We start from the raw sequence: 121,896 nt of genomic DNA on the forward strand, positions 1-121,896 counted from the left end.
GTCTCGGCACTTGGCTTTCACTAATGGCTTGTTACTCCTCTAACACTGTCGCTTCAGTGAAGAGTGACAGTGTGATTTGTGTCTCTCCCAGAGACTCCCCTTGCCTTCTTCCCTACCCTGTCTGAAACCTCCTACTTTTTAAAAATAACACCTCTGTATAACAGTGGCAGGACTGGACTCACATGGGTGGTCTCTTATAATGAAGATAGAGTATCTGGGAACAATATTTTAATGTGTTTTTCTTCTAATTGAGTTTTTCCAGCCTTTGGGATAATTATTTCTACCAATTAGCCCAGTGGTATTGTTAGCTGGAAGTAACCAGTCCTTCTTCAGGCTTCTGACAGAGGTTTACAGTATGCACAATGGTGCACAGTCCAGTTTATGAGAAAAAAATTGCCCCTCTGCTCCCAAAAGTATGGGAAACAACTCCATTGTGAGACAAACATTTCCCATGGAAATTGTCCTGAGAAGCTTCAGAAGGGTCCACGTTTCAGATAAAAGCAAGTGGGTGGAGACTGTGAACTACAGCTCAGGAAAGAGGGGGTTATCCCTGAAAGGGGGAGTGGCACAGGAGAGGGGAGGCAGGGGGCAGCTTTGGCCCTTGCACCCTTCAGTGTCCCAAAGGAGATGCTAAACCCACGCTGGGACCAAACCTACCCCCAACAATGGAAGAACAGGACAAGATTTAACTACAGTAAATTAATTAGGAGTGAATTTTAAGCCTTTCTTTAAGAGCTAGACACTTGTTTTTCCTAATAAAAGGGAGCTGAAAGATGATGCAGTCAGCTAAGTGCCAGAACAGTGACCTTGGGCACAAGCCTGGAGTGGCTTTGCTTTACCTCAGCCCTGAGCAGGGCACTTTTCAACAGCCTGCAGAAGGATGCTGTTAATGCTGAGGAGAGGCCTGGCAAGAACTCAGTGCAAAGTCCCTGCAGTAAAAATATATAATTGTCATAAAGGTAAAGGCTAGTGAGGAGTAATGTATTATCTGGTAGAAAATAGGCATAACACTGGATAATTTCAAGCCGTGTCTTAAAATATTTCTTTGGGCTAAATCCAGTTAGTGAAATCAGCAGAATTTTTCAAGTCAAGGATGAATGAGGTCCTTACATTGCCTGAAATGCAAATGACCTGGTGATGATGGACATAAACATGAATTCTTACCTAAACTTAAAAAAAAGTATTCTCCCCAAGTTTTTAAAGAAAGGAGGGGAAGAAATGCTCCTCTGTAAAAATATCTTAGTGGAATTCCCTTCATTAGAAAATGGTCATTCCTGGCAAAGGAAGACATTTATGGAAGCAGAAGAGCATCAGGAGAGATGTCTCCAAATTCAGGATTTTTAAGATAAATCCTTTAAAGACGGCTCATTTTATGAACTCTTAGATGTGTGTTTGTCCCTATCTTCCTCACCTTCCTTCCCTGCCCAGTAAATTTTTCTGGGAGAGTCACTGAACTACTGTTGACAATTTCAGCCCTTTAACAGAGAAACGTAGAATTTATTACTAAGATAAAAGTCCCAAACATCTATTTTGGCATGTGCTTGATATCCTGGTACTAAGTCCTCTACACAACAAATATTTCCATACAGAGACAAGAAGACTGAAACTTCAATGGAGTCACTCACATGATGACCAGAGAGGTGTGGCACAGAGATTTGAACTGATTTCTCTGAGGATTACAGAGCCAATTAATGAGAACGTCAACTCATTCACATCCATTGCCCTTGCCATGCTTCTTTATTTATTAAACATTTTATAATATGTATTAATGGATGTATTTAAGGAGTGTGTCCCTATTTGTCATTGTTTTTCCTTGGAAGTAATGGCACCAGTTTTTCCAAGGGCTGACTCCAAAGAGTAGAAAACAGGTAATCCATTTACCTAGACCATTCCCAGTGCTGTCTGTCTGAGCTGTTTTGCTAAATTTGCAGTCATAGAGACTCTAAAATATCTTTTGTTAATCTTCATTTCATCTGAAAGGTGACAAAATAAGGGTGAGCATCTTAAAAGCAGAACTGGATACAAAGGAGGTTTTCTAACTTGAAAAAATTTGTTTGATCTACCCTTCATATTGTCAGGCACTCTTTACATTTCAGATCAACAGTGTCTAGTGTTTGGGTCCCAGTTTTAACCACCTCAGGCCAGTCTGTGCTGGCTTTTACAAAAGATGAGCAAACTCTATTATAGTTCCAGTTTGGAAAGGGTTCTTCACTGAGATCACATTGTAATAAATTTCCTGGTCTCTGTTCTAGCAGAGTTTTAGTAACCTTAAAAGATGGGGGGGGGTAGGGAGGGAAGAAAAAAATCCCAACTACAAAATCTTTAAAAGAGAAGTCTGTCTCAGATTATAAGAAAGTCCCACTGTGGTTTTCCACAAACTACTACAGAAAGGCTTAAAATAGTCGATTGGGCAGTAGTCAACAGGGACATCCTGGATCAGACCTAATGCACATCCATGCAAGACATTTTTTAACATGTAAGCCAGCATCAGATGTTTCAGAGAAAATTCACGCAGCTGTGGGATAATCTGCCTGCCAAGACAATTTCATCTTAAATCTTTATACTGAAACACTTAAACCCTGAAGAATGAGGTCTGATAATATTTCCAAGCCTCTAGTTTTGTTAGCTTTGGAGTTATAGTTCACTCTGCACTTGCTATCATTATAAAATGTCCAGTTCCTACTTGAACCTTGCTAAATCCTTAGCTTCAAAGAGGCTCAATTCCAACAGCATACCTAGACTTTGTCGGAAAGGTAAGGAGAAAGAAAAAACCTCACAAGTGCCTTAGATATCAGAACCAGCTCCAAGATAATATAATATTGAGGAAGATAAAGAAGAAGTATAACTTCTAAACGTCAGAGAGCAAACATCTGAAACAGCTGAAGAAAAAACCTTCTCTCACTCCAGGTTTAAGATACCTGGCAGAAGAAGAAAATAATTTTGAAGAATACCTGCTTCCCCCATGCAAAACGAAGTTTTCACTGGTAAGTATGCTAATCTAAAGCTGTTTAATACCACTTTTTCAACAGATGTTGGCTACATTTGCAAATAGTGACTCCAGGAAATGGTTGAGGTGGATGCAAAGGTACTTGGAAATACTTTATAAAGCACTGTAGCTTTCCTGCAGGCAGTGGAATTCTGCCAGTTGCACAAGATGAAGATCTGGCCTACTCATTAAAGGTTTCAGATCTTCAAGGAAAGAGGTAGGCATGTGTTTAGAGTTCAGTTCCCTGACCTAAAAACCCAAGGAGGGAGTAGGAGAATGGAGCAGCAATCTGAAAATCCCCTGGATAACTGTAGGTCATAGCTCAGAGAGGCACTGACAATCACACCTGGCTCTTTCAAAGAAGAAATTGCTCATATTTCTAGAAAGTGTACTAGAAAAGGAGTCTTAATTCTGCATGTCTTTTTAGGAGGCAGAGAAGGGCACAGCTAATGAGATATGGGAGCCCTGCTTCTGCTGGAGTTGTGAAATGGGCCCTGAATGTCTGTGTAAAGCAGAAGCTTGTCTAAGGTAGTGAAAATCATGGTGTTAACTAGATTAAAATAGATACAATCATGCATTTCTCATTCTACATAGATATTTCTGGGCAAAACTGCAGAATAACACTACAAGAAATCACCTCAGGTGAGAGCAATGCCCCACCAAGTCCTATCAGTACCTGAGAGATAGGAAACACAACATATGTAGGTCAAGTATTTCTATGATGTACCCCCCAAAAGTGCAGTCATCCAGGGATTTACCAAGCTGGAAGAACATTGTATTTAATAACTGTTCTTGGACTCTTCCTCCTTGAAAATGCCTTTTTGAACTCATTTATAATTTTGGCCTCCACATCATCCCTAGCAACGATTTTCACAATTCCACTGGGTGAAAAATTAGAGCTTTGGTAGAACTTATTTTTAAACCTGATAATTTGACTGGGTGCCCTTGACTTTTTGGGTTGTATTCACCTTCTCCACACTGCTGAGGATTTTGTGTGTCCTCATTGCCTTCAGCCACCTCACTTCCAAGCTGAAAACTCACAGCCTACACATGAAAGTTGTTCCATTCTTCTCTGTCCTTTTTGCTTTTCTTTGTGCCAGTTCTCCTACATCTTTCTGAACATGAGGATGACTAGGATTACACTTCACATCCAAAATAGAAAAGGAACCATTAGTGTGTATTTATTCTCTCTTTTCCCCAGAAAAGTGCATTTTAAAAGAAGAGAATACAAGATTTGCCAAGATCTCTGAAAAGCCTCATTGATTTTATTGTTTCTTCTCACAGTAAACCAGTTTTGCAGAACTATTTCCTTAGATCCTATAGACTTGGCTCTTTTTCCAATAAACTTCAAAGCTAAGTTCTCGCTTACTTTAGCAGACCCTTTGGTTCAGCACTTGAGTTGCATAATTGTTAATCCAAAACATCCTGCCTCAGTGATGCCAAGCACTTTAAAATTAAAATACACTAAAACTTGGAAAGTTATATGATTCACCCCAAAAATAGCCATGCTGCCACTTTCCAGCAGATTCGATTTAGTGTTGCAGTGACTGCTTGGTGTGTTCTGGATAATCCCTTGCTCAGGAGGTGTGAACACTCCCATCTTGGGCTCTGCAGCAGGCACCAGATCCGACTGCAACGCGAGCTCCAGCTCCCAGGAAGCCAGATGTCTGGAGCCATTGCTGGGGCAGAGCTAGCCAGGAAAGTCATTGCACAGAGCCACAGATTTCACAACATTTCTTTACTCACCACAGCTGAAGATCACTTTTACTGATTCAGTTCATTCACAGCCCACCCTGTTTCTCCTTGTGTTGTTTCTTTTCATCTCAGGGTGTGAAGTGTCACACTCTGTGTGTAACCCAGGACCTTGATACCTTGGTACTGATCCACCTGCCCTTCCTCCCTGCCTGCATCCTGCTGGGAGTCATGTGGGTTGTTCTGGGCAAACTAATTTGCTGTTTTAGGAGGCACTGAGGAAGGGCCAGCCTCTCCAGGAGATGTTCTGAAAGTGTGGACACAGCAAGGTCCTTTGCCAAAGACCTTACAGCTGGTGCAGAGTGGTGAAAACTATTCACACAACAAAAGGTTTGAAGTACCAACAGTTTTTTACATGGCAGAAAGGATGGACTACATTTGTCCTGGTTCCTTTTATGTGCCCAGTCCTCTGGTCTATGGGGTGAATCCTGGGAGATACTTAGAAGAACCTCACTATTCAGAATAATAACTAAGAATGAATGACTGGGTCTTTACCACCAGCAGGTAGAGTTGCCATGTCCAACACACTTGGCAAAAGGCAACCTTCAACTCATGCAGGATCAGACCTGTTTAATCCATTAATCTTCACAACATGTTGAAGCAGCTGGGTTTTATCATGCTTATTTTGCGAAGGGAAGAGCTCAGGCAGCAAGTAGGGCAACTCGTCTTTTGCCAGAGAGGTTTTCTCCTTTTGTTCTTCTTTGTGGTGCTAAAGATCCCACCTTTTCTAGAATAAAGGACGTAACTGGAAGTCAGCTGAAAGAAGGGCTGCCTTTGGATCAGTCCAGATTCAGAAAAAGAAGGATTTGAACTACAGGTTGCCCTGGAATGACTCTCCCTGCACTTCTCACATGACAGTATGTTCTCACGCTCACACCCTTGTTTCATGTCTCTCAGGCAGATTCAACTGTCTCCAAATAATTCCTGGATTAAAAATGCAGGCTCATGCTCATCCAGTGCTCAACACCTCCTGTTTCTTCTGCAGGAGGAATGAAGCTCAATAAACTGCATAACCTGCTGAGTTTAATAAGCTGAGTAACAACTCAGCATTACCCAAAAATAGGCCAGGTGTGAAGAGAACCAGAATTCCCTGAAGCTAAACTGTATGTTCATGTGATGGAACACCTTTCTTTATCACATGCAATGCTGCAGGGGCTTTTTTTTTTTTTTTTTTTTTGTAAAGAGAACTTTTATTTTCAAAAAATGATGGATCAAGATGCATAACAGCATTAAACATGGATCATAGTAAGAAGGACCTGGTGGAAGTTTATGGTCACACAATCCATTTAACTCTTCCAAAGCAATAACCCACCACCAGGGCTATAAATGGCTGAGCTGAGTCTGCAGTTTTAAAATGTTATCCAAAATCAATTGCCTCCCCCCCTCATTAGACCATTAGTTGTCAACAATTTTGTTAAAGGATAAGCCAGTGGTTCACATCTGCTTGGGAGCAGATTCAGGCTTGAGCTGTTTCCCTGGCTACTCAAGCTGAATCCACGTCTGTTATCATTAATGTGAATGTGCGTAGGAAAGCAAAAAAACTATGCTGGAAATGAAACCATCTCTCCTCCCACTGCCCTAAGCACATAAATCTTCTAGGTTAATGGTGCCACAGAATAGGTCTGATTGACTGCAGCGGGGGTCAGGGATGCACCAGGAATGCGGGGTCAAGCCCCATGTACCACTGACCTTTCAGAGGAGGTGTGTGTGTCACTGGAGCCCCCCCAGATCTACTGCTCAGCACCCATCCAAAGTCATTAGTATCTATCTGCACACAGTGCTGACGGCCCCTGCAGACCCTCTGCTTTGCTCCGTTGCTATGTGAGCAGCTGTGGGAGGAGCTGGGCTCTTCAGAAGCCCCAGAAGTATGGGAAACTCAGCTGGGGTCAGTGGTCACAGGTCATCAGTCGGGAGATGCCTCCTATCTGAGGTCAGCTCCATCCTTTCTTTCCATGGGACAGAGACACTGCATGCAAGGGGGAAGATGAACCTGTGAAATGTGGCCCAGGATCAGAGGAAGAGAATAGCTGCAGTACACCAACCCTGGGGCAGGAGGTCACTACAAAGTGTGGCTCACACCAGAAACTGCCCGGTGTCCTGGGCATGTCCCTGGTGTGCCAATGTGCTGCCTTGTCTGGGTACAGCTCAGCACTGCACTTGGCAGTGCAGTGGTGATGGGGTATGGTGCTGCAGTGAGGGGGAACACTGCAACAGCCTGATGTCAACCCACTTCACTTTGTTTCTTCCAGTGGGAACACCAGGAGTCAGGATCTTAGCACAGACCACACTTCAAACATTGTAACTAGCAAATGAATACAAACAGCAAGGCTGACAGAATTTGTTTTCTTCTCACACAGTTTTATGCTGTTGACTCTTCATGGCCATCAGTGACATACCTCATGGATCTGCAACAGCAAGTGCAACTACATCAAGCATTTTTTACTCACTCTTTCATCATTTGACAGCACTGCTGCTCCGGACAAGAGGCTACTGATTTGTACTCCTGCAGCTGAGCAAAATGTGGTAGATGACCAGGCTGCTGTTTGCAGAAGCACCAAGAGCCCAGCTATGTGATTCACACAGCAGTGGTACTCCTGGACAGCAAGAAATTAGGCTGAGAACAGAAAGAAAATCTATTTAAAGCTGTTCTCAACTATACTCTCCCTAAATTAGTTTATTTTGGCTCCTGATAGCTTTTCCACTGGTGTCCAAGTAGATGACTCTGGCATTCTGGATTCACCTTATCTATCAAGCTTATCATGAAGGCAGCTAATCCATAAAGAAATTTAGGGAGAGCTGAGTTTGATGACTAGAAGACATTAAATACTTGATGTTGATTTTTACTTGGTTTTTAGCACTATTCTCTACATTTTCAAGACAGGACAAGGTGCCAAAACAGAGGCACCTTACCCAGAGATGGGAAAGCAGGGACCAGCAGACCTCACACAGAGATGGGTAAGTGTGGACCAGATCTCCAGACAGGTTTTTTCCTTGCTCTCACCACCATGTTACACATGTAAAATACAAGTGGGCATAAAACCTTCACATTAACATCATTCAAAGCTCAGTTTTACCCCCACACTGCACTTTCCTCTGGAGCACATCCCATCCTCCTGTGTGCAGTTATTTATATTTCTTTGTGCTGTCCTTTCTGGCAGGCTGTTCTACTTAACACCCCCCCAGCAGAGCATTCCCAGTAGGACCTCTTTGCAGCAACACTGCTTTTAACCTACCATCATAATGACCATAATTTACTACCATTGTGTTTCTACCCCTCCCCCCCCCATGTTAAACATTAACCTTGGGCCCACTATTGACTGCTGAAGGCATCTGCTGCAATCATATGGGAAATACTGGGCATTATTTGGCTCTTCAGGAGATGGAGGCATACAGAGGTCCATGCTGTGTTGTTTAGGGGAAGAGCAGAAAACATCTGTGCATAGCCAGCTCTAAAATTTAAACTGAGCTTTCAGAACTTCTGCTTCCAAAGGTTGGTTCAGTAAAGCACTAAATCTTTTCCACAGAAAGCAAAAAAGTTTCCTTGATGATCAACCTTGTTAGCTTGAAGGACCTATTCTTTCAGAATCCTCACTGTGTGGCAAGAAGAAAGAAAAAATGAGTTCTTGGAAGTGAAAACCCTCCTTCTGTTCAGGTTGGAATAAAGAAAGGGTCACTGCCCCTGAAGACTTGCCTCTCTCTTTTCCTTTTCTTAGACCACATAAATAGAAGAGTAGCACTATAAGCTGAATACATCAGGTTCTGATCATACACAAAAGCTTTTGCAACACATGAAACTCATTTGCTGTCAGGTGCACAAGGTGTCACGTACACACTAATGCTCCACAGGACTGAATGGGCAGATTCTTGTCATTCTGTGGTGTGCATCTCCCATTGCATAATCCCTGAACAACAACACTCTGCCCTTGGAAGGAAAATCTGAGAATGTTTTGAACTTTTTTTTAACCTGCAAGTTGAAGGTTGGTGGTAGGTAGGTACCAATGGAAGAAGTACTAGCAAGTGAGAATCCTGAAAAACATCTCCCTTTCCTTTGTCTTCAAAAGCCTTGACAAACCTCCTTCTCCCTGCTTTTATCTCACCCAAACTTACCAGCAAAATCCCTCCCACCAAGTCATCCATGACTTCCAGCCTTCTTTTACTTTTTCAGTGTTTTGAAGCACCTACAATGCATAAAAGCAAGCTAAATCTAATTTGCTCATCCTCCTCTCCTTCGCTGTACAGCTCACAGGGGGAGACTGGAGGCATCCCATAACAACATCCTTCACGTGAATGCATCCAACACCTTGCATGTGGGAACTCCCTGTTAATTGCACTCAAAGGCATTTAAATATCCCATGGTGTTCCTGTTAGCAAACCCAAACAGTTTATGGTCAGAGGAGACAAAATCTCATTTTTCTCTCATGTAACATGGGATGCAAATTATTCCACTTTTTTGGGGATGGAAAGGGCATTTAATATTATCCAGTTCCAACCTCCCTACCATGGGCAGGAACACCTTTCACTGCAACAGGTTGTTCAAAGCCCTACCCAACCTGGCTCTGAACATCTCCAGGAATGGAGCATTCAAAATGTCTCTGGGCAACCTGTGCCTGGGCCTCACCACACTCACAGTAAAGAATTTCTCCGTAACAGCTAAACTAAATCTGGATCTACCATCTTTCAGTTTAAAGCCTTGTCCTGCCAACGCACACTCTTGTACAATCCTTCTTCAGTTCTCTTGTAGCCCTTTAGGTACTGACGGGCTGCTCAAAGGTCTCTCTGAAACTCCTCTCTTCTCTCTTGTCTCTCCTCTCTCCTCCTCCTCTTCTCAACAAATCCAACTCCTTCAGCCTGTTTTCACTGGAGAGGTGCTACAGCCCTGTGAGCATTCCCATGGCCTCTTCTGGACTCACTTCAGCAGGTCCATGTCCTTCTTATGCTTGGGATCCCAGAGCTGTATCCAGCTCTGCAGTTTGGGTTTGTTCAGAACAGAATCCCCTCCCTCATCTGGTCTCCTTCTTTTTTACCATCTGGTGAACAAATTCAGTTTATTCACAATGTCTCTTGTCTGTTCTTCTTCTCTTCTGTCTCGTGTCTTGCCAGCTTTATATCACTGTGAAGCGTTTGGGGCTTTTTGTTGGAGAAAAGTGAAGCAAAAGGCATTAAATATGTTTGCCTTCTCTAGGTCATCTGTACCACTCCTGTTCCTCATTAGGTAATGGGTTTATGCCTGCTGCTGTCTTTCTCTTACTTTACTGTATTTATAGCACCTTTCTCCATGTATCCTAACACTCCACACTGGTTGTAATTCATTTAGCACGGAAACCTTTGTGCCCTACATTCTTATTTTATTCCTTGATCTCATCCTCAGTAATGTGAGCTCATTCTCCTTTTTAAAATTATTCTTCTGGGACTCTCCTATCCTTATCCTACCCTCTGGCTATCCACAGTAGGTAGAGGTGGATCTTCTACTGTGAGCAACATCGCCTGGCTCAGATGCTTGTTGCCCATGAGGGCAGCTCCTCACCCCTGATCCTGCTGCAAAAACCTTGTCAAGATATGTTCTCTCACTCAAACAGCAAAGTTTTATCCAGCACACAGCACTTAAGTTGTTCCAAATCCTTCCAGCATCCACAGGAAGGGGATGTGCCCCATATAGAGGATGAGGGCAATGATTGTCCCCTTTACTCAGTACTGGTGAGGTCACACCTTGAATCCTGGATTTGGTTTTGAGCCCCTAACAACAAAAAGGTATTGAGGTGCTGGAGTAAGTCCAGAGAAGGGAAATGGAGCTGGGGAATGGTCTGGAGCACGAATATTACAAGAAGAGGCTGAGGGAACTGGAGGTGCTTAGCCTGGAGAAAACGAATCTCAGGAACTTATCACTTCTACACTTACCGCTCCCTACAACTCCCTGAAATGAGGTTGTAGTGAGGTGGGGCTCAGGCTCTTCTCCCACATAACAAGTGACAGGACAGAAGTCCTCAGGTTACACCAGGGGAAGTTTAGATTGAGTATCAGGAAAAATTTCTTCACTGCAAGGGTGGTCAGGCATTGGAATAAGCTGTCTAGAGCAGTGCTGAAATCACCATCCCTGGAAGTGCTCAGATGTGTGTAGGTGTGGCAGCTGGGGACATGGTTTAGTGGTGAGCATGGTGGTGTTGGGTTAACAGCTGGACTTGATGAACTTACGGTCTTTTCCAACCTCAATGTTTCTATGATTCTATATATCAGGGATATGCCAAAGGAGCTCCTCTGTATCCCATGCTGATGATGTGTTGTGACAGCCAAGGATGGGAAATGGTGGGCCTCAATCCCACAGCCCAGCAAAGGACAAGGGAGCATCCAGAGAGAGGTGATCAGGACATTACAGAAAAGTCTCTGCCCCCAGTCAGTGAGGAAAATCCACATTTGCCCTCCAGTTTTCATGTCTGATGGATACTTTAATGTCAGCTAGATAGTTGGTTTTCTTCCACAGCAGAGATGAGCATTTACCTGTGCAGATCCTCTGCAGCAAAGTTTAAAAGATGCAGGTCTGCCTTGCTCCACTCCTCCTCCCCACTCACACAGGAACCAACACTTCCCAAAGCCACCTCTGTAAAGTCTGCAGGCAGTTAACACAACACTGGTAGAAAAGATGCTGTAAAAAATCATGTTTAAAACTTTAAAATAGGTATCTCCTCTGGTAAAATCATCTGACATAGAAATCCCCATAGTACAGAAAACTCCAACAGTACCAGGAGTTGTATGTGTTCAGCCAGTGTGAGCTGCAGAATGGGGATGTTGGAGCAAGAGAGTCTCACCCATATTTGACTTGCTGAAGACATGAGGGGGTTGTAACAGCCTTACCTGTTCTCTCCTCAGCGCTCAGCAGCTCCCATGCTGAAGTCCCTGCAGTGTTGTGTTGTACCCAGCACCAGCTGAAATGCCTTAGGCCCCTTTCATGCAACCTCAGCGGGGGTGGCCCTTGGAAACACTGGTAAGGGAATAATTTTTAAAAATTAAAAAGAAGCAGATAAAGAACTGAAGACAGACCTAGTAAAAGCAGGACACAAAAGAAAGCTGATGGCAGCTGTCTAGGTAGGACACCAAAGACTTTCTTTGTCCCGTTTGGGTTTGGTGATTCTGCTAAGACTTGACTTGGTCTCTTCAGATGTCTTTCCTCTGCAATACAAGGTGTTGAATAATTTGAAAAATGCTTGTGGTTGCATTGATACATGCTGGCATGCATTGATACATGCGTGTACTTAGGGAAGTACCCCAATCCAAGTGCCTCCTCAAAACTTTTCCTCTCTGAGATTGCAAGGACTCAGGACTCAGAAGGAAGGGAAAGCTGTTGTGATTTTTGAAACAGGTTGTTCTATTGCAGAGACAAATAGCTCCAGAAAGCCCTGTGTGTGTCATTAGATTCCACAGTTAATGCAGGGCTGAGAACACTCATGGACCCCTCTTCTAGACTTCCTAGATTCTAAAATATTTTAAATATGAGTTTTTATAACATTCACTTATCACATATATATCTGAGTGCCGTGGTGTGTTGAAGCATCAGTTTTAATATCACAGCACCACTCCCCTGCTGACATGTCCCTAAATGATCTCAAACCTCTCTTTATCCAGAAAAAGTTGGGGTTTTGTGCCTTAATTCCTTAAATTCAGATAAACTCCAAGGAGTTACTCAAAATCAGCCTCGAGCCTGGGGGAAGATCAACAGTGCTGGTTATTTTTCAGCCCAGAGCTGATCCAAGCCCTGATTCCTGCCTATCTCACCCAGTGAGACCTGGGTTGAACCAGCCTGGCCCCACCAGCTACCATATCAGGTTGTGTGAATGCAATCTAAATTCAGCAAGCAGCCCTAATTAATGTTCCTTATGTTTATTTGACTCACCGAAGATATGCATCAACCTGAGTAGCAAATCTCATCGTTGCATAGGAACTACAGGGATCAGTTCCTTTCCAAATGTGTCCTGGATTGAGCCCAAGATATCTAATACTGTGGGGAAAACACATATTGAGTGTCAAATAAAAGCAACAACGACTCTGCAACAAATGGCAACTTCCTCTTGGAAGAGTCAAAGATGGATGTGACTGCTGATGGTTTTAAATGTACTTTCAGATTATTAATAGAGACAATTTAAAATAGTTCCTCTCACTTCAATTCCTGCTTTAACTCATACCCAACTGCTAAACATACTGTTGCTGCTCCTGCTAATTCACTCTCTAAAAAGTCACAGCCATGCATAGGTTTCCTTTCAGTATTTCCAATTTACTCTTTAATGGGAGACAAATGTGTCTTATTTGCTGACTGCTTAATGAGTCTGAAAGAATTTTCAGGCATGCTTATTAGAGCTGCTTGCAAATTGTTTTATTTGCTGAAATCTGTGGCCATAGGACATTCAGTGGCACCTAGATGCTAGACCGGTTGGTGCAACACTAACACGTAAACCAGTATATTATATTAGTAAAAGAAATAGAAATTTTGGTAGGACTGTTCCCATTTACACCTGACAAGAGTCAGAAGCCAACATATTGCACTGACAAGATGTACATGTAAATAATTGTTTTGCTCATGTAGTTGCAGGATAGTAGTTGCTGTCTGGCTTCCTATCGTAGAAATTCACTGAGTAGCTGATCCTGGCAACTTCAGGTCTGTTGAATTTCATGCTCCTGAGTTTTACTATTGATTATTCGGAGGGACTCTTTGTTTTGGTGGCCATGCAAAGGAAATATGCCTCTTTGTGGATTTGTACATGTATTTTGGGATTGGATTTTTTTTAATATTTTTTTCTGAGTGTGACTACTCCCCCAGGAAACATTTCCAAGCGCAGACTTCCCGACATAAATATTTCTATTATCACCTGCCTTTCCACCTGCTCCCAGGCACTGGGTCAGAGGTGGGAAGCATGGATTATGGGCTGGGACAAGGGGAAATGCAGCAGGGAGAGAAGCTGAGTGGGCTAAGCCCAAGGCAAGGGTACTTGGGGCGTGAGAACGGCTGGAGGACTTGAGGGAGGGCAAGGCATGGAGTCCTGGCCAAGGGCGGGGGATTTGTACAAATATAACATTAAAAAAATTAATTTGGGGTAGGATGGAAGCAGGCTTTCATTGGCAACTCTCTCGGTGTCCATGGCTCTTCCTTCACAAAGGAAGGGTGGTTTGTGGGTGCTGGGTTTTGTGCAGGCTGTAGGTCTGTGGCTGCAGACATTGCAAAGCAACAAAGAGCCAGATGCAGCGAGTTTGAGCAGAGTCAGATGGGGTTTGGGGAAATAAAGCACCCCAAAATAGGTGGTCATTGGAATAGAAACAAAAAGAGAAATTGTACATTGACCCTGAATTCATGTGACCAAAAAAAGGAATAAATCCCTCATTTTTCCAGCATGAAAACCTACACAGTTTTTAGAGACTAAAAGGCCTTAGATCTTATTGCTTTGTCTTTCTTACTGCTAGTAGGGCATTCAGGCTTAAGAAAACCATTAAGGATATGCTTTCTCAGGGTATCCAAGGCTTTTTGCTGTTCAGTAATGGGGAAAAAATGAATTAACAGTATTCTGTTGATTTCACAAACTGAGAGAGGGGACTTTGAGGTTTTCCTCTCTTAGAAAAGTTTTACTTTTCTGCTCTCAACTACACCAAAATTACCCACATTTACTGAAGAATAGCCCTGTCAGTGTGTAGCATGTATTTGAAATATAGAGGCATGCCAGATGAAAACCAGCAGTGTGAAATCAGTGCACTAAGAGAAAAAGGCAAGGATCAGATCAGACCCTCTGGGCTGGCTGCTGGCAAGCCTGCAGCATGTGTGTGCTCTCCCCTCTACTCCCAGCGCCCTTGATTTCTCAGGCTGCTTTGAAAGACAAAAAGAAAGTTGGTAATCATACACCGACAGATGGTTCCTTGGTTAGTTACTTTTTATTTAGATTGAAACAACTGCCATTGGTCAGCTTTTTTTTTTTTCCTTGCCTTTTATTTTTTTTATTTTTTAATAGCTACATCACGGTGAACTTTCAACTCCTAATCTATTTCTAAGAAGTACTGTGTGGCAAGCGTCTATTAATAACAAACCTTGGGCTGACTGGAAATTTCCTTTTCTGTATTCATATTCCAGTTTTTGAGATGTTTTCACCAAATTTTGTTTCACTTTTCAATAGCAGAACTATCCAGAAAGTTTTCCAGTGAATGTCATATTAAAGATACTGCTTACATGCCTATAACTAGAACTTAGATATTTCTTTCTTATTCTTGGGCTTGCTTTATTTTAATTATTAATTGATCATGAACAGTTTTGATTGATTATTTGGGGTAAATATGCTTGTATCACCTTCCTAGGCATATAAGAATTAAGCTGTGTCTGTGAGTTGTCCTTTTGAATAGTATTTTAGAGAACTCTATATGCAATTCAAGTTAAGAATGTCCAAAAATAACGTGTCTAGATGAAAGCCTGAAACAAATATTTGGAATGATTGACTTAAATATGAATAGTGGCTGTCTGCAATAAATGGAAAAAACTTATATCACATTCCTGCTCATGCCTAGAGGTTCATTTTCCTTATGGCCCTTTTGGGTTGATGTAGGATTTCACTGCACATTTTAGACCCAAGTGAATAGTGATTTCTCCAAGATTCACTAATTAAAGGAAAATCCTGTTTAAAAAAATCCAAACAACAAGAGATTCAGACTCTTTGGGGACTTTTGTTTCACGTTTCCTACCATCCATCATTACAGGCCTACACCAGAATTTCTGAGTGCAAACAAAGCTGCAGATGAAGTAGTGCCCAAGTTTTCTTTTACAGATATAGGGGAGACTTTCACTGATACATTTTTTTTTCAGCAGCAAAAACTCAGATATCAGAATTACTCATTTTTTCAGATATTAAAATAGGTTGAATAAATAAAAGATTGCTACCTTTATCTTTTAAAAATACATTAAAATCTTTTAGATTTGAAAAACAGAAGGGGACCATCTCTATGCTTAGTTACCATAAAGCACTTGATGCATCTGTGGCTATTCATTTTTTAAGGAATTAATTCTGAAATTTTTCAAGGGGAAAATCTCAGGGAACTCAAATGGTCAATTTAATGTCTGTAATTCTAAAAGAATGAGATGCAAGTCTGAAGGCTGCTCTAAATTATCTTATATTTGGACCTGATCTACCTCAAAACCAGTCCATAGCTGACCATTTTGAGGTCACACAATATTATGCAAGTTCAACTTGGAAATTTTTCCTTTTCACATCAAATTTTTGCCTCAAGGTTTGTTCTTTAACAGGAGAAGTGAAAGGAAGAGTCCCTTTTTTCTCAGGATATACCACACTGCTGGCCTCCTAGACAAAAGCTGCGTACATTGATTTCCCATGAGGAATGGCATGCTGTTAGGAGATGGGATCATTGGCATGAACAGCTCCTTTCCTTGCAAACTGCTGTCTTCTTCATCTCCCTTTGGCAAAAAGCTCTCATTGATAAACCTCAGCAGGCAACTGGGCATTCCCTCTGTTGTTTTATCCTCAGTTCACCTGTCTTGACTTGAGCTGGCCCAAGTGCTGCTGAAAAGCATTGGGATGATGCCATGTTTTTGTATGGATAAAGGAGATGCCATGAGAAGATTCAGTGGGAGGTCCCTTAGACAAAACTCTCCAAAGGCCTGGACCACTATTCCAAGGATTCATCTCCTGCACATCCTCCTTGCAGGAGAGCTCGAGGTAGCCACGGCTGTTGACCTTCTCCAGCTCCTCATGGTGAGAAATGGTCACATCCCCAGCATTTGGCTTCGAGACTCTCCCTGCAGGCACCTCCCTTCCCTGACCCCACAGATCCCCCCGCTGCCCTCCTTCTTCTCCTCTTCTCCTCTTTGGCACTGATCTGAAACCCCCACGGGTCACACAGTGGGCAATGAGATTAAGACTGGGATTTGTAAAGATGAAGCCTTTTTAGAGAGCTTAATAGGCCAGATGCTCAGCTGAGGATCAGGCCATCTGTCCATTCAAGCCCTACCTGTACAGCAGGTTAGTGCTAGGAGAGAGGGTGACAATTTGGGACTACAGCCTCAAAACCCAGGGACACAGAATCTTTCTGACACAAAAAACTTGGGAGAGAAAAGGGCAGATGATGCTCCTGACTGATATAGGCACTAGAAAAAGGGAGATAAGCCCAACTGCATGCATGGCAAAGGACTTCTTTGCTCTTCCAGCAGATATTAAGGAGCCTGAGAGTCAGCAAAACCCGTAATTAGGGTCACTTTAAAATCCTTTGCTCTAACTGAGTAGAGTGAAGTGAGCCCCCCCAGAAATGAGAGTCAGGCCCAGTCTCCAGAGCCAGCTGCTGCTTTAGTGCAGTGATCTGTCTCCACACTCCCTGATAAGCAGTCTATGCCCCGTGACTTATAATAAAAGGGAGCGATGGTCCCTGCACAGACCCAGAGAAGAGGTATTGATTTGCAAATAGTTTAAAAGAATATTCAAGGGTCATGAGCTGACCCTTTTTCAGCTCTGACATTTTATATCAGGGGGGATCCCATTGAGATGGGAATTCATATCCTAGACATTGTTTTGTCCTGTTTCATAAATAAGTTGAATAGCTTAATTGATTGACACCCACTGCACTTTCCCAGCTTCCTCAGGCTCAAAAGTACACTGCTGTTTTCTGCCATAAATAATATGAACTTTCAATCAGCCGCCAGGCACAAAAAGGAACTGAAAATTCTTCCTACAATAGCTGCAATCTGGCATACGAGGCACTGCAGGTCTAAAGGGAGAGTGGTATTTGATGTCACCAGGTATTCATTTTTTTCCTGCGGCACCAATAGCGTTTTCCTACCCAAACGACCTAAATCCTAAAGAAGCACCCAGGGGCCCATGCAAGGAGGAAGACTGGTTTGTCCTGGAGTTTATGTGTGGGCTAAGAACCTGGTTTGCAGTACTGTGAACACAACATGGAACCACGTGCTGGACCTTCAAGCCCAGTCCCTTGGAAATGCTGGTGCAGCATTCCTTCATTTCTCTTAGATTCTGATCCAACTTCATCTCAACCTGAGTGACATTATTCTCCCCCAAGCAACCCATTCGTTCCCAAACCTCACTCCTCTGATTATTACAAATCTTCTCCTAATTTTCAATCCATTCTTGTTTGTGTTTAACTGAGAGCAATCTGCTCTCATGACAAGTTTATTCTTTTACTTAAATATTTCTTTTCCTCCCTGGGTATTTAGTCCCCAGTGCATTTTGTTTTCATTTCTCCTCCTCAGTCTGGGTTGCACTAAGGGAAATGAGCTACACATTTTACATCTCTTATTTTTAATACAATTTAATGGCCTTTTCAGCAATTCTGGTGACTTTTGGAGAGCTTTTGGCTTAGATATAGCCCACATTTTCAAAAACACAGATGCAAAAGAGTGTGAAAGTGTTGAGGACTTCCTTTCGAGGAAGGAAGGTGTGGATGTAAGTGCTTACCTTCACTTGCCCGAGTTGGAAAATGTTAGCTTCTGACCTCCCTGTGCTTTAATTTCCTCATCTGTAAAAGAGAAAGAACAACACAGACCTCAAAGGGGAGTAATTAAGTTTTCCAAAGTGCTCCAAGATCTTCAAATGAAAAGTTCAGTTCTAAATGTGAAGCTCTTTTGTCTGTTGTTCTTTACTTGTTACTTCTTAAGCAGTGCAAACCCTGGAGTGAGGGCACCGAGCCAGACTAAAGCCAAGGCAAGTTTCTCCATTGATTACAGTGGGAACCCCTCATGCAAAAGGTTTCATAAGGGGTGACAGGCATCTGCTGCTAAGACAGAGCAATAAAGACTGGGAGAGAAAGAATACTGACTGAAACCATTGCAAGGCCAAGTGAGATCAGTAGTTTTCCTTTAGAAATAGCACCAAACAGTTAAATTTATTTTTCTTGCTTTGCTTGAACAGAAATTTCTCCAAGGATGATCACCATACACACCCTCATCTGTAATTAATAAATGTTTGGAAGGACACTTTCCCACTCAACATATGAAATTATAGACGACCCCTTAATTCCCCAGACATTTGCAAGCCTTGTCTTGTCAGAATTGAATTTACTATAGCTGATTACCCTGAGAATGCACTGACCTTCTTAGCTCCTGCTGTGGTCTTTATTTTTTCCATGGCAGATAATATGGGGACCAGAAACTGGGGACTTGGTAGTAGGGATTATGTGATAGTAATGAGACAAAGCTTATTGTTGATGTTAACTGTTATTACCACTAAAAAAGTGCACGACTTCAGACAGATGGACTTCACTTTGTTACACCAGGAGGGAGCGAATGCATTTTGACAGTAGCAGCATCTATTTAAAATCTGGACCACATCTGATGCTTCTCTGAAGCAGACCATATCTGATCAATCAGAATTATGGCTCTTCAGTCTCCAGACAAGTTAGAAGAAATTCATTATCTGTTTTGAAGCCTGCTTCTCTTTCATCTATAAAAAAAATGAATTGTCATCAGATCCATTTAGCTACTGAAAGAAAAAAAAAAAAAAAGACAGTAATTAAACTAACTAGCAAGCTCCACATCTGAAGATATGATTAATTCTTTGAAACACAGTGTATGTAGGTACTTGGCTCATGCTAGGCCTCAGTCAACAGCTTCCTAGCTGATGAAATAAATAGCCTAGGACTTATCTCCATTTCTGGTTAATTCATAAACTCTTGGAAATACCCACAGGAATTTCTCCAAACTCTGTCAGAAGTCAGTATTTGTCTTTTAGTAACATTTAGCCCCTGGGCATGGGGCTGGAGAGTTACCACCTCAAGGACAGCAGCATCTCCATGAGGCCTCCTGCTCCTAAGGATGTCAGGACCCCTCTCCTGTCTATCCCCTTCTGGACCTGCAGTTTCAAATGCTGAAAATCGACACTACATGCTGTGAACTTTTCCATGTGTGGTCTGCTGAATCCAAAAAGGTGGTGAGAGCCTGGACTTACAAATAAGCAAAAGCAGCAGGCAAAAGGATCCTGTTCTGGATCGCCTTAATTTCTTCAGTTTTTTATTATTTTCTTCTTCCCTTTGCTGATGAGCACAATCATCACACCAACTAGAACTCAGCCTCTGAAGTTCTTATCACTTCTTCCATTCTTACCTCATTTTAAGAGCACAGTTCAGAAAGAAGCCTTGTGAAAGGAATTGACTTATGTCTCCCTCATTCGCAATTTTTCAAACAAAACTGTTATTAAAAGATGAAGCATTTTATAGGTGTTATAACTAAAGTTAGTGAGAGGGAAGGGAAACACAGGTTTTATGTGCAAAAGTATAACCTTGGAAGAACAACTTAAAATGCTCATCAACGTTTGTGAAATATTTCTCAAAATTCTTTGTCAAACCTCTACTTTTAATTCCTGCTAACAAAACCCAGAGAAATTATCTACTTTTTTGAGTGAGGTGGAGGCAGTGACTGTAACCTTCCAGAGGAGCATCAGGTGTGCAAAAGAGATCAAGGCTGGCATTAATTTCATCTGTAGCAGTGATAGCTCAGGAGCAAATGATTTTGACTGCTTGTTGATCACGTCCAGATGGGTAAAGCACAAAACGAGGTTATAATAGCTGCCTGCCTCAATGTGAACCATCCTCAAAATTAGGTGGGGCAGCTCCAAAGCCATTTATCTACCTTGGGTGCAGGACTGTCATGGGAAAATTGACTCAGGATGATATATATCCAAATCTCCTGCTGGCAGTAGTAACTCCTCTGGAATTTCTACAAATCATGGATGACAATTTTCTAACCAGGAAATAAAAGCTAACAGTAACTAAGGTGGAAATGATTATGTTGAATCCCTGTCTGAGTCAGTTAAAAACACATGGTATTTCAACCCAACCAGGTTCACAAAGCTGAAACAAGCACAAGCCAGTTGTAAGGAAGGACTGAAGACTAAATGTGATACATGTAATTAATAGTTTTAAATTATTTAGCTAGATGTAAAAAGAACCAAATAACAACAAAATCAGACTTAAACTGTAAGGAAGCAAGCATGGTTCCAAAAACCTAGAATAGAAAATATGCAAAATAAGCAACAATAATGGATGCATGTTTAGAAGACATATGTTGTAAACACTGAAAATACATATTGAAGCTATAAAAAAATTAATAAAGCAAAGGGATACAATGAAATATATATAGACAAAAAAAAAAAAAAAGACAGGAAGGAGCAGATGTTTAAGTCCATTGGGACCAAGAGTAGCCCTACTACACTAAAAGCCCAAGAATAGTAGGAGCACCAGGATAGTCAGTAATAATGTAGAAAATCAGAAGTGTTAACAAATGTGTCCCTTCCCTTCCCAGGACTAAACCAGAACATGCTCATATCATAAGGAAAGAATGAATATTTTCTACTCAGGCCATAATTGAAATGGAAGAAAAACAGTCACTACTGAAGTAACTTTTTAATAACTAGATACGTGGCACCAGGACTACTAAAAGTGCAGGTTAGGAAGTTCCTCTGGATGCTGCTTTTAGTAACTCAGGCCCAGGAGAGGTAGAAACATGAGAGAAAGCAAATACTATTGCAATGTTTGGACAGGGTGAAGGAAATGATCAAATAAGTATAAATCTGTCATCCTGGCACTCACTAAGGGCTGCAATAGCAGAAAAATTTACAAGACTTAACTGCTAAAGATTTCAAGGAGGCACTCTAAATATTTTGCAATTTATGGGAAACAGAGCTTCTAATAGCTGCTGTTATGATCACTGCCAAAGACAGATAAGACCTGTTGATTTCACTTGTTCTCATCTCCAGAAAAGATGGGAAATATTCCACCTATTCACCAAGTAAGACGTATCTGGTTTTTAGAAAAATGTGACACAAAATACAGACTTAATTTCTTTAAAAAATATTTCTTATCAATTTTAGTAGGATGAAGGAGGTCCTAATTAGTGCTTGTACAATTTGACCTAATTTTAAATTAAAAATTACCAGCTGTAATCTGTAACCTTTTTATTTAGCTGTGGTGTTGAAGTAACAGTTTTAGTCACTATTTTATTTTAAGAATGGTTTAAGACTTTAAGGCAGTGCAATCCAAAACACCTGTAGACACCCACAGCTGATACAAAGTACTCCTCTCTAGTGTTACATTGGCTTCAGTAATTAAGCTCTGATATAAAGAATTTGTGAAAGAAGTGGAAGAGAAATAGTCAACTCCATCTAATTTCCACCCAAGTCAGAAACAGGCATGAAGCATGGACTCCAAAAATAACTGAAATGCTTCCTCTTTTTTTTTTTCCTTTTTTTTTCCTTTTAAATCTGTCATTTCTTTGCTGAAATAAGGCATATCCATTCCTTGAGGTGAAGAGATAAGTTCCCTTTTTGTCCTGAACTTTCTGAAATGATCCCCACTCCCAGATGGAGCGTGCAACAGCAGGTTACAGAGTTCAGGGAACGACTGTGGCTCGTGCTGCCGATCACTTTGTGCCCTGATTTCTGCATTTCCCAACAGCCCTTTTACCATATGGAGATGAAACTCACTTTCAATCTCTGAGCCATCACACCTGCTTAAAAACTGTGACTTGAGGGGTGGGATTGAGATTCAAGATTAGGAGATGGAAGCACAGCAAAGTGCCCAAATCTTCATTGTGGTCAGTGGAAATGGAATTAACACAGTCTGAGAGCTATTTTCCTGTAGAAGGCATTCACTCTTATCAGCAGGTTAAATTCCACACAAGTCCCTTTAATATCTAATTTTTTCAGAGAAATTAATCCAATGTTTTGCAGCAGGAAACAGAACCCTCTTTTCCAAGGCAATACTTCAATCTATGTTTCTCTCTATTAAGATTTCTCCCTAGGGCCATAGAGAAGGCATTGCTCACTGCTTTAAAAGAAATGTTCTTTTAAAGACCCCATAGTTCCTCAACTTTTATAAATTCCTCTACTTCACAGATCTGTCCTCTCAAATCTTCATGTCTCATGGGTGCAGCTACACCAAGATTTTTGTGAGCACCATTCAAGGATTAGTAAAACCAAAGCTTTGCACTGATGTCATTCTGCTTTTGGCTCTTTTGAGACTTTATTCGTCCAATGTGCCCATTGACTCTCTTGAAGGAAGGAAAAGCCCAGCCTCCTCCCAAATGCTGTGTGTGCCATTCCACATCTAGCTGGGAAATAACAGCATTGGAGCCAGGCTTGCAGAGGTTGCAAATCCCTTGTGCCAAGACTGTCCTCAGACAGACAAAGCACAGCCGGCCCTGTCCTGCAGCAGAGAGCTTGGAAATGACAGCAGTTTTTGCTCAGGTCACCCTGAGCCATAACCTTCTGTGTGAACTCCCCCACTTCCAGGAACAGGGTGGGAGGTGCAGGGCATGAGAACGCCTGGGGGAAGGAGGCACATTTGCACCACATCTCTGATCATCGAGATATGCTGCCAGGAGACTGTTTGTGGGTACTCGGTTATCACATTATGATTTGCAATATTCAAAAATACAGTATAAAAAAAGACCCCAAGCTGAGACAATGCCCTGCAGCACTAACTCTGATGGTAGAAACAGATTTTCCACACCTGCTGACTTCACACCCAAACCCACATCTGTTTAATAAACAGTGGCAGGAATAAAAAAAAAAAATCAGCTCTGGAGTTCCATCAACAGTTAGAGTAAACCTGTTATTATGTCAACAATCAGCTATTTCTCCTTGATGACTGTCACGCACATTCACATGAGAGTGTTTCTGAGTTGTTCTTATTTGGGACAAGGGCATGATACAGGTGTAATTTTAAAAGCATTCAGGTAACGTGACATGGATTGCTTTGAAAGGACTCTTATGGTGGAACTCAGACACAAAGTTATCTTGTTCATACATGTGGTATCAGCACATTTTCATCCCTGATTGAGTTTGAATTTTAAAGTTAATTACATTAAGTTAGACAAGATGAGGAGATTCTGTGCTGGCAGTCTTTTTGCTTTGCAAGCCATGCCAAATGCCAGTGATTAGCACCTTACAATCTCCTGATCTTCATCCCTAACATTTTTCTTCGAAGTCTTGTATTTCAGATTCTTTAGGTGTTCTACAGAGCCCTATCTAATCTTCCCCTTCTAATGTTGTTCCCTCACCTTCCACACATGCCAAGCATTACAATGCTTGTTGACTTACTTAGCAATGCAGCCTTGCAAGACCCTAACACACTTGTCATAACGAGATTTATAATGAAAATACTCAATGGAAGAAAAAAGAAAACACTTTCGCTTTTCTTTCATTTTGCTGAAATACTGCATTTTCATTTGTTTGTGAAAAAAAAATTAAACACAAAATGTTAACAGTTTCTATGGCTCTTACAAGAACAAACGTATTAAAGCAAGGCACAGAGTTGGACCAAGAGTGCAACAAACATTATAGTCCTAATTCCGAAAACCAAGTAAAAATTCAAAACTGTGGCAGGAGCCAAGGTTCCTCCACCTGATTATACCAGATTTCAGTAATCTGAGAACTTTAATGAACCTAGCCCAAACCCTTCAGCTGTTAAATCAGCCTACAGAAGAGAACCCCTTTGCTGGGGTCCCCACTGAAGCACCGTCTGCCATCAGCTGTGGACATGTCCTGCTGGGTCCCATCCCAGCACTTCTCCCCTTTCAAAGCCAGCCAAATCCATTTGTGTCACACACTCTGCCTGCCCAGGACCATCCCCTTTCTGCCCCTGTGCCCATTTGGCAGGGCCCCCAGCCCTTCCTCCAGCCCATGCTCCTGTCACACACACACAGATTGCAGCCTGAGCACCGTTTTGGCACCTCAAAAGCACAACACCTGTTTTGAAGGTTAACAGATAGTGACAAGTATAATCACAGCTTCTGCTGAAGTTTTAGCCTGCCAGACAGCCAATTATGCTATTATTTTCAATAGTTTTTTCTCCCCACAAACATAACCCATCACTTTTGCAAGGCAGTGCCACAGACAGCTGCAACATGCTCTGTTTTGGAAAGGTGGTCACCTTTCCTCAGACTCCTTCCTGATGGCCAGTAGCTCTCATTGACATTACCCTTCATGCCATGGCATTTCTCTGTGATGTTGCTCCTCAAAGGTATGAGGATGCTCCAGCAGCTTTTCCCACCTTATGTCCATCAGGTGAGGTCATGTCTAGAGTTCTCTCCTCACATTTCACCTCTGGGGGCCCTGGGGTCCGTGGCCAAGAGCAGTCACGAGCTGCCCCAGTTGTGGTCGTGCTGTAGGACTGAGATTGGAGCCAGGGTCACTGCCAGGGCAGGAGGGGGAGGCTCAGATATCCTTGTCTAAAGGTTCCCACGACCAGAAAGTTCCTCATAATCTCAGCACAGGGGCTTTCATTTGTCAGTGAGCGTGCTTTGACAGAGGTCTTCTCCCCAGGCAGGCAGCTGGGCTCATCTCTTGTGGAGGGAGGAAGAGAGGGAAAATTGACTTAAACATGGGAGTGTAATAACATCCCCAGCTGCTACAATGCACAGTTTACTGGTGTTCAGTCCTGCAGCCTCAGCGAGGACACAGTTCCTGGCTATTACAATGTGAACAAAAACACAGTCTTAGACCTTTGTATTTTCAGCAGTAGTCTTCCAAAAACTTCAGACCAGAAGCAATTATTCATTTCTCAGTGCACCATTTTGATTTCGTCTTGGCAGAGGAAGGAGAAACCCTTCTCCTTCCTTTCCTGGAAGAAGGTCTAAAGATATGTGCAACACATGCAAGGTCCATCTCTATTGCAAGGCCTGCTGACCTGAGCTGAGCAGCACAGACACAAGTGAGGGATCTTTCTTCAGGGTGCTTAACACACTCTGCAGTTGTATCCCTGGGGTAGAAAACAAGCATTGGGCAGGGTGGAAGTAACCTGGAAGGACAGGGGATAAAAACCAGGTTGTTACTTCACAAAATAGGGTCACACCACTTTTTGAAGAGACCTTTATTTTTCCAATTAAACTGAAAAAAAGTAAGCTTTAAATACTCATTTGAGGGGTCATTAAATCTGTCACCAAAAATTAAAAAAATATAGTAGCATGGAAAACAGCCATGATGAGATGACAGTCTGCAGCACTTCTCTCCAGTGAAATCTGTTCCTTGTTTCCACTGGAGCTGATGTGCTTTCTGTAGGACTACACAAAATAGATAGCCCTGTCTCCAGTCCATGAGTGTGGACAAGAGCCATGTCTAGCAGGTTTGGAAATGGTGACAGGGACAGCACTGGTATTTTCATTGTGGAAAGTTAGAGGCTCAGGATGTAACTAGGAAAAAATTACACTACTGGTGCTATGATGTGCCAGCATAGGAAAACTCAGAGCATTATTTCCTCTGGGGTGGGAAGGATGGACAGGGAATAAGGTTTTTCTCTTTGCTTGTTTCCCTGCTATCTGTAATGCAGATGAGCATGGCATTCTCCTGGTTTTGGGGAAGGTAATGTTTCCCCTATAACTTTCTGGCAAAATACCAGTTTGGGGGAATCCACAATTTCCCTGCAGACAGGAAGCTGTTGTCAGCACAGATTCCAGTGGCCTCCCTTATTTGCTCTGAGTTAAGAAAGTTCACAGACCTGCACAGAGGGGGTAGTCGTGGCGGACCTGGAGTCATCAGATACCAAAATTTTGTGCCAGTGTTTTCTGACCTAAGGTTGCACTGGGGATACTTGGAGGCATTGTATCCCAGAAATCAAACAGAAGGGCTTGGCATGGGAAGTGGAGCTGAGGATATAAAGAGCTGTCAACAACAAGCCCAGATCCCACCTGCCCTATGCAGTGAGAGAGCAAGGAGAGCAGGAAGGTGGGATCAGCTCCTGGGCATTCCAGAGTGGACTCATGGTGCAATTGGCTTCAAGAGATGGGAGATCAGCCTGTCTTACCTGGTGTATCTCCCACCTAGACCACAGGGTGGGAGGGGAGTCATGGAATATACCCAAAATTGCAGATGGTGGTTTTCTGACAGGGAGGTTCACAGCAGTTCATGATCCACCTGCTTCTGGTGTGGGACTTAAACCCTTCCACATGCTAAAATGTTGGCCACTATTGTGGATGCTAAGAAACAGAACAGCTCAGCAAAACAGTCTGCAGGAGGGAAGAGGTTATTTAAAGGGTGTTTGCCCAGGCTCTGCACCAGCAGTGCTGTGTCGGGAGACTGAAAACCCTACTGCGGGGAGCGGTACGATGTGAGGAGTTTAGTGCCAAGTTCTCATCATCCTTTTCCAACCACAACACTGCAGCTAAATTTAAACAAAATCTGTTCCTGTCCGTTCTGCCTGCCGTGCTCTACCCTGTCACACACAAGGCGACCTGAATTTGATACACCCCCCCCAGGCACTTATTCATTTATTTTCAACCTCTTCACCTGGTGACCACCCATCCCTCCAGAACAACCCATGACCTCTGGAGCAGACAGTGGGCCAGGGGCACCCAATCACCACTGCATGGGAAGGGATGGAAAAATGTAATAAATTTGCTGATGAGGTGAAATCAGTCTCCAGAAATTGTTAAGGACCCTCAGGTTGTCCAGTTCTCAGGTAGCTTGGGCAGCCACAGGGTACCTTTTCCACTAAAAGTAAGGCTTACACATAAACCAATGCTGTTCCCAAAGAGAGAATAACTTCACAAACGTTATTTTTTTTTCTGAGAGCAGACCTCCTTGGCAAATCTTTTCCTTTTTTCTGAGAGAAACAGAGGAAATATCTGCTCAGACCTCCTGCATCCTGAGCAGTAGGACAGGTCAGTGAAGAGCAATCAAACAATCCATCAGCTGAGCCTGTGCTATTAAATTCAAACCAGCAATGCCACACGAGTGTTCCCCGTATCATATAATCAAATAAAATCAAAATTTCCATTCCTTTTTTGTCCTGCACGAATGCCACTGGAATGACGTGTAGGATAACACCAGGAAAGTTACTGCTGCAAAGTAAGGGTTAAGTTTGCACTGCATGGGCTGGGGGTTATTACCCATTTAATACATTTCTTCTGTCATGCATCAGAGGCAGAGGTTTTGAGAAAAAAATCTGTTTACATACTGCCTACAACTAACACTGCCAGTTAAAATATTGTGTGGTATATTGTTTTTAGGATACCAGAAAAGCCCAAAACAGGAAGAACACCATTAACAAAAAACATAGGGCATGTCCTCAGCAGAAGGAAGGGACAAAACACACCTATATTCTGCAATAATATCCAAAATTTTCCCGTTTGGCAAAGATAAAATATTATTCTGAACACAGCCCTTTTTAATGAAATCCAAGATTGGTGAGTGGGTAAATGCCAGACCCTTTTATCTTTACTTCAAAACTTTCTGAAAGGAAATAATAATTCACAAAACTTTTCTTACTGGTAAAAAAATATAAGAAAATGAAGGAAGGAAAGAAGTAAAGAAGTAAACAATGAAAGTACTACAAAAAATCCCGGCTACTTATGTTCCTGCCAAAGCAGTTTTTGTAATTACTAACCCAGGAGAAACCTAGGTTATGAGTTGGGTTTCCCAGTGTTTAATTAACTAAAGTCATACAGAATAACATTAAAGAATTTGTTTGTTTTGCCATAGTCAGTTATGACCTGACATGGGACCTATGACCAAACTAGCAGGACTTTCTTGTGTCTGGTCCTGTCGTGCTGGTATTTGGTTTTTATTAAGTAACCCTGCACAGTCTGCACGTGCTCTCCAAACAAAACCAAGGCTGTGAGCATTCAGGGCCACTGAGCACAATCCCTGTGATGTGCCCAACAGCTCCCAAACACACACCTGGTCCAATCCCTTCCCCAAAGGTGACATGAGGACTCATCTGTTTTAGCTGGTTCCATTTAAGAATAAAGAGGATATTTGCTTTTCCATAACTTTCTTTTAGAGTTTACATAGTCTCATAAACAACAATGGTGGACTCTGGGAGGATTTTAAAAAATCTCCTCCTGTTTTGTAAATCAAAAGTGAGACTCTCTGGCATTACACAGGCAAGTGTGCAAAGAATCACTCAGATCGCTGGACTCAACCTCTTCTGTATTTCTGCTTAGCTGAAACTAATGAGCTAAATAATTACTGATTAATGCTGGTTAATGCTGAACCACTCTGTGTCAACCTACAAATGATCTACAGGAGCTACACAAGACACGTGACCAAAGCCTTCACCCCAGAATAATCTGGAAGAAGGCCTGTATTTCTGATTCAATATCTGTTTTTGCCACAGAGGATAAATGATTTCTGCAATACACACTTGAAGACAGCTCTGCTGATCATAACTTGTCAATAGGGTAGCAGGAAGGCAAGGGCATTAGCCTTTCAGTCCCTGTGTATGGAAATGGGGATGGATTTCCGGGGTGCTGCTCAAGCCCAAATACCAGCTCCACACTGCGTTTGGAGCACCAGATAAATAAAGCCACCTACATCACCTATGAATAACCAAAAATGGTGGAGCAACAGACAGCACCTCCTCAGGCCTTCAGGCAAGAGCCATAGCTGAGCTGAGAGCAGTGACTGCTCCCTGGCACACAGCTGAGAGCACTCCCACACCACTGAGTCATTCCCTACCTCCAGGAAAGTGGAATCCATCCCTGGTGACTTCTCAGGACAAGGTGACTCCAGCATGGGAAGTGGCAGAGGGACAGCATCCACTTTCTTGACTCATCTCTGCATAGCAGTGTGGGGGACATCTGCCTTGTTCTGGAGTGGAGCATCTTCCCCAGTCCCCAGCCATGACTCTGCAGTGCCAGGCCTGCCCACAGCCACTCACCACAAGGTGACCTCATATACATTCATTTTAAATATAGAGAGGTGATCCACGCCCCTGCCACTGTGCAGCTCAGTGATGCTTAGCCAGTTAGATTGATCCAAGAGTCCTAAGTGGGATATTGACAACATTTAAGTAGACCATTGACAAAAATAGAAAATCAGAAGGACCTAGCAGCTATTTTGGTCTAGCCTTTGACTGTAAATGGTGTGGCTGATAGCTGAGACTACTGGCTCCATTACAAATAAAAGCCGATCTAGAGTAAACAGATGAACTGACTCAAATAGACCAGCTTCTGTTTTTACATTTTTAAGAGCCTTTTCCTATGAGAAGTACTCTTAAAAAGGTCTGAAATGCCTTATCCCAAGGTCCCTTACAAGTGAAACAATTAACCCCTACTCTCACCAAATACTTTCTCTTTTTCAAGTGCATCCAGTTATTGATGTACACAACCATTTTCATATGATGCCTTTTCATTCAGAACAACAATATCCACACATGAAAATACAGTTCATATCTTCTAGTGCTGTCAGAGAATCTACTTTCCAATTGATAACATTGCTGCACTAAACCATGTTTGGGAATGCAATGTCCAGCCTCTGATCTTTGACTGCTTTAATATTGGCTTCCCACTGTAGCATTTGAGAAATGTTAATGGTCTCTTTTTGTTGAACAGCCAACACCTGTGGGAGGGAGGGAGGTGTTATTATCTCTGTTTTACAGAGGATCGTTGTTAGCAGAAGCAAGCAAAGGTCAAGGTTATCTGCAATGTCTACAGCCCAGCCAGAAATAGTTCTTCTGGGTTCTATGAAGGGTATTAAAAAGGTAACAAAGTTGGTCAAAATATTTATTGGAAACCAAACTTACCCTGCCAGTAGAAGAATGCTTAATCCAGAAAACAAAACAAAACAAAACAAAAACCAACAAACCAAAACTAACCACCAACACAAACCCCAGAGGGTAGAAGCTCAATTAAAGCACTGAAATAGAGAGTATTTTTCCCAGCTGTGAGGATAACCTTACCATGATCTCCCAAAAATGGGGTCCTTTAGTCCTTCATTTAAGAGTTTTAAAATACAAGCTCATTTGGGAACTCTGAGCTTGATACAAAATGATGTTGTGTGGTTGAACCATGGGGGAGGTCAGACTGAAAGAACATTGCAGTCCCTTCCAGCCTGAAAGTCTGTGACAGATCAGTGTCTTTCATATGGATAGTTCTTGCTCCAAGCAGATGCTGAGTTATTGTAGCATTTAAGTGTTTTGCTGCTGGCTCTGAGAGGATTCTGTGCTCCTGCCATGCTGCTTTCCAGCTCTTTATCTTCAGGAGAATGCCCTGCTGGTAAGGACTGACATGAGCTTTGACTTCCAGACACCATGTTATTATAAAAAGTATCGGATCCAGAAATGGACTGACAATCCAAGATAATAGGGTGGCAAAATATCAATTTACAGCCTCTTGGTCAAGACAGGCACATCCCAGAAACACTAACAGAACACATGGACGAGCTGCTTGTTCATATTGCTTCAACATGCCAAGGATTCCCAAGTCTACTTGCCTGGAAAATTTCCAACAGTACCTGCGATGCCAAAACTGTGCTTTAGTAGATAACACCTCCTAATATGTCACCTTGGAATGGTGTGTCTTGTGGAGGAGCCTATTAGAGTTCAGTCTAATTGCAAAATCATGGAATAATTAAGGATGCAAGGCACCCCTACACCAACCCTTGCTTGAAACAGGGTGACCTTCAGAGATGTCTGCTCCACTTTCAAGTATCTTCAAGGATGGAGAATCCCAAAATTGAAACTACTGAAAGAAGAGCCATAAGTGATGGAAACAAACTCTTCCTGCCAGCGGTAGAGGATAGAGCAAGAGGCAGTAATAAAGGGGAGCAGAGGAGGTTCCCAGCTGCAGGTCGGAAGGCTCATACTGGCAGCTTTGGGACCTGGAGATGGGGTATGAACCCTACCCTTGGAGGTTTCCAGACTAGGTGACACAAAAGCTGTGCTGGCCTCACCTCTTATGGCCTGCTTGGAATAGAGGTTGGATTAGAGATCACCAGAGGTCCCTCCCAACCAGCGTGTCTGTGATTCCGTCAATAGATTGTTCAATTGATCAATCAAACAATGGAAGCAAACATAGTTTTTGCAAAGTTGTACCTTAACATTCTATCAGATATTTTGGAAGGATTGCCAGACATGAGGGACAGAGCAGCTGGGTTGATTCACTGCACCTGAGTTGGAAAAACACTGATAAATGGTAAAGTCTCCAAATAATTTACTGTCAAGGACTATCATAAACTCATACCAGATTAAAAACATAGGAAGTTAAAAGAAGAGTAAAGGATGGTATGAATGCACACATACATATACGGGTCCATATTATTGCATATATTTGTACATTCTGACATATGTAACAGAAGAAGAGTTTCTGAGAAGTCCCCCAACATCTTGTAACTTGTGCTGGAATTTCAGGTGTTTAGTGCAAACATAGTCATCTGGAAAGAGAATGAGTGATGGGTGAAATGATGAATGATCAAGTATTAAAAGTTATCCAAGATTTTCTGATCCTAAGCCTGAATGTGAGTAATTGTGGAAAGATGACAATGAGTAGCTAGGCAATGAAGCCACAGTTGAAAGTCAGTATCAATAAACACAGATTAATTCACATGGGAGAAATCATCCTAGCCATACACAGAAAAAGAACTGACATAATTGTGAATAATTGTCTGAAAATTCCAGGCCAGAGGCTTTGAAAAAGAGAGTGATAGGGTTTGTCAGAAGAGGGCAGAGAAGAAAATTAAAAGTCCATTGCACACCCTCAAATTTTGTAGAGGGAAATCCTGATCAGAGACCTGGAGTGGCATTTGTGTGCCAAACGACTGCATGAACTCTGCAGCTTGCAAAAAACTGATGGTGGGGTGTGTCCCCATATGCGGTGATGCCAGAAACTGGCTGCTCCATCTTTAGGTTGACTTTCCCCTGACCCTGGCATAGGTTCTTTGCAAAAAGCATGACTATGAACAATTCATACCTGCACACCCAGATACCACCCATAACATGGGCAGAAGACAGGACAATTAGCAGCCTGACACCACTTAAATATTCCATTATTCATGGCCAAATTTCATATATGTGACCAGAAACCCCCCATTTCAGCCTGCAGAGGGAGAGTGAGAAGGGAAAAAAGCAAGAGACAGACCTCTGACTCACAGGTGCTCAAGTGTGATACGAATAACAGAGAAATGGCTCAACATCAGATGCATCTCTCACACCCACAGGCTCCATGATGGGACTGTAACAACCATGTAGTCTCCAAGCAGCATCAGGAACAGCAGGGATTCCAGTTTAAGGCCACTACTGTTTACTTATAAGTAGTATTGGTGGGTGGAAATTCCTATTTCCAGTTTTGTAAGAGAACTAATTGCTCTAGAAATCTCTGCTCTCTGCAGAAAAATCAGTGTCAGGGACTGTGACTGGTTCAACAGCCTGGAGGACAAAGTCTGGGCACCAAGAACAGTGGACGGGACACTGTATTCCATGGGCCAAATTTCGGCTAGTGCACAAAATTTGACCTACCTGTAGCTGTTCCCAGGTAATGAGTCCAGTGAAAGAAAAGCTGTCTCCTTCTTGGATGAGAATGAACTTTCTCCATCTCTGGCCACATATTGCCATAAGAGGCAGACAACTGAACTGCCAAGTGTTTTCCTAACAGCTGAACAAATTTGTGTCTGATGGACAACCCTTTCTAGAAAGACTTGCATACAAAGTGCTTAAATATACTGGAAGATTTACAACATAGATTATTAAGAGCTAGGATGTCAAAGAGCTCCTACCCATTCTCAAACCCAGTTTTCCAGACACTACATACAGACCTTTGAGCTCTTGGTATGATAACCATCATCCAGATGGATTTGGGCTTCTGCTCCTAGTATAACCAATGTGTATAACCATGGATGCAGCAGTATTTTTGGCAGTAGTATTTTGACTTCTATTTCTTACAGAATGTTGTTTTGCGTCTTAGAGAATGTTGTTACGGAGTCCTGCAAAGCCAAGCAATGCCACTTTTGCGTTTTAGTTGTTCCTGACAGGCTTCAGAAACCAAAACTCAACCCCACAGTTTTGCAAGCAGAGAGTGTGACAGGAAAGCTGGCCGGCACCCAAGTCCATCCTGACAGGGGAAACTGGCTCAGCTGTTTCTGAAAACACCTACTCAGTTCACCCGTGCACCAAGCAGTTTTACAAGTTAGTCATTAACCAGCTCACCCCCACTGAGCCACACAAGTATAACAACCTTGGCTCTCTGCAGCCAAGTGCCTTGCAGATACGTAATGCATCCAAATCCTCACACACTCTTTTGGAGTCTTGGGCAGGAGGAAAAGAAGGGGTCCTGGAAGGAAACTCCCATCATGGTTTCAATGGGAATCCAGCTGACAAAGAGGAGTCAGGAGTTTCTGTGTATGCAGATGAAGTGCTGAAGGTCAGCTGAAGCATTACGGAACCTGAGAATAGCTGCTGGAAGCTGCACTGTGTGAAAATGCTTGCAGGCAGGAGCTTACCTAGGGCATGAGAAAAGAGCTCTTCTTCCACCTGGAAAAGACTCAAAGCCCCATGGTGCTTGGAAGATGTCTCAAACACAGGGGATCAGGGCAGGTACACTCACAGGAAAGAATTGTGGGGATAGAGGGGGGCCAGGTGGAGAGAAATGAGACCTGGTGATTCAGGCATGCAGCAGAGCCCTCACTCCCACTTCTTGTTCACAGCTTAAGGATATACAGCTTAAGTTGTCTATCCTTATCACTATACCATGCCTCCAGTCTCCGGAACAAATTCTGTATCACAGAATTTTCTCATCCATTCATATCTTCAGAGGCCATTTAAATCTGAAAGGGCTGGAATAGATCACACAGAAGAGGACCAGCCTTTTTTGCTCAATTTTGAAGAGATCTGCTTTGAGAGAGCTGCTTCTTGCCATGGCTCTTTGTCCCCTCAGAGCAGGACAAGCTCATTAGCACAGCAGAAGATTTCCTGACCACCTTTGGGTACTCTGGGAAACTGCAATGAAAGGTTGGTGAGAACATTTCATAAACAGAAGGCTTCCCTCCTCTTCACATCAGCAGCACTAAGGAAGGAAACAAAACAAAAAGTGACGATGGGCTGAGATAATGCCCTGCACCCTTGTACCCCAAAACCCCATTGCAGACAGTGGCTCTAGGGGTACTGATTGTCTGTCCTCTTCTGTGTCATTGCAGCCAGGGTGTGAGCTGGCAGGTGGCCTGCCACAGAATCACAGGATTGCAGAATCACAGGATCACAGAATCCCCCAGTTGGAAGAGACCTCCAAGATCATTGAGTCCAACCCGTGCCCTAACAGCTCAACTAGACCATGGCACTGAGTGCCACATCCAGTCTTTTTTTAAACACATCCAGGGATGGTGACTCCACCATCTCCCCAGGCAGACCATTCCAGTACTTTTCTGTACTCTTTTCACTCTTTCTGTAAAAAACTTTTTTTCTAATATCCAACCTATATTTCCCTTGGTGCAGCATAAAAGTGTGTCCTCTTGTTCTGTCAGTTGTTTCCTGGAGAAATAAACCAACTAGTCCCTAGCTGGAAATGGGGTCCAGCCACAGCCATGCAGTGATCTGAGCCCCTCAAGTCTCCCTGCTCACCCCAGGCCTCGCTGGGCCCTGCCACGCTCCGAAGGAAGGAGTTCCACTTCCATCTGGCAGCTCTCGGAGCAACAAATCAAGAGATACCTTGCTAGTTTTAAGACAAAAGGGGAGGGGAAGAACAAAAGGCCAGAGCAAGACCTCCCTGTGGGTATTTCCTGTTTATTGGGAAGTTTGCTGAGGGCTATAGATGAGCCTCCAGTGCAACCTCTGCTCCAGAGAGCCTCAAGCACTCGGGAGAAGGAAATCACTCCAAACTTGGCAGCACAAGGCCCATCCAGCAAAGCTGGAGTGTCCTGCCAGTCTCTGGGGAGCAGAAAGCCAAATGCCTCAGAGGAGGCTTTCAGGGCACAGCTTTTTGTCACAGGCCTCCAAGCAAAGGCAAACACCCACTGAAACTGTGGCTCTTTTTTAAAAGGATGCAGGCAAGCCCTGTGTCCAGCAGAGTCATGGCTGTCAAGGAGCCAACAGCACATCTAGAAGTGAGGCCCTTCTGCCATGGGATCACACAGGGCTCCTCATGAAATTGACTCAAAGGGAAAGAAGATCTCACCCGTTGAGGCTGCTGAGTTTGCTTGCCATGCTCATCTGTGAACAATTTTAGTCTACAAACCTCAGACATGCGGCCAAATAGCTACGGAAAGACATTGCCCTGTCCAGACTGCGTTGGCAAGGAGGCAGCATTTGCTGTGGCACTTGCAGAGCCCTTGCTCCTGCAGTAATGCTTGGAGGGCTCTGGTTTGAGATGCTCTTTTTTTAAATAGGAACCAAGTTTTGCCAACACTTTTCCCTTAAAACAGGCAAACGAGGTTGTGAGGCCTAGCTTACGAGCACAAGTGCAGATCCTACAAAGCTAAGAGAATCAGAGGAGATCCTGCAGAGCATGAGTGCTGTGTGCTCAAAGTATCCTGCAAAGGCAGGAGCTCATCCTTGCTGTTCTCACTGGTACACAGAGATGCCTCTCAAAATGGGACAGAGCTACAGTTGTGCTGCATGAAAGATGTCCTTTCTCTAATCAGCTTTTCAGGCTGACTAATTCCTCCTTTAATTGAACCCCTTCCCCAGTCCTGGGCATTCAGGGGCTGTTGCCTTGCAGGGCTCTTCCCTCCCACAGTCTCTCCAATCCCTCTCTGGATGGAGGAGCAGCCTCCAGAGCAGCTGTGAGCTGGGGACCCCACGGACAGCAAGTCTCCCCTGGCACAGCCCAGCCCATGCCACCCAAACCCAGGGAGGTGACAGCCACAGCAGGGCAGCTGTTCCCCAAGGCAAACCCCAGAAGTGTCCCCCTGAGGGCAGGTCAGTGCCAAGGGACACTCTTGAACTGGGGTGATCGTCCCACATGGGCAGTGGCCTCCACGCCTGCCAATGTGCTACAGGTGGCCACAGCAACTGCAAGCTGTCTTGAAACTGGAGCCTTTACAACTAGTTAAATAACAGATATGGTCCATTAGTTTGGCAGGCCGACAAGCCCCCGTGCCAAAAAGCCCATCTCTACTCAAAAGGGACACTGTTAACAGTAACTCAAGAGGATGCAACAGAAGAAAATAAACAACAGTTGAGGCAGTTGGTGTAATTGGCCAGCAGACGAAAATAAATTTATGCCAGCTTGTGAATACAGCTGCTGAGCATGATTCAGTGAGTAAATCGTGTGGCACAGAGCACAGGGCAGGCAGGAATAAAATTAAGTAAGAGACAAAAGCCAGGCTGCCTCTTGGAGAGTATCACCCCTTCAACCACCCAGCTTTTCCCATTTCTGCCCACTTCACTCTTATGTGTCCCCTCATATTATTAATGCATGGGTTTCCCAGCCAGCCATAATGTTTTTTTCAGAAGGGACATATGCTTGAACCACTGCTAAAACAAATACCCGAACCCCACAAAATCCAAGCAGAATTTTTAAAAAAGAAAATGTTCAGTAGAAAATCCCAACCATTTCAAGTGCTCTTTGAACACCATACATGAATAACAAAGAGTGAGCCTGCCATTTATTCCTTTGCGGATCACTTTTAAGATCAGCTTTTGTTCTGTGCTTTTTAGAGCAGCTCAAGTCCAATGAACAAAAATTCCATTCCCAGGAGCACACAAGAAAGAACTGGGAGCCCTGGGCTGCACATTTCACCTTTACTTTTTCATTCTATACTATAAATGTTCGGCATGGTCTTAACAAACTGAGCCAGCATCTTCCTTTATGCAGTGGGGCTAATAGCTTGGAAGCTGGAATTCTGCAAGCAGGAGAGGAGGGTAGAGGCTGTAGATGATGTGAATCACCCAGGAAAAAACACACCTCAGCCAGAGTGAATGGGACTCTACCAAACATTAACACAACTTACACTTTGCAGATATTGCTTCCTGATTTTACAGACAGCAAAGAGCTCCCATTTTCTCATCTTGGCCTGGATACACAGAAGGCATTTTAAGACACCTGTTTATCTCCTGGTTTAGCTGCAAACCACTTGCTCTTATCAGCTCTCTCTGTGAAACACCAGCCTGCATATTTTTGGTTTTTTTTGCAGAGAGGCTCCATTTCTTGCTGGCAAAAAGATGGCATCACAGGCAGCAGAACCCCAAGGCTCATGCTGTCTTCCACCTTCAAAGGGACGTCCTAGCTTGTTGCCAGTTCAAGCCCATCCTTTGTAGAGCGCTGGGGGTTCTCCTTCCTACAGAAACAAGCTCCTAGCAAGAGTTTTCTTTCTTGCCCTTTTCCTCAAACTGATGGCTGCTTGTTTCCCCCTGGGTTATTCACTCTATCTTTTTTCAAAGCAGTCAACCAAATCACAGTACAAAGCAATGAGGTCGCTATAAACTCCACAGAAGATGTTATCACTGCTATCCTATGATTCCCTCAGTCTTTGCTTTGACTGCCTTGTTTTCCTGAGCCATATGGGAGGATAGTACCTCCCAGCAAAATATAGACGTGAGAAGTCTCAAGGGCTCTGCCTCAGATAACAAAGATACCAGCATTTCCTTGACAATTATAACTCTAAGAAATGGAATTTTTTCTCTTTTCAGTTATAGAAGAAATATTTGGGCCAGATTTTCCGTGTATTTCAAATCCCAGATAGGCACAGCAAATAAACGGCCTGGATTTTTCCCTAGATCCGAGAGGCTCTTTGAAAAACCAGGTCATGAAAGTGAGAGCGGGAGCTGCTGAAGGCAGAGACCTTCTACCAAACCTTGCCCTAAACAGCTTCCTGTGCCAACAGTCACTTCACTTTTCAGCCTCCCATGGAGCTTGGGCAAAATAATGTCAGACTGGGAGCACCAGACAGCAGTAGGAAGTAGGGACCACTGAAGTTAATGTTGCTAGGTAGAGGTGACACATTTAAGCAGATATATTTTCATGCTCTGATAGGATGAAACCAAGGCCTGGAAGACCCACAGCAGGTGTCTAGGCTGGATTTGTATGGCCAGTACAAAAACCATTTCCTTCTTTGAATATGACAAACACATCTGTAGGGTGGCCACAGAGTCCCCAGGCACAAGGCATTGTAGGGTGAGGTTAACTAATTAACAATGGACTGTGTTTCGTGCACGTTTGAAACCACAATGTTCCTTCGGAAAAGCTATTGGTGGGCACGTGTGGTTGTGCAGACACGTGAAGGCACTGGCTGCTGCTGCTCGGGAGGAGGTTCTAAAGCCTGTCTTTGTCCCTGCAAAGTCACTTATCCAAAGTCTTCCAACTGCCTTGCAGATATTGATTGTCGACTCGTGTGGTGGGGATGCAGGTAAATATCAACTGCCCTGTTTTACAGACAGGCTGACCGTTGCATAATCTCAGCTGATGTCATTCAGAAACTAAAACCAAAAGGTCATTTTCTGTTTTAAGGACTATAACCCTTTCCCTGCATTGTGCAATATTTCTTCATGTTATATAACTACTTTTTTCCTGGTATTTTACATGTGCGTCTATCCTAAATTCTCCTGCCTTCCATGATTGTCTGCTCTGCAACCACAGATAAGTATCCTGCTTATTTATCGGGGATATCCCTTATCTGCAGGCTTTCATCGCATGCTGGAGTCCCCAGCAGCTCCCAGCCCCATAGAGCAGCACCAAGCCCCATGTGCAGGTACTCAGGGATGAATGTTTGGACCCAAACCTTGAGCAAATATCACTGAGGCAGCCTGTGAACCAGATGCTCGTATATCTAATGACTGTCTAGACGCATCTGGAAATCTGAAATCCTGCATCAAGCCTGGGTGGGAGGGACATCTGCCCAAGTAACAACTGGCAAATTTTAGCTCTCTGGAGGCTAATTTCCAGGTTTTGGTGCAAGAATTCCCCCTTTATTTGGAGAAATGCCAGTGTGATCAGAGGATTTTCAGCTCCCCAGACCTCCTTAGGGTGGTGGGTGTGTTAAACCACACCTCATAAAGGGAAAAATTGTGATCTCAGGACAGACAGCTATTGCACAGTGACACAACCATAGGGATGCATGTCTCAGTTGCGGGGCAATTACAATTACTAATTGTATTAGTGGGACCTTCTCCTGCTGCTTCATTATTAAAGTGTGCAATGACAGCCAGCTTCAGAATAACCTTGTTTGCAGCAGGTACAGCTCCAGATTTCATATCTCTGAGTTCATCTTTTGTTTGCTTTTCTCTTGTTGGCCAAACTTCTGGTAGAGCTCTGCTCAGGGTGACAGCACCAAGTTACAAAAGCTGGGTAGATAAGGAGCAGGAAATGAGTTTCTCTAATGGACACAAAATTCAGCATCCAGATATCAAGGTCAAGCAGAAAATGAGAATTTTTCCCCTTTTTTTTAATAGATTGAAACAAGAGTGATATTCTTGTCACAACTGCAATGTAGCTGGTGACAAGAGACATGAGAGGCTGGGCTTGACTCTCTAGTGTCCCATGGAGAATGTCCACAAGTAAAAAACTACCATAGAGAAGACTGTGACAAAATATGCAGCCCAGGAGGATCACCATGGGAGCAGCAAGAAGACTGATTTCCAAAAGAAAGCAATGGTCTGACATAGCTCACCCATCCACCTCTTTCTTTTCTTGTTCCCCTTGGACATGGGACAAGCAGGCCTCACACTTCTTCTGCTCCCACACTGCACAAGGTGTTATCCTTTAAAATAACTAGGCAAGACACCATGCAGCCTTTCCATCTTCTCAGCGTTCATTGTGGAAATTCCGTTTTCATCCCACCATAGCAGCAGATCATGCATTTGGACCCATAGCTACCAATCTAATAGCTATGGTGGTGGTTGAGGCTAAACCATCATCTTCTGGGCAAGTTAACTTCAGCTTTAAACTGATTCCTCCCCTGTAAGGACAACAGGACGTTTCTGTTCCTGGTGACAACGACCTAGAAATGACCACAGTTCAGCACAAGTTAGAAAGGTGAAGAGTTGATACCACTTAGGAAAGGAGCCCTCCCTGCCTGGAAGCAGTTAAAGTTATACAACACCTTCTAGTTCTTTCCAAAGGACTGTTTTACTCTTAGACAGGCCCTTAAACTTTTTTCTTTTTCCTTTATGCTGCACAGAAGGGAAAACACTAGCCTTGCTGACTGAAAACTGTATTTCAAGAAGTAAAAGCTGGCAGTACTGAGAAAAAACATAAGCTTGAGAAGGAACTCTGCTCCAGTGAGAACCCTGTTGGGAGATAAGTTTTTCTTTTAGTGATGAATCACCATAATAATCCATCTGTAACACTAGATGCGTCTGCCTGTACTACAGCAAAGGGCCATCTGCCCATCTGCATATATGTTCAAAATGCTGCTGGGACAACCACGATGGTCTCTTAATGAAAGGCACTTGGCAATTAGTACTTCAGTGAAATCGTGCCTGGGTGGCTCTGAACCCTCATTTGTCCTTCCCACTCCAATGCAACAAGTGTCTGTAACTTTTTCTCTTTGTTTTTATTCCAGCAATTTCTCTTTAAAGCCGGGTGGGGAGGGGTGGACACGTTCTGATGCCTGCAACAGCAGGAGCCGAGGCAAGATGTAATCAACATATGTCCTGTGTGAGCTGCACGGCCGCGAATTAGCGGGACAAACCTCTCCTCGTTTCCAAAATACCCACCTGCTCAGGGGCCAGGCTTCAGCAAAGCCATCCACTACGTGGCTCCATCTGTCTGACAAACAGGCTGCACATGTACTGAAAGCTGAATCATTTTGCCTCTATTTACTTCATTTCTTTTCCCCCCTCTCTCCCCCAGTCTTCTAATTGGGGCTGGTTTGAAAGGTGCAGACACCCACAAAAACAATGCAGCACAATGAGGCCACGGCTGACGTTCGTTAAACTGCTCCAACTGAAATCTGCTGAGGCTGAGTGGGCAGAAAGGAGACAGACCTTGTCAGCCTCCACTCAGAGCGGGAAAATTTAAAAAAAAAAGAAAAAAAGAAAACACAGGCTACAAAACGGCACAGAAAATCCATTAGAGAAGCCTTTGTGTTACAGTTAGAGGAAGTAGCCGCAACCAGGATACCAAGGGTGCTGTAGTTCAGGTGCTAGGAAAACCAGGGGAGAGAAAACATCAGATGTTAAAAAGTCCTGAGGACCAGCTCTTCAGCACAACTCAGCAAAGGGGAACACAGGGGACACCAAAGCACCCTTTAGTCCACCCCCAGCTCCCCTGCAGGCTCTGTCAGCAGTTCTAAGATATAGCCCCAATAATTAGATCAAGCACAGTCCCCAGAGCATACAAGAAAAAATATTGAAAATTGTGTGCATTGGCATTGCAGTGTCTAAGCAGGGGCAGCCACGAAAGCACAGCCTCTTGGAGGAGGTCCTCCCTTGGTGTCCACAGCCAAGAATCATCCTGACAGTCCTGTGATCAGTAAAATAAGCGTATTTTTACCCCTGCTGCAAAAAAACAAATGATGGCCAGGAGGCTGAATTGCTCCCAGTCTGGAAAGCATAGACTGCTGCCTGGAGCTTCTAGGAAATAATGCGGTCATGAATTTCCTTCATCTAATCACTTAACCTCATTAGGGAAATGACAGATTTCTCCACTAATCAAACCTTCCATTTCACTTACAAAGGAGAGACTAAAAAAGGGAACTAATTGTGATTCTGAAAGACATTTTATTAAAAACTTCCAACAATCTATCAGACAGTAAAGACATTATTTTCCCAGTAAAATAATTTTCCCAGGACCATCTTCATAGTAATCTGTTGGTTTCAAATGGACTACTCACAAAGTGCGTTAAAATCAGACTGCAAAAGCTATTTGCAAGGATTATCATTGGTAGAAGCACCAACTTTCTGTTGAAAGTATGAGAGATGGAGAATGAGTCAGGTTCCAAACAGGGTTCTGGCAAGTCAAAGAGGGTGTTTCTGGGGAAAGCACCTACTCTTTACAGATGATGGTGAGATTTTTCTTCATTCTTTGCCACCACCTCATTGGGTTTCTCCCTAGCATGGCATAACAAGGATCTGAAAGTTGCATCGTGTTAATATTTAGGACAGGAAGACTGTGGGAGAACAAGGTTCACTACACATCTGAAAGTGTTGATACACACAGCCAATATTGCTGCCAAGTCCAGTAAATTTCTCTGTGGGTTGCAGTGCTCAAAGCTGGCTCAATGTCTTTAGAGGTGGAACTCTTCCACTCTTTCTATGACTTGCTCTTTTCCTTTGGCTTTCAAAGCCCATATACTGACCTGCTTATGCAAGACAACCTTCTTTCTCCACAGACATCTCACCATGATGATCAGCTTTGCTCCAGCCCCCCATGAGCCCCTACTGCCTGTCTGTCCCTCCTGATTCCCCCTCTCCAAGCAATGCAATTTATCATTCAAGAGCCCAACAATTCACATGCCGAACTTCAGTTCAAAGTTTGCAGGAGTGGATTTCAACACCTGAAACGGTGCTTGGCCTTCAGCCAGATGAATTTCCAATCCTCTTTTTCCAGCCTTTTTCCCAACTCTGCCCAAAAGGAGGGTGCTGAATTCCCTGCATCCATGTGCCTGGTGTCCTGGCTGCACTGCAGGCAGAGCATCCCTGCTCTTGTCATCCACTGAACCGTGATGGGGGTTTTGATGTCAGTGTGGACACATGGACACAATTCTACAGGACCGTGTGCTGTGCAACCACTCATGTGCAATGACAAAGGGAGAGGTGCTGGTGCAACTCATCCACTCACAGTGGGCAGCTCTGGAGAGATTTTGTTTCATGGCTTCATTGAGGAGAGCTCCCAGGCTCTGATGTGTGTTTGCCAAGGGATGAGAAACAATGACTGACAGGGAACCACAAGATAGGGAGGAGGAAAGTGGCCAGTCCTTTGTAAAAGGTCTGTGAGGCATCCCAACCCTGTTTCTGCCCAGCCCAAGGCCTCCCGTTCCTGTCCCAGTGATGCTGCAGGCTGCCAGACCACAGCTCCTCACCATGGACACCACGGAGCCAGGACAGTCATGCAGGCTGATGTCCTGTCCCATCCAGCCCTGTGCCTGGGCTGCCCCACTCCCGGCCCTTGCTCCCCAACATTGATCTCCAAGCCTGAGACCCCATCCCAGGGGGATGCAGCTGCCCCCATGCTGGAGCCCCATATCCCCTGGGAGCTGAGCTCAGCTGGCACGACCCACTCAGCTGTCTCCCAAACCTGGAGCTTTCCACTTCGCTGCAGAACAATTCTGACACCAGGATAAGGAGCAGAGGTGGGCACACCATGCCAGGAAGCCCAGCACATGGACAGAGGGATTGAAACAGGGGTAACAACACGGGATGAGACAACTCGCTGTGGCAGAACCCGGATGCTTGCTGAAACATCACAATTTCCCATACCCCCGTGCCTAGTTTCAGACAGAACTTCTCTCACTGCATGGAAGAGATGAGGGTGGGAGGGAGGAGCAGGGCACAGGCAGGGAAGTCACCCAGCCAGAGAACCTTGGGAATCCGGCATTCCTCCCCTGAGCAACCCGAGTTTTGGGGCATGCCATGGACCGAAGGTAAACTCTCAGCAGGCAAAAGGCAAAGCTCATCCCAAAGCACCACGGGCACACACAACAGGAGCAGGCTCATGATACAAAGCCCAGCTTCCAGCCTCAGCCGTGGTCCAGCTGCCTTCCTGTGTCCCCCTCAATTTGCATAACTATCCACGGGAGGAGCGGGGCAGCCCCGCAGTCGAACAGCTGGCCATTGGAAAAATGGATTATATCACCCTTTTGTCCCCATGTCTGGCTCGCTCCGTTTGCATATTCAAGCTTTTTCCCCCACCCGGGCATCTCCAGTGCTGGGAACTTGAGGTGCTCCCGAGTCAGCCCCTCACCAGCAATTCAGTTTGTTCGGGTATACAAATATCCCGGTGAGGAAATGGAAACGGATCCACTGGGACAGAGGGAAGTTGGGAGCATGGAAATGACGTTGGATGTTGCCATTTTCAAATGGATTTAGGAGCAGGTGTCGCTCTCAATACTGGAATCTGAAAGCTCAGCATTCACAAATTAGAAAAAAAAAATATACATTTTAAAGTTGTTCTTTCCCTGTCAGAGAGTCGCTGCTACCATTCTGAACAGCTCTTGCAGTGCACAATATTTGTGTCTTCAGGAGCTCAAGGTCTAAACAACTTTGTGTATGCACAAACAAGATGAACAGTCCCAGTGCTTTCCTGGCTAAATTCACATACTTTTCCTCAAGGGCAATAGTTTTTGGAAACTTCTCTTGGCAAGAACTCAAAGAGATTGGTGCCTAAAGACTGTCCCAGCCATTCCCCCTAGTCCTGAGTAAGGCTGACTTAAAGAAATTCCTTCTTTTAGAATGAATATTTCACACCAAAAAAAATGCTGGGTAGAGCAACTTGCATTTGCTACAGTTCAAACATTGTACCACAACCCTTTTGGTTTAAATTATGATTGCCTATATTGGACTTTTTTCCCCTATTCAAAATTTGCTTTCTTTTGAATTCTCTGTGTTTTCCCTCTTTGTTTCTGTCACCATTTTCTCATCTGCCTAGACAATATAATGACATTTGAAAGCAGAACATCCACATCAGACAGGCAAATCAGACACACTCACCCGCCCTAAGTGATGGAGAGGAGCTCCCAGATCAACAACATTTTTATAACAAGATCCTGGTTTTAGTTTCCAATTACTTAAAGGTGTTCAGGCTGAAATTCTTCCATGACAGGTATTTGCTTTGGATTAATTCCTTCCATTTGTTGAAAAAAAGCTAATCTGGTTCAACAGCAGAACCAGAACAAACCACCAACCATCTAGGTAAGAAGCTTGAGCATCTAAAGCGACTCGCGTTCCTATGATCATCACAACACTCATGTCACAGCATGAGTGATTCCTAGAAAGTTTCATCCAATTTTCACCTTTCCTTTAAGGTGGAGAAACACAGCACTTTGTAAACTCTTACTTGGGATTGGAAATTTCAGCATCTCAGCTCTCTAAACATTTTGCATGGAGCTGTCCCAGCTCCCTCTCACTGCCCAGGTAGCCCACACGCCACTCAAATCCACCCAACAAACCAGCTCTGGACATAATTTTCCAAACTGAGAGAGGATCTGAGCAATACAGAGGATAGAACAGAATGATGGGGATGGGAAGGAATTAGGGATGCTTATGAGTCAGAGGGGAAAACCAGAACTAGATCATCTTGTAATGGCCAGATTAAATTCCAGAACAAATCCTATGCTCCCAAGGCATGGACATAGCTTTCTTGGCAAGTAAAAAGCTATGAAGACATCTGCAAAACATGTATCTTATTTCCTCTCTGGTGGATCCATTCTATCAGACAATAAATGCAGTAGTCTCAGGCTGTATGCTTGCATAGAAACTGACTTTGATGTGTGCCACACAGAATGATACAGAGTCATTTGGGTTGGAAAAAACCTCCAAGATCGTTGAGTCCAACCTTCTGACCAACCACCACTTTGTCAACTGGACCACAGCCTTGACTTCCACATTCAACCATTTCTTGGACACCTCCAGGGACAGTGACTCCACCACCTCCCTGGGCAGTCTGTTCCAAGGCTTAACAACTCATTTTATGAAGAAATTTTTCCTTATGTCCAAACTGAACCTCCCCTGGAGCAGCTGGAGGCTCTGTCCTCTCATCCTCTCACTGGTTGCCTGGGAGAAGAGGGTGGTCCCCACCTGGCTCTGACCTCCTCACAGGGTGTTGTAGAGTGACAAGGTCTCTCTTCAGCCTCTTTCTTTCCAGGTTTTTTCTCTCCAGCTCCCTCAGCTGCTCCTCAAGGGACTTACAAATGTATGGTGACCGAATTTAGACAAACTTCCTATCTTGTTTCAGTGGAGGATTTATATCACATATGTTTTCAAAACTGTGCTAGAGGTAGATGAACATTGAAAAGTCCCTCAGAATTAGCAAACAGAAAAGTCAAGGCTGCCTACAGACTCACAGTTTGCTCTCATGCACCTTTCTGCTTTATGCAAGATTGACCATTCATGTAACAACATGCTCCATTTTCCATGGGAACAGATCTCAGTGCATGGAAAGAGCTTTGGGAGAACAAAGAGGAATCATGCAGCAAAATCACAAACAAGGACTACAGCACTGACCTTTCCCTTGCTGTCACCACCTCATCATGAGCTCTGACACTTCCAGAAACCTGTTGAGCGTCCCAAACTCTCACCTGACACAAGGCAGCTGTGAGATGAAGCAAGGAGGAGGGAATAAATAAATAAATAAATAAATAAATAAATAAATAAATAAATAAATAAATGGAGCTGGGACAGCTGAACATGAACATCATTCCAGCCCATACCTGAGTGCTCTGGGAGTACATCCTCACTCCACACTGCTGCAGGGAAGAGTTCAGCCAAGTCTGTTTGGGAAAGTGGGACACAAGCTTTGAGTATTCTACAGAATATCCCTCACTCCCAATTCACATCACCGCTTACATCACACAAGCTTCCCTGAATGAGAAGACCACAGCTCTTCATCCAAACTGAGGCATCATGAAACATTTAATCTTATGGTTTGGGTTTTACAGGGTTTAAGAAATGAAATGCCGCTCTAAGGAAGTTTTAAACTTGTTTCTATGGAGCTCATGCCGTACTTCCCTGGCTCAAAGCACTCACAGCGGAGATCTCAAAGGCATTTTACAACAGCAAAAATCTGTAAAAGCAGTACTGCTGATGGGTCCAAGAAGCTGCAGATAGTGAAAGCAGCCTCATTTCTCCCAGTAAATACCCAGCAGTTCAGCATGCCAGTGACTGCTGTGATGACCAGATGGTGGTGGGAGCAGTAAGTTGGATGACGTTAACTACACACAAACTGCAAAACAACTGATGTCCAAACCCACTTTGAAAACACACCAGAATGGGCTGCTCAGCATATGGCAGCAACACTCCACTGAAACTGCATTTGGGGTCCTTTAAACAACTAACAAGCTCCACCAAGGGGTCCAAGGACATGCAGCTACAGCAAGCAGGGCCCCAGAACCCAACTATTTGATGGTCGTCTCTTTATAAGGGTGATGAAAAGGTGCAGGGATGTGGTGGAAGTGTCAGCCTGCAGCTCCTGGACCAGGTCCAGGTAAGGTAAACATGTATAACACATGCACAGCTGTGTCACTTCTTTCAATGACAAGACCTTGAAAGAAACATCCCAGGTGATCTGCTGAGCAGCACTGGATGATTCCCAATGAAAGGATGAGCCCTGCTGTGACAGCCCACTGCTCAAGCACACAGATCTAGACTCGGGTACTTTTAAAAACAAACAGTGTGTCATTTGCAAAATAAATACAGTGAACAGATTGAGAAAAATTATTCTGGCATCTGCCGACCTCCACTGAGGGTTTTTCAATAAACCTGTGGGTATTCAGAGGAACTGCAGAGGACATCTTTATGCCAACAGGTAAGCAGCAACTTCACCTGTGATTTGAAAGCATAAGTAAATTCACTAGGCACCACCCCTCAGAATGGGCCTGCATACACAAAAATACATATTTATGTTTTTCTGAGAGATGATTTAGCCCAACATTACACCATAGACATACACATACACCTATATCCTAACAATGTCAGCTCAGAGCAGGATCCACAGATCCCAGCTGAACCATTGCATGGGATCTCCTTCCTTTCTGCTCCAGAATGCTCTCCTTGCCACCTTATTTTCAGCTTCTCTTCCTCCAGCAGTTATTTACCTTGGAACAACAAGGCTTGCTTGGAGATGCAAGCTGTACAGATCCAGAGGAAAAGGACTGTGGAAAGTCAGCCAGCCATGTCCCCTGCCCCAAAGCAAACTGTAACACAGCTATTGCTGCTGACAGATGCTTGCTCTTAACAGGTCTCCATTTGTGGAACTGCTACTACTGGCTCCCCACACATCTGTTCAGTGACTCCATACCATACCCTTTTTTTTTTTTTTCATTTGGCCTTAGAAGAAACTACCACTCATCCTAGCAACAATTTTAAGCTCCATCAACCATATAGTTTCAAGCTCAGTCTTTCCACTGCATCCTCACAAGTGCCTTTTCCCACATATTCAAGGTATCAGTCACACCACTCTCCACTGCACTTTCCTGCCCTATGTGCAGTGTCTCAAGTTGCACCTCTAAAGTACAGGATTATCTTGAATCTCACCAAATGCACTGTCATTTGTGAACCCTAGCCTGAAGCTTTTCTACAACCAGCAGGACCAGCTTTATCTGAAACAGTGCTTACAAGCTGTCACAACTCTGAATTTGTGTAGTTGTTTTACCCTACCTAAATTTAGTGCCTTGCTAAAAAGGATCTTGTCTTTCCTCACCATCTCCTCCCTGCTACAACCATTTCTACAAGTTGCCAAGATTATTTTGAATTCTAATGCTATCTAATCTTTCACATCTGTCCAGTTTCCTGTTGACTGTAGATTTAACGTGCATACTACTTTGTTATCCAGGTTGCAATAAAAATGAAAGATAAGTGACCTAGAGCAACTCCTTCAGCCCCACGCAACACGGCCTTCCGTTCTGACACAGGGTGCAAGATGGAAGGAAACCACTCCCAGAGCAGAGCTGCTCACAGCCCACTCAGCTGCTTCCAAGCACAATTCAGTCTCTGAAACCACACTTTCCCTTCTTGCAAACCATCTTCGGTTTGCCCAACAGCCACACAACCATCCTATTAGCAAGTGCAAAGGTGCCATGTTCATCATCTGTGATGAACATCTGCCATCATTTCGTTTTAGAGTGTTCAGATCTCATGGGGCGGATGCAAAGTCCAAGCGTGCCCCATCTGAAGAAAATTTCAACCAACAATTCCTTTTGCTGTTGGTTCTCATGGGGAATTACACACTGGAATCTGCAGACAAAGTGCACATATTCCTTCCAGCAGATTTCTTCATTCACCAGTGTCACTGCACAGCTGTTCAACTGCTTATTTTCCTGTCACTGACTAACACGAGCCTAAACTAGATAATTACTACTTCCTACCGTCATAAAATTCATTCCTCTGTATCCAAACCCACTCCTTGCTGTTTGTTTCCATGAAAGGGCTATTTAGAGTTTTAGCAGCTGGCTTAGCAGGAGGCTGAGTCCTGTGTTACCATGAACAAATGTATCTGTAACTTCCCTTGGGAAACCCTTCTACTCTAAGGATCAGGGTAGGAATGTGGCTTTGTGTTGACTGAAAACAGCACACCTACAAAAGCAATTCATCACCACCACAGGCAGGCTGTATTTCAAAGCTATAATATTATCTGGTTGTCTACCCTTGCCTTTGCTTTATCACCATCTTATTGATAGCTTCAGTTCTTGTTATTTTTTCATTGACAGTGCACATTCTAACCTCCTTCTATCTGTGTCCTCTGAGGCATTTTCTTCTTTTGCCTCTTCCAGAATCTTGTCTTCCTTTGGGGAAGAAGAGCTAAATGGATTGCCACATTAGCTTTCCCATTCTGTGCCATTACACTTTTAACTAGTGCTTTCAAATAGGTAAAATAGCTTTTAAGTGATCCCAGTTATACCATTGGCCTTTGCTACAATGCAGCATTAAAGCTGATTCACTTTTACTTACCTCTACTGCTCAATTAAGAATACAGAGAGAGGAAAAGCAATTCTGCAGCCAAGCAGCTGCAGTCCAGGAGTGAGTTGGGTTGTTCCATCACCACACTGCAGCACTTTTCCAGTCACCCGTGAGAGGAACTGGCTGTACACCTCACTCACTATTTCTGGAGGAAGCACCAACAATAGTGATCCTTCATCACACAGAATTATTCCAAATGGCGGCATGTGCCAGCACCTGCCTGCTCTGTGCTGCCCCACAGCAAGCATCTGAAGGGTGAGACATTCCCAAAAGGAGCTTCTGAAGGAACTCAAGTCTTGCTCCAACAGCAACTCTTTTATTTACTGATCTAGGAAAAGAAGAATGATTTTCATCTGCAATGAGCAGCTTCACTGCTCCCACACAACATACAGCAACACAACAAGAACCTGTCAAGTCTCTGCAGTATCCTTGAACCTTACTTCACACACATGCCAGTATCCATAGCACAGATCATTGCCACTTGCACTGGGAGCTGTAAAATTAAGAAAAAAGTTTAGAGCTTCTTACTGAATACCCTTTTAAAATTTTCTTGAATTTCTGAGTTATGTACACTTGTTCAGTAATTAAGAGCCAATCCCTTTATGATCAAAGGCTGACCCTAACCCCATGGCTGGATCCTCTATCACACCTTGCCACAGCCTTTAGCACATCCCTCAAGATACTCAAGGTATTTTTTTTTTTTTTTAATTTTAATCATATTGCATTAGCTGACTGGTTGCTGTATTTTGGTTTAATGGCACAAGTCCCAGTAGGAGTTAGCCCATTTAAGCCCATTAACATGACAGACTCAAATGCCATTACTTAAGTTTCCTTTTCCTATCCCATTTAACACCATTTGGAGATCAATGTCCTCCTTGTTGAGGAAGTTCCTTACTGTAGCTGAACTAAAAGAAGTAAGTATGTGTTGCAATAGTCTGAAATGAGTGCAGTATGACATTTGATGTTATTCCAGTGAATGTAATCATTGAGACACTTCTGGGATCCAGCATGAGTTATTCAACAGCTCTCCAGACAAGCCTGATATCACTTTTCTTTCAGATGGCCAGAAATCTGCCTTTCCTCTCCACCAAATTCCACGCCTAAGTACCGCATTACAGAATCTACCACATTTTTCATGAGTAAAATCCATGAACAGACACAAGTGCAAAGCAAAATGTAATTTTATTTCATTCAAGGACTATTTTCCTTCTAGTATTGCTGAAGGGATCACCTCCTGGGGAATTGATCATTACAAAGTCCCTGTCTAAAAGTTCAAGTGCTCTTGTTGTACATTCTTTTGAAACACAGAAAACATAATGACCAAGTAGGTGGGCAGCTACTTGCAGTTTTAGCCCACCTAAATTAGCATTGCTTCAGGCTAGAAAACAATTCAAGTAGTAAAATAATGAAAAATGTTAACCTTTAAGGTCACTACCATATTTTGATCAAAAAGTCCTGAATGTATGAAAAGAACATTTGTACATGTTATGAAGTTGTTTTTTTAACCAGACACTGTCAAAGATGGCAGTTAAGTATTTTGGACCAGTTGTCAAACAGATATTTACGAGTTCTATCTGAAGGTTTATTACCAATTTCATTATGCAATTCACTTTTCACATTAAGCTTTTAACAAAAGCAACATAGACCCGCACCAGAATCACTGTAGACAGATTTAGTTTTATAGAATGCCCTTCTGAAAATTCGTTTCAAAATAGAGATGCTTTTTCTCCAGAACTGTAAAAGCCATAAAAATGCAAAATATTTGTTAGGAAATTTTTAATCAAAATTATTCCTTAATGTTCAAAATAACATTTAACCTCCTACTTGTTGTTGTTGTTGTCATCCACGTATTGACCAATAAACTAAACAGGTAACAATGGTTCACGTTTTTCCCCCACCTGAAATATTTCTTCTAACACAGGCCCAAAGATAGGCAATACAGAGATTCAGGGACATGGATTATGCATGGTAAAGGTAATCCTCTATCACTTTAATTTAGAACAATTCTGATTCTAGCACACAACTTGGAGTCTCAGTTGTTTTCAATCTGCTCTAGGTCCAAGTCCCCACAGTCTAGAGGGAAGATTCCTTCTTCAGTGCTCTCACAATCACTCGTGTCCTCGTCGCTTTCACACACTGCATCTGCTTTCTTATAATCCCTTGTTTTGAAGCTATGTTGGCATGACCCATGGTGCCTCCCTTCATCCAGCTGCTCTTTCATCGGGCTGGAGCCAGGGGTGATGATGTTCATAAGATCATTTGAGTCACATGGGGATGACACAATTGTCTTCATTTGTGTGTCATCATCATCATCTTCATAATCAAGTGAGCAAAGACTCTTGGAATTTTTTAAAGTCTGCAATAAAAAAAAAGAAAAAAGAGAAACCATGACTATATTAACCATGACTGGACAGGAGGAACAGAATAAATTCTTGAAATTCTTGAATGGTTTGAATGTATGTACTCAAGAGTGCCACGTGTTTAAAGTAATCCTGAAAATGAGAGGCATGAAGAAAGAGGAAGAATGGTATTTACTTACTACACAGTCAGGCTTTGCACGGCTATTTGCCTAGATACCCATTTGTGAGAAAAACAGTCCCCTTTTTTATGCAGGAAGATCCAAAAACCTATCCTTGGTCAACTACATGAGGAGAGACACCCACCCAGTTTGCTGTATTGGGTTTCTGGCAAATCCAGAGCAGAGCATTTGGTGACACCAGCATTTAGGTCAGACAGCTGCACTGCAGCCTGGTCAACAATTAATTCGCCCTGCAGACAATGAGCCCTAAGGCATCACCTCACTGAGGCTGCCAGGACAACTGGCACATTTGGGTAATCTCAAAACAGAAGAAACCCAAGCCTCTACTGGGAGCATCCTGCTCCAGAGTTAACTTAGCTTGTCTTTCAACTGGGTACTGTCTGAACAAGAGCTCAGGAGTAACTCTGCTTAAATTCAAAGGATATTAAAACTAGAGGGGCACTAATCTTTATCTGTACAACGGCAAAAGAAAAACACTCAGTAAATGGGCTACCTCTGTACCAGAGATAAAGGGAAAATGCCTTAGCTCCTCATGAAGCTGTAAGGGATCTTTGGCTAGAATCCAGAAAGCATTTAAGAAGAAACAAATACACAGAGAGCAGAACTTAAATTTTAACAAGTCAGAAACTTCCATATTGTGCCTCATGCAAGCACTCAGTGAGAAGAAGGTGAAATAGCCAGGGCTCCTCTGAGAGGTGATGCAAAACAGAATAGTGTGCCACTCATTTTCAGTCTCTCACTGGTTAAGTGACTCCAGTCTCACACACAGCAATCACTGGATTACAAGGAGATCCACAGGGAACAAGACCAACTTTCACACCCATTTTGAGCTTCCTCCCCCAGTTTGTCATTTCTTAAGTATTTCATATTTACTTGAAATGAGAACATTGCAACATTCCTAGTATGCTATATTCCAGATGCTCTTCCAGAGAATAGTGCAAGGGTTCCTTCTTCATCAATGTACATCAGCACCCACACAAGGTGGCTTACCAGCATCTTAGGGTATTTTTTAAACAAAACTTCACAAATTCAGAAGTAGTTTGAATTAGCCTTGTCTGTATACAGCTGGTTAAAAGAGGAAAGCTCACTAGGGGGATGGGATTAGCCTCATCACTTAGGTTGATGTTGCATATAGAACACCTTGCAGACAACCCCACTACCTTGCTGCAAGGTCATTGGACACACCCACATCAAATCTCCAGGGAAAGGTCACTGGAGGGAAAGCTCAGGTAAAGACAAAGAGCAGAGCACTCAAGGTTTGGAGCTCAGGCAGTCAGAGGGTGATCAGCAGCACTGGGATGGGATAATGGCCCCATCACTGGTACCCCTCCATAGGGAAGGCACTGCAGCAGCATCCCCTGAGCCTGCACCACATTTAACACACCAATGCAACACTTCTCTACTGACCAGGTGTGCTTTGCTCTTCCCCTGCTCAAACAGCTTTCAGACACACATTAGATGATTAGTTAACAAGTCATACATTTCTGGCCAGAAAGATCGATAAGGGATAACCTAGTTTGTTTGAACAGACAAACAAGACCTCATCTAGGAGCTGATTTATGTAATTCCAAGGCCTCCATCCAAAGATGAGCTCTCAGAAAAAAAAAAAAATACTGCTGGTCATAGTTCTGCCAGGAGGAGTTTGAAGTCTTTGTTAGCTGCGGTTGAAGTCCAAATCCAGTTTTGCATGTGACTAAAACACCAAGATAAATAAACTTGCATGATCAAAAATACCTCTATTTTCAAATTTCACTCCCCTGTGAAAACAGCTTTGGTACAATATACATTCCTGCTTTCAAAATGCTTCCGTATAGCTCACTTACAGTTTATTCAAGAAGAAACATCCGAGTTTCTTTCTTTGACTAACAGGTACAAACTTCTCTCATATTTACTTAAAAGCAAACTGGTAGGTTTTTAAAGTAAAAAAACTTGAAAGTATATTTTAATACTATCTCATTGCTTTGAAAAACACAAGAAGATGTGTTCTATCTCCATATAGGGGATAATACTTTCAGTTCTTTAAACCTATAGTAGGTACTGAGAGGGAAAGGAACCAAATAAAGAGAAGCTTTGAAAGTTCTGCTTTTAATGTTTTAGAAAGGAATTCCTGAGTCCCCCTTCAAAATATCTTTTATTCAATTTACTGCTAGAAATTAATCCAACCACACAGCTGTCTTTCTAGAAGGTTTGTGTACATAAATGGAAAATTGCCTGTTAGCTGTGCTGTGCTGAAACCACTTGAATGGGAACCTTTAGCCGGTTTCAACATAACAGCAAGTGCATTCAACTGGTTCTTTGTTCACCCACTTGTCACAACCTCACCCAACTAAAAATAGGTGGATTTATTATCTCGTAGCACAATCCAGTCCCTTTCACAAAGCAAAAGGTAGAAATTGCAATGCATTCAGGCCCTCTGAACTGCAGCTTTCCATGTTACACTGGTACAGTACCACACCTTTCAAGAACAATTGTGCTCAGTGGGGAGCCTGGGAGTACTTGCTCAATGGTCCTCATTTTATACAGGATGCTGGACTAGCAAGACAAAAGAGTCCACAGTTGGCAATGGATAGAACTCAATCAGCTAGAAGTATTCTTTTGTGCGATGGAAAAAAAGGAAAAAAAAAAAGAACCTCAGAGTTTTAAAAGAAGCGAAGCGATAAAATGTCTGAATATTAAGAAAAAAACCCCAACTTTGTACTAAAAACAATGGCGGGGAAGGAAATAAAAGAAATCTCTCTAGATCCTTGCCACACAAAGCAAACAAGAAAGGCCCAGGGCAGCTTGAAAGGAAGCTAATGTCTGTACTCTTTATTAAACCTTCAGCTCAGAAATCTGTAATACATCACTTTCCAAATATAAGAAGCAATAAGGTTGTTTTTGTTTTACTAACAGAACTAGAGCGTTTGCTACAGTAGTCAAGGGAAAAAATAAGACATTTATGTGCATGAAAACCTAGTGGATAATGGGAACAACAGTTCTCATGCTTCTCCCCCAAGCCCTCATCATCCTCCAAGTCCACCCCTTGGCTTTGAGTGGGGCTGAAGATCCAGCTGCTCTGGAGAGGTGCAGCTGCAGCAGCTGGCACACACTGAGGAGCAGAGGAAGCCTGAAACTACCACGAGCCCTCAGCCCACCCTATTGCATTCTCAGCACCAGTTATCACCACGAGATGGGCTGCTCCCTGAAGTCATAGGCTTAGGAAAAGAAGAAATTAATCAGACTAATCAGACTGGTTATTTGGCTTGCTTCCTGCCCCATCCTGAGACTTTAGCTTATGATGGCACAAGAGATGCTGCTTAAAGACTGGCACAGTAGATTTCTTGACTGTTAAGGTCTCTCTACCAGTAAGATGAAATACATGGATGGTGCAGTGATCCTCATGATGAGAAGATTGTTGAATTTCCTGGAGTATCAGCATCTAATCCAAGAGCAAAATACTGAAGCAGCAGAACCCAAGCATGGAGCAACATGTGGCTTTTTTGTCCCTTCCCTGTATCTAGACAGCTGATGGAGATGGGGCAAGTTAGATGGGCTGCACTTCTCCCTTAGAGCTTCATGGGTCCTTACTTCACTTCCTCCAATTATGTTTCCTGTCGATTAGTAAGACTGGCTCAAAAAACGCCTTTACTGATGGTAGCTCACAGTTAAACTTCAGATCAGAAGCACCACAAACAGCACAATGCATTTGTGTTTCACACATCAACCTATCCCCAAAGAAATCATAGCTGAATCTCAGCAATGACAAAACCCAACCATGGTACACATTTGTTATTTGAAGAGACTAAGGGGAAGGCTTAAGGAAAGACTTCATAAGAACTGGCACAAAACCTCAAAACAAAAGGTGTTGAGGAGCTCTTAATCACACGGGGAACAAACCTTTGCCTGGCTGACACCACATCCAACCACACACAGATGTGAAGGGTGTCCCTCCCTGCAAACTCAATTTTCACTCCATGCACCTAATTACTTACAGTAATACCTTCACCTGTGACAATTCAAGTTGGAGATGTGCAGCGTCTACTATAAACTATTAGAAATGTCTGGTTGTATAAATTTAAAAAATAGCCCACCACAGTCCTAATATCTGCATCTTCTACTATGCATGAAGTGAAAACTAGTAAGAAAAAAATTCTGTGTTTATGTAACCAACTATTAATCTTTCTGTAGATTAAAATCTCTTGACACTTGACTCTGACTTTTCTGTCTTGAATTGCACTGAGCACTTTGTGAACACTCCAGTGTTGGCAGATAACTTTTGCTTTCAAGAAACTTGCAGCTGAGTAGAAATGCTGCTTCACTGGTACAAAGTGGGGCTGACAAGAGGAAAACAATATAGTATTCTCCACGATGTTATGTGCTTGAAGCTTGCTAACACACTAGAAGTTAAAACCCAAAGTTAAGTGGGAAAGAATCTCTCCCTGTTCAAACAAGAAAAAAGGTGTAGAAATACATCAGATTTTATAATTCAACTGTCTAGGAAAAATATTCCAGATCCAAAATCACTGAAGATTTAAGTTATGCATTTGAAGTAAATCAAAAGAGAAGGAATGATTTTTCTTGCTTGAGGTTAAAAAAGTCATAAACAAGAACATTTTTGTGTATGTATTATGTGGAAACCATCAAATCCCAAGAAAATTCCTGACACCTTCATGGGCAGAATCAAATCTCTGTTCAAATTGATTTGGGAACCAAAGATGCTGTTCTCTTTTTTTAGGTCTGCACTTATCCCTCGTTTTCCTGGAATTTTAACATGTAATTTTATATATTAAAAAAGCAATGTTTGTATCATCATCTATAGCTAGTAATCAGAAAAGAACTTGAATACTGGATATGAATGAGAAAGTACAAACAGCCTCTAACATTCTGCCACATAATTAGACACTATAATAGAACTATAATAACCATTCCTCCCAGCAGATAAATTATTACTGCTGCAATTCTTGTAGTCAACTAAGACAAAACTCTGTTTGCAATGCCAAAGACCTAGTTAAAAATCAATATAAGGTGACAGCAATACACAGCAGTATGGCTAGGAATTGAAATTACAATTGTTCAGTGCTTTTTCTTTGCTGTATCTTCAAAGATGATGTCAATTTTTTAGATGTAGGTGCCCAGGAAGGGAGGGAAATTGCCATCAACTCATTTCACATCAGATGCTAAACAGCATCATGATGTAACAGACTTTCATCTCCCACTAGCCAGACTGTTCTAGATTTAAGTGTGCAGTGTTCTGGGGTAGCCTACCATGAAAGTTGATCTATTTATTGGCCTAGATATTGTGCTTATATTCTAAATTGTGCCACGGTATCCTTGTAAGTTTTGTTTATAAGCTGCAAGAACCTGTGATTTAATTTGGCTACTTAGTGCTATTAGTTGAAAAAAATAATGACTGCAAGAAATATTTAGGCAAAATGCTGAATTTATCTAATTATGCTCAGATATGCCAGAATATGAGGCTGCTCATTGTGTGAAGTAACAGAGAAACCACTGGAACAGTTAAAGTCTCCCAGTGAAAGTAATAAAATGCACAAAGACTGGGGGGACAGGAGGGGAAATCAGGGTGCAGTTCCCTGACTGAACATCACTGAACCTACACAGGGTCCTCAGCATTGGTGAGAGGATTTCAGAACTCAAGCACTGCAGCCTTCAGAGATGTAAAGCAGCCCATTGACCTAGCTAGGAAACTTGTAGGACCCAATTAACATCACAGCTATCACACCACATCCAAACAGCCAAGTTGGAGGCAAGGCAGATCCCAAATACATCAGGGATTAAAAATGCCAATACCCAAATACCTACTCCCCCTAGCCCCAAACTCAGACTTAAAAATCATCCATCATGGGCACTGCACATAAAACAGTAAATTGCACACTCAAACTAAATAACCTGTCAAACAAAGCATCTTTTCATTTCAGTGGTTTGCAAATATGATCTGAACTACTGAGAGCATCCCCAGCCCCTCTCAGAACTATCAGCTCACCCCTCTCATGGTTACAGAGTACATGTACTCAGTGAAGCTCCAACACTAAGTCACATAAACTAAGGAATTTAAGCAGATTGAAGAAAGGTTTGTCAGCCTAAAATTGTTTAAACTGAATTTTAGCAGCTAAACCACTACTGTCATTTTGTAGTTATTCCTCTAACAATTACATTTTGGTCTGATGGGGCCATTTAGTGCAGGAAACTCAGTGCTGGGGTTTAGCAGCTTCTCTACAGGTAAGTACCATTCATCTCAGGGGTTAACTTTTGTTTGCTTTTAAAGACAAATTGAAAGCTAAGCAAGTTAATGCAGTACTTAATGCAATACAGTCAAGAATACGATTCAACACTAGTACTAACACGGAGAGGGTGAACATACATAGCAATTTTCCCCTTTATAAAGCCCAGATCAACAATAAACCACATTTTTAAAAGTTTATAGAGTATGGAATTTTAATCAAGATGTTAGCTTCTTAGATTTTCTAATTCAGTGGATTTGTGAACTGTAACCTTTTACCTTCCCTCTCTAAGTATAAATCATGCAAGCTTTTATTGTAAGAATGTGGAATTACACTCCACAAACATTAGGCCTACCTATTTCACCTGCATGTAATTAATCAGAGAAAGTTTCAGCTATTCTTAGGACCAGTCCAGCAGGCACCTACAGATGCTATGAATTATGCCATTAGCTACCACAGAGGGGGCTCACACAGAAGATTTAACTCTTCTGAAGTGACTAATAATACAGTGCCAAAGTGGAACAGTGACACTGTTTTGTTCAGCTGCATCATACAGCACAAGGCTTGGGCCAGGGACAAGGAGGTTTAAGGCAAATAAGACAATTCCTAGATATAGTAGCAATATTCAACTGAAATGCACCTGTGCATTAAAACAGAGGTTTCTTCAAAGGCAAAGACGCACCACAGGAAAAAATTATTTCAAAGGGCACTGAAAGAACAGGAAAAGGGCCTGGATGATGGGTTCTTGCTCTGGCCTTGCTTCAGCAACAGCTGCAGTCAGGGGTCTCTGCAGTACTACAGAAATTCTTCTGCCTTAAGGTAAACCACTGTCTTTGCACACCTTCATCCAGATTATTTTCCTACTCACTGCTTGACCCTAACACATCTCTACTACGGATAGTGAATTTATTCTCCTTACAGATAGACTGAAGAGCTGGACAACACAGAAATGGGCCTGCACTGTGCTTGAGCCACATAAACTCAAGAGGCTTTGGTCTGGCAAATCCAATCAGCCAACAGCACTAATGAGCAACAGTGTGATGAACAAACAGCTGCACCACTGGTGTGCATACAGGGATGATAAACACATCTGGTTTTGTAGTAGAAGGACACAGAGGGAAACAATGTAAGCACATGCTCTCTCCCAACAGAAGTGATTCATGCTTTGCCAGAGTCGTTTCCTCTCTTCCTATTCAAGAACTATTACCTTTCCCTTCAGAGAGAAAACAGGCTGTGGAAGCAAGACACAACTTAAACTGTGTATTACTATCTTCCTTACTACATGACAAAATTTTATGAAGGCTTAGTTTAAATCAAATCTAATTAATACAGATGAAAGAAGCACCTATTTTTCCACATTTTAGACTGGGAAATAAGAAGGCACGCACGCATGATTAACATGAGCTACACACACATCCCTGAACAGAAACACAGGCACAAAAGGAGCAGCACAAAACTGCTTAACAAGACTCTGATTGCTTGCAGTACCATCTCTCAGTGTTCAGCATTCAGGATCCAAAAACAAAGACCACCCTGGGTAGTCAAAGCCTTCTGATGCATTATTCCTCTGACAGAGGAATTAACAGACTACAGTCAGCTCTGAAACAACAAACAAAAAAGTTACCTCCAACCCCAGGAGTTTTACTAAGTTTCTCAGTTTCTAACTAGATACATTTAGACAAGAAGAGAAAAAGCTGTACCTGTGCTTCAACAAAACTCCAAATAAAAAGTGACATTCAAAAGTTTGCCTTGCCATGCCATACTCTGCTCCCACGTAACACAGTTTAAGTTCACTGATTATGCACTGGAGTAACACAGGACAGGATTTGACCCTTGTGGCTTCAAAACATGACCATATTGGCTTCATTTCCTGCCATTTATGTGTCATCTATTTTTATAGAGAAGTTCTATTCCTGAGAAGTTTAGCCAAGGTCTTATTCCTTCATGACTTTGCTATGAGCTGCAAACAATTACTTTGACAACTGAATCACATATGCACCAATTGCTGCAGCGTACATCTATGTAGCAACTTCTCTTAAAATTCCTGCACGTTCTCTTTTCATTTTGTTTTTATTCTCAGGCCCAATATTAAGTTGATATGATGGGTCAAACTTAGGAGAAATTAGAGAAGTAAACTCCAAATCCTGATTCCAATGCTGCCCTCATTAGTTACTGACACATGTCAGACTCACCTGTATTATTGGGTTATGCTGGAACTCCATCATAACTAGCATTTTAAGGGATTCTATAATTGGGCCATAAAGTTCACTTCTGCCAGGGGAGGGGGGTGGGGAATAAAGAGAAAACTACCCCATCAGCTTGGGAACAGTTCCCCCTTCTTCAAACCAATTTTCTACTACAGAAATATTTGTCCAAAACAAAGCCCTAAGATCTTGCTATGCAAGTGCACAGAGGGACACATGGGCACAGTCACACACAGACAAAGCACAAGTGCTGCTATGAATCTTTTGCTCAGCTCAATGCAAAACCCACAATTGAACAGTAAATTCTTCCAGGAGCATTAATTCAAACTGTAGGTAGACTTTTACCACTAATTATTTCCAGGGACAACTTAAATTGAACACAATGCATTTGTTTAAGAAGAACAGAATTAGTACCAGAGACTGAAAGTGAATGGTGCAAGGACTGCATTTTTCTAGCTCAGTATCTGATTTTGGAAATAATGTGGTTATTGACATTAAGTGACAAGATTGCTATATATTTTTCATACTAAGTCAACTTGTACTAAAACTTCTATTTGGTAAATTAAATTCAGACACGTTTGTTTATTGGTTCAAATACCAAAACTGACAACATGTCAGCAGTTGATGCTCAGTATGTTTTTTTAAAAAGCCAGGAAACTATATGTGCGGTCCTTTATCCTTCAGTGCAATACATGTTTTAAAATACATTATATCAAGTCAGAGCAGAAACAAGTATACAACTTGTCTAAGGCAGAGCCAATATTCATAGTTAACACTAAAACTGAGCTCAGCCTCACACTGTAGGGCCTCAGTTTTCCTTTCTTGTGTAGTAAATCCAGTTTGCATGAAAAAGCTGCAATTTTCAAAAAAACCTATACATTCAATTACTACATGTGCTTTGTTCTAAAGATGAGGATCTGTCTATGCTATCCCAGCTTGCAAACTTCCTTTTGAGTTTAAGTCACATGGTTACTAATATAATGAAAACTGAAATCAAGAAACTCATCAGTCTCATTTATTAAAAATTCCTTTTCTGCTAATACTTAAGTTTTATTGCAAAACACATGCCATCAGAATAAAAATGAGTACTTTCAAATACAGAAACTGATGAGCTATTTGATTATGTGCAGCTCACCTTCACATTAAACCATCACCTCCCAGATCACTTAGGCAGAAAACCTCTCCTAATAAACTATTTTCCCTTAGAAGTTGCCTCTAACAGCAACTTAAGAACAGAACAAATGTCTCTTAAATTTGTACGTACTTGAAAAAACATGTAAACAAGTCAATATTCCCCATCCTAATGGAAAAATTGACATCACTAAGTGATGTAGAGAAATTCCCCTCAGTTCATTTTCACAGGCTTGAGACATGTGTTCTGCTTTTATCACAGCTATGAACCAGTGCATACATGCAGCAGGCATTGATCAATGCAAGACTAACAAAAGACCAAGTCACAGTTAAATTTAAGACTTTTCCAAGTGACTTTAATAAGCGTCTCTGCAGAGAAAAGCCTCAGATGAATCAACTTAAGGTCTCTTAAAGGTTAAAGGTCTCTTTTAGATGATGATGCATCCAGTCAAAGTGACTGTCAGAAAGTAAGGAAAGTTTCACAACATATTTCCGGAGAATGGAAGACCAAAGTCTCATTTCAGAGTTAAGTCCTCACATTCAGGCACCACAAAAATGTGCTAATCTATCAATTTGACTAACATGTTATTACAAAAATAATGAATATTTAAATAACCCTCTACCTGAATTACCTGGAGTTAAATTCAAAGATGTACAACTCCTTTTTTTAATAAATTTTAGAAGACTACATTAGGATTTTATTTTTTGCCAAAAAAATCTGGAAAAAAGTTCCAATATCAATGATGAAACAGTACTTGACACTTCTGCTAGCCATCATCTCTTGCAATTTGGAGCACAGGGAAAAAAATAACTTAATCCCCTGCCACCTGCCAAAACCCAGATGGTAGAACCTGAGAAAAGTGCTCTCACCTCTCTTTAAACTCTCTGATGCAGCTTAGGCACATTAACTACAAATACCCTATATTTAACACGGAACCATAGCTCTTAACTCAGTATTGTATTGTTTTCCAAACACCACCACCAATAATTTTAGCATAATCCAATTTTCTGATGGGATAATTAATAATTTTTAAAATATCCACAGCTGGCTGAAACCTGACATGTGAGTCAATAGATGGCCTCTTTCTTTTCTCATAATGTCAAATGCAGCTGGTCTGGTACTCATTAGCTCTTTCAGCAACAAAACTTATTGTACATACAGGAACTTGCAAGAAAGCAAAAGCAACTCTGCAGCAGATATTTAAGCTTCCTCCTTAGCACATTGCTTACAGCAAAGTGCCACAAGCATCCACACAGAGCTGACTGCAGGTATGGCAAAGCAGCACAGCAATGAGCAGCTCTGGGTATCTGCAAGACATTTGTTACAGAATCTATCCACAAAAGAGGGGAGAAACCTCCATCCTTAATGAGATTTCCTTTTCTTCTCTCCCCTCAGGGCTTATACTCCCTCACTGTCAGAGCACAGGGAACCTCCAGCACAAGGGCTCACTTCATTAAATGCCATTTTGGGCCTAATTTCACATTGTGACCCACTCTGCCGAGGCAAAGAAAGCAAAACGCCAGATGCTCTCTGTGCCTGCTACCTCAGCAGTGTTTCATTCACTGCTCCAAAAAACTTCCAGGCATCCATTCAAAACCAAGTACCCCCAGCCTGGTCTGTCCTGTCACAGGACAAAGTGCTGGCTTGTCTTCAGCTCACTTTTGATGCTTGCCTATCATCTCCCAGCCCAGCCTACTCCTATCTCCTTTCCTTCTTCCCAAGCCTGCTGGAATTTGAACTTTAAATGGACGCCCTCCATGGCAACAATAGATAAAAAAGAAGCCTTTGATTGTTCATGCGTTTCAGAAAAGAAAGGAGGAGATTCATCCTGGCTTCGACCTAGCAGAAACTCATCAAGCACAGCTCCCCTTCCATTGCAATGGGATGCCTGAGCCTGTAGCTGCTCATTCAAGCTCCCTGCATCTATGTTTCCATTCAAAGAGGATGAATTCTTCAGGTTTTCCCTGTTAAGGAATTAAATTTTGTTCCTGTGAATGAAGGGCAACACTAAGCTTGGAAAGCTGCCAAAACATTCTGTAACACTCAGCAGTCTGGGAGTTAATTCAATACTTATTGATACCTAGCAGGATTTATAGCTGCATTATTTATAAGGGGGGGAATCAGAGCCATATTTAAACCTTGGTAATAAGCTATTTTTAGCCCCATCTGTTTTTCTAGTTTGTTCCCTTGCTTAGGCAAGAGCATACTTTTATCCAGCTCCCCCTTCCCTGCCCATTTAGAAGAATCAACAGAGTCTAAACTAAAGCACAAGTTATGAACAGTTGGAATATTTATTGTGCAGCAATCCCCCTAATTGTGTTCTGGAAATCATACCTGCTGACTAAGGACAGTTCTGGGCTGATGTAACACTATATCTTGTCTTCACAGAACTGAGCAGATTTTTTTGATGTAAGGGGCAATGTGTTTCACACAAAGGAGGTTACTATCTGGAAAGAAACAACTGATCATTAACTGCATTAAGCCATCTGAAAAGTGGTTCCTGGCAGTGCTTTTCTGGGACATAGTTGCCAAGTTTCACCCTCATTAAACACATAGATTTTTTTATTTCTTTTTTTTTTGGTGACAAGTATATTCTGCCAGGCCAGGCTGCTGTTAGAGGGGGAGACAAATCATAAGCAGCTGCTGCAAGCACCTTGTTTCAGAGATGAGTTTTAAGCTGCAGCTGTTACCCACTCAAAAGCTTCCCCCAAAACTCAAATCACCTCTTCAAATTTACATTTATATTCTGCTTTTAGTATGTGACACAACACTGGTGGCCTCTGCAGCATGACAGGATGAAGGGATTGCTGGTTTCTTGAACTCAGAGAAGCTTTGGGTACTCCATGCTGATTAAGTTCTCCGAAAGGTACTTGATATCAGCAATATATTCATCTTACCCTCCCAGCTCACAGAAGTTTTCTTTTTACCCAAACAGTAGCATAAATATTAAACAGTTTCACTGTTAACTGTATCAGATTAAGAATTTTTTTCTGTAGTGCAAGGCAGAAAACTCATTTAAAATATGAGCACACTGAGTTCTTAGGCATTACAAAGGGCAGCAGCAATATGGGCTGCAAAAGCTGTCTTCCTGGGCCTTGCAGCACAGGTCAAGCATTCCTAGGAAGCAGACTGCATGCAGCAGAAAACCAAAATAACTCCCAGCATGCAGTACATAGGTCAAAATTAAATTCTACAAATGTACAACAGAAACATCAGCCACTATAACAGGTTCCAACAAAGTCTTGAGGGTTTTAAACTTTCAAGCAATCAATATTAATAAAACATTCATTTGGCACTGACATTATGCAACAATAACTTCAGTGTGAAGGAAATATCATTGCTGCCCATCCAGCAGCCCCTGGGATGCTTCCTTTCACTTCACTGCTTTATTTTTTTTATTTTTTTTTCCCCCCAGTGGAAGAAACGGGATACAGCACTTCTAACAGCTAGTAAAACAAACTGCCAGGTACATCCTTGGCACCACAACACATGGACAGGCCATTCCCAGGATGGTGAAGTCTGCTCCTGGGGAGAAGCATCTCCACACATCCCAGTAGCAACCACTGTGTCCCATCTGCCAAAGCTCCCCACTGATGTGACAAGTGGTCTGTCCCTTTCCAGGGAAAGAAAGCTCCAAATCTGGACTGCCTGGAAAAGACATCTCTCAAAGGACAGTCTGCCTCAACAGAGCTCAACAGAAGCTGCTCAAGGCACAGGATCAGTCCACAGTATACTTTGAGTGGTCACACAAAGCACATGGACAAGAGCCAGCACATACAGTAACTGTCGCAATAAATTTGTGATTTTTTGCCAAGTATGTTTAAGAGTGAAATCTAAGATTACAACTTGTAGTTCAATTCCCTAATGCTGTTGCATAACCCGCAAATATATTACAACATGAGAGCAAACTAATACTGGTGATTAACCAGGAATATAATCAGAGGATCTGAAAATCGTAAAGACATGCAGATTGTTGCAAGCCTTATAGCAAAGCATCTGATTTTCACGGGACAAGGATGCTCACTTGCTTGCACATAAACACACTTTTGTGAAGATTTGTAAGGTGTGGCTTACCTTACTACTTTTACAAAGCTGACACCTTACTAGCTAGTACATATGCATATTTAGTATGATTCTGCATTCAGATAGGACTATAGGGACAGATTAATCAGTCTCAGAAAGCAGCTGGAGAAGATGGTAGCAAAAAGATTCAGGATCAGACTTGCTAGAAGCCTTCCCTTACACACCAGATGGCTCTGGAAAGACAACAGTCATCTGTCCTTAAAAATCAGTGATCACAAAGAAAGGACTTGGTGATTAACGCTCAAGTCCACACCCATTTGAGGGGTGGCTGAGTGCCAGTGAAAGGAACTGTGGCAAGTCAGAAGAATCTCTACAAACTCCATTTATATCCTAGTCCATTCAGGGATCTCTCCCTTCCACCCCAGTGACTGACTAAGGGATCTGAGCAACTGGGATCCACAACGCCAACACCAAAACCCACTCAGTCAATATTCCTACATAGCAAGCCTATGTGAAATTGATCTACAACTGCTTCTAACTGTATCAAATTATATATTGGCAAAAACCAGGAACCATTAGGAGATCAGTATTTTATCCTACTTAAGTAGCTAATAATCTATAAGTCAAGTCTGATCTTATCTATCTTGAACCTCGAACTTATAAAAAATGCTCTAAACGCATTGAGGTAGTTTGAACAAAATGTGACTCTCACAAAAAAAGTCATACAATAAATGTATTTTTTTAAACCTCAGTTAAGTTTTTTACCACTACATAGCATTTTGATCAGTATTACTTCAGTCTGCATGATCATTACTCAGCAACATGTTTCCATGTCAAGGCCTCCATTGGCAGAGCACAGTGAAAAGAGTACAGAAAGGCTTTTTAATATATAAATGAATTGTGCATGTGCTCTGCAAACAGCCACAAATAAATCTTTGTCTCCTGACACCAGTCAGAATAAACATATCAATATTAGCCTACAAGGTCACTAACATTAACTTATTCAGTGTTAACTCCGATTTGGAGTGGTATCACCCTTGCTCCTCCTAGCAGAAGCATTTTATCATGACAGGTACACAAAATTATTTGACAATATGCAATGGTTCACCATTTTCTACAACTGCTGCATTTACACAAGCACATGCTGGCTTTATGTCCACTGCAGATGTCTGGAGGCCACCTGAAGGAGTTTGTGTTACACTTTACTCAAGCTATAGGTAGGAGTCCAACTCTTTCCTGCTTAAGATTTAAGAAGTGGATACATGCTTCAGGTATTCCAAGTATGCTTTACAAAGGATTCCTCCTACCCCCAAACAGAATAACCAGTGTATTTACCATATTAACCACACCCTCAAATTTTATCTGCTTTTGAATCAGATACTATCACAACAAGATGCAACAAAACCACTATGCTTGATATGCAGGCATCCCACTGACTCGAGGATTCATTTCTCTTAAAACTGAACTTTTTCTGCTGCCCACTCTTGCAGGGAGAAGACACCTCTCACAAAGCTCAACCACCTCAGAACAGAAGTAAAATAAACTGAATTTAAACCAGGGTTTGGTCCAAAGGAGATGAAAACAAGCAGACAGTTTGGATCTCAAGGAGTTGATTGGTGCCTCAAAAGATGGGAATCAATTAAGTTCTATCTAGTATACTGAAGCCATTAAAGATTATTAATTACTACCTAACTACTCAATGTCTGTCCTTTCTGCTGTTAAAAGACCTTAGGCTCAGTAACAGAAAAGACCAAAAATTCTCATTTCTTCTTATGGTTATTCTCCACAAGGTGTCCTCTCCCTAGGAGAACAGAAAGAACTTGGTTCTTTTAGAAAATGAATACCAGAGAATAGTATTTTTCAACATGAGCAGATATATATACTTCATTTGTAAGTCTGAACTGAGTCTGGAAGTAAACACACTCCACTGCAAAGTATTTCTGTTCATATTAAATTCCATTATTACATTCCTACTCACCTGACAAAGTACTTCTATTTAAGGGCCATTTACCAACCCAACTACAAACTTGCATGCCCTGAAAACACACCTTACTGTGCCAACTATGTGAGCTTTGCAAAATTGAGGAAACCAAGTTTATTGCTCTGGGACATGCAATTTTAACAAGCCTTGGAAATTCAACTTAAACAAAATTTTGGTTCTATAGTAACACAGGCTCAAATTGCAAAAGTTACACAACAAAAATAATGTTAAACGCTTAACACAATGGCCTGTGCATTGAGCACTTCAGGACAGTACAATCACTCTGAAATCCCCAAAACCTTCAAGTCTGTGTTTTGATTCAGCAAAGTACCCTCAAAACAAGTATGATGAGCAACATTCCCAAAAGGAAAAAACCTGCTAGGCAAGCTATTATGCAAAAGTAAATTCTAATTAGATCTGAAAGGAGAGAAGCAAAAAAACCCCACCCTAAGTTTATATTTGAGGGGTTTAGAGCACGTCAAGAGTCTCAGCCTCTGAATCAATTTCTATTTTGTGCACTAATGAAGAATTTCAGTGAGGCTCTACATTGACTACCTTCAAGCGCATCTTTTTTCTGCCACTCTCAGCACACACTACAGCAGTTACAAGTAACCTTGAAGCTCTACAAAATAGGACATGACAGTTAAGCCACAAGCACCTGTCATATGTGTTTTAAGATCTTTCATACTATTTGTACATCATAACACCACTTCATATCACTTATTTTAACCTACTAGTTCAAACTTGAATACCCTTGTAACATACAGCTTTTAAAAAGGACAATTTTCAACAGACTGGCTGAAATTGAGTTACCCAGCATTAGCTGAAGTTCAAAAAACTTTCAGTCCTGCTCAGCAACTTACAACACAATATTCTTGTTCCAATACTGCCAAGACCACAAAGTTCTCCTCCTCTTTACTGGTAATATAAATTAGTCTAGAAGACAAGCAATGCACACACTGATCAACGTAAAACAGTACTGAAAACTGAGATAGTTAAAATATAACTAGACAAAGGAAAAAAGTCTCATACATTATCAAAAGCCACACCTGATGAACACTGGGAATATGCAAAACCCTTTCCCAGAAGGACACTATCTTTGTAGAGCTTAAATTGCTCAAACTCTGGTCTTAAAGGCTCTTTTAAATGTGCACTTGTAAAAACTTTAGAGGCCCAAGGAATCATAGACAGAATTTTTGAGTTGTGACAAACTAGTCTACCTCTTGCATGAGAAAAAGCACCACAAAGGCTATGTGCCTTCTGGTTTTACTGCTCAGGCTTGGCTGAGGGAAGGCAACTTCTTTAGCAGGGAGACAAATGTTAGTAAGTGTGGTACTACAGCCTCCTGCTACATACATACTTCCCTGGTAAGGAGGAAGGAGGAGATACTCTCAACCTAGAGCAGGCACCAGTGACCCCAGTGAAGCATCAATGAACCCAGACAGGACACACTGAGACAGGCCTTGGCTCTAAAACATCTACCTAAAGATCCACCCAAGAGTGAGATCTACCACTTCCCCTTCCATTCACAAGCACAGGATGTTGTTCTCCTATTGCACTAGAACACTGTGTCCTTTTGAAAATGAAATAGTTACATACACAAAAATCTGCAAATACAATTTCAACACTCCGATATTTCTCATCAAGGCAGACTATGCAATGATACCTGGAACACTAGGATACTGCAAATACTGAACGTTAAAAATTTTCAACAGGCCTCCAAAATATAACCCAATGTTTTATCCCACCGAAACACATCACAAAAACAATTTTGTTCTGGAAATATTTCATGTTCAAAACATTCTACTGAATAAGAGGGCAAATTTTTGCAACACCCAAAATACTAAGCCTCCTTTTTTTAGGGGAAAACTGAAATTAAGGGTTTGCATTTACAAAGAATGAACTGGGAATAGGCACTACACTAAGAAGAGTGTCTGCATCCAGCTATTCAAAAATAGACATTGTCCTTCATGCCTCACACCCTTCTCACTTGATAGCTGCTACATAGGCAAGCCTCAACTCAGTCACACATGGGGCTTTCCTACAACTTGTCCTCTCAAAGTAACAAGTTGTCAAATTGCTAGTATGATTAGGGAAAAAAAAGTTTAAGTCCAGGCCTCCTTCGGTAATACTGCAAAATAATTCATGTGAAAAAAAATGTTAGTGCTATTTTCAAATTAAAATAGGAGGGTGTTTCCCTACTACAGGAGAAACATGTTTGAGAGACTGTGCACCTTGCATTAATAAAAGCACAGCTCAATTTAACATACATACAGTTTCAGATGAGTAGACTGCATTTCATGCAGCTGGAAGCAATAGTCCTAGGTTAGAGAAAGGCAAATTTGTACAAACATCTGCAATAAAGTTCCATGAGTTGATCCTCTCTCCTTTCCCCGTTTCCCAACTACTCTGCTTTTTTGCTTTCCCCTATCATCCTTCTTTATTCTTGTATATCAAAAACAAAGAAGAAAAGAACTGCCAAGGTTACACTCAAATTAGTTGTTGAAATTGTTTTAGTTTATATCAGTTTATCAGTTTCTATATCTAATTTGAATACTTGAGTACTTAGTCCCTTGGTTCAAGTTTACAAGGTTGCCACATTAACACCTGAGTTACCAGCACACTGTTGGCTGCTCAGCAATACTGAAAGCAAGAAAAAACAGTTGCATTTAAGAATGGAGGACACATTTGCTATTTTCTCAAAAGCACAGGGAGACAGTTAAAATGGAAGTGCTTGCTGTTAAGCAAACATCCGGATCAATGGAACAGTCATTTCAGAGAGCACTGAATGAACCAAGTTATTTTTTAACTACTGCAAGTTCAAGATTCTTAAAAAAGGCTGTTGGGCGGATGAAGTGTGTCACACCAGTATTACAACAAGAACAACTAATGGAAAACTACCCAGGCTTCTGTTTCACACAGGGTGTTACAAGCTCAGGCTCCAAAAGGTTTGGGCTCTTCACATTTCTGCCATTTTATTGTTGAAGTCAGAGCACTTTAGCCATTGCAGGTTTATCAAAAACACCCTGGTCAGCAAGATACATCTTTTGACATAGCAAAACTAAGCTTAGCACAAAGGCAACTATCTACTACTTATCCAGTAGATGACTTGCACTAGAAATATTATTTAATCCCTGATTACCTTCTACTGCACTTCAGAGTTAACAACTCCTGTTCTGGAGCTGCATTTTGTTCTCCATCACTTCATTATTACATCAGACCTAATCTCCAAGGTACCACCTTATTTCCCAGCTAATGCAAATATTTACTTGAACTATTTAATTGCATTTTTTAAACTAGACAGGTGATGTCTGATCAAAGTATTTTCCTCAAAGTCAGATACACAACACAGCAGATGTGTTCACGTGGCAAAGCAACCTCAAAATCTGTGGTGGGATCTCCAACACTATGAGCAGTGCAGAGAAATTATAACCATGACAACAGCAACTCACCTACAAAAAAAGGCTGCAACAGCTCCTGATATCAAAACAACACAAGTCCTAACTTCATCCTGCACTGCCCAAATACAAGCAGGGTTTTTTCACTCCAAACAGACACTTCCAATGTTGATCTCAAAGCAAATGTGAAACCAGCTCCTTCTGCTAAACATACATGAATTTATATAAATAGGTGAATAAATTTAGAGAATTATTGAAAAATAAAGAAAACCAAAGACTGCAAGACCTAAAGAAAAGCATGTTATAATAATTCATTTTTTCATCTCTGCCTGCACAGAAAGTTGGACAACTCCAAGCACCAGGATATGAAGAAACTAGCAAGATTTGAAAGAAATTTAATCTCATTTGTCCTGATTTTCTTTAGACTCACCTGAAAGTAACTGTACTACTGCCATAAACAGTTTTTTTCATTTAACATAAATTCTTTAATCTTCTGCTGCAAAATGCACAGTAAAAACCTCGCACACCTGACCACTTGAATCCTGGTAAATCCCCAGAGATCCGAGAAACACTCAAAATCCACACCAGAAGACTGCCCACCAGCAGTAAGCAACCTTCTTGTTGCTCTCTCCATTCACCTATACCAAAAAAGTCCCCCGATTTTAGAGGCTTCTTGGCACTGTCTCTTCCTGGGTAATTCTTCTAAATCAGACAAGATTCCCCTTGCTTTTTGCAAACTTAAACCATTCTCATTTCAAAATGGAAATTCTCCCCTACATGCAAGTCCTCACCCTTACAATTTTTGCAACAAAAGCTCATTTCATACCAGACTGCACCTGCATTTATTGTAAGCCAATTCTCTTCCTTCACCAAAAATCCCCAGCAGTCACTACACTCAAGCAGTCTTACAGATAGAAGTTTGAAGCAAGTTATTTTCCCTAATATGTTTATACACCACACTGAATTTAAAAAGTCTTTCTGAACATCAAAAACCCCACAGAAGATGAGTCTTCTCTGCTAATCCAGTTTAAACCTAGTACTTTCTTATCTTGTGTGCACTGCTCTCACAGGAAGTTTCTTGGGTGGAGACTTGAGAAAGCTTTCAAAAGCCTCCAAACTGTATCTGAATTACTAGTCTGATTTTATTGCACACGCCAACTTTCTACAATCCAAACAGACCTTAAACCAGAATACAGTTCCAGAGAAAAAACTCTGCCCTGGCATATCTTCATGCCCTTAGAGCTGAGGAGATCACACATCCCACTCAGCAGAGCAACTGATGTCATATTCTATTCACCCTTATTGACATAATCAAAGCAGGTTAAAAGACTTTTCCAGAAGCAACACAGGCAAGAGAACTGAGTGACCAGATTTCAGTCCAAGGGAGCCCAGAACAGCAGCATGACACAACTAGTCTTTGAAGTTACACCTTGTCCCAAAAGGAAAAAGGTCAGTTATTCAAAACCATGCTATGACACAGGACTTGGAATAAAAAGTTACATTCTGTAGTAGAGACAACAGCAATAAAGTTGCATTGCCTACAAAAAAAAAAAAAAAAAACAAAAAAAAAAAAACACCCTAAGCATTGAACCTCAATTGCTTACTCCAGGAAAGCACACAGAAAGACAGGTCCAAAAGAGAATAATTGTTCCTTCTTCATCATGAGCACTGGTATGCTCATCAAAATGCGGTACACAAACCTGCTCCAAACTCTAATGTTGTCCTCCATGACCAGCTAAATCTTCATTTATGAGTTTTCCAAGACACAGTGCAACAATACCAAGACCCTCATATGGAGCAGAAATCTAATGAACACACAAAACTCAAAGATGGAGGTGGCAATACATCTTGGTGACAATGCATCTGAAGACTGCTTAAGAATGGGAAAAATACACCCCAAAGTGTACCTTATATTCACATACTTCATGAGTTAAAGCTGAATGACATCAGCCACATAAGGGAAGGCTGGAATATTCATTAACTTGATTGAAATTATATCACAGGCACATTTATAGAAAAGCACAAGGTCACACCATCAAACTGCATCACGAGGAATTAATCAGTTGGAAGGGTTAGAGCAGGACAAGAAAAACAAGTGACTGCAGTCACCAACACAAAACAGCCATAAAAGGAGAGAGAATAAAAGCAAACAGAAAAAATAGTCAGAGGTAGGCAAGGCTCAGCCTGCTTCAGCAGAGCCTGGTTCACTTAGCATGGCTAAAGAAGTTATCAGCAGTAACTGTCTCTAAGCAGGCACACTGCAGAGGGATCAACTGGAAGGAAAAGCTAAAGAAGCAGCCAGGGCACAGACACACTTGATAAGGACACATGGTATCATCAGCCATGAGTAAATTTAAGAAACCACTCACAACCTTCTCCTTCATGGCAGTTTTCTAACAAACCAACCATGTTGGGAATGGACAATAAAATCAAGTCCCAATTAAGACTCACGTTAGATGGTGCTCACATGCTAATCCTAAAAGTAAAACAAAAACCACAGCAGCTTCTGCAATATTCACCGATTTTTACAGGATACTGAAGCCCAGGAACCTGTGCAGTCTCTTAACAAGAGACTTCAGCTTGTCTATACTTCTGTTAGAAATCGATGCTTCCACAGTATGTAAGCCTAATGAAGGTTAAGGAAGAGAAACTAGCAGGGTGGAGAGTGTTACACAAGAACAAATTCATCATAAATCTCAGGACATACTTAAATAGATCACAGAAAAATATTTTGACCACAAGCTGGCCAGTGAAGGGTGAAAGTAGCCTTACTCTGTGTACACAAAACCTTTTCAGGTGGAGAGAAGACAAAAACTTGAAGTAGGTATGAGTCACATTAAAGAATTTAACTGTGACTGCTTTAGAATTGACTGTGTAGAAGGGGAAGGAGATTTGAAGCAGAGGGAGTTAACAGCAGACTCATAGTTCAATAACAGTTCCACTGAGGTTTGTTCTTACAGATTAGAGGTTATTACAAATATGACTGTTTGCTAAAAATGCATTTCAACATCCTGCCCCTCCTTCATTTCCTCTCTATAATCCCTTTGGTTTACAGTTTCCAAACATGAACTTCAAGAACCAAGTTATTTCTGCTGTAACACAAAGGTAAAACCACTAATATGCATTACAAACCATATCATCATTACAAAACTGGACTTGACCCTCAGTCTGAATATAGATCAAATGATCCCCATGGAAGATATAATGAATTTTGTTTCACAGCAAGGGAAAGACTTCACCACAACAGAAGAAAAAAACACCCCAGTATGACAGCAGCTAAGTCAGCCAAGCAGCACTGCTTGCAACAGCTCTTGTGAGATATCAAAGCAAGGAAGGTTGTTTTGTTTTCAGATAAACAGAGGAGAAACTCAAAGTGTCCCAAACCTGTCACTTGTTACACTCTCAAGACAATATGTTGTAGCACTAGTTTGAATCTCCTTCCTATTTAGGTCACAGTTCTTGCTACTCCCACAGGTTACTGTAGGACAGAGAAACACCTCATATTGCTGCTACTACTTGTGGTGAACATAGCAGTATATTGATTTTTGCTTTGTGTAACTGGCAGTTGGTTTCATCACTACTCAGGAGAACAGGAATCTTAAGTTATTTCACAGGTGCATGAGGAACTCCTAAAGTAGAAGATCCAGCATGCATCAGTAGACTCATACCTGAAGAAAAAAATAGCTTTTATGCCTAAACAGACATTTGAAACCAAAGGCCATCTCAAGAACATCAGCTTTACAAATACTGCTGCTCAGGGAATTAATAATTGGAAGAGACAGTCACTGAGAGCTATTTATAGACCTAGAGCATACACTAAAAAGGTTGCAGAGGACATTCCTTCCTTCCCCCTCAAACTCTGGCATCCCCTCCTGAAGTACACTAGCATGCTTTTTTTAACCCATAGCTTTAAGGCACTAACTTCCAGACTATCAAACTACTGACAGTGGCAACAACAACAACAAAAAAGAAAGATATCCCCAAATTCTGCTTGGGAACAGACCTCTTGGGCAATTTTCACCCTTTTGTCACCATCCTCTAGCTGCTGACTGCAACTTGTCTCATGGTTCCCCAGAGGTCTTCATATTTTTCAGAATATGTATTAAGACAGAAAAAGCCAGAACTATGCTAAGTGGATTTCAATTTAATACAGTAATGTTAAAGATTCAAAACCACAGTCAGACTGATTGCAGAAGCAGACTCACTAAAAAAAAAAAAAAATAAAAAATACAAGTACAAGCCATGAGAAGAGTTGATCACATTAGCAGGATGTCCTGTGTGTCTGGGAGCAAAGAGTGGACAGGGTAATGTTTGAGTGAGTTCACGTGGCTTCACAGATGCTGGATACTCTCAGCCCTGGCTCTCAGATATGCCACAGCTACAACATCCAGCAAATTTCAGGGTCACTAGATCCCAAGCCTACCTAGTCAGGGCACGTTTTGTATAAGGGAGCTTCTTACAGTAGCCCAAGAATAGCTCAGCACATTTATAGAGGACTAACTGTGGGTCATGCCGCCACACAAGAGGATCAGAGAACTCAGTTCCATTGGATCTTTCTGCTACAAGTCATAGAATATTCCTTATGGCCAAAATGGAAGAGGAGCAGAACTTAGTGATGCTCAGCACCAGGAAGGACAACTGGTTTTCTGGACAGTTATTCTCTACAAGGATCTAAACAGGATTTTGACACCAGACCAAAGAACTTGAAAAAAATCCCTAAACAGAAAGCAGCAGAGCAGAGCTGCAAAAATAACTCAGAGCAACGCCAAAGGAACTCTCAGAACAGCAATGTACATGAAGCAGAACCTGAGGACTGGCAAGCTGTGTAAACTACTTAATTCTGCACATGTCCTGTTCTCACACAGTAGCAGAGGAAGAATCACTCCTGTTCCCAACATTCAGTTCTGCTGCCCTCCCTCCAAAAGAAAGCTTACAGCACCAAGTACTAGCCCCTAACATCCTTGCAAAACATAAGCACATGCAGGAACACAGCTACAATAACAGGGAAAGAAGCTGGCAACACTCAGGAGAAAAAAGTTTTCAGACCATGTGAAATTAGCAAGCAGACATCATGCTGGGTTGCCAACCCCCAGTAAAAACAGACATGCATTTTGTGAAGATGCTTAAATGCCATCAGAAAAAAATATTGACTCCCAGTAGAACAGTTCCATATTTCAGGTTTGTACCATGTAATATTCATCCTAGAGGAAAAGGCCTTACATACAGACAAAAGTTTCCTTTTTCAAGGCCTGTTACTGAAGGAGCTTTTCAAGTTCAAGAATCTTACTTAAAAAAAAAAAAAACACAGCTGGGCAAAATAGAATCCAAATTCAACAGTATCAGAGGGAGAGACTAGAGGTTCTCCAAACCCTGTGTCAAACCATCAGACTAACCCCTTCAGGCAACAATGTTCAAGGTTAAGAAAAACAGTCATCTGTCTTTGAAAAATAACTAGGTCAAGAAAATACTCTGCTGTGGTTAGAAAAAACCCACAAGGCCACTTCTTGACCAACTTTATGACCTGTATAACTCCAGTTTGGAATACAGTTATCAGTTATGTCTCAGCACAGAAAACTTAAATCTGTTTGTGACAGCAAGATCATTTTAAGGAGCAAGACTGGAAAAAAATGCTCCCCTCTAACACTGCTCAACCTAAAAAGCTTTTTCTAACAAATTAAGGGCTCCATTAATCAGAAATTATAGCTATAAGTAAAGGACCTTTTCCATCACAATGAAAGGGGGAATTACACAAGATCTGGATTAGCCAAACTCAGACATATCTGAAACAGAGCCTTAGATGGATAGCAATTCCCAACCCCCTCCCCTCCCATTTTTAAGATACCTAGATATTCCTCTTGTTCATGGCAGGAGAAGTAAAAGCATCAAATTTAAGTCTATCATCTCCAACAACCTGGCAAACTGCAGATTATTCCTCAGGTACTTACATCAATACCAGAGTAAATCAAGTCTCAGTTAACTGAGGCTATTTCCTAAAACAGGATTGGAAAAGTTGAAAGCATGTTTGAATTCAAGCCTGGTAGAAGCTGAAGGTATTGGGACAGGACCTGCTGGTCCTGCCTGAAGGATGTGTCATCAATATGAACAGTTGCTCCCATAAGTCTGAGACTATACAAGAAGCCTCAGATGTGCCCTGGAGCTCTTAGGAAAAGCTTTCCTGTTCTACAACACCTGTTTTGAAAGGCCCTCCCCAAAAATGGCTGTTCCTCAGATAAAGTGCAAAGACTAACAGCCCTAGTGTCAAAAAACCATCAATAACCACAGGAATTTCATGAGTTTTGTGCCATGCACACAGCCATACACAAACATCACCAGATGCACTGCAACAGCAGGAATTTGGAGACCACTCACGTTCAGCAGATACCAAATGCTATGGGCAGGACCCTTCCACAAGTGTAAGCTCTGATGATTAAGTGTCCCAGGCTACTGGCAACTGGAAACTTGAAGCTTACTGAAGTAATTACTTGTAGTACTTTGAACTAAACTAAAAATACATAGTCTTTGATATATCAAGGATCATTCTTCTCATCTAAATCAGTATGAAGCCAGCATTACATACACACCAATGCAGGCAAAATATATCAGTTGTCCCCATCACTATAACAATAATTATTTTTTAATAGACTTAGTTTCATTTTTAATAGATTATAACTTAATCTGTGATGCCCTAAAATATACTCAACAAGAACTAAGGGAATAAAAGTTCAGAAGGTAACCCTGTAAGATCAATTTCGTTTTTTGTGCCATGATATAAAAAGTTAGTATTTGAAGGTTTCACATATTAGATCAAATTATAAACTGGGTAGAGAATATTTCTCTAAACCACTCCACTAAAAATACCTGTCAGATGCTAAAGCTTAGCAGGACCAGGACACTAATTATCCATGATTCATTAGCCATCCCACAAATATGTTATTGCTTCCTCACATGGAAAGTTCTTAAGGACTGTCATATTCTGAAGCCTGGCAGTCAGAAGGTGACTCACTCACTTTGAGACAAAACATTATTACCAAAATATAATGCCTGTTTCATACAGACATTGTAATCACCATTGTATTTGAAAGATGAAAACAAGGAAAAGGAATTCAGCTTCCCTTCCTCTGAGTCCTCCTCATACAAAACTCAAACCACAGGGGTGGCAAGGGGAGGGGAGTGAGGAAGAGAAAAACAAATGCTACAGTGGTTTCTATAACCAAACCCTCCATAATTTCAAAGCATTTACAACGTTTACTTGCTGCAGAGTGACCACAGGAAAGCACAGCTTCAGGGAAGAGAAGGCCTTATACCCGTGCCTTGCACACTGCCGTTTGCTTAAGGACATCCTTAAACAACAAAAATTCAAGCAATTGGAGAGCCTAAACTTAAAATTACACAATAGAGGTTGTGAAAAGAAGTGTTTCGCAGTTAGCACATCTTCATCTACATAAAATAAAACACGAGAAAACTAAAGCAGCAAGCGATGGAGGGTCTGCAATTCAGAACAAACAAGTAAACAGTTTAAGTTACTTTTTTTCACCTATACAACTTTATTGGATGGGGAGGGGGAGTCTCAATTACATCCCAGATTCAAAAAGAACTGTGAGGAAGTTGAGAAGCAGTAGTTTCAACATCTCATTTCATAATCATACATGCCCTTTTCTCCAGTTTCATACAATTGTAGAATTATCTGAACTGTTAAATTCAAGAAATTGAGAGAGCAAACATCAATTGCCACAGATACTTCTACTTGAGTAAAAAAAAAGTCACAGCCATAAAGGTTCATATAGACTGTTCAAAAGGGAAGTGAATTCCATAGGACAGTGTCTCTGAATTAAATCCACTTGGAGCTGACTTACATGTTACTTGGATAGAGCCCACAAGTCATACATGAAAAGCTCACGCAAGCCAGTTCAGTAGCTACACACCATTGACACCATCTGGGATCTTGAGTCCTCCAAGATTCACAGTTAAGTTATGACCTGACCCGTCTTTCTTATAGGCAGATGTTGGAACGTTTATAGCATTTACCTCCTTCTGAAAAAAATGTGTTACATTAGATACCATCCTTCATTTTAAGGAACTGTTCTGACTCCCACAAAAATTCAAGACAACACATTAAAGAACTAAAAACCACACTTGAGTCTCCGCACCACCCCAGCAGCAGAGAAAGCACCTAAAGTTTGCTCCCTCTAAAGGCCCTTTAAAGTCAGTCATGGCACAAGTGTTGTCCTTAAGGCACTGCTGCTGTAAGAATTTTCACATTTTGGTGAAAATTCTCAGCTCTTTATAGAAGAGTACTTCTGTTTTCACCTGGTACAGTGCCTGAAATTATTTGAAAAATTAAAGCTTAATTTTGCTATGTTGCTTTGCTAGTTATTAAGCACAATATCCAGTTGTAAAAATAAAGATTTTTCACACGCTTCACATTAAAAACCATCTGAGAAGGGATGGAAAATGAACATCAGTTCTGCAACACCACAGTGTTAATAGGAACTGTCCAATTATAGATAAGCCTTTTAACTGATGTTAACAAAGTCACTCTTGAAATAGAAAAATTTAGAGACCTCCCACGTTACTTTCACACAACAGATGTGCAGTTCATCTATTTAGGATGAGAAGGATAAAAGAGCCGTACAACTATGTCTTAAATGACAAAATCCAACTCAAAACTGATTGTCAGATAGTAACAACACCCAGTGGAAAATACAGATTTCTGACAAGGTTAAAAAGCTGTCTTTAAGCTTAACGTCAACTACTTATGCCACAAATGCATACTCTAAAAATAGTTTCCTCCCACCCTGAAAATACCACTTATTTAAACAAGTTCCTGCTCAAACAATGGGCATAACAAGAGACAAACACTAGCTAGCTAAATATGATTAAGAAGTTTAGAAGGATGCTATACTGATTTATAATGGCATAAAATAAAGTTGGGGGAAGGGGTTGTTCTTTTGGTTGTTTGGGGTTTCTTTTAAGTATCTGGAGCTTAAGCCCAGCTTCTTATTCTGAAGCAATACATCTTAATTTTTTTTGTTTTGAAACCAGCAGTTGAATATTTCCAACTCCAACACAGCAAGTAGCATCTGTATTAACACCTTACAAAGAGTAAGTAAAGCTTAAGATAATAGAAAAAGGTTCATCACTTTCTACAAAATATTTATGTCATTAACCTATTTCACTGGAGTACTTTGTAGAGGTTTAAATTAAGAGACCTAACTACTAGGGAAAGGAATAGTCTAAATGTTAGACTAGAAATGGAGATCTAGCTGAACACCTCAGCTGGTGCTACTCAAGTCCTTGAAGCTCTGCAAGAAGCTCTCATCCCTGGCTATTACTTCTCAGAGAAAAAAATTCTGCTCATGTGCAATTCTCATGAAATAACTCATGAAAAAAAAAATTCAGGCCAAAAAAAGCAAAGTCATTCATAAATTTTTCACAAAGCAGAGAAATGTAGCTGGATATAGGTTCCCAGGCTCTAGGTACATTTAATATCTGCTATTCTACCTCTTGGTACTGCAGAAACTGCTTTCAAATGGAGACTGACATCTCACATGTTTTTATTAACTGGAGGACCAGGAAGAATAAAGTTCCATTTCCATTAAATATTATCATGACAATAAGAAAGAAATCCAAAAATACATGACACTATCTTAAGTGAGTCTGAATAAATTTTTATAGCTTAGGCAAAACTACCTCTGCTTCCCACAAGAGACTCTTATCTGCTAAGGAAACCACATCCCTGGAGGCATTTAAAAGGCTGCAGTGGACCAAACAGCAGAACAAATATATATTGTGGGAAGCAATCATGCATCAACAGAGAATGAAACAGGGTGATTTACAACATCTTTCCTCATCCATGATTTCCACAATTGTTTTTTACAGATTGATAGCCAAATGTAAACAGTTACTCACACAAAATCTCATTCAAACTGCTGCACACTATTTCTCATGAAATGTAAGCATATGGGAGGTTTAAACACACTACATAGAAGATGCATATTGCTTAACTTCAGAGAAGCAAATTCACCATACAGTCTAAGCCAAAATACTTGGGAATTTGTTAGATATCTGTTGTCCAGAGAAGTGCAGAGTTCAGGTGCAACTCTTCCAGCAGTGACACTGGTGCTGGGACTGCCACTGGCCATCACTGAAGTTTGCTCAAGAAGTAACTAACACAGGAAGCATCTCAAGAAACTGCTCCTACCTTCCACATATCTGTTCCTCTCCAAAGAATTTCTTCCTCGTCTTAGCAATTCTCTGCCCTTTTAATTGATTTACATCAAACAAATATATCTTGAACAACCTCTGGCAGATTGAAGCCAACTTGCACTTCACTGTTCAAAATCCGTAGGCATAGCAGGAGTTTATCTTTACTGAAGCTTAGAAAACCTGCAAGTATCTTACTGTACTCATTTTCATTCTGACATTTGTCCTCCAAGACAGGATTAGACAGGATTACTCAGAAAAAACCCACACTGAAATACTGAAGTCAGCCTCTTGCACACAGGGGACACTACATAGGCAAAGAGAAGAAAAATTTTCCTTGAGGTCCATTGTTCACAATTTATTTCCAGCTATAAATTATGTTTATGCCTAGAGTTACACAAAATTGATTCAAACCACTATTTTACTTCGCTGGGAAATTTTGATACAATGTTGATATTTGAAATACAAATCATGTTATCTTTTGCTTTCTTGGTTTACAATCACTTGCAGAAATTACCACCAAAGGAAGGGGAAAAAAAAAAAACCACCCACCAAGTCCTCAAAGTGCTTTTCAAAGCAAAGGTAGGCCAGGATTAGCTCTGTTTGTCAAATGTTTAAGACTCACCTGATCATAGATATTAAGTTTTAAATAGCTAAGATTCTCTTCCTGGCTCAATTCCTTCATTTGTAGCTGTTATTTTTGGTCTTTATCTTATACAAAAGGAAACTAGTAGTGTTATACATCTATATTTGCTACCATCTTATTGATCCAAATCAACTCCAGCCCAATTCTTCTGTACATATTACTCATCTGTATTGTATTTTCCACGAACCATATTCCAAAACCCAAGGGCATCGAGGGCACCCTGCAGCACAAGACACCCACATATGCAAGAACATCTACCACCTATTTTATCTGAGCAGTGCTGCACCATCAATGCACCACTGAATTCCAACATGTCATACACAGGCAGAAAAACCAGACCTACATTCTGACTGAGAGATGCTGTAGTACATCTTGCAAGTGAATCACCAGAGCTTAAGTCATTATGTGCTGCAGTTGTATTCAAGAACTTCCCCAAACCACACCGCACTCATGTGCAGGGCACAGAACAGCCTTTGCTGCCTCCACAAGCAGAAATTACATCTACCCCAAATAACCTGTTTGTTCCCATTTAGACAGGAGACTACAAGAGACAAGCTTTACATAAGCATCTCAAGCTATTTAAAGCAACATGTTTACTATTTCCAGAACACAATCTGAATGAAATTCATGAGGCAGCACTTAACCTACTTTAGCCAGTGCAGCCCTGACTCACAGGGCAGGCACCCTGGGAGCTCAGTGAGGGACTTGATTTCACTTCTTTATCTTACACATGCTAAAACAGCAACCTGGGAGAGAGCTTAACAAAAGGGAGCAGCTCCTTCACTACACTAATCACAACAAGAACTCCAAGAATCAAGAAGAATGCTTTACTTTGAATTTTGCTTCTACTTCGAAATTGACTTTGCTTGAAGTTGGTGAGGCCACAATATAGGTAATTCATAAACCTGTCTCCATACTAACCATTACAGTAACCTCAGTAACCTCAAAGGGCAAACCCCAGCCATTGCCTGGTAGTTCTCAGGCCACAAGCACACATTTTGTTACCCCGGCTTATACAACTACATAAAATAATAAGTATTACAGCTCACCCTTGTATCTGTTCACACTGGCTTCTACAAACTGGCCCACAAAGTGAAACAAGTATGTGGATGCAGAGATTGCACAAAACAGATCAGGAGTTACTAGGGAAGTCTGTAATACAAGCAGCAGCCACCTGACCCAAGTTCAATTGCAACACTGGTGATGTGCTCTGCCCTTTATTGTACTGCCTCCTCCTCCCACCCTTCAGGGACACACATCCACCCCCAACGTTCACCTCTGCTTTGTACCTGTTTTTAAACTGCTGTGGAAATCACTACCAACTAGTCCTGCTGCTTATTCTCACATGCAAGTGATACTAATTTTGCTGTTTCAGTCCAAGTTGACATACTTGACTAATTTGTTCATACTCATCCTGTGAGAACTCCTCATTGCTATATAGAGCCATTACATCACTGCTATCTGCAGCATAAAGGCAATAGTCATAAAGCAATTTTAGCTCAATTCACTTTAAGGATCAACGTTATCCAAGTACTTCACCAGCTGAAGAGCTGAAACTTCAACAAAGACTAGATCAAGTATTCAGGTGTTTCAGGTGATGAAGAACTGTTTACAAAAATTACACTGTTGTGTAACACTGTGGAGGTCCAAGATATGGGGTTAAGAAAGACTATTATCAACAGAAAATAGCTCTCAGTAGTTGTCAGAGTTTGAACCATTGATGCACACCCTGAAACCCCAAGATGCACACTGGCAGGAGCCAGGCCATGCTGGAGGAAGTATCACATTGCACATTCATTGTTCTTGCATCCCTCAAAGCAGCTGTTCTGGTTGGGCAGGGTGCCAGCTGCAGCTTTCGCCTGACCTGGTGTGGCACTTAGGATCCATCTCAGTACCAAGAAAATACAGTAGTATAAAATCCAGATGACTTTCAAATATTTCTAAGAAAAGCAGCACCCTGTACTAGGAAATTACAACTTCAGTCCCTGAGTTATTCCACTGTCTAGAGTCCCTTAAAATTCTTGACTGCGTTGTCTCATGAGTCTAATGTTAACTAATGCATGAGATACACCAGGATTCAATAGCTGAAACTATTACTTATGTGGATAAAGCCAGGTATTTGGTATTAACTACTTAAACAGACCAAGCACCACTTCACAGAAAACACAAATAGTTTGGGATTTTTAAGTACGATACCAGGATTATTACTTTCTGGAACTTCATACCACCACACTGGGGGAGGAGTAACACAGGAATGTTCAACAGCAGAAAGACTTCAGACTACAGCATGTTTGATCTAAAAGAGAATTAAGTCTCACTGTCACAGTAAAACTTGCTTACATACCAAAAAAACACGTGCAACCTCTTGGCTGCTCTTTCCTTGTTGCACCTCAGGATAAACTGACATAACTCACAAAGCAGAACACTGGAAAAAACTCAGCAGTTTCCACTTCAGTAAAGAAACATTTCTCTCCCCATACTGCAGTTAGCAGTCTAAACACCACCTTGACTCATCCTGTGGCAGCCTCTGAAACAGAACGGATTTGCTGCAGGAGAGCACAAGCCCAGAGAGGCTCTTTGCCACATGCAGGCATCTCCAAACACCAGGGTGATGGGATGTCTGCTGCCATGGAGGAAGGTTGACACTGTCACTGCAGCCAGCTTCTCATTTGGGTGCTTGTGAACAAATGCTCAGTGGGCACAGACACCGCATTCTGCCACGCTGCAACTCCTACAGCTCTTCTTGTGCACAAAACTGAATGGAGAAAGTGATTTTGAGCCTTCAGGGGCTGAAAACAGCTATAGTATTTTGTTATCTTTTCCTACAGTCTCTTCCACTTGTTATTACAGCTGTCTTCATGTCCTAGAAAGTCTGATGTTTCACAAGTTTGCATTTTCAGCTTCTAGTCCAGAAAAAGATCCTTCCAGAATTTAGCACTATGTGAGAGCTAAGCAGGGGTGTACAGCAATCTGCCTGAATACTTTAATCTCTTTCTACATACATGAATCACTCGCTTTACTGGATATTAATATAGCGTTTTCCATGAGAATTGAAGATATGGCATATTCCTTCCCAGGAGGGCATGAAAACCTAAACCAGAGGGGGAGTGCAGTGAAGTGTGAAGGTCTGTGGAAGAATAAAACAAAGTCAAAGTACATAGAAATAAAACAGTTTATGGTATTCAGAGCTGCTCGATTTCTTTACCTCTACTAAATAAAAGGCACGAATCAGAATATTAAAGATGGACCAGTGCAAGGAGCAAGCCACTGTCCATGAACAAGGACAGAAATTAAGAACAGGCATGGGTAAGTTCATAACCTGAATTTTCTCATCAATGAATTCTGAACTTAAAAAGCAATGACAATGGAAACCTTGCTTTCAGAATTAGACTTTTGATTTTCTAGCACTAACATTTATCAAATTACTAGTGACTGAAGCAGCAACCAACAAGTATGCTTTCACAACTCAACTAGCAAAAAAAAAAAAACCAAAAAGAAACAGTTCAGTAATGAAAAAAAGCCCAAAAGAGCCAACACCAAAACAAAAACAAGAAGATAAAACACATCAAACCAAAAACACTTTTCATCCCCTTCTGCCTCTACAGCTTCACCTGACCACAGCTATTGAAGATCTTCATTCAGATATAACAGCCCCTGCTACAATCTAAAGTAAATTAATCATATAGTGCTGATAAATACTGATTTGAGAAAATTCCTTGCTGAGAAGTCTTCCGCAACTTCAGCAGGTGTTTGTGTCAACCTCTTAGGATACCAGAGCACTGCAGAAATGTCTGCAGCCCCAAAATTTTCATCTTCAAGCAGTTGTGCCTCCAATATATGACCCATGTTAAGTTCTCCACAATCATTATTATCTAATTGCTGACCTGGTTTTGAGCAACTACTTGGTAAGTTGAGCTTTTTAGCAAGATTTGAGAACATCAAAATAACTGCAATAAAGCTTAAAAATCCTTAAAAGCACTTGTTTTCAACAGAGGTATTTCATAAACTGACTTGGAAGTGAATTTGAAATCACAGAAAAAGTATTTTTGGAAACAATAAGGAACCATCAAGACACATGAAAGGAAGGTCTTACTCAACTTTCCCTAATGGTAGCCCTGATCTTCACTGAGCTCTATGCAGATATAGGACACCTTGTATGGCACTTTAAAACAAGCCTTCTGTAGTATTAGCTCATGATACTTTGCACAGCAGTAATTTCACTTAAGTTTCAAACCATATACACCTGCCAGAATTTGGGGCATGCAAAAAAAAGGTAAGATATGAAGACTTTTAAGAACAAAATGGGCAAGCAACCTGACATTCTAAAAAAAGTTTCCAAGAAATACCAGGTTAATTCAACTTTTATTTCAGATGTTTCCAGTACTTGCCTAGGCTTTAAACAGATGTTTTCATTAAAGTTTAGCATGGTTGGAAATTGATGTATTTCCAAGATATAGTTTGTGCCTTTGATTAAATACAAAATCGTATCTTAAGAGGAAGACTCTACTGAAATAGCTAGAAAGAAAACATCAAGCCTTGACACTGCAGAATAAACTACTCATCATTAAATCATCACAAAATAGTTTTACAGGAAAAGGTAGTCAAGACTGGCTTAGTGTCATATACAATTCTGCAGCAAATCTAAACAGACAGAGAAACTTCCTATAGTCATGGGCTGTAACAGGTTTCCTCCACACACACTGCTCTATGGATTATTTAAAAGTAAGATCTGAGCAACTGAAGCTACTCAGTAGCCTGCAATATTGCATCTCACCTCCAGGGCTTGAAGAATGCAAGCAGCATCAAGACTAGCCAAAAAAGGGGGCAGGTTTTAAATTTTCATAAAGAAACCTGCATTAGACCACACAGGCAGTTTAAAGGCAAATCCAATAATACTTCTGGTCTAGATTAGCAAACTAATCCCAGCAGTGATTAACACAGAGAAACAGGTAAAATCTGATTAGCTAACTAGTAAACTTGCATCTTAGCCAAAACTCAGCACACTGTCTAGCCATACCTAGAACAGAACTGGTTATCAACCCTATAACTAAACAGATTGCCCTAACCCACCAGCTTCACCAAAAACGCCATATTTTTCAAGAGGAAAATCCTTAAAGATATAAAGAAGTTGTTTCACAAAAGTACAAGGGAAGGGCAGGTCATCACAGATACTTTTAGCCAAGCGGACATAATAAACTAGCTAGCATCAGACACTTCCAGTATCTACCTTACTGGTATTCTTCCCATGTATTTTGATGTAAAGTCTAATACTGGGGTACCAAAAACCACATGTTTTAGCCAACACTCTGTCCTATCCAGCTTTTCTTTTGCACAGTGCATCACATACAGGACACTGGTGCACAACTGTGTCCCTTCCTTACAATTTTACTGCTAGTTTTGCAAACTGCCTCCTCACCACTAGTCATAACCAATCTACCACACAAACCTTCCAAGTCTGGTATCTACTGAAGGCACTAGAGTTATAGTCACAAGCACAAAGTGTCCTCTGACCATAACGTCAGATTCAGTTTTACATCTTGAACTGTAGCATGCAACTCTGTGGACAAAGAAGCTTCAAAAAAATGAGCTGTGGTACATGCATTTGCATTGCATGCAAAGTATAGGCATGAACTGAATTTTTCTAGCTCTTGAATCAGCACCTCTACTCTCATGAGGAGGGAAGAAGAATTCTAAATAACATACTGGAGTAAAACGCCACTCCATTGAGCAAGAGCACCTGTAGTTGTCGTATTAGAATACTATCTGTTTCCAACTGCTTATTAGCAGCTTCTTTAGTTAATCCATTTATACAGAAGTTTGCTCGCTCTTATTTTGCTTCATGGAACTCATCAAACTAAGGGGAGGCTTAATCAAACAGATTTGCACCAAGATTACTCAAATCATTGCCTTTGGGAACACAGTGGTATAAATTCTTTGCTACAGTGTCTACTCCATTCCCCACGGCTTCCTTGCTTTTCAAAAAGCAAGCCATATTTCTGTGGCCTTTGCTTTAAGCACTCTGTATCAAGTAGAATGGACTTCAAGAAGTGGGTTTCACAGGCAAGATCTAAGCCACTTTAGGGTATAGTGCAAGCAACCCGCTCCGCCGCCAAAGGCGACAGATACAGGGCACGAGCACATCTGCAACAACTACAAATTGGTGTCGCTCATCTACAAACAGCCTTTCTGCAAGAGCTCCCTTCCCACACTGAGGAAAACCACATCTCACCCGTGTCATTTTAAAAAAGTCTAACGATGGCCTGTTCCATCGTACGTCCTCCTCCCGTCTGCGCTTCAGCCGGCTCTTCTTCTCGTTCAGGACGCAGGGCTGCGAGCGGCACCTCAGCAGGCCCTGCCGCCGGCTGAGCTCGGGTGTGGAGGTGGGAGTGCTGCTGGCTGAAGGCAAGAGATTTCCCGTCTCGGTGATGTGCTCCTGGGAGAGGGAGAGGCGGCGCCTTGGGTTAAAGTCACAAGGGCCTCCAGAATTCCAGCGGGTGCTGGAGCTCGTGCTGCCCTCGCTGCTGTCCACAAACCCGCTGCTGGCAGAGGAAGGTCTGGGTACTGGAGAGGTGTTGAAGCTGGCGATGGTGAAGACGTTGTTTAGGGACAGGATGTTTTGCGGCAGGCTGATGCTCGTGCTTCTCTGCAAGGTGGCACTTCCATGGCTGTTGCAGCGCTGCAAGGTAGCGCTGCCGCCGCTGTTACAGCGTCTCTTTGACACGGGAGTCCAAACCTTGGAGCTGCCGGGCTTCCAGGGTGACCTGCAGCGAGCCAGCTCGTCCGGCTCCGACAGGGAGCGGCAGTGGCGCTTGGTGGGCGGTGCCAGGGGCTGGCCCGAGTTTTCATTGAGGTTTAACTCGCTTATCCATCCCGACACCATGGACGTGTTGGAGGATTCCTGCTGCCACGGCAGGCTGCCATTGCTGGCAGCGCTGGTGCTGAACGGGCACACTGGGAAAGGGTAAGCTGAATTCCTGGTTGTGTCAGGCTGGATTGGGTAACCCCCATTTAAAGCTTTCCAAGGACTGTCTTCTGAAAGCAAAGAGAGATACAGGTTAAAGATGAAAAGCGAAACGACAGTTTGTTTTAAACCTAGTTTAATGTAAAGCCATCGAAATAATCTTTAGAAGGATGAGCCATAAATACCCAGCTCTTAAACAGAATTTCACACTAAAAAAAAATGTAGAAAATTTAAAAACAAAGACCAAAGTATTTCAGGAACCAATCCAGGCATTCTAACGCATAGGTACCCTGTTAATAATTTTTCCTTTATACTGAATAATTGCAGAATATGTTTTTCAGTCAGCAGCAGGAAGTTTCCGAGTGCATAACACATACCACAATTAAATCATGTAACAGTGAACAACCTCCAAATACAAACAAAACAGATTAACAATGTGAGAAGACATCAGGGAACTTTTTTTTAAAGTGCAAAAGCAGGATAATCTCTTCAGACTGATGTTTCTTCATTTAGATCTTATACTCTTCTATTAAGAAGACCTTATTAAAGAAAACTTGCAAAGGGTGTTCACATTCTCTGGTCTGAAAAGCTTTATTTTAAATCAGGAACAGTAAAAAGTTAAATCAGACTGAAGACTTTTGCCTTCCCCCCTTTACACTCCGAATACAAGAAAAAAAACCCAAATCTTAATTTAATGCATAAAATAAAGTACTCCTTAAGAACCTGCTGCAAGTTTTACTGTGAATGCAGGCGTAGTGCACAACTTCTCATCTGAAGTGGCAATGCTGGGTTAAAAGCAGTCTGCCAGTGCAGCCTCTCACTCTTTTGTGAAGCGTTTCTTTGAGAACATTCTGCACATTTTACAGCTGTTCCACCACATTATACAATGAAGTGTAAGAAGAACTACAGCAGACTTTGGATTTGCAAATTGAAAAAGCAGCAAAACTGTTGGCCAGCTAACAGTGCTTCATGCTTGATTAGAAATTTGCTAATTTAAACCAATTAGCCAAGTAAGTTTCACTTATCCTGGCTTTAAAGAAAGAACATTTAAAATACCCATTTTTTTCCCATACACCTATTTTAAGGCTCTAGATAGAGCCTAAACACTGAATACTAATATATTCTTATGGTTGACGTTCTAAACTAAGTTTTAAAGGAATCAACAGCTAAAAGATCTGCTGAGTAGCTTCAAAAGTTGCAAACCCAAATAGTTGTACATGTTCCATGCCCAAAGTATGTCATGGATTATCCTGTTTATTTGGATCTTACTTAAAGAACACCCTATTGTCTCAAAATCATTTAACTGTGCAGACAGCTGGCCTATTCAAACATGTTTTATTAGAATTCCTCTGTCCTTCCTCCTCCATTCTTTCAGATGGGTACTACCACATACTGTGCTTTGCCTTAAGCATGCAAGCTCTTCAAGGCAGGGACCATCCATAATTCAATACAAGTAAAAGAGCCGACACAATGGGGTCCAGCTAATGTTTAAAACTCCCAGCACCTACTGTAGGACTATTTCCTAGCTGGGACACACCTGATTTTTTTTAAATCCTTAGGAAGCTTTCTTCCAGGCTAGAAAGCTTATTTAAAAGTTTAATGCAAAACAAAAAATTCAAGAGTTGAACTTGTGTTTTTATTCTTTACATGGCAGAAGCACTTAATTATTTAGTCTGGAAAACAGTTCTAAGATCAGAGTCCAGCCATTAACTTAACTCCGCCAAGTCCACCACTTAACCATGTCCTAGGTGCCACATTTACACATCTTTTAAATACCTGCAGGGATGTTGACTCCACCACTGCCCTGGGCAACAGTTTCAGTACTTTACAAACCTTCCAGTGAAGAAATTTTCCCTAACACCCAATCTAGCTCCCCCCACCAGTGCAAATTGAAGCCAGTTTCCTCTTGCCCTATCACCTGCTATTCAAGAGAAGCCTTTCCCTCATGTACCAGACAGGTCACCTTGTTAGAGAAGCAGATCAGGTTGGTCAAGCAGGACCCTGCCTTTCAATAAAGACCAGACTAACAGCCCTGCAGTTCCCAGATCTTCCTTCTGGCTCTTCTGGATGGATGTCACATTTGGTGACCTCCAGTCACCTGGGACCTCCCCAGGGAGCCAGTAATGATAAATGGTAAATGATGGAGAGTGGCTCAGTGAGCCCACCCATGAACTCCCTCAGTCCTCTTGGGTGGATCCCCTCCAGCCCCACAGACCTGTGTGGGTCTAAGTGATGTAGAAGATCTCTGACCATTTCCCCTTGGATTATGGGGGCTTCATTCTGCTTCCCATCCCTGTGTTCCACTTCAGAGAGCTGAGTACCCAGAGAACAACTGGTCTTACTGTTAAAGACTGCAGAAAAGGAGGCATTAGGCAGCTCAGCTTTTCATCATCCTTTGTCCCTATGTGCCTTCTTGCATCCAATGAAGGATGGAGATTGTCCTTAGCCTTCCTTTTATTTCTGATGCATTTATAGAAACACTTTTTGTGTTTTATGACAGTAACCAGATTAGGTTCTTGCTGGACTCTGGCCCTTCTAATTTTCTACCTGCATAACCTGACAACATCCTCATAGTCCTCCTGAGTTGCCTTCCCCTCCCTCCAAAGGTCAGCTCTCCTGGCTTTTTTCTTTTAGCCTTGAGCTCCAGCCAAAGCTCCCTGTTCAATCTGGCCAACCTTGCCCAGTGGCTCATCTTCCAGCACTGGGATAAGCCTGCTCCTGCACCTTTAACATTGCCTTCTTAAAGCACATCCAGCCTTCCTGGACTCCTTTGTCATTCAGGACGGCCTCCCAAGGGATTCTGCCAACCAGCCTCCTACACAGGCTGCAGTCTGCCCTCCACAAGTTCAAGGTGGCAGTTCTCCTAATCCCTGCCTCTTTCTTTCTCCAAGGAACCCAGCCACTGTACCCAAGGCAGCCTCTGACCACCACATCACCACCAATCCTTCCCTGTTCAAAACCAGCAGGGTATCTCCCCTGGCTGAGCTAGCTCATCAGCTGCATCAGGGAGTTTTCTTCCATGCAGTCCAGGAACCTCCTAGACTGCTTCCTCTCTGCTGTATTATATTTGCAGCAGACATCTGGTAAGTTGGAGTCCCCCATGACAACAAGGACTAGCAATTGTGAGCCTTCTCCCAGCTGGTTACAGAATATTTTGTGTGCCTCTCTTCATCCTGGTTGGGTGGTCTATAACAGACTCTCACCAGGATACCTGCCTAGTTGGTAATGCTATTTAAAACAAAGCACCATTTGCCTTTGAAACCTCTCACAAACCAAGGTTCACATTTTATGAGGAATCCCCACTGAGCAAATAAAAGTCCTCTATGTTCAGAGAAAACATAACATGCAAAATTTCAAGTCCACCCATTAATAAGGCAGTACCCAAAGTTTACATATCAATAATTGGAACTATTGTTTCTGCTAGATAAAACTTATTAGAATAGTTCCAAGGGGGAATAAAAACAAGCAACAATCCCATGAACCCTCACACTGGAGGGTTGAACTGGACTTTAACTTATGGTTTGCATCGTGCTGGATGGTCTATATGGCAAAGAATACACTAAGGTGTACAAAGATTTCTACCAGCTGAGTAATCTGAACATGTTGAACATGAATAACAGCATTCGTGTGCTTCTGTAGACCAAGGCAGACACTGAGCAGAAAAAAAGTGTTACAAGGACGTTTTACTATGCAAAGCAGATCACATGTACAAAACTAACAACCAGCTATCCCCAGTATTGTTCAAAGACCAGCTTAAACCAGCAAGCTCTACAGCAGCAGGCTCCATCCCCCTCACCTTATTTACAAAAGAAAGGCTGCCTCCTATACCAATTACCTCAGTAAAACACAGCTAAGGTTTCTGAAGAACTTACCATTGATTTCGAAAGGGAACAAGCTGCCACTTTTGTTCAGCTTCTCAGATGAGTACTGAAATCAATCAGAAAAAAAAGTTTTAACTGTGGAAAGAGTCAGCATTCACTTCAAGGAAACTGCATGCAGTTTTTAATTTTCCTGTATGTGCACTTAATGCCTTTAAAAAAGATTGGGTTTTCCAATGTAACTTGAAGAAATTCCTGAACAGCTGATCTTTATAAATAAGCCTCCAGCACCTAATTATTTGTAATGTTTTCTGATATACTGCTAAGTATCAAACTGTTTCAAGAGTTACAACATTAGCCCGTGTGAATCAACTGGAAAATTAAAAGTGATAATTCACCCTTAATGAAAAAGCTTTGATGCAATTCTCATTTCAATACAGAGGAAATTACAATCTGGCAGTTGGGTTTCCATTTTCCATCTTAAGGCTAGAAAGCAAAATACTTCATCTTCAACTAAAGGACAGGAAGAGCCTCACCTAAATTAAATATACAAGGTCTTGAAATTCACCACCATGAACACCATTTCAATCAGGCTTCATTAGTGTTTTACATTTTCTTATAATCAATGCAGTGAATTTCTTAAATTTCTTCAAAGTAGAAAAGCCATTGGAAAAAATCTTTCCTATCATTCAAACATCTTTAGCAGACTACTTTTTACATCTCATGGGTGGGAAACAACATAATAGCCATGCTTAAAACAAGGTTTGTGTGTAAAGGCCTTCAATTAAGCCTCAGTAGCATCTGCACAGTAAGACAAGTTTGTAACTAATTTACCTAAAAAATACTACTACAAAGGCATTCTTAATGATCTAGATTTCTCAGACAAAGCACAGAGCTTGCAACCCAACCTCCTATAAAGGAGCTATAAATAAGTGGCTCATAGCTCCATCAGCCCAAGGGTCATTATTCACTCCCCCACCGCCACCTCAGGATGGAGAGGAAGATTGCTTTAAAAAACAGCAACACTTTATGTCAACATTGTTCTTTGTGTATAGCCAAAGAAGATAGCATTGTACATACACTTCCTTTCCAGATACAAAGTCAATTTTTAAACAAACATCCTTGGGCTACAAAGCTTTTTTTTCTGTACAACAGTACACAGTGCTAGTGACAACGTTATATCCTTGAGCCTCAGAGACAAACACTGAGCTGTGGAAATATTCCCTTGGTGTTATTGTTTCACAGGTAGGAAATAACAGAACAGATGAAAGGATAGGACAGCAATAAGATTTTTAATCTTATTTTTTATCAGCATCTGCATATGAGAAACCATTTCATTTTTACTTTGTAAACGCATCCATAGATGCATTTATAACCTCATTTTAAAGTGCCTACTTTAAGTAAACAGCAGAACCCCAACTTTAAATCTCCACTGGATCTGCTATTAATTAGTGCAATTCAAACCATTTCAAGCCTGCAACCTGCCAGTTCTATGGAATTCAAATTTAAAAAGCCAGTATCCATTGTTTACTTTACTCAGGTACCAGCTTCATGTGAAACACAGGAGCATATTAAGGTAAGAGTAGTTACATTTCAGGTGTCCCTGAAGGGGAAATGGACAAATTAGAGATTTAAAGGTAAGGTCTTAAAAAAAATTCTTCCTTTCCAGCATTCCCCAAATGAAAGGCAGTACCAACCTATTCAACTATCAGACAGTAGCAATGGAAAACGTGTTTTTGAAACACAGTTCCATGTCAAGAAGCCTTACAGCTGATTTATCCTGAGCCAGATGAAAAGGGAACAAGAGGAGTTAACATGAGCATACTAGAGACCTTTAAAACACTATTTATTCACACAGGCCAAGACATTCACTGCCTATAAGGAAAAGAACCTCAAGGACAATCCTATGAGGCAGTTGATACTTAGTTTTTACAGTTTTCAGCCAAATGCATCTTTAGGTTCTTGTTATGAATGTCCAAGTTATTTGATTACCCATACTCTTACAACCTTAAAAAGCCTTGTCCATCAGGTAGAGACTAAACTACTTTAACAGCTGCAGAGCACTGAAACCATTTTTCAGGGATGAAGTTGGATCACATACACTATTTTGTCCTCCAGAGAACTGCAATGTTCTCTAACTCAAACAGTAACCTTGTCCATACAGCTACTCCTGACCAGGTTCTGGAAAAGTCAGTGTCATGACAAAGCAGACATACTTCCTCTACAACTTGGGATTGTTTATACAAAATCCTGCCAAGTCACAAAAAAATTCTTTGCCAATTCTTTGGAGATTCAGACCAAAAACCGTAAGAACATGACACGTGACATCACATACTGAAAGGGAGAATAAGCTGCACTATTTCCAGCAACAGCTCAAGGCACTGAAATAAGGGTTGAGTGACTAAGAAGACAAAGTAACCAATCTCCTTCACAATATGCGCTTGGCTTTTTATAACAAATTAAAAAATACTTGGAAACAGTGTCTGCTGGTGTATTTTAACCACGCCTGGAAGCCTGAACTTGCAAAGACCCTGTCAAGCTGTATATTTTTATAGGAAGGATCATTTATTTTATCTATACAGCACATGGCACAAGTCCCACTAGATATTACTATAACAGGGCACTGAACAAGTTTATCAGCTCTCCTGGGCTGGCCACTCTACCCTCCCCCACTCATTCCCTTTGTGCTATAATCTACTTGAAGCTTCCTCACTTAATACTTTATTTTGTGATTATGCTTGAAAAGAGCTTACAATTGCTAAAAACCTTGACAGGGAAGTCTGCTACCCTCTGTGGAAAGGAAATCTTCCTTAGAATAAGGCCAAACTACTCAACAAGGTCACTTTCCTGAAGAGGAAACACATCCATCTTGCAACTACTGGTTTTTGAATAAATGTTAAAACATCCACCAAGATCTCATGCCTCTGGAGAATTTATTAGGGGGAATAATGGCATATTTTAAGACAGACACACAAAACAATGAAATTACAAATTTCACCTGAAGTTAGAATTTTTTTGCTTCATGCCAAGAAGTGGATCTACTCTGAAATGCCTGCTCACAAATAGAATCTCTTCTGTGCAGTTGGGAAGACTATGTACAAAAGGAAAGTAAACGTGTGGTACAACATTTAGGACAGTGCTGCAAGTTTCAGTTGGTTTTCTGAATCTTAACAGCTGTTCTTTTGTTAAAATAGTCACTCAAAAAGACACCTAGTCTGAACTGAGTGAGTGGAAGAGTTGTGCAAGTGAGGCTGACAACCAATTATAATTTACATCACTATTTTTAAGTGTTCTTTGCTAGCAGAAGACAACTGTAACAAAAATAATTCTGGCTATTCTGCACTCCAATGTACTGCATTAAGGACTTCACAGCCTGTGCTATCCCTCCTCATTGCTCTCAGAATGACAACTTGATCTTCATACTTTTAAAATTAATGGCTCTAATTTCAAGGCATTTTTTCCAGTTTCCAAGTATATTTGAGTTCCTCCAATTTATCAGCATCCTTTTCAAACCACAGGGAAGCCATTGTTTATTATTCAAATACTAATTTAACCACCACCATACAGATGTGACTCAGTTTGAACAGGCCATGCCAAACCTCCATTTCTCTACCAAATATCCTCCATATATGACTGGATATGAAATAGTGAGGAGGAGCACTTGGACCTTTTCTCAGGTTGTAAAGAAGTGATTAAGTCAAGTAGTCTGACCAATGGCTTTTCCTCCTCTGAGAAAGTCAGTCTAATCCTACATCTTTCAACATAAATAAGCATCAAAAATTAAAAATAATGAAACCCCACATGCCTGGAGGGGTTTTACAGTTAAACTTGTTCCTTTAACACATCTTTGACTGGCAGTGCTCTTGTTTCCTTCTTAATACCAAACCTTGAAGTTTTACAGCTTACACGCTGTTACTTCACAAACCAACATAAGATTCTATATAGGAATAGGAAAAAGGTACAAGTTTAGTCAGAACACACTGAAAAATCCAAGACTTTTGAGCTCTATGAAAGTTCTGAGAGTTCAAGGGAATAGAGACCAAGTATTTGATTTAGTGCTGCTGGCAACCCATGAAAGCCACAATGTGCTCACACAACTTCTCACCCCCTTGGCAAGGTAGTGTTGAGCAACCAGGGACACTACCTTGTGAGCAACAATACCCAAACTGAGGGAAAAAAAAGCTTGGGACAACCTTCCTGCTTCTATAGCAGGTCACCCAGTCATCTTCCTGAAGGCAGGTGCAGGGCAAGGCTGTACAAAACAACTGAGCATGGACTGCCTGAATTACACCAGCTTGGAAAATTAGCATGTCATTTAATAGAGCAGTAAAAAGCTGCAGCCAGTATTTTACAACATAAAAGAGAGGTACCTGGTCACCACACAGCTTACACAAATGAAAAAGTGTACTATGTCCTATACATGTTGCCTTTCTGCCCAGTACAGCTGCACAGTAAATAGCTTTGAAAGAGCTATTCTTTTTTCTTTTATAACCCTCATTCATGAGCTGTATTACAGAATAGCTTTCCCCAGCTATTTTATCTACTTGTACCAAGACACTCGTGCAGAAGCACTGCAAAAGGTATCACAAAACTGATAAGGTTTAACTATATTAACCCAGGCAAGAAGACTTGGTCTTAATCCTCAATCAGATCCCAGCAAGGTTCATCACATGGTGTCACAACTTTGTGCCAGCACAAGCAACAAAAGGTGCAGGCAGGCAAGATCACTTCAGAATTGCTCCAAACTGCCGCTGCCATTAGAAGCTACACCATTAACCTGAACTTCTTCCCAAAAAAGCTTAAATGTGCTAGCAGAGATACCAGACCATCACTAGCAGTCTTTCTCTTATTGAAATTTAGCAACTGCCTTCAGCAGTGGAAAAAGCACACTTAGCATCCTAGGTTCACATTTTAGTCAGGAAGTCATTATTTGCATCTACAAATCCTTTTTAGTAGGGAACAACCTACTTGCACACTTCTATTCACACTAGCTTCTGAATTTCCACACTTTTCCAGGGTGCCATTCTGTACAAACAGAACCTGTTCCTGTCCTCAGAACCTATTTTCTGTAAGTAGTAAAGCACTTACAAAACCAATTACTTGACAGATAAAAGGAGGAGAGGAACAGGAGAAGGGCGAGGACCAAACAACTGATGAGACATCATGCGCCATTTTCCGCTCCACTTGCTCTTTTTCATGCTTTATTTTAAGTCCAGATAAGGACAGGAATAAAAAACAACAAACCCACAACACATTACAGTAAGCCAACACACTCCTGTACAGGCTCCACACAGAGTAAAAGCAGCAATATGTCCTTCTCTGCTATTAGAGGTCTGTGGTCCAACACCTACAGTGACTATTGGTAAAAAGACTAGAAATTACAAGACACTGCTACATTTTTGTAACTGAACACTGCTACTGGTTATAAGTCACTACTGGCTCAAAATTAGTCCCAGAGTTTAGTTACAAATTATGACTTTGCCAGTTCACAGATGCAAAAGATTCTCCCACAAACTGCAGGTCCAAAGTGCTTCATCAAACCTGACAAAATAAGTGCAAGTATGCACTTGTCATGAGAGTTATCATTTCAACACCTTAAATCTGCCTTACAAGAATAGCACATATTTAAGGGGAACGTGAAATTAAAGTAAAATCAGAGGGACCTGCTACAGTTTTGAAAATAAAACCGCTTGATTAATGTCTACTGCTGGTTATCCTTACTCAACAAGGAACTGCACATATGAGAATTGCAGGTGCTTGTGCACAAACTCTACCACATTCACAGTATGCTTCACCTGCTCTGGGCTTGTGAAATAAGGAATTAGTTCAGTTGTTTAAGTAAGTTACTTTAAAATTCTCCCTGTGTTGTAACTGACATTTCAGCTCCAATATTTGATTATTTTTAAAAGTAACAGGACTAGAGTTGAACAACACTTTGATATTTAGTCAAAATAAGTTTTTTTTTATGTCCCACTGGAACATTAAAGTTTGACCTACAGAAGGGTGCCACTGTAATTAAAGCCAGTGAAACAAAATTAATGCATTCCATACAGAACATGGTTTCAGGGTTCTCAGGCAGGCACCCAGAACTGACAAAGGACTGTTCTGCATTATTCACCCTGGAGTTGATATGTAATTCACAAGACAGATGTGAAGAGAATAGATTCCTTCACACCTGAATCACATGCTTGAACCACACAATGTATCCAGAGATTAAACCAGCAAGAATATAACACCATAAACTACCAAGTTCTGCAGAGCACCAGGCATCTGAGACACTGAAAAAGCAAGGATCCACTCCACTAGCATCAACAGTCTGGTAGTAACCTTTTAGTTTAACTGTATTTACTTGATAACCTGCTCTCCTTCTACTGAGAAGTCCCTACATGGCAGTCAGGGTTTTTTATAAAGTAAAACTCTTGTCAAATATAAAGATATTAATCACCTGGTCTACATGGGATGAAAAAAATTTCAACCCACACAAATATATGTGCACTTCACGAGCAAAAAAGGAATCCTGAGATGCTAGGATAATCCTTTTCAGTCATTAGAAGACTATTTCATGAAGAGAACTGGCTTTTTGCTATGTAAAATGAAGCAGCAAAGTTAAACAGTGAATTTCTTTTACATTAAATTAAAAAAAGCATCACTTCAAACAAGGACTAAACACTGAAGATCCACTTTTTCCTTTCCCTTACAATTCTCACACAACCTTGCAAACCAGTCCTAACTTAAATAGCTGAATTATGGCTGATCTGCATTCTTGAATTTGTTATGCAGTTTTGAGTTACTTGGCATTCCACATTTATTTAATGTTGTTTTGGTAGAGCCTTACCAGATTAATATTGTATGTTTTACAGGTCAGATCATCCAAGCTCTGGTTCTGCAGCTTTTCTGTTATTAGTGTTACCATGGTAGTTGTTCCTTTTCCACTGCTCACACAAGCGTTGGAGGCTCTTCAGTCTCTTCCTTCAATACTCATGAGCCATTTCTGTTTTGGTCTAGAATCTTGAGATTTATGCTTCCATCTTACTACTTAAGTTAATTTCCAAACGCTGTCAGTGTATCATGTCTGGTTTCCTGTAAAACTGGATTAGAAAAAAGGAAACAAGTCAGAAAAAATACTGCATATACCATAATTAGTATTGTAATAACTCTTATTTGGACTACTCCTTCATGCAAATGTATCACTCTGTGACCAGCTCTGATGGCCTGGCATTTCAGACTACACATCTCTATGTGCGAAATACTCCCATTTGAAGTTTCACTGATGAAAATTTCAGAAAGGAGATGAGACTCAATGGTGAAGATAAGAGCACTATTTGGCTGTTTCCTGCTACTGAACTGCTTCTACCCAGGAATTTAATCCAAGGCAGAGAGAAAGCTTTCCCTCATTTAAAGTACTGAAGCCTAAGCCAGGAATATTAGCACAGCATATGACACAGGCACTTACCCACCATACTGCTCTGCATGTTTAACACTATTTGGCATGTTAAAGCATTCTACTGTATTTTTTCATCCCTAATCCCTTCTTAAAGAAAAGTGAAGCAGTGGTAACAAACACTATACCCACTTCCCAAATCCTCAGATACTTTTAATGTCTTGCCCTGTGGGGTTTTTTTTTTAGCTTTTTCTTTAAAGGTTACATAACTGTTACCTGTCAGCCAACACCAGATCTGGTAACCAGGACAGATTCCCATACACATAAAAGTATCACAGACAACAGCTTTGATATCTTGATTCTGTGAGCAGTCATCTACATCAAAAGCACTAGGTTCATCAGCTACCTCTTTTGAACCCTAAACATCCTCTACATATTTTCTTTCTCTCTAGTGACCTGCATTAACCATTCCTGAGGATTTAAGTTGGCCAAGCACATTCAGGGACAACTTATGGAATATAACGTGGGAAGAGATCTTCATAGAGGTATTTCCAAGTTTAAACATGAGGCTCTGGGGAGGAACACTGATGCTACTGAGACCATAAGTTCATTTACATTTTCTAGTTTTAACATCTACAGTTTAAAAAAAAAAGCAGAAAATTTTCAAATAATTTTTTCCATAGAAATACTGCCTCTCCTACACTACTAACTAGCTGTTTAAATAATCAGTAGTGGCAAGGAGAAAAAGCTACTTGAGGCTATGAGTCAAGTTAGACTCACTTAAAACTAAGATATTAATATCAGCAATGGTGATGTTAGACTATCTTTTAAACTTGTTGCCTTTAAGTACATCTTCAAATATGATTTTCATATGCTAACCATGCACTATTTCACATCCACAGAAGTCTGCTACATACCAGGCTGAGCCTCCCTCAGCCTGAGAGCCCTCCATAAATGTAACTTCTGCCCAACTTTTGGCCTCATACCTACTTTTTTTTTAAGCTATAAAACAGAATGCTTAGAAATGTGTTTCCACCACAAATAATGCTATCCAGATAGCTAGAAATCCAACTGGTCTGGCTTTACTTCCTATATCCTGTCTTTCAGGAAAGCACACAACTTCAAATATTTACATCATCTTCTGAAATTACACCAGGTCAAATATTAAAAACCCAAGTTCATAGACTCACTGGTAAAGGTGGCACATACACCGTTCAATGTGAGCAGTCCAAGCAAAGTGCGGTTCATGAAATACTGAAACCAGGTTTGAGGGCAAGCACGTGAACACAGCAGTGTCTCAAGCAGCACAACCAAACATTGCTGTGTCCCTTTTAAGCCTGGTGCAGTTCAAAGTAAATCTGGAAATCCAGAATGGAAGTCACAAGAAAGGCTGACTGGAGGTCAGATGTTGCTCCTTTACAGACTGAAAACTTACTGAAAAGCTGCATAACTGGTGCAAAGACTTTCAGACCTATGTTAAAGATGAATGCTTCCACTAGTAAGAGGCTGCTACTAAGAACCAACTGAAAAGTTCAGCACATGTTTAATTACCTTTCTTTGGAAGGGCCATAGAAGAATTTGTGGGTTATCTCCCTCAAAGAAAAAAAAAAAATCAAACCAAATAAAACTGTTCTGTGATCAGTTAATTATATATATTGCTTACTACCTCAAATGTCTCACTGAAATTTTAAGTTCGCTTAATACAAGCTAAAATAAGAGACTAGACAGAATGGCATTAGACTTTAGTTAACGAACCAACGGAACCAAAGGATAAAGGGTAAGTAAATGAAATCAGAGAAGCACAGCACTTTCAGAATCATGCTGAATTGTAGTTATCAATTCATAAATCCTACCAGCTACTGACAGGAATATTCAAACACTGCAACCATTCAGGCCCTTTCTGACAGCATGAAACCCAATCAGTCCTGAAACACAGGCAATGTGGAAAACCCCCTGGGACAGTTCCATTTTAGCAGCTCACACTTAAATGATTTTTTCAAATGGAAACATGCTCCATTGACTAAGATTATGATTTTAAGTATGGGGCAGGGATGAAAAGGTGCTGAAAAGCCTTCTTCTACCTGCTCCCACTTTCTCCCGCTCCCCACCACAAGTAAATGCCATTTCTCAATATGAAGCACAACTCTGACAGGAGTTGTAGCTCAGATCAGAAGCGCACTTTACAAGTGAACTCCCTTCTCACCTTTCTTAAATGTGCTTGAACAGTTCGTGGGCATTAACTGTTTTACACTAGAAATCTGTTCTTACTGGGCAGTCCTTGTTAAGGATGACACAACAAATGTTTAAGTGGCCAAAATGTCACCAACACACTCCTACCACTGAAATGTCACCATCACACTCCTACCACTGACAGCCATTCTAGGTTGCAGTTTGATGTACCTCAGCTGCCATCACAACTGCCAACACATTCCCTTCTCTGGCTATTTGTGGCCCACAGCAGTGTGCCAGCACAAGTGTTTCTGCTCATCACAGAGAACTAGATCAAGGAATTTTTATAGCTGGATGAAACCAAAACACTTTTGTCTCTGGGAAATGTTGTTTTCCAGCTGGATCGCTATGAACTGCACACAAACACTTTGTGTGGGTGCACTGTGGGATGCTGACACTGCTTTAGCCAAGTACCTGTTCAACTACAGCAGCAGAAAAAAAGAAATTTACCACACAAGAAAGCCAGTTGACATCGGCATTTCCTACATTGAGCCACACAGATTCTTGTTGAATTAGAAATCAGGCACCTCCTCCTGAAGCATGCTTTGAATGTGTTTTGCTCCCATCTTCCTTTCCCCATCTGTATTCCTTTGATTGGTCAAACTTACCAGCTCAAAGGGGTCTGAAATATTCCCTGCAGCCTCAGCACCTTAACTCAGTGACCAAACACCTGGGTCACTCTGGATGAGCTATGCATACTCTACAAGGAATTGTTTCCCTCATCTTTGTTAATTAATATTGGCTTCCAGGAGACAAGAGATTCTTCAGAATGACTTCACTCAGCTGTGGTCATTTTAAATCTTTGCCAATATGTATTTATAAGCTTTCTGCCCCTCAGTAGCTCCTAGAGGGAAGCACCTCACTTAATTTTCCTATATTTGAGGGTTTAGTTTATTTTAAGACTCTCTGCTATGGTATGTATTTAATCCACAGGGAGAGCAGAGTAAGGTGTTTATGTACTTTTTTCACCATGCTGTTTTTCTAGAGCTGGTTAAAGGCAGCCAACTTTATTTTTCAGTCTCTCCTTATCAGGCTGAATTCCTCTCAAACTCCTCAGCACTTCATACTAATTGGCTTTTCAGTAATATGAACCATTTGACCATCCTTGTTAGGGCAACGAGGATGCTGCTGAATTTGCATGTTTTCAGCTGGCTCAAGGCAGAGATTTTGGCACAATCCAGTCGTGCCCCAGTCTCCACAGAGCCTGGAAGCACAGCCCAACACACCTCTGCTGTCACCAAGCCTCCACAGGCTCCAGCAGAGCCAGGTGCTGCCAGTTCAAACAGGAATATCCTCCAAGCCTTGAGCTAATAACAATAGGCCTTGGGAGCTCCAAGTTGGATGGAGTCCCACAATATTATGGCCATCTTTCCCTTAGCACACCATCCTTTGTGGAGCCGGATTGGGTAGGATAGTGAGCAAGCTGAGACCTCCAAGATAAACACCCACAACAAAACATGTTACTGTTCTTCAGTCTCTGTCCTGGGAGAGACTTAATCTTCCTATGATCTCCTTGAGCTGAGGGGCAGAGGTGAGAGGTGGGGAGGAAGAGAAGCTGTTTTTTTGTTGTTGTTGAAAGATAGACTAATCAAAAGGAATAAATGGAATATAAAAATCAAACACCAAATGCAAGCCAAAGCTAACATTCCTCAAAGCTGGAGAATGAGCTGTGATGGAATCAGTACCACCAGTGTCCCTGATTTAAAGTTCTTTTCTATTCATTCTAAAGGCTGAGGAAAGTCAAGATTCATTATTATATCTGTATAGTACTAGTAAAGAAGAGAGGGCTTTTTTCTTTAAAAGATTAGCTACAAGTTGTAATGACTTGTAAAATCTCTGCCAAAATTAACAGTGGAGATAGAACAGAAGTGCTCATGTCACGAATTCTGTATCTTCTCAGTGACATCACTAGCATCTTTTTTGGGGAAGACTACTAAAAATACAGATTATCCAACCTCCCAGTCAATTAAAGGATGTCAGAGGCTCATTCAGTTTGACAAGCTACTTTCAAAGAGATGAAGAGTCCTGAGGAAGAACACAAAGCCAACACAAAAAAAAAAATCTCTCCTTGGCTCTAAGAAAGTAAGGCAGCCAGACTCATTTCCCAACCCACTTCTCCTCCTCTGCATCCCGTAGGACAAAATGTTCCAGCAACAGCTCATCTCGATGGGAAAATTTACATTTGTTTGAAACACTTCTAACAATTTCTTCTCTGTTTCTGGAAGTTCTATCTTGGATAAAGAAGAAGAGATCATAAGATTTTTAGATGAATTCCCCATAACACAAATGTAGGTGTTTCTTGGTGATGACTGTTCCATTATTTTTCTGCCTGTGGCATTAAAATGACCTGTGAGAACACAGAGGGTTGTTTCCTCTGTTACTTCACATTATTTCCTACTCTTTGCTCCAAGTGCTACATGGAACCTTTATTACCAACAATCCCATACATGCACTTAGCTTGCTCCCAGCAGAAGAAAAGGATTAGCTGGAGTCAAAATTCCAATTCGGATAAGTAGGTCCTTTAAATTATTATCTCTGCTTCAGCAAGCCAAAGGAGCTAATCACGCCAACAGTACTAACTCCAGATCTAGATGATTTTGCTACTAGACTGTAGATGAAAGGTGATGTGATTTTTTGCCTCCTGGCACTTTCTGCAGCATCCAAGAAGCACTTCAAAACTGAAACATCACACAAAACTGATCAAGTTTTAACTTAGTCACATCCCACTTATGCTTGAAGCAACACTAAGTTGGAAGACCAGCTTTTCAGAAACTGCTAAGCTAATACCTCATGCCATCTGACAAAGAGCTACAAAATGCCCATTTTCCTGCAATGCAAAATTCCAACATCCAAAAAGAAGAGAGCATTCTATTTCTAAAATTACATATTATTTACTACAGTGCTAAGAAGTTCACAGAAAGGCTAAGCATTCCTTACAACATAAGTCTATTATTAATAGCTTTTAGCCCAGAACAGTTGTTGATAGCAGGCACTTAAAAGAGACTTACTTGTACTCTATCCTTTCCAGCACTAATCTGCAGTGTGGCTATTCTGCAAGCCCTCCAAAATTCCACACCAAGTTAAAAAAAAATCAGTTTTAATTAGAAAGTTTCCTACACCTATAAAGTTATCAATCCACATTTTGGGGGATTTGTTCTAAAACAGACACCTCCATTTCTGACATATTATACTTCAGGAGTCCTCTCAATGCTATTAACTAGCACCCCTTTATTTTCTGAGGTTCTTTACAAAGAGGTTTTTAACAGAGCATTAGAATAACTTTCTGACCAAAAGGGACAAAGAGAAGAGAGTTTATAACCCTAGTCTGTATTCTGTAGAAACTGTTTCACAGCCATCTAAAAAATTCTGTTTAAATTGTAGTTGTTCTCCCTGAAGAGCTCAGAAGTAAGAAAATAAAGCTTTAACACCACACTCTACACATTCTAGAACTCTGAACAAACAAACCAAAGAATCCAGTTTCAACATTTACAAGTTAGAGTTTCTCTAAAAGGACTGAAGACAGATTTCTTGAGTTACAGAACCTCTTCACTTTGTCTATGCAGTGTTTTCATAAGCCAGTTTTTGTAAGAATGAAACTTCAATATTAAGAGGCATTTAATCTTGGATTCAGATTGACACAACTCCAGCACAAAACTCCAAAAAGGAACAAGAAAAATAGGCTAGAAGACATTCTTTACATCAACTTGCAGCCACTGGAGACAAATTTCAGATATTCCACAGGCTCTGGAAGCACAAGGAATATAAAGACCTCAAAACTGTCTACTGAAGAACATACATCATTTAATGTTCAAGGCAGGACTACAGATCACCACTCTAAGGTTAAAAATTAGGATTGGGTTGTTAATGCCTCCAGAGATAGATGAGAACAAATATTAGGTTCACTTACCACAAAAGCAGAAAACTGAGCCCAGAATTTCACTGTTTTGACCCTAAAGAATCACCACTAAGACCAACTGGCCACTGAGGCAGCTGAGACAAAATACAAACTGCTACTAAAACTAAAGCTGCATCCTGTACACTCACTTCTACTCCATCTCCCACACTTCAGATCCAAGAGCTCCTATGAGAAAGAATGGAAACTTCAACCAACACACAGCCTTTGGATTCCACTTTACTTAAAAAAACACAGGGAATATACTGGAAAGAGGTTAAAGGTAATACTTTGTATTACCTTTCATGGCACAGTTTCCCATCCTTAGCTGTACAATTCACCTAGCTTTGCTGAGCAACACCTACAAAACAAAAACCTAAAATAATTCAATACATTTTGAATTAGAACCAAAATAATTTACATTATGAACTGTTGACTGTAATGAATACATCCCCTTTTACTTCTCAAGTTACTGTCAGTGATCTGGTTTTAAAACAAGATGAGTGTCCTTCCAGAAAGCAAAAAGAAGGGTAGAGATAGGCAACGTTAAACCTTTGTCACAATTTATAAAGTACACCTCTCAAAGCAACAAAAATGGTGAAGTAAGCTCAGGAGACGTTTTCCAAGTTAAAGCAGGAAATATATCACTACAGAAAACTAGGGCTAAGAACTCAACTGAGCCAGAGGTTAAAGCATTTTTTTTATTGCCAACTCCCATCAGTAAGAAGTCAGTCTCTCAGGTTTAAACCTGTCTTTCAGACCTCATGAAGATCCAATACTCATATATCCCAGACAAGTCATCCAGCATCTTTTAGAGTATCTTTGTCAGACAGGACAACAGACAAGCTGTGCCTTGTGTCTGAGCATGTACAGCGATGCTGTTCCAAGATGCTCATGTTCCTTACGCTCTTCCCTAAAAATAATGTACCACAATGTCAGGCAAGGATTTCATTAATTTTGCTAAAGGATATTTACATCCACTCTGTTTGGAGTTCCATTTGAATGAGCCATCAGTGCTGGCCCATGACCAGTCATTTCTCTGCAGTGTGAGACTTGGACTCCCTCTCCTCAGCCCTACTGCAGAAAGCCCAAGGCTACGATGTGATGTTGAGGAACAGAAGTCTGATCTACCGAGGCTTGAACACATGAACACCAAGCCCTTGGCTTCTGCTGTAATTATGAACTAAATGAGCTAACAGTCATTATTTCAAGACTACACTACTCAAATCAAGAGCTATTGCCTGTTTAAGCAATTCAGAACAGAATCCAGTGGGCAATCACCACTTTTTTACTGTAACTTCCAGCGTATATTACTAAAAGCTCAAAGCTCAGCTCCTACACAAATTACTTTCACCTCTAGATACTGCTTTTATAAAAACACTATTTAAAACCAGTGGAAGTATTTACTTCATAGACTAAGCCTCCAGTAAGATACAAAATTCAGACTACCACAGTAATTTATACTTATTAGCGTTTGGAGACATCTACCAGATTTTCACTAAAGCAAGTGATCCAGACTGTACAAGACCCATGAGTTTTGGCTTTTTTTTTTTATTCTAAAGCTTGAAGGATGAAAAAACTAGATCAGCTGGCCCTACTACCAAAATATTTGCTTCACTCCAGTGGTTAGGAAAGCCAGAGGAAAAAAAAATAAAAATAATGAGTAGTATCACCTACTTTCTCTTAGTATTTACCCTTAAAACTGAGAAGTAAAACAGGCATATGCATACTTTAAAAATACCCAGGGCTGAAAAAAAAAATAGCACTGACCTTTAACTTGCATGGCAGTGACAATGATCACCCCACACACATCCTGCTCCCCTGTGATAGAATGGAATAACACCAGCACTGAAGTACTGTTCTATTACCAAAGCCTATGGGCTTGGAGCTGAGGGATTATACAAATCTCTTCCATACATCCTGCTCCCAAAACACACACAGCTAATAAACCTCCTCCTGTTTGCCTTCAGGTTCATTCTGAGGAGTTTCAGACATCTGGTTGGCTTATTTAAAATAAAAAGCCCAACTATTAGGTTTGTTTTTATGATCCCAAGTGTGAAATGTTCTTGCTGGAGGCCTCAGGCCAGGTGAAAAACACTTATGCTAAGATACTACTTCATGGCATTTCAGGGATCTAATGAGCTATATAATCTGCACACAGGGACATCTCCCTTCATTAGCTTGCACACAACTATGGAAATTAAAAATTAGGAACCTATGGTAGTCCAAATATTTTTCAGTAAATAGTACAGCTGGTGAATGGCAGAAAGCACTAAATTTAGAACTCAAGTTCTGAGCAGTATTCTGTAAATATCCACAGATCTCAATGCTTACAGCAAGATGAAGCCCATTTCTCCAAGCCTCACTGTACTGATTTTTCATACTATGAGTAACATTTCCTTCTCATGGCAAAGTATTATGCCCAAATTAGCAGTTTAAGGAAAGTGTGTCTTTGTCTCAAAACTGGAACTCTCCAGAAGATCACTGTGCAACTAAACTGAGCATATGAACGTGTGTACACTTATTCTAGCAGTTCACAAGTACACTGTTAACATTTTCATATAAAACCCTAAAGTATAAAGAAAGCAAATTACAGGAAGAGTTTACACAACAGTAAAATTCTATGCAGGCTTGCATTAAGGAGTTGAAGCTTGCTGCTACGTTATCTGTGTGGAAAGAGCATGGAAATGCACTGAACAGATATGAAATATGGTGTGTAGCTGACAACCAAGTTCCATCTCATGGCCCACAATTGCTCTCTATCATGGCTCACCATCTGCACTTTGTCACTGAAGAAACCATGAAATGCATGTGTCAGGAGACACCACCTCAAGGGGTGGCACACAAAGATCCCAAGTTCTACAACACCCATCTAGTTACCAGATCCATCAGAATTCAGACAATAAAACCCAAGAATCACACAGCTTTCAAAGAGCAAAAACTTTATTTTTAAATAAGATGTCTTAGCATCACACTACAAATAGCAAAACTGAGTGGTAGTTTGAATAATTTCTTTTTGTTGCTATTTACTTTGCTAAACTATGGTTCCTATCAACTTAATAGATGGTTTCCAACTTCTTCTGTTTTGCACATACCACAAGCTTTTGAATGGTGAAGTCTCTGAAGGGATCTGCACTACACAGTCTGCTCTACATCTGAGCTCTCAGACCACAAATGACCCAAGTATGAGCAGACCACAAATTAAAGCCCATAAAAATAACGGAATGAAATACAAAGACAAAGGCAGTACACATCAATACTGTGTGTGCTTTCAGCATTCAACTCAGCCATTACTTCAAGTGCCACCAGGGACATCCCTCTTGCCAGACCTGTTAAAGGTCCTTCAATAAAAATTAGTTCAGTTGAGCTATGTAGCTCTTACTAGTTCACCAGACTATTTGAAAAGCCAGGTAACTACTTTGCCTCTATGCAGTCAGCCTTGAGCAGCACACTGAACAGCTGGGTTCAGGAAATGCTGTGTTAGAGGTCGAGACACAAACCAAGGGGTACACATTGCAGTTGCTATTTCAAAAAAGCATTTGCAACAATTACATCAACTGATGAAACTTCATGAGACAAAGTTACACCATGTGAGAGAAGGGAAAAAAGGTGAATTATTTTAGCTACCTTATTATGATTGTTTTTCCTTTAAATACTGGAAGATCACCTTTGCTTGTTGGAAAAGCTCAGTATTTTCTGTGTACTACCTCAATATTATCTGATATTCAATGAAGGACTCATTACTTCTACAAGCAAATTCTACTGAAAGATGTACTTGTCAAAGGGGTTCAAAGAAGTCACTAGAACTCCAAATTACAAAGTTTACTCACAGAGGATGGGCTACAAAGCCTTAATGCAAAACCACGTCCAGGTACAGGAAGCAAACAGGCACGAGGTGCCAGTATAAACTAAAATAACTACTTTATTTGAGCACAGCAATGCTAGTAGAAAAATGAGTGTTGAGGAAGGCCTTTACTTTTAACCTTCCCTGACTGTGACAGAAATTTAGCAGCTGGTAAGGCACTTGCCAAGTCCAGCACATAATATTCACAGACAACAACCGTGCAAAGGAGGACAGGACCAAGAGTGTTTGGAAGGGCAATGAGATCTCCCAGTTGGAGAGTTACCTTTACAGATGACAGCATTCCAAAAAGACCCACTTTGGTAACCAAGCTGAAGCACAAAATAGTAAAGATTTATCTGATGAAGTCAACATGAGATGCAGCCTTTCAAATACTCTTTCAATGCTGACAAAGTGTACTCCATCTAAGCTTCCCTCAAAATAAGCCTCTGAAATTACATCTGGGTTCCTGGCATCTTCACACATGCAAAGGTTAAGCACACTATCATCTGCACAAAGCAGGAACATCTTTTCTGCTGAAGATCTGAAACAAACGGCAGTGAGGGGAAGTCACTGGCTGAGCACCTGGACTCAAGAAGTACTGAAGTGATAAACAAGCTTCTGACAGCTGCAGCCTTTTCTGCAGGTGCTACAGGCATTTACTTCACTGCAGTTTGACTCAGTTCAACAGCTAGTTTAGAACTCAGAAAAACGTTTGGTATTATTTGATCAGCTTTTGCTCCAGTGAGAAAAGGACAAAGGGAAGGTTCCCCCAAACTAGTTCCAAAGTTTCAGGCTGTATATTCAACAGGATTATAAAGTTTAATCTCAAGGTTACAATGCATTTTGCAGTCAATTATGTTAGCAAAACTGGAGTACCACACTATACAGAAAAAACCTGCCACAACCATGAGCACACCTTGAAAGACCTTTTTTAAATATAGGTCCCCCACAACCCTAAGATCAGTAATACTTAAACAACTATTAACCTAAAGTACATTCAGCACAAATTTCACCATCCACATTGCCTTTAACTTCCCAACACCAGGTGATGCTGCCTTATTGTTCTGGTAAGATCTTGTGGGTTCAGAGTGGCCACTGAGGTAATCCCATCTAACAAACATTCAATATCTTTAGCAGAAGACCATCAGACTTTCTAAACCTCTGCTCAATTTAACACTGCAGTATGGTTTCAAATCTTATCTGTCTACCTCCTTAGAGCATCCACTAGAAAGAATGGTTGGAAGAATAATTATTCCAGCTTGTAGCCAGGCACAATAAAACTTTTAACTACATTCAAATACATCTGTGTGATGAGAATAAACTGCTACACATGCAGAGACTGTAAATAAGGCAGTAAGAGCAAGTCTAAGGGAATTACTGAATGGCAGAGATGTAAAAAAAAGTTTAAGAGGAAGAGGTACTGGAGAAAAAACAACAAATAGCACTTACAGAACTGTGCCAAACAACCCCAACAGAGACAGGGCTCAGAGAAATCTGTTTCCATGCAGCACAAGCTTTATTATGTGCACTGAGTTCAACAGGGGAGATAATACGAGAACTAAGATTTCAAACAAAGAAAATTGCACCTATGGAGAGATCAAAAAATACTTAGAAATACAAATCCAAGAAAAATACTCTAAAGAAAAGCTGTTCCAAGCAGTGGAGCTTATCCTTTGACACAGAGCTTGCAATGAAAGACCAATGTCATCTCAAGAATGGACAACTCCAAAGAATTCTAACTACAGATTACTTCAGTCACTCTAACACCTGGAATTATTTGCAAAGTACTAGATTCAGGCTGTTACGTGATATATTTAAATACAGACAGAAACAGGACATGGTTGGGTCTTTCTTAAGACAAAACAAACAAAAATGGTTTTGGACATCAGTTTAAGGTTAGGCCTGTCTTCATTCCATGCCTGCATTAAGAAAAAGGTCAAAATTCATACAACTAGTCTCCAATTCCCCCACATTTAAGTAGAACCTCTGAGAAGAGTGGGAACATCTTAGGAGCACAAGAGTTGTGCATCACCCACCTGGTTCACTGGGACATCAGTGCAACAGGGTTTAGGGACAGGGAGGAACCTATGAGCTCACACACCCAAATTTTACAGACTTGTGTTGCTGGGAGGTAAGCAAAGGCAGTCCTTGGGGACAATCACAGCCAGAGAACAGTTGCCAGTGGTGCGTCGGAAAACACACAGAACAGGAACCCAGCTCAGCTCCATTTCTGTGCTTCCCATGATCTGCTGCTGGCAGAGGAGGCTTGATATATGTAGGAAAACAGCAGGAAGGACTGCAAGACAGCCTTAAAATCCTGCATAACTCTGACCAGTTGGAAAAATCTTCTGCAAGTAATAGGATACAAGTGAGGATTGGATTAAATGAACCAATAGGAAGGCAAGTTCTTCAGAAGAAAGCTGTGAGCTAGGTGGGATCAACAGGCTGATCTTGCAATGAGCGTTAAGCTTTGTCTTGTATGAGTGTAAAAAAGTCCAACATATGGGGATGCATAAACAGGAATATCAGCTCCAGGGCACATGAAGCCATTTCTTCACTCCACTCAGCACAGAAAGTCTCAGCTGCAGTATAGACTTGGTTTTGAGCACCATACTTGAAAGCCCAATGTGAACTAACTTGACAGAACAACAGGAATGGTCAGAGCTGAAAAAAAACATGACCTCTCAGGAAGGCCTGAATATACTAGTTTTATTTAGGACAAAAGTACCACAAGAGTGGACTGCAGGAACAGGAACATTGCAAAGAACAGTTCAAGTATTTTTTTGAAGATTACTTGCTATAGGGGAAGGAATAGCTGTCCTTTATGTCCAGGGAATTAGGCAATAAGCTTGACTGGCAGTAAGGTCGATGTCTGGTTTAACACTGAGGACAGCAAAGTGCTGGACTAAGTAGACAGAAGGGCTGCTCAAGCTTCTGTTATGAATCACATTAGATGTGCAATACCAGTATGGGGCAGGAGACTCACAACCAGCCTACACCTTTCACAGCCCTACTGTTTTTTAATGATAAAAAGTTTCAAGCCCCTGGAAAGTTTTTGCTTATCCTCCTACAACGATTTTTGAGTTTCAATGAACTAGAAACCACTTTTTTGATTTTTCAGATTAAAACATCAGGATTTGCATAATCAGGTTATTTTATTATTATCAAAAGAGTCATACCCCGCCCCTTACTTTATTCATGTAGAAATAAATCTCCTGTGGCAGCATGCAAGTCTCAGCAATATTGCATTATTCTGCTGCATCTTTCTTCTGACCAAGAGAAACCAGAAGCTTATTACTTCAGAAAGACAGGCGTGCTTTGCCTTCTAACAACCCAGCAGGGTGATGTAATGGCTTTCACTGATGCAGTGTCAAGGCACTGTCACACAAACGTGTGCATGCACCTTTTACACCCACTGCCTCAGGCTGGGTTAAGACTTCCTGAGGATGGCAAATGCTGCACACAGCAGACAAATACTCCAAAACAAAAATCAACATATGCATCATTTTACAAATGGGGAGTTGAAGCAAAGAGCATTAGTTACAGCCAGAATTCACATTTAAACCGCAAAATCCAAAGTCACTACAGCACAGAGGAATTAACTCTTTCTTAAGAGCTCAAGCATAAATAGGCCACCTAAAAAGCATAAAACAAGACAAAGTACTGTCCTTTTTCATCCTCTGTAATAGTTTGGTACTACAAGCTATCCAGGTACTTTCCTGCTTTATTAAATGGCATTCTTCTGATTTGTGAAGCATGAAAACAGAAGAGCCACAGCAGTCCACCCTATCCTCCCACAGTTCAGCAATTTCTTATCCAAATATTGAACCAGAAAGGTCTGGTCAGGATGGGGTGATAATGGAAGAAAAGGATTATGCCAGCAGGCACATACACAGCCAAGCTCAAGAGGGCTGCTGTGCATCCTGAGAAGGGAACAGGCCAAGTACCAGGCTGGCACTGCAACATGCTGGCTCACCAGCTCCATCTCCAAACCAGCAACACCCCTGTTGTCTCTTAACCTTTGGTAGCCTCTCACAACCGGCAGCACTTCAGTTTAGCCTCCAAGTTACTCACACTTGCCAAATTCATCAAGGTTCAACTCTGATGTTTCATTTCATCGTTTTTAAGAAATGAAAAGATGAAGTGCTGGTTCCTTTCCCCCTTCCCACTACAAGAAATACATGCTGTACTTTAGTCAATTCAAGTAAGTAGTTCTTGAATGTTGTTTTCGTTACTCCTCTCTCCTCTCATTTACTAAATACTACCAAAAAATTACGCTCTGAAGCACAGTAGTCTTGAGGCATGCTCACACACCACCACCCTCCCTTCCAACAGATAGCAATGAATTATTTGCCACTACTATCACAATGAGATAATTGGGCAAAGAGATTGCTCTTTTTTTAAACTAGGATTTTAATTTTAACTGTCAGTTCATCAAAAACACTGTACAAACATGCAAATGGGTCTCAGGTAATTAAACAGAGACTGGCACTTAAAAATCAATAAATCACACCCTCAAACAGGCCATAGATCAGAATTTTACTACATTTTGAAAACATAACATGATACAAAAGCCATCTGCAACCTCAACAGCCATTTACATATTGACTAAGAGATGCTGAGCTGCAGCAGAAGGCAGAACCTCAGATCCAGACTCATCATGTTGCCTCAACTATGTTCCCACATTCTGTTTCATAGCCTACATCACACCTCCAAACTTTAACCTCTTCCATATTCTGCATACTACTTTTGGACAGTGGAAACAAACTTTCATCCGTCTAAAATCAAAGGAGGTCAGATCAACAGAAATCTTGAAGACAAGAGAGGTGCATTTTTTCACTGGGAAAGCCGGAGGAGTAAAGGAAAAGGAACCTCTAAAAAGAATTCTCATTCTAAACAAACTTTTGAGGAGAGAAGAAAGAACAAAAATATCGTATAGCATCTAGTAGTAACTGTATGAGCTGGATGAATACTTTACCAAGACAAAATCTAAAGCCACAATTAAGAAGGTGAAACATAACACATGTGCACAGCACTGAAGGAATGATTTAGAGCCACTGATACCAACACAAGCTGTGCAGAGCAAAAATTAAACATGCTGCAATAATCTGAACTGCCCAATTAGGTTAAAAAATACATTTACCCTACAAATTAAAAAACCTCCTAAACCCCTCGAAGGCATTAATGCTATTCACAGTGTTACTTGAGATGCAAATTAGGGACCTAAAGTTAATATAACCAACAGAAGTTTCTATTATTCCTATTAATGGCTCAAGGGGAGGGGACAGTAAAAGAAAAGCCACAGCCCTGTTACATGAGGTCTCATTAGGACAGTACACATTTTCCTTCATTTTTAATACCTTCACTTTAACGTAGAACTGGGCAAGTTAAAAATGTGATCTTTGATAACCCAAGAAAACTGGGGTGAATTAACAAATGAACAGAAAGCTGGTTGTCAAAGCTGGCTGGATGAGGGGAGTCTTAAGGAGAAACAGCTATTCCTTTAAACAAATGGAATTAGGATTCTGTCTTCCAGCATCATACATCTCAGGCTAAAGCACAAAAGCAAATGCATAGACAGTGGTGCAGCAGCACTTATTTCTACAACTATTTCCTGCACCAGCTGGGTGTTCCATTTCTGAAGTTCAGCAAATGCAGAAAGAGCTTTCTTGAAGCTCAAATGCCCTCCCCACAATGACGTGTAGGTCTTGGTACACAGCATCAGCTTTGCAAATGGCACTTCTAATGAAAGCTCCAGGCAAAATGCAGTTTGATTTCACACCCTTGACTCTATCTGCACAGACCCACACACACTGAAGAGCAGTTGCCATCACTGGCACTGGATGTCCCAAGCTCTGGGCCTGATACATGACTGACAATTCTCCCCACTGCTTTCCTACAGTTTAATTCTCACAGGTACTTAAAACCATGTTGTCATATCATTTTCAGAGCAATGATGAGAACATCAGGTGATCAGAACCCTTGATCTTACTGTTAACATCCAACTTGCAAAACATGGCACCTGCATTTGCCAGAATACACCCAAGTTCAAACAGAAGAAAGCCAATTATATTAGTTTTGCTTTTATAACTCATTAAATGTCTTAATTGAAATATTTAATATTACCTTAAAGCATAATATGCAACTGCTTGCTTAAAAGAACAGTGCTGTCAGTAAACTGAGAGCCATAACCCAGATAATGTATTTAGTAACAACCCTGCCTACTTCCTCTCCTCAGCCTAAAAATTAGCTGCAACACGGCCTTCAGAAGTTATTTACACCCACTGCAAAGCATTAGCAGTTAGCTGAGCAGCTTCTTGCCAGCTTGATATTATTCCCCCAAACAACCAAAAAACCAGAACAGCACCAAATGTAGAAAGGGCTATGTTAAAGAGTTGACAGTTACCTAGATTTCAGGTTTTTCTATATTTAACAGAACCAAAATATTCAGTTGGTTCATAACAAAAAACTGTAGAGCAGCCTAGAAAGGAGTTAAAATATGCCACACCCCCCTCTTTTTTTTTTACAGGCCTCCTTTTGAGTGAGAAGAAAATCCTTAAAGAAAACCATTTTCTGAAAACATGATTCTCTCAAATCCCCTATAACAGAGTTTTTACAGTTAAGAGAAACCAAAGTGAACGTGTCTTTTTTTTTTTTAAAGACTGATCACTGGATTGCAGTACTCCAGTGCTAAGATCTCATTAAGGACACAGACTTTATGATAACCAAAAAGCACATTGTGCATGTAAAGGGCTCCCTTACAGGCATACAGAGCCAAGAGATTAAAGCTTACCTCCCAAGAAAGTATCAGACACCACACTGACTTCAAGTAGCTGCATTTCTAGCCATGAACTTCTTCCCCACAATTGAACAGGGCTTCCTTGTGCTGATTAATCCTTCCTTCAGGAGTGCTCATAAAGCCCACCACAGGTTTTTGTGAGCAGTTTCACCACCAGCCCCCCAAGGTTATGCTATTCACACTATCAAAAGTAAAAGTTGAAAATAATTCCACAATGGACAAGAATCTCTTGCATTTTGAAACAGTACCTGCAAGATCATTCTTACCTAACTAGTAGATCTCAACAATGCAGTAATCAAAAAAATCCAAGAATTTATTTCATAAAAATTAGAACTACAACTTAAAGCAAGCAAAATTTTGTCTAAAAAGAAAGCACAGAACTTGTGAGCTTGCAGGGGAGAGAGCAGCTCCCCATTGCCAAAATACAAAATTTCTGTTTATATTATTAACATCAACATACACAAAAAGAAATGTAAATCATAACATAAATACTAGTATTTTCCACTAAAAGGCTTAAGGAGACTTCTTAACAGTTTAAGACAACTAAAAGCAGAACCCCAGAGGACAAATTTTTAGAACAAAACTCAAAGCCAGCATCAAAAAAGTGGAGGAGCAAGGCAAGAACTGTGTTTGGAAAGTTTTAAGTACACCATGATTCTAAAGGGAATAATCTATCAAACCACAGGAGGTGACTAGAACTGCCATCATCAGTGCTAACACAAAGGAATGTAGATTGGGGGGAGGCTACAGAGGAAGGGGGAGAAAGCACAGAGAAGGGAATAGAAGGAACTAAAAAAGGGAGACCCAGTAATGGCTACCAGACTCTCAAGGAATTCCTAAAGGAAAGAATAAATCCTTCAAGGTTTTGTTTTAAATAAAGCAATCCATGCAATAAATTGCAGTCTTCTCAGTACAGTCAGGCTTTCAGTTTATCTGCCCACCATATTTTCATAAATATATTTTTACACCTCTACTAAACTTCCAAAGCTTAACACAATGGCTGCAAAGATAAATATTTCTTCTCTCAGCCTCCTCATTCTTCTGAATCATAGCACCCTGCAGAAAAGCAGCTTTTTGAAAGAAAGCAGGGAAGTTTAGCCATCCTGAATTTAAAATATCCCTTTAGAATTATTTAACCAACTTTAATTCCCCAGCTAAAAGGACAATAACTATGGGTTAAGCACTGGCAGGTAAAGGCCGCTAGAGGACTGCCAGATTTCCACAGGAACATCCCAAAAGGGTATCAGCTCATTAGGGGGCTGATCTTGCAGATCACTATTTTGAGTTTGTGTCTAATAGGAAGCATTGACTTCCACATATGATCAAGTGTAGCATCTTGCTACTGATGCAAAAAAAAAAAATAAGACCTCATTAAAAACAGCAGACATGATAATATGAAGAGTATTTCAAGGAAATTCAAAATGAGTGAGTAGTGAACCCATTTTCTAGTTCAGAGTTCCACCAGCTTATGTACAGCTACTTAAAATGTATGTTTTAGTCTCCTGCCTCTGAGTGCAATTCTTCCAGGCATTTTTGGAAGCTCAGTAACTGAAAGTATACAAGCTCTTCAGGCTTAAACAAGTACACTGCACCTCAAATAAAACCAGATCAAGTAACATGCTTCACCAGGAAAGTTTCTGCTATTCAGCAAACATTGTGCTTCACATTTCATAAGCTCGACTAGAAGCAAGCAGGCCATTCACAATTAAAACACACCCAGGAACGTCTCAGCTTGCCACAAGAGATACAAACTTACTGGTTCTTGCCAAAAAAGGCAAATTTTCTGACAAAAATATTTGTTATCAGTCAGGCAAAGGAACGGGAGGCAATGCAATAGTAAAGGCTCTAAGAGCTGCTCTCGGGAGCTAATTTTAATGTAGGCACAGTGAACCAGAAAATGGATTTGACCAGCTGGCTCAACTCATTCCCAGGCAGAGGACTTGGCACTCATCATGAAAGCCAGGGACAGAATCCCCCAGTTCCTCTGAACCCTACAACCCCAAAGCTGAGGTGCTGCTCCATAGCTTCTCAATGCTGGGATGGGGATGCCCTTCCCTAAAGGGGAAAACGCCTCAACTTCTCTATCCCAACCCCAGTTCAGATCCCTGAACACCAACCCTGAGAAGCCTCCACAGCGGGTGCCTGCTCTATCTCCAAGGACCTGAAGCGACCTCCTGAAATAGCACCCAGAATTTCAAACACACATTTCTATCCAGCCTTCCAGCAGGCCAGAAGACATTTAATAAGCCAAATAACCGGAACAAAGCCACGTTATTGCCTAGAGAAAAGCAGGGCTAACACAAAGAGCCTATTCACTCGCCCACTGAGTCCAACTGGTCCTTACACTTCAGGGCCATAAACTAGAAACCAACTTCCCGATTACTGAGGGGAGGTGAAGAAAGAAAATAACCACTATTTCCACCCAGAAATCACTATGGAAGGCAGCTATTGTGAAGAAACAGGCACGTCCACAGAGGTTAACTCCATCCCTGAGCCAGATAGGGGGGAATCGCCTCAAAAATCGCCGGGGTACGTGCCTACAGACATGTGTTTCCTGGGCAGCGGCACAAAGGAATGTCCGAGCCCCGCCGGGCCGGGCACCTTCCCTTCCCCGCACGGCCGGGCCAGGCCAGGGCCCTGGGAGACACGGCAGCGCCGCGCAGCCGGCCCGGCTCCCGCTCCAGCAGCGACTATTAAAGATAATAACTCAATTTTTGGGGGTTGCGGGTTTCCTGCCTCCCGGCGGCGCGGCCGCCTCCAGCTCCCAGCGGCGCACGGCAGCAGCACCGGCGGTGCGGGGGGAGCGCGGCCCGGGCCGAGCGCGGACAGTAAAAACAAAACGCACAATAGTGACACCGCTTTACCTATCTGTCCACGTAACCGGAGGGATGAGCAGGCTGCAGCCCTGCGGCAGCAGGAGGTGCCGCTGCGGGGAAGCGCAGCCTCGGGGTGACACCCCCGCCCCGCAGGGTCCCCCGGGCCGCGCTCGCTGCCCCGCCCGCCCGGAGCTGCGCGGTGCGCACGGCCTCCTGGGCTCCGCAAAGGGCTCCGAGGACGGCCGGGCCGCTTCCCCTCTGCCCCGCACTGCCTGCGGGCCGACAGCGGGGCTGCTGCCTCTCCGGCTGCTGCCTGCAGGGCTGTTATTACCGTCCGGCTATTGCCTACACGGCTGTCACCTGTTACTCGCTCGACTGTTGCTACCTGCCGGCCGCGCTCGTTACCCCCCCCGCCCCATGCCCCCCCCCCGCACAGCAGCCGCCGGTACCTGCGCGGCCGTGCCGCCTCCCCCGCGCGTATGGACCGGGCTGCTGAATGGCAACCGAACAAAACACCGCCGGCCACGCCCCCTCCACCGCCCGCCCGTTCCCATTGGCCGCGCCGCACGCCCGGCGAACCCTGACCCACTCTGCCATTGGCCAGCGGCTCGGTCTGGCCCCGCCTACAAAGGGGCGGGGGGCGGGCGCTGCCCCGGTCGCGGCAGGGACGCGCAGCTGTGGTGGCGGGGGGGGTGGTGAGTGCGCGCTGGACTACAGCCCCCAGGAGGCCTTGCGGCGGCGGGCGGCCGTCATTGGCTGGACAGTGCGCGTGCGGAGGGGAGAGGGGCGCGCGGAGCAGAAGACGCGCTTCGCGCGCGGGGTGATGACGTCATCGAGTGCCCGGATGGAGCCGCAAGGGGGTTGCGTACCCTCCTTCTCCTACTATTTTTTCCTCGTTTTCCTTCTCGTCTTCTTCTTCTTCCTCCTCCTCCTCTTCTCCCTCCTTCTCTTCCTTTTCCTTCTGGCTCTTGGCACCCTTTCTGCCTATGCTCATTTTGCTCTTGGCCCATTTGTGGATTCTGGTGAATGGGAAATTTTAGTTCATCTGCTTCCACGATCCTTGTCCGTATCCTTGGCAGGGATTTGGCTCCATCCTTGTAATCAGTTTTTTGTTCGCAGAATTCCCCATTAAAAACAAGTAAACCCCTGAAGCTTTTGATCGTTAAATCCTATCCAAACTTAGAATTAATGGTTTATTTTTTTTATTTATTTTTTTTTTCAATAAGAATGAAGTCGTGGTGATGTGCTCACAAGCAGGCCGAGGCGCGGCAGGGCGCCCCCAGAGCCCCCCGGGCCGAGGCGCTCCCGCTGCTCCCGTTCGCTCCGCTGGAGCCGGCGATCCCGGCGCTGTGTCCGTGTGCCTACACTGCCCTCTGCTTGCCCGCTCCCTGCTTCCACTCACACCGAGGAGCCGGGAGCTCCTCATCGCCCCCGAAATGCGGCGCAGAGCCGCCCAACGTCTGCTGCTCGCCCCACAAGAGTCCTTCCTATGGGAGCTTCTCAGGGGCGGCTCTGAGTCAGCCCGAGCGTGGAAGTGGGATGTGTTTGGACAACAATTACACCGTGCACTTGTCAGGGCAGAGGCTGCTTTATGTGGGTGCATAATCCTTAACGTCATGAGAAACCAAACCCTGATTTACTGCTGCCCACAGACCTAACATTACTGCGCTGCAGGTATTTCTTATTCACGGTAACTGTTATCAAGCTCTTCTGGTCCCTGTGACAACCATCTGTTGTCTCAGCCTTCTGCACCCTGTTCTCTGTTTGCACATGGAGTGGTATTTCACTTACCTTTCCTTCGACCCACGAGTTTTTCAGCTGAATTTACCTTATTTCCCTGTGAGGTATC

The 121,896-nt window shown here is 41.7% G+C and overlaps 1 protein-coding gene across 1 annotated transcript; it reads right to left on the reverse strand.

The window, feature by feature from the left end:
* Positions 1-51,126: 51,126 nt before the first annotated feature.
* FAM53A (family with sequence similarity 53 member A) lies at positions 51,127-120,535 on the reverse strand. The gene is made up of 5 exons (XM_062493318.1): positions 120,497-120,535; positions 99,922-100,174; positions 93,141-93,195; positions 88,537-89,339; positions 51,127-52,319 (listed from the first exon to the last, which is right to left on the reverse strand). The coding sequence occupies exons 2-5, from the start codon at positions 99,997-99,999 to the stop codon at positions 51,996-51,998; spliced, it is 1,260 nt and encodes a 419-aa protein (XP_062349302.1). The 5' UTR covers positions 100,000-100,174; positions 120,497-120,535; the 3' UTR covers positions 51,127-51,995.
* Positions 120,536-121,896: the final 1,361 nt, after the last annotated feature.

This window comes from Cinclus cinclus, chromosome 5, assembly GCF_963662255.1.
Source record: "Cinclus cinclus chromosome 5, bCinCin1.1, whole genome shotgun sequence".
In the NCBI taxonomy this organism is placed as follows: domain Eukaryota; kingdom Metazoa; phylum Chordata; class Aves; order Passeriformes; family Cinclidae; genus Cinclus; species Cinclus cinclus.

Coding starts and splice junctions, on each gene's coding strand:
- FAM53A (XM_062493318.1), bottom strand. CDS start 99,999: ATGGTAACACTAATAACAGAAAAGCTGCAGAACCAGAGCTTGGATGAT. Junction 89,340..93,140: donor GTTCCCTTTCGAAATCAATG/GTAAGTTCTTCA, acceptor CTTTGCTTTCAG/AAGACAGTCCTTGGAAAGCT. Junction 52,320..88,536: donor ACTTTTTTAAAATGACACGG/GTGAGATGTGGT, acceptor TTTTTATTGCAG/ACTTTAAAAAATTCCAAGAG.